Genomic DNA, 144179 nt, shown 5'->3' with positions numbered 1-144179 from the left:
GGTGTCTACTTTCCGAAATGGGGTCATTTGTGGGGTTTTTCTACTGTTTGGGCATTGTAGATCCTCAGGAATCATGACAGGTGCTCAGAAAATCAGAGCCGTTTCAAAAAGCGGAAATTCGCATTTTTGTACCATAGTGTGTAAACGCTATAACTTTTACCCAAACCATTTTTTTTTTTTGCCCAAACATTTTTTTTTTATCAAAGACATGTAGAACAATAAATTTGGCGAAAAATTTATATATGGATGTCGTTTTTTTTGCAAAATTTTACAGCTGAAAGTGAAAAATGTCATTTAGATTTTGATTAATAACAAAAAAAGTAAAAATGTCAGCAGCAATAAAATACCACCAAATGAAAGCTCTATTAGTGAGAAGAAAAGGAGGTAAAATTCATTTGGGTGGTAAGTTGCATGACCGAGCGATAAACGGTGAAAGGAGTGTAGTGCCGAAGTGTAAAAAGTGCTCTGGTCATGAAGGGGGTTTCAGCTAGCAGGGCTGAAGTGGTTAAAGTGTAACTGCCATTCTATTTTTATTTTTGTAATGTATAGGGCCAGTGATTCTAACCATTTTTGTAATATACTTGAATTACTGAAATTGTACATTTCTATTAGATAATGTCACCGCCAGATCTCTGAGAAGCTCTGACAGACGTTCTTCAGTACCTCTTGCTTGAGGTTCTTTTGTTTTGGTTTCGTTTTGTCATCTCGTTTCCCTTTCTCAGCTGTCATCTAGTTGCACTGATTGCATCCCTTTGCATATCCCCTCCCATACTGCATCACTTTGCGGTTTATACAACTTCCTGGATTGTGCTCACTGCTAGTTGCTGCTACTGCTGGTTCCTTTGTAAGTCTTTTCCTTTATTTGTGTTTTCCTGTTGGCTTGATTCTTGGTGACCCTGACTCCCTCCGTATTAAATGCAGGGAGCCGGTGGTCGTGTCCCCTCACTATTGTAGGGTTTTCAGGTGTCACTCAGTCTAGGTACGAGGGCATGCAATTTTCTATCATTAAGATCTTTGCATGGACTGAGCAGTCAGGGAGAACTCTAGGGCTTTTATAGGGCTTACCCATATGTTCCTTAGTTTGGGATCAAGTCAGTTGGATCTTTGTTATTTCTAGTTTTCTGCAACACCATCCGTGACAGATAAATAGCTCTAAAGTGGCCCATTTTGAGCCTTAGCAACGCTCCTCTGTCTTCTGTTTACATAACACATTCAGTGCTAGCAAGTCTCCACAGTTATGTAAACAGAAGACAGGAGCATTGCTAAGGCTCAAATGGGCCACTTTAGAGCTATTTATCTAATAGAAATGTACAATTTCAGTAACTAAAGTATAAAAAAAATGGTTAGTATCACTGCCCCTATACATTACACAAATAAAAATAGAATGGCAGTTACAGTTTAAATGCATGAAATACAGATTCTACTGAATCTTTCCCTTACGCCCATGACAGCACCCTTGAGAGACCGCCTCCATCCAGGACAGGAAACAGGAACTTTCGTGGAGAGCTCATAAGGAGGAGCATGGCCCCAAGACCACCAGTTCCTGTTTCCTGTCCTAGACAGAGACGGTTCGTGGAGAAAAGAAGAAGGTTAGGCTGCAGGGCCCCTGAGAATTATTTCGAAGTGGGGTTACCTGTTCCGGCGTAAGTCTCCTCTAGGAGCCGCCGGCCGGAGTCTACAAATTTTCTAGGAAACTCGGGAAAAAATCTAGCTTTACAACAGGAGATTGCATCCTTACTTCGAAAAAATGTTCTAATTCCGGAGGCGGAGAGAGGCAGGGGTTTCTACTCTTCCCTTTTTCTGGTTCCCAAACCGGATGGAACATTCAGAACTATCATAAATCTAAAAGATTTAAATCAGTCCCTCTCTTACAAAAAATTCTGAATGGAGTCGATCCAATCAGTTTTAAAACATCTTTTCAGGGGCTGTTTCATGGCTACGATAGATATAAGAGATGCGTACTATCACATCCCTATTCAGCTAGACTGTCAAAAATTCCTCAGAGTCGCTGTTTCAATAGGAGGTCACATTCAGCACCTACAATATACAGCCCTCCCCTTTGGGATTTCTCAAGCTCCCAGACTTTTCACGAAAGTCATGGCAGAAGTCATGGCTCATATAAGGGAAAGAGACATTCTAGTGATTCCTTACCTAGACGATCTCCTGGTGGTAGCAGAGTCAGAATCCCTTCTCGAAGTACACCTCAAAAAAGTAGTGCAGATCCTAGAAGACCTCGGCTGGCAAATAAACAGGGAAAAATCACATCTAATACCTTCCCAAGTTCGTGTCTTTCTGGGAATGATGCTGGACTCAAAGAAACTACTCTGTATCCTACCCCAAGACAAGATTCAGAGATTAATACAACAGGTTCAGTCGCTGGTATCTACAAAAAACCCTACTATCAGACAAGCAATGGCGGTCTTGGGCAGAATGACTTCCACTATACCAGCGGTCAGTTGGAGCCATCTTCACTCCAGACCCCTACAGTGGCAAATTCTGAAGGAATGGCAGGGTACCCTCCGCCCATTAGATACACCCCTCACACTCACCCCCCAAGTGATCCAGTCTCTTCACTGGTGGCTGAATCCTGTAAACCTGTCCCAGGGGCTCCCTTGGATCCAACAAAATTTTGTTACCCTTACCACCGACGCAAGTCCTTCCGGTTGGGGGGCCTGTTGCCAAGGGTACTTAAGACAAGGTGTTTGGGAAAGAGAGCAGAGTCTAGACTCCCAAAACATGAGGGAACTGAGAGCGTTTTTTCTCGCCTTAAAAGAGTTTCTTCCTTTACTTCAGGGAAAGGCTATAAAAGTTTTTCCGTGAACACCACAGTTGTCTCCTATTTGAACAAGCAAGGAGGAACCAGATCAGAAAATCTTATGCAGTTAACTAACAACGGATATCTTTTCCCTTATAATTCCTTCTGTTCCGTCCCTTATGGCAGTACATCTAAAAAGGTACAGAAAACAAGGTGGCAGATTTCTTAAGCAGAAATACACTAGACCAGGGGGAATGGTGTCTGAATCAAATGGTCTTCGATCAAATAATTCAACTTTGGGGTCGCCCTCATCTGGACTTATTTGCTACCAGAGAAAACAGAAAGTGTCATCTTTTCTTTTCCCTCAGCGCGAGAGATTCACCAACAGGGATAGATGCCTTCTCCCTTCATTGGCCGAACCAGCTCCTCTACGCCTTTCCTCCGTTAAGACTTCTTCCAAGATTCTTACAGAAGTTGAGACAAGAAAGAACGACAGTGATCTTAATTGCTCCATTCTGGCCCAGAAGAACCTGGTTCACCTGGTTGAAGCTATCCTTGACAGACCCTTGGATTCTCCCGGAGAGGCAAGACCTTCTGTCCCAAGGACCAGTCAACCATCCGAGTGTGAGGCAGTTACACTTAACAGCATGGCTCTTGAGGGGGAAATCCTAGAAAGTAGAGGACTCTCCAAGAAAGTAGTTTCCACTTTGCTATCCTGCAGAAAGGACATCACCTCTTCTATTTATCTCAGAATTTGGAACACCTTCCAGAAGTTTGCCAAAGATCCGGTGAATCCTTTAAATCCCCCACCTATGTATAAGGTCTTAGATTTTCTGCAAGCCGGTCATGAAAAGAATTTGAGGCCAAGTACTCTTAAAGTACAGGTATCCGCTTTGAGTGCATTCTTTGATTCTCCCATCGCTAACCACCCCTTTTTAAAGCCATCAGCTGGCTTAGACCTATATCTGGACCTTCAGTTCCCCCCTGGGACCTCAACTTGGTCCTCACTAGCCTCACAGAGCCTCCCTTTGAGCCACTTAAACAGTTACCCATAAAAATCTTGTCCTTCAAAACAGCGTTTCTTGTGGCAATTACCTCAGCAAGGAGGGTTGGTGAGATTTCGGCCTTTTCTACTTCGCCACCTTACACTAACATCCTAGATGATAGGGTACTCATTAAACCAGACCCTTCCTTCTTACCGAAAGTGGTTTCTATGTTTCATAGAACACAGGACATTATCCTTCCTTCCCTGTGTCAAAATCCGAGAAATTAAAAAGAGGAAAAACTGCACTGTTTAGATGTAAAAAGATGCCTATCCCATTATCTAGAGGTCACTAGTCAGTGGAGGAAAACCTCAAAACTTTTCATTCAATTTAGTGGGAAAAATAAGGGTCTCCCAGCCTCTACTAAAACCCTTTCCAGATGGATCGTGAGAGCCATTAATTTGGCCTATTCTTCAGCTGGAAAGGCTCCCCGGGGGGTTTTGGTGCTCATTCCACAAGATCAGTTTCCACCACTTGGGCAGAAAGGGCCGACGCTACCTTAGAACAGATTTGTAGAGCAGCCACATGGCAGTCGCCCGGCACCTTCTTTCGTCACTACAGATTAGACCTAGGCACTAGAGAACAACTAGCCTTCGGTAGGAAAGTCCTCCAGGCAGTAGTCCCACCCTAAAAAATAAAGGGATTTCTATTCTAGTCGTCTCTCAAGGGTGCGGTCATGGGCGTAAGGGAAATTTAAGATTACATTTACCGGTAATCACTTTTCCATAAGCCCATGACAGCACCCGGGTTTATTCCCACCCTATATAGAATTAATACTAATTTAAAAAAATAAAAAAAAAGGAAAAAAAATTAATCATATATACAAAAAGGAAAAAAAATAAAAAAAATGTGTGTAAGAGTGTGGTCTAGGACAAGTTCTTGCGATTAACTGGTGGTCTGGGGCCATGCTCCTCCTTATGAGCTCTCCACGAAAGTTCCTGTTTCCTGTCCTGGATGGAGGCGGTCTCTCAAGGGTGCTGTCATGGGCTTATGGAAAAGTGATTACCGGTAAATGTAATCTTAAATTTTCCCAAAAAACTATACATCAAACTGCTCAGCTCCTTCTGCTGTATAATGTGCTGCCTATGGATTATTTAGTATTTTCATGGTGACAGGTTCCCTTTAACTCTTGCATCTCAGAAATGGCTGAACCAATTTAAGAAAATTATTTTTAGCCCAAAATGAGTAAAATGCAATAATAAAAATTGCCCCCTAAGGTGTACATAAGCTTTAAAGTCTGTGCCCTCCCATACAGATATACTCTTCAGCTCCTTTATATAAGCAAGATTATCTGTAATTCAGTTGAATGTAGAAAGTAAAATGTTTTCTCAATGTCTCTTGTCTTGATTTTGTCTTTTTTTTTTTTTTTTTGCAAATGGGATTATACAGCTTTTACCAAGTGATGGCCTGCTGTCCTCTGGACCACCACTAGTTGCTCGCTGGTGGTCAGATACCCTGCACCCCTGTTTGGGCGTAGCTCTGTCACTGGAACTACACAGCTGCATCAATCTTGTAATGGAGTGAGCTACCGTATTTTTCGCCCTATAAGATGCAGCGGCTAATAAGATGCACCTATGTTTTACAGGGGGAAAATATTATTTTTCATTAGACCTCAGGTCAGACCAACAGACTTCCAATGTTAATCAGCTCACAGCCCTAATAATACCTCAGATGACCCCCATGCCTCTCAGTTCAGAGCCCAGCAGCCTCAAAACATAAAATAAAGAAACCACTTACCCTTCCTGCTCCTGGACGCCTCCGCTCCTCACCCCCGCGCACTTTATCCTCCTGCTGTCAGCTGTGCTGTAAACTCTCGCACAGCGTGAGGTCACAGAGTGCCCGCACGCTGTGTGCAGCCCCTGCACAGCACAGCTGAGCGGAGGACAAGGAAGCGGTGAGTTCAGAGCCTTCACCGCTTCCCGGTGATAATGAACGCTTCCATAATTGAATCGCTCATTAGCATTCGCCTAGCATTCGGTAGTTATTACATTGTTGCATTGATGAGCTCTGTCCACTACACAGCTATGTGGAGGCCTTGCCTTAGGCCCCATTCACACGACTGCCTTTTAATCCACAAAATACATCTGATCGTGTGAATGTACCCTTAGTAAGAGCTGGGTGACGCTTTAAAAATAGTCCAAAACCTTTCCTTATGAACGGGGTTGCAAACACTGGAGGGTGGGAATTGGCTGTGAGGAAGATTGGGTGAGTATTTATAATGGGGTCCTGTGGAATTCCGGTATGGATTTGAGCATTCTGGTGAACCAGATACCATTGCTTTCAGTAGTGGTTTGTCCTTTTTTCCACTGGCACTTCCATGGGTGTAATATGGCTATGTACAGGAGCCAGATAACTAGTACCAAGACTGAGGGGGGTGCATTCCAACAAGGCCATGAAATCCTCCACAAAGGTTTTGATTGCTATACGTTTGTCTTCTTTCGGGCGGGCTCATGCACACAAATGTATTTTTTTTTTTTGTTTCCTTGCCTTATTTATTTTTTTTGCAGGTTTTATGTGGATCCATTCACTTCAATGGGTCCGCATAAAAAAGGGAATTTACTCAGTGTGCATTCCTTTTTCTTATAGAAAAAATAGAACATGTCCTATTATTGTCCGCATTACAGACAAGGACAGGACGCCCGGTATCCATGTTTTACGGACCGAAAACGTGCAGCCCTTATTCTGATGGGACAGAATCTTATTCTTGATACACGATATGTGGCATATTGTGGTCGTCAATAAGCAGCTTTACTGTCCCCACGGACCAGTCTGTGCCTCCCTTTCCGCTCGCCCCAGGTTCACATTCACGGCCACATTGGAGAATTTGGTGTTTGCGCAGGTGTTGACACATGTATGTGTGCAGAGTACACACAGAGACATAGTGACATCCCTGTATTTCCGATGTCCGGGTGTGCGCTGACTCCCATATTGTGTACAGCTAGCAACAGTCCTGTCATGTCTTTCATGAAGTGTAGACCATGCACCTCGCACAGAACAAGCCCGACCACATTCCTTGCGCTATATGTGACACTGCTCAATGTAAATTATATGTTTGCATATTCTAATGTATAGGTCAAGTATCTCGGGGAGAGTGGCCCAGAGCTCCTTTCTTATGCAGTCACTTTTGAATGCATTATGTCGTCGGGCTGGGGTTAAACAGCTATTGTGGCTCTGCTAGGTCCAACCCAGCAGTGTCCAGATAGCATCTCCTGCTGTAGCAGACAGGCAGTTTACCAAAAACTGTGAACTTGCAGTTTCCCTACAATACCAAATTTGTATAGTTTTTTTTTGTTTTTTTGTTTTACTACTTTAAAAAAACTAAAACCTTTGAAAAAAATATCTAAATTGTGTTTGCATCGCCATTTTCTGACAGCCATAACTTTTTTTTATATTTCTGTCCACAGAACTGTATGAGGGCTTGTTTTTTGTTGGACGAACTGTAGTTTTTAGTTATACGTACTTCTTTTTGATCACTGTTCAGTTTTTTTTGGGGGGGGAGAAAAGATCTGTAAAAAATGGCAAATCGTGTATACATTTTTTCCATTACGGCATTCACTGCACAGGAAATTTTTAAAAATATTTTTATAGTTCAGACATTTTCAGATGCAGCAATACCTGATTTTTGTTTTATATGTAAAACCTTATTTTTAACTTTTAACCCCTTAAAGGGGGCTATCATTTTTGGAATCTTTTTTTTTGTCCCATTCACCCTAAGGCCTCTTGCACATGAACATGTACGCCCTGTGGCCTTGCTGCGGACCACAAGTTGCATGTTCTATCTTTTTGCGGAACGGAAGTACGGGAAGAAACCCCACGGAAGCACTCCACAGTGTGGTTCCGCTTGTCCGGATTTGCGGACCCATTCAAGTGAATGGATTCGCATTCGTGATGCGGAATGCCCACGGAACGGTGCCTGTGTATTGCAGATCCGCAATACGGTCACGGAGTGCAGACGTTCGTGTGAAAGAGGCCTAATAGAGATCTATTAGGGCTGTTTCACACAAGAAAGTCCATTGCAGGAGTCGCACTCCGTGTGTGAGCGTGACCCTCCGTTCTGGACTTGCAGGAGAGCACAGCATTATCGTGATTTATAATGCTGTGTGCCTCTGCTTCATCTTAGGCCTTATTCACACGTCAGTGTTTTGTTCAGTGATTATGAGCCAAAACCAGGATTGGAGACTGCACAGACATAAGGTATAAGGGAAAGATCTGCACCTGTTCTGTGTTTAGAGCCGCCCCTGGTTATAGCTCAAAATCACTGACCAAATAACTGACGTGTGAATAAGGCCTTACTTCTACAGAGTCATACCGACAGCTTTATCGCTGTTCCCTGTCATTGGGGCTGGGTGCCCGCTGTATGATAAAGCTGGTATCTACTGAGTAGGCTCCCTACGGCGGCCAGCTCCATACTTTACCTCAGCCACTGTGACAAACTGGTGGTGGCCAGACCAGCGTCCTCCAGCCACCACTTTGCTGGGCTCTGTTTAGGAGATAGGTGTGGGACCAGTCATCTAGGAACACTAAGACCTGTAGGACCTTTAGTAGGCAGAGAAGCCCGGGGAAGGGCCTCTCTACTGCATATCAAACCCTAGGCTCCACTCTGGATAGAAAATCTGGTTTTATGGTGAAATAGGAAGAGAAGCTGGGCTGTGAAAGGACGATCGGAGAATGGCAAGATGCCTTTCACTGGGCGGTGGCTGGCTCCAATTGTATCAATCAAGCTGAGCTAAACTGGAAAATCCAACTCCGTTTGTACCTAACCCTGGCCTGTATAGCACATATGGATCCTATATACATCCCCTATTGTTGGTGGGCTTGTAGAGAGAGGGGTACTCCGATCCACATGTGATGGAATTTCCCCATTGTATCTCCTTTCTGGAAGGAAGTCTTCAAACCTCTATCTACGGTTGCTGGGTTTCCTCTCTCCTCTTCCCCATCACTATCTATACTTTCGGGTTGGGGGCCCTTTCGCACACTCATCGCTGGGTAGTGGCGAGGGTCTTAACGGTGGCACGGAAACTAATTGCTACCTCTTCGAGACTGCTTGTCACCCCAAATATCTCGGAATTAAAAGTAAATCAATATATGCAGCATGAATGTATATATATACATTTTGGCTCGTTCCCAGGTGTCGCAAAGATGGGAGTTATGGTACGCGTCTTCTTACGTGTCTTATATACCTCCGCTAGTTTTATAATGATTATATTAAACAACCCCCTTTTCCTGGTCCCTCTTTGAAGAGGAAGTTGAAGGATGAAGATAAACATAAAGAAGTGATTTAACGCCCAATGACGTACATGTGTGTCATCTCTTGACGTGACTTAAATGGGTTCTGCAGTTTTTTAAACTGATGATTTATCCTCTGGATAGATCAGCAGCTTCTGCCGATCAGCTGTTTGAGAAGGCCGTGGCGCCGCGGCCTTCTTTCTGTTTACTGCAGGCCACGCGACGTCACGACTAGTATCAATGGCCTGGGCGAGGCTAAGCTCTGCTCACTTAAATGGAGCTTAGCCTAGGCCATTGATGCTAGTCGTGACGTCACTGGGCTTGCGGTAAACAGCAGAGAAAGCTGCAGCACTACTGCCAGCGCCGCTGCCTTCTCAAACAGCTGATCGGCAGGGGTCCCGGGTGTCTGACTCCCACCGATCAAATGCCGATGATCTATCCACAGGATAGATCATCAGTTTAAAAAAACTGCAGAACCTCTTTAAAGCCCAGAGAAGTACTTGTACATCATGGTGATCGAGCAGGTGAAGGAGTTGCGCCCACCCAATCAGCGGCAGGGGTCTGGCAGTCACTGATAGACGGACCCCTGCTGTATGTGCCGACATCGCCACGATCGCAGCAGTGTGGGCTTCAGACATGTGCGGGGTGGCCATCGGGTTCCCATGCTGCTGTGACAGGGACCCGATGGCAGGGAATGCAGTCCGATGCCTTCCTTAGGCATCGTGGCTGCCTTCCAGAAGAGCTTGTGAGATCCAGACCCTTGATCTCACAGGAAGCAGGCTGTAAGTGTATTACAGCCAATGCATTACAATACAGAAGTATTATGATGCGTTGTAAAGGGGATCAGACCCCCAAAAGTTGAAGTCTCAGAGTGGGACAAAAAATAAAGGGAAAAAAAATGTTTTCAAGAAAAAAATTAAGTTTGAAGTAGAAAAAAAAAGCAAAGTAAAAAAATTATTGTAAAAAATAGGGGAAAAAAAAGAAAATTAGACATATCGGGTATTGCTGCATCCGTATCGACCGGCTCTATAAAAATATCACAAGACCTAACCCCTAAGGTGAACACCGTAAAAAAAAAAAAATTAAAACTGTGCTAAATAAACAATTTTTTTTGTCACCTTACATCACTAAAAGTGCAACACCAAGCGATCAAAATGGTACCAAGCTAACAGTCACCTCATCCCACCAAAAATTAGCCCATACCTATGAGAATCGCCCCCCCCCCCCCAAAAAAAAAAAATATCGCTCTCAAACTAAGGCGACACTAAAACATGACTTTTTTTGTTTTAAAAATGCTGTTATTGTGTAAAACGTAAATAAATTAAAAAAAGGTATATATATTGGGTATCGCCGCGGCCGTAACAACCTGCTCTATAAAAATACTACATGACCTAACCCCTCAGGTGAACAAAAATATATGTGGTGACCCTTTCAAAAGTTTATTAAATCAATCAATAAAATAACCCCCACCACTGTGAATGGTGATATGAATACCAGTAGCATACAAGGTGCGTATACACTGTTAATTAGAGACCAACAAGTACCCCCCCCCCCCCCAGTTAGAGGGGGTGACTGGGAGAGAAAAGTTTTGCAGCGTGAAGTGTGGGGGATCTATGAATTGAGAACTTTTGTCCCTAATGGCCTGAATAAACAAATGCTATTTGGGTGTTACATCTAGACTTTTTCCTTTATTCTGCTCCCTCTTCTTTTTTGCATTATACTTAGGCTACTTTCACACTAGCGTTCGGGGCTCCGCTTGTGAGTTCCGTTTGAAGGCTCTCACAAGCAGCCCCGAACGCATCCGTACTGCCCCAATGCATTCTGAGTGGATGTGGATCCGCTTAAAATGCATCAGTCTGGCACAGTTTGGCCTCCGCTCAGCAGGCGGACACCCGAACGCTGCTGGCAGCGTTTGGGTGTCCGCCTGGCCGTGCGGAGGCAAACGGATCTGTCCAGACTTACAATGTAAGTCAATGGGGATGGATCCGTTTGAAGTTGACACAATATGGCTCAATTTCAAACGGATCCGTCCCCCATTGACTTTCAATGTAAAGTCTGGACAGATCCGTCTGACTAACTTTCACACTTAGAATTTTTTCTGAAATATTATGCAGACTGATCCGTTCTGAACGGATCCCATCGTCTGTATTATAGGAGTGGATCCGTCTGTGCAGACACCAGACGGATCCGCTCCGAACGCAAGTGTGAAAGTAGCCTTACTCCTGCCATTTACAAATCCAATTACGTGCGAATCCTGTACTTTGTTTCACTTTGTGCAGGACCTGCGATCACATGATCCCTCACATCATAAAAAAAGCTATGGCTCTCAGACTATGGAGACACTAAAACATCATTTTTTTGGTTTCAGAAATGCTATTATTGTGTAAAACTTAAATAAATAAGAAAAAGTATACATATTGGGTATTGCCACGTCCGTAACGATCTGCTCTATAAAACTGTCACATGACCTAACCCCTCAGATGAACGCTGTAAAAAAATTAAAAAAAATAAAAACTGTTCCAAAACAACCAATTTTTGGGCCACCTTGTCCCATAAAGTGTAATGATGAATGATCAAAAAATCCTATGTGCCCAAAAATTGTACCAATAAAAACCTCAACTCTTTCTGCAAAAAATGAGCCCCTGCAAAAGACGATCGGTAGAAAAATAAAAAACATGGCGTTCAGAAAACCAATCCAGCAAAATCTGCCTTCCAAAAACCATACGGTGTTCCTTTCCTTCTGCGCCCTGCCGTGCGCCCTTACATCAGTTTACGACCACATGTGGGGTGTGTCTGTAAACCGCAGAATCAGAGTAATAAATATTGAGTTTTGTTTGGCTGTTAACCCTTAATGTGTTAAAGATAAAAAAGTAATAAAATAGAAAATCTGCTAAAAAAGTGAAATTTAGAAATTTGGCGCCTGAGCTTGTGGATCTTGCTTAGAAATGGCTTCTTCTTCGCACTGTAGAGTTTCAGCTGGCAACGGCGGATGGCACGTGGATTGTGTTCACTGACAATGGTTTCTGGAGGTATTCCTGAGCCCATTCTGTGATTTCCTTTATAGTAGCATTCCTGTTTGTGGTGCAGTGTCGTTTAAGGGCCCGGAGATCACGGGCATCCAGTATGGTTTTACGGCCTTGACCCTTACGCATGGAGATTGTTCCAGATTCTCTGAATATTCGGATGATGTTATGCACAGTTGATGATGATAGATGCAAAGTCTTTGCAATTTTTCGCTGGGTAACACCTTTCTGATATTGCTCCACTATCTTTCTGCGCAACATTGTGGGAATTGGTGATCCTCTACCCATCTTGGCTTCTGAGAGACTCTGCCACTCTGAGAAGCTCTTTTTATACCCAATCATGTTGCCAATTGACCTAATTAGTGTTAATTGGTCTTCCAGCTCTTTGTTATGCTCAAATTTACCTTTTCAAGCCTCTTATTGCTACTTGTCCCAACTTTTTGGGGATTTGATGACACCGTGAAAATTTGAATCAACGTATTTTTCCTTTAACCACCTCCCGACCGCTGTACGCACGGATGCGTCCGGGAGGTGGTTGATTTATTCCTCCTGGACGCATCCGTGCGTCATCTCGCGAGACGCGAGATTTCGGTCACAGCCAGCCCTCGCATGCGCATCGCGGGCCGGCATTTCGTCAAGGAGCATTTCGTCAGCAACCTGCCAGCCAATGATCGCGGCTGGCAGGTTGCTGATTTTTTAAAAAAAACAATGACAAGCCAGATAGCAGATCATATTTGTAAATATGATCTGTTATATGGCTGGCCTGCACCTCTGCTGGTCCTTTTTCGTCGGTTGGATCCAGCAGAGGAGCAGGCTACACAGTGAGTACACCAACACTACATACTAGCCCCAGATCACCCCCCTGAACCCCAATTAACCCTTTGATCGCCCCTGTCAATCACTAGTGAAAGGAAAAAAGTGATCAGTGCAAACTGTCACTTTTTTTTTTCCACTGGTATTGACCGTTAGGTATAGTTTAGGCCCCTTGGTTAGGTAGTTTAGGGATCAGTTAGCGCCCAGCCCACCGCACCGCAGTCCGTTATTCGCTGATTAGCGTATCGCTAATCAGCATTTGTACTTTTATAGTATCTGGAAGTGATCAAAACTGATCACGGTCAGATCTATAATTGTATTAGTGTCACTTTAGTTCGCCCTCCACCCAAAACGCAGTGTTTGCCCGATCAGGCCTGATCGGTCGCCCACACGTGCGTTCACCCACGCCCGCCCGACCGCAGTGACAAAAAATATATTTTTTTGATCACTGCACATTCACTTTACACGCGCTGCGGCGATAAAAAAATCAGGCAGGCTTGCTTTTTTTTTCTTGGGTAGTCTCAGGGAATACCCCTAAATTTACTTGCCCAAATGTCAAACGGGGTATTCTTCTGAAGAGGCCTACAGGCTTCTGACCCAGTCGGATGAGGAATGGGAACCCTCATCTGATGAATCTAGCGGGTCAGAATACGAACCTGTAGAAAGCAGTGGCTCTCTGACCCAAAGTTCGGACGAGGAGGCTGAGGTCCCTGATAGCACCAGGCGTACCCGGCCCCGTGTCGCTAGACCGCAGGTTGCGCAGGATCCGCTTCAAGAGCAGCAGAGTGGGGCTGGTGCTGTCGGATTACGTGGTGAGGCATACACCTGCAGCGCAGCCCTTCCTGGACCTAGTACCAGCACTGCCGTAGAACATGGTGAAGTAGCGAGCACCAGAAGGGCAGTTGAAGCTGGTACGGTGGCACGTGCAGTAGTGACCCCGTCGCAGCCACCGCAAAGACGTGCCCGTAGAGCCCCTAGAATCCCTGAGGTGCTGGCAAACCCTGATTGGCTGTCCCCAACTTCAGCCGCACCTGTAGTTCCCCCTTTCACCGCCCAGTCTGGAGTTCGGGTTGAGACAGCTCAGATCGGTTCGGCCCTGGGATTTTTTGAGCTGTTCTTGACTGCGGAGATCTTAGACTTAGTTGTGGCAGAAACAAATCGGTATGCCACACAATTTATAACCGCTAACCCGGGAAGCTTTTATGCCCAGCCTTTCCGGTGGAAACTAGTCCAAGTTCCCGAAATTATATTTTTTTTGGGCCTTCTCCTCAACATGGGTCTAACTAAAAAGCATGAATTGCGGTCATATTGGTCCACGAACCCAATTCATCACATGCCCATGTTCTCTGCTGCTATGTCCAGGACACGATTTGAGACCATCCTGCGTTTCCTGCACTTTAGTGATAACAGCACCTCCCGTCCCAGAGGCCACCCTGCTTTTGACCGGCTCCACAAAATTCGGCCCCTCATAGACCATTTCAACCTGAAATTTGCAGATTTGTATACCCCTGAGCAAAACATCTGCGTAAACGAGTCCCTGATACATTTTACCGGGCGCCTTGGCTTTAAACAATACATCCCAAGCAAGCGCGCCCGGTATGGGGTCAAATTGTATAAGCTCTGTGAAAGGGCCACAGGCTATACCCACAAATTTCGTGTCTATGAGGGAAAAGATCAGACCCTGGAGCCGGTCGGTTGCCCTGACTACCTGGGGAGCAGTGGGAAGACAGTCTGGGACTTGGTACCATCTTTATGTGGACAATTTCTACACAAGTGTGGCCCTCTTTAGGCATTTGCTTCTAGAACGGATTGGTGCCTGTGGTACCGCGCGAACTAGTCGCGCGGGCTTCCCCCAATGGCTCGTTAGCACCCGTCTTGCAAGGGGGCAGAGGGCCGCACTGTGTAACGAAGAACTGCTTGCGGTGAAATGGAGAGACAAGCGTGACGTTTACATGCTCTCCTCCATTCACGCAGACACGACAATACAAATTGAGCGAGCAACCCGTGTCATTGAAAAGCCCCTCTCAGTCCACGACTATAACCTTCACATGGGAGGGGTGGACTTCAATGACCAGATGTTGTCTCCGTATTTAGTTTCCCGCAGAACCAGACGCTAGTATAAGAAGGTGTCTGTATATTTAATTCAATTGGCTCTGTATAATAGTTTTGTTCTCTACAGTAAGGCTGGGAGAACACGATCCTTCCTCAAATTTCAGGAAGAGATCACTGAGAACCTCCTGTACCCAGGAGGTTCCGTGGCCCCATCCACCAGTGTAGTTAGCCGTCTACACGAGCGACATTTCCCCAATGTCGTTGCTGGTACCTCAACCCAACCGTCACCCCGAAAAAGATGTCGTGTCTGTAGCAGGAGTGGAATAAGGCGTGACACCCGCTATTTCTGTCCTGACTGTCCTGACCACCCTGCCCTATGCTTAGGGGAGTGTTTCCGGAAGTACCACACACAGGTACACCTAGCATAGGGATCATCTCACCAGGACAGGCACACAGGGCTATTAGGGCCCATTCACTCACACAGCTGCTGCAAACGTCTCCTTTCACCTGGGACAAAGTGCATAACGCACTTCGCCACATCTTTGGGCGATTTGCGCTTTGCACATTGACCCATGGGGAAGGAGAGGTTTGTTCTATAAAGGTAAAAAAAAAAAAAAAAACACCAGTAAGCAAAAAGGTTAATGTTTAGTTCAAAAAGTTAAAGTTTATATGTTCTGTTCCAAAGTTAATAAAATTATTGCGTTGCGGCCTGGTTTTTTTCTTTTTTTTTTTTTTACCTTCCAGGTGGACCAACCGATCGACTAGCTGCAGCACTGATGTGCATTCTGACAGAAGCATTGCGCTGCTGTCAGATTACACGCAAGTCGGTGTATGCGGCGCTGCAAGACGAGATTTCTACTCTGCAGTAACAGATACGTTTGCCAAGGCATACGAGCTGAGGAGGAGGCGGCGTTCCTATGCTTTGGCAAACACTTTGTATATATAAAAAAAAATATATAATAATTCCCGGCAATGATTTAATCATCCACATCGATTGATGTGAATGGAGAAATCTGGTTTGCCAGGGCATACGAGCTAAGTGGGTATGGATGTTGGGCGGAGCTCCTATGTCTTGGCAGACGCCTTTCCCCTCCTTTTGTTTTTTTTCTTGACAGAGATTTTTTCATCCACATTGATCGATGCGAATGAAGAAATCTGTGCTGTTCATTTTTTTTCTTTCAGCCCAGAGGCTGAACGGAAAAAAAAATCTCATTACCTGTATGCTCAATATAAGGAGAATAGCAGAAACTCCTAATGCTGGCCATACATGTAATGATTGCGGAGACCCTCAAATGCCAGGGCAGTACAAACACCACACAACTGACCAAACACCACACAACTGGAAAGAAGACACCCCAAGGTATTTGCTGAGGGGCATATTGAGTCCATGAAAGATTAAAATTTTTGTCCCAAGTTAGCGGAAAGTGAGACTTTGTGAGAAAAAAAAAAAAATAATCAATTTCCGCTAACTTATGCAAAAAAAAAATTCTATGCACTCGCCAGGCCCCTCATTGAATACCTTGGGGTGTCTTCTTTCCAAAGTGGGGTCACATGTGGGGTATTTATACTGCCCTGGCTTTTTAAGGGCCCTAAAGCGTGAGAAGAAGTCTGGGATCCAAATGTCTAAAAATGCCCTCCTAAACGGAATTTGGGCACCTTTGCGCATCTAGGCTGCAAAAAAGTGTCACACATGTGGTATCGCCGTACTCAGGAGAAGCTAGGGAATGTGTTTTGTGGTGTCATTTTACATATACCCATGCTGGGTGAGATAAATATCTTGGTCAAATGCCAACTTTGTATAAAAAAATGGGAAAAGTTGTCTTTTGCCCAGATATTTCTCTCACCCAGCATGGTTATATGTAAAATGACACCCCAAAACACATTCCCCAACTTCTCCTGAGTACGGCGATACCAGATGTGTGACACTTTTTTGCAGCCTAGGTGGGCAAAGGGACCCACATTCCAAAGTGCACCTTTCGGATTTCACCGGTCATTTTTTACAGATTTTGATTGCAAACTACTTCTCACACACTTGGGCCCCTAAATTGCCAGGGCAGTATAACTACCCCACAAGTGACCCCATTTTGGAAAGAAGACACCTCAAGGTATTCCGTGAGGGGCATGGCGAGTTCCTAGAATTTTTTATTTTTTGTCGCAAGTTAGTGGAATATGAGACTTTATAAGGAAAAAAAAATAAAAATCATCATTTTACGCTAACTTGCGACAAAAAATAAAAAATTCTAGGAACTCGCCGTGCCCCTCACGGAATACCTTGGGGTGTCTTCTTTCCAAAATGGGGTCACTTGTGGCCAGGGGCTGACTGGCAACTTTTGGCCCAGGGGGCAAGTAACACCCAGAGGCCCACTGAGCCCCCCCCCCCCCCACTTTCGTCAGCCATGTAAATTAGAACACCGTAAAACAAAATAAACTAGGCATGCTCCGATATATCGGCCGCCGAAACACATCAGCCGAAAATTGCATTTTTGGTATAATGCCGAAAGTGTCATTTTCTGGCTGATACAGTGCATCCGTGTATTCTCTCCTCCCCGCTGGGCGCTGCTCTGTGTCCCCCCCATGACACTTGATGACTGTATAACATAAACATATTTCATTTGAAAACTTACAGTTACTTGACCCTTGGGGATCTCGGACGCCACTTCCACGCTTTGGCCGGGGGCTCGGCGGAGCTGATGTTGTGTTTTATCCTAATGAGAAAGATTTCATAATAAGGATTTGGAGAAGGGGCAGAGGGGTCACAGAGCAGGGAGAGGCTGGGGCTGCTACTAGGGGGTCATACCATGGGGGAGTAATAAAGCCCACCATAATGCCCCACCCCCCCAGTAGAAATAATTCTCCTTATAATAGACAGTGCACAAAATACCCCCTTGTAATATCCCCAGTTGAGCTAATGTCCCCATAGTGCCCCCTATAATGTGCCAGTAGCCAGATAGGGCCCCCCTATAATGTGCCAGTAGCCACATAGGGCCCCCCTATAATGTGCCAGTAGCCACATAGGGCCCCCCTATAATGTGCCTGTAGCCATATGCCCCCCCATAATGTGCCAGTAGCCATAGGTCCCCTATAATCTGCCAGTAGCCATAGCCCCCCTATAATCTGCCAGTAGCCATAGCCCCCCCTATAATCTGCCAGTAGCCATAGCCCCCCCTATAATCTGCCAGTAGCCATAGCCCCCCCTATAATCTGCCAGTAGCCATAGCCCCCCTATAATCTGCCAGTAGCCATAGGCCCCCCTATAATCTGCCAGTAGCCATAGGCCTCCCATATAATGTGCCAGTAGCCATAGCCCCCCATATAATGTGCAAGTAGCCATAGCCCCCCCCCCCTATAATCTGCCAGTAGCCATTAGCCCCCCTATAATCTGCCAGTAGCCATAGGCCCCCCATAATGTGCCAGTAGCCACATAGGGCCCCCCTATAATGTGCCAGTAGCCACATAGGGCCCCCCTATAATGTGCCAGTAGCCACATAGGGCCCCCCCATAATGTGCCAGTAGCCATAGGTCCCCTATAATCTGCCAGTAGCCATAGCCCCCCTATAATCTGCCAGTAGCCATAGCCCCCCCTGTAATCTGCCAGTAGCCATAGGTCCCCCATAATGTGCCAGTAGCCGTAGGTCCCCCATAATGTGCCAGTAGCCATAGGCCCCCCCTATAATCTGCCAGTAGCCATAGGCCCCCCATATAATGTGCCAGTAGCCATAGGCCCCCCTATATTGTGCCAGTAGCCCATAGGCCCCACTATATTGTGCCAGTAGCCCAAAGGCCTCCTATATCTGCCAGTAGCCCATAGGCCCCCTATAATCTGCCAGTAGCCATAGGCCCCCCTCTATAATCTGCCAGTAGCCATAGCCCCCCCCCTATAATCTGCCAATAGCCATAGCCCCCCCTATAATCTGCCAGTAGCCATAGCCCCCCCTGTAATCTGCCAGTAGCCATAGGTCCCCCATAATGTGCCAGTAGCCATAGGTCCCCCATAATGTGCCAGTAGCCATAGGCCCCCCTATAATCTGCCAGTAGCCATAGGCCCCCCACTAATGTGCCAGTAGCCAGATAGGGCCCCCCCCCCACTAATGTGCCAGGAGTAGCCAGATAGGGGCCCCTCTATAATGTGCCAGGAGTAGCCAGATTGTGCCCCCCTGCCCCCCACCCCCCTCATAAAGTGCCAGCCTAGTAGCCAGATTAGGGGGGGCCCCCCTATAATGTGCCAGGAGTAGCCACCACTAGCCAGATTGTGCCCCCGGCCCCCCACCCCCCTCATAAAGTGCCAGCCCAGTAGTAGCCAGATAGGGACAGAAATAAAGAGAAAAAAAAAAAAAGTCAGTCAGACATACTTACCTCCCTGCTTCTCTGGACTCCCGCCTCCAGCCAGCACAGAGATGCAATCACTTTACGGCAGTTAGGCCGCAGGACCGGCGCAGGTGGCGCGATGACGTCATCGCGCCGATGACGTCATCGCGCCGCCTGCGCCGCTCCGGCGCACTGCTCCCCTGCTCCCCGTCTCGTCCCTGGCATAAAGCGTCCCTGACATAAAGCGGCTGTTTATTCCGGCCCAGTCCGCCCCTGCTTGTGGCGTAGTTATACTGCCCTGGCAATTTAGGGGCCCAAATGTGTGAGAAGTACTTTGCAATCAAAATCTGTACAAAATGGCCTGCAAAATCCGAAAGGTGCACTTTGGAATATGTGCCCCTTTGCCCACCTTGGCTGCAAAAAAGTGTCACACATCTGGTATCGCTGTACTCAGGAGAAGTTGGGGAATGTGTTTTGGGGTGTCATTTTACATATACCCATGCTGGGTGAGATAAATATCTTGGTCAAATGCCAACTTTGTATAAAAAAAATTGAAAAGTTGTCTTTTGCCAAGATATTTCTCTCACCCAGCATGGTTATATGTAAAATGACACCCCAAAACATATTCCCCAACTTCTCCTGAGTACGGCGATACCAGATGTGTGACACTTTTTTGCAGCCTAGGTGGGCAAAGGGACCCACATTCCAAAGTGCACCTTTCGGATTTCACCGGTCATTTTTTACAGATTTTGATTGCAAAGTACTTCTCACACATTTGGGCCCCTAAATTGCCAGGGCAGTATAAGTATGCCACAAGTGACCCCATTTTGGAAAGAAGACACCCCAAGGTATTCCGTGAGGGGCACGGCGAGTTCCTAGAATTTTTTATTTTTTGTCGCAAGTTAGCGGAAAATTATGATTTATATATTTTTTTCCTTATAAAGTCTCATATTCCACTAACTTGCGACAAAAAATAAAAAATTCTAGGAACTCGCCATGCCCCTCACGGAATACCTTGAGGTGTCTTCTTTCCAAAATGGGGTCACTTGTGGCGTAGTTATACTGCCCTGGCATTCTAGTGGCCCAAATGTGTGAGAAGTAGTTTGCAATCAAAATCTGTAAAAAATGACCGGTGAAATCCGAAAGGTGCACTTTGGAATATGTGCCCCTTTGCCCACCTAGGCTGCAAAAACGTGTCACACATCTGGTATTGCCGTACTCAGGAGAAGTTGGGGAATGTGTTTTGGGGTGTCATTTTACATATACCCATGCTGGGTGAGATAAATATCTTGGTCAAATGCCAACTTTGTATAAAAAAAATTGAAAAGTTGTCTTTTGCCAAGATATTTCTCTCACCCAGCATGGTTATATGTAAAATGACACCCCAAAACACATTCCCCAACTTCTCCTGAGTACGGCAATACCAGATGTGTGACACGTTTTTGCAGCCTAGGTGGGCAAAGGGGCACATATTCCAAAGTGCACCTTTCGGATTTCACCGGTCATTTTTTACAGATTTTGATTGCAAACTACTTCTCACACATTTGGGCCACTAGAATGCCAGGGCAGTATAACTACGCCACAAGTGACCCCATTTTGGAAAGAAGACACCCCAAGGTATTCCGTGAGAGACATGGCGAGTTCCTAGAATTTTTTTTTTTTTGTCGCAAGTTAGTGGAATATGAGACTTTGTAAGAAAAATAAATAAATAAAAAAAATCATCATTTTCCGCTAACTTGTGACAAAAAATAAAAAGTTCTATGAACTCACTATGCCCATCAGCGAATACCTTAGAGTGTCTACTTTCCGAAATGGGGTCATTTTCGGGGTTTTTCTACTGTTTGGGCATTGTAGAACCTCAGGAAACATGACAGGTGCTCAGAAAGTCAGAGCTGCTTCAAAAAGCGGAAATTCACATTTTTGTACCATAGTGTGTAAACGCTATAACTTTTACCAAAACCATTTTTTTTTTTGCCCAAACATTTTTTTTTTATCAAAGACATGTAGAACAATAAATTTTGCGAAAAATTTTACAGCTGAAAGTGAAAAATGTCATTTTTTTGCAAAAAAATCGTTACATTTTGATTAATAACAAAAAAAGTTAAAATGTCAGCAGCAATAAAATAGCACCAAATGAAAGCTCTATTAGTGAGAAGAAAAGGAGGTAAAATTCATTTGGGTGGTAAGTTGCATGACCGAGCGATAAACGGTGAAAGTAGTGTAGTGCAGAAGTGTAAAAAGTGGCCTGGTCATTAAGGGGGTTTTAGCTAGCGGGGTTGAAGTGGTTAAAATGATACATTTACTCGGATTAAACGTTTGATCTGTCATCTATGTTCTATTACAAATAAAATATTGACATTTGCCATCTCCACATCATTGCATTCAGTTTTTATTCACAATTTGTTTAGAATCCGGTTTGTGTGTGTGTGTGTGTGTGTGTATATATATATATATATATATATATATATATTCACATACATGCATATATAATATATGTGCATACACTAATATAAGATGATGTGCCCAGCTTCTGCGCACATCTGTCCTTAGTGTCCCCCAGGGGCTCAATGCAGGCCCTGTGGGAAATATGTCCCTTTATTTATAATGCCCCCTTTAATACATATGTGTCCCCTTTATAGCATTGTCCCCCCTTTATATGCCCCCTTAATACATATCCATAGGCCCCTTTATAATTACTGGAACCAGGTGCATCGGTGTGAATGTGCCCCAAGCATTCACAGTGATGACTACAAGGATCCGGTCCTTCTATTATCGCGCTGCCTGGAATGCAAATCGCTACAGGTGGGAGATCAAAGGCTTCTCCTGCCTGGCAGCGAGCAGCGTGACCCGGCCGAGCGCGCGCAGGGACGTGCGGAGACGTCATATCACCGCGCCGGCCCATGTGTCCTTGCCTGTGGCGCGCGTGGCCCAGGAGTGAGGGCATGGCCCCTGCACTCAGGGAGCAGAGCCGAGCCGCTTCACCCCCCCCCCCCCCCATGAGAGTCATCCCCAGGATGACGAGCATCCTGAGAATCATCCCCTGCACAACGAGCATACCCTGGAGGGCTGAGTATTCAACCCCACTATCCCACCAACGCTATTAACCCCCTACTTGCCCATATTCCCTTACCTCAACTCCACTATCCCATCAACTATTAACCCCTATCTGCCCATATTACCACCACCCAATATCCCACCAACTATTACCCCCTGACCTTCCACCCCATTATCCCTGCGTTCATCCCTACCTTGCCAACCCTGTACCCCTGCTCCCTGCCCTGCTGTACCCCTGCAGCAGCCTTCAGCCCGGTGTATCTGTGGCCTGCATTAACCCTTGCAGGTCCCAGTAAGCCCTGCTACCCATTGACCCCTCTATTGCCACTGCAGCAGTACAATAACCCCCCTCACTGCTGCAGGTGTGTGTTTCTTATTTTCCCCTAGGGATAGTCCAGTGATAGTAAGGGTGGACTGCTCTTGTATGTGTGTATGTTAGTTAAAGTTTGTGGGTGGAGTTTGGGATTGTGTAGTGTAGTTAGTACTTTATTTTTTGTGCTATACTGTTAGTGTATTGTATGTGTCACTATTTAGTGTACCGTAGGTAGTAATAAATATTGTGTGTTATTTGTACCTACTGTGTAGTGTGTTTTATTAGCGGTAGCTAGTTCAGTAAGGCGCATGCAGCTAGTTTGGCGATTAGTGTAAGGCAAAGTAATAGTGATATCTTTATTTAAGGTATAAATAGGTGGAGTCATCAGTAGACGATTCTTCCTATTTATGAATATTAATTATTGATATTTGCATAATATTGGTAATTAATATTCCCCCTTAACATTGGCGAGCCAGGCCCACTGCGTAGATTTTGAATCGGTATTTCGTCTGGAGGCTAGGGATCGCTTATACTGTAAATTATCAGGCAAGAGAGACGTGGTCAGCGGTTTCTGAGCGTCTAGGACCTGATAGTTCGGACAGGTAGCGCGATTCTTCCTTACAGAACCAAACGCAGATCAAAATCTCTAGCAGAGAATCTATAATCTGTCTAGATACTAATATCTTTCTATTTGCTTTACACAGTCGCTGCACCGCTCGAGTGTTGCAAGGGAGAAGAGGACACGTCACTGGAAGAGATCCATCTTCGTTCGAGCTGCGTACAAGTCCGGCTGGTCGGGAAAAAGGACCTCTTCCAAGCAGCTGCGTAGGATAAAGTACAGCACCAACGAGAAGATGGACGCTCAGCAAAAAGTGAATATGAACTTCTCCACACTGTAACACTTGAGCAAACACAGCACTTTTAATCCCACTGTCCCCACTACATACAAATCTGCTGAGCTGCTATGGTCCGCTTTGCTGGACCAGGCATACAGTCATGACCGGATTTGTATCAGTAGGAGTGTCGTCAACAAGACTAACAAATGCCTCCACATGTTAGCCAAATTGGTTCTCACCTTTGAAGGATACCAATTGGAAGGCAGAACACACAGAGACACTCGCCATCACGGGAAAGGCAGAGGAAGTGTCCGACAAGGCAAACTTCCACTGCAATTGTTGTGTTGACAACATTAAAAGGATACACACACTAGAAGCTCAACTGCAAGAGAGGGCCCAGTGTACAGTCGAGAGGGTCAGAGAAAGCTGCGTGTTAGAGTCGAGACTCTCGGACAAGGAGAGTTTCTGCTCTGACATGGACAGAGAGCTACTCAGACTGTACACTGAGATTAATCAGTATAGGAACAATGTGGCATCTACGGATGCCACGATTGTTCAGATGGGGGAGGACCTGCAAAAAACACAAACCATTGCGGATTTGTGGCATGTGATCTCCAGTCTGTCAGGGCCTAGTACTAACTGCATAGTGCCCACGAAACAGATTTGCGCTTCGGGAACAGCACAGGGGGAGACAACGGCGACTGCGCCAAGGTCTCCCGCGGATCATACATCCGAAGTGGTAGATACTAGAAGACAGGTGGAACGGACACTACACTTCACCCCGACACCCAGGGACAATACGTATAGTAGACGTTTCCAGGAACAGGACAGCAGTTGGGGTGAGGAAAGTGGTTGGCCATTTTCCACTTCCAATCCGCCAACACGTTTATCCTAACCATTCCAGTATGGAAAGGATAAACTTCTTGTTACGGATCTGCAAAGAGATCCAAAATACGATCCCAATGTAGATCCGTTTACTTTGTGCAATATTTTCAAGGGTCACTGTAACAAATATTCAGTGGCTCTGGAATATTGCATGCAGTTTTTCAAATTGTGGTTACCCACACACCTTAACCAAAGGTATGAGGTAAGGGGGAGGATGCAACCCATAAATGGACAGTTTCATGATAACGAGGGACACCTCTCCATACTCATGAGACTGGCAACGGGTCATTGGGACGTCACTCCAGAAGTCCTGTCCAAATTCAAGCCCACTATACATGATGAACTTTTGTCATTGTGTAGCCGGTTTGATGTACAGGAGGGTCGCAAAAGATCAGTGTATGAAATGCATGTTTGTGGAAAAGTTCCCATACCTTGATACTGCAATCCGGCTGAGCGCAGCTACGGAGCCAACCCTCACGGATGCAGCTATGATTATTGAGCAGTGTAGACAGGATATACTACACAACAAGAAATCCATTAAAGTGAGGGAGTGTGTGCCTGTACATGTTAAATAGCAAGATGAACGGGTGCAGCACACCAGGTCTGCATCAACTGTTCACCCCACGGCCCCGCCATGAGAAAACTCAGGAAACATTACAATACGGACACATGAAAATGAATTGTCCACAATGGGTAAGGAGTAACTGGACAAATTCGGAAAAGACGGGCAATAATAATGGTTTCGGGATGAAACCTAATTTTGCCAAATCAGTGGGGGAACATGTTGATAAGAATCTGGAACAATCGCCAAAACGCTTAGCTGTCATGAATGTCCCAGGGGGTGTGGAATCAAAAGATTCCACACCAAATACTCAGGGCAAAAGCGCACAAGTGGCAGTATGTACCACACAGGTACCTACTGGGAGTCTGGTCGACATTGACTGAGGGTTAGGGGTCCCTCAAGAATTGGCACCAGTATGTCCCATCATACTGGATTCTTCAGGGAGACCCCACATAAAAGCCACAATAAAATATCAGGAAACGAAAATCATGCTTGACAGGGGTGTGGAAATTTCCATTACTAATGTCAAACATGACTTACACCCCAACAGCCCTCAATGTGTGGTGATCGGATTTGATCACCAACAAGGGGGGGGGGGGGGGGGTGATGGCCCACAGAATTGAAGAGGTAATCGTCCAGATTACCAGGCACATGACCCTTAGGATACCCATGTGGTATTACCCTGGTTCTGATAACCTCATCAGAACCGATGTAATGACACAAAACGGGTGGATCCTAGATCTGGCAAATTGCATTTGTGGAAGGGTCCACTACCACGGTGTTGTGCACCAAGGAGAAAATGCTGAGTCCTGAAGATGTCACTGGGGCAGTGTACAGCGCTTGGTACATCCTGAAAGCTACCTTCCTGGGGATTACCGGATGATTTTCACCAGGGAATCCAGTTATGTTCAGGGACATGTGTCCACTAGAGTTGAGCGAACACCTGGATGTTGGGGTTCGAGAAGTTCGGCCGAACTTCCCGGAAATGTTCGGGTTCGGGATCCGAACCCGACCCGAACTTCGTCCCGAACCCGAACCCCATTGAAGTCAATGGGGACCCGAACTTTTCGGCACTAAAAAGGCTGTAAAACAGCCCAGGAAAGAGCTAGAGGGCTGCAAAAGGCAGCAACATGTAGGTAAATCCCCTGCAAACAAATGTGGATAGGGAAATGAATAAAAATAAAAATAAAATAAATAAAAATTAACCAATATCAATTGGAGAGAGGTCCCATAGCAGAGAATCTGGCTTCACGTCACCCACCACTGTAACAGTCCATTGTCATATATTTAGACCCAGGCAGAGGAGAGAGGTCCCGTAACAGAGAATATGGCTTCATGTCAGCAGAGAATCAGTCTGCATGTCATAGCAGAGAATCAGGCTTCACGTCAGTCACCACTGGAACAGTCCATTGTCAGATATTTAGGCCCAGGCAGAGGAGAGAGGTCCCGTAACAGAGAATCTGGCTTCATGTCAGCAGAGAATCAGTCTGCATGTCATAGCAGAGAATCAGGCTTCACGTCAGCCACCACTGTAACAGTCAATTGTCATATATTTAGGCCCAGGCAGAGGAGAGAGGTCCCATAACAGAGAATCTGGCTGCATGTCAGCAGAGAATCAGTCTGCATGTCATAGCAGAGAATCAGGCTTCACGTCACCCACCACTGTAACAGTCCATTGTCAGATATTTAGGCCCAGGCACCCAGGCAGAGGAGAGGGGTCCCGTAACAGAGAATCTGGTATCATGTCAGCCAGGGCCGATCCTACACGGGGTGCAGTGGGTGCCCCGCACCCCAGCGCTGTCACCCGAAAGGCGCCGAGCGAGCCGCCGGGACTTTTTTTTTTTTTTTTTAACCACCTCCCGGTGGGCCGGGCCGCCTCAGCCTCAGGGTTCGAGTGGGGCCGGGGGTGTGCCGTGACAGTGACGAGTCCGTGACACAAAGAACAGACACACAGACTGACACACACATATACTGACGTGACTCACGTGTGAGACTGAGACCGCCTCCTGTAGTCCGCCTCCTGTAGTCCGCCTCCTGTGCTCTGCGAGTCTGCCTCCTGTCCTGTGCTCCGCCTCCGTGCTCCGCCTCCATGCTCTTCCTGACTGCCTCCCATCTTCCGGCCGGCAGCGTAACGTCGCTCACTGCGACGTAACGTAGTGAGTGACGTCACGTTACGTTACAGTTACGCTGCCGCCGGGCGCCAATTTTGAATATTGAAGAGCGGGACTGGAGCACTGCCAGTGCCACGCCAGCCACGCCACCAGCTTCTGCCTGCCAGTGCCCGCCCCTGCGCCCTAGTAGTGCCAACTGGCTTGTACTAAGTTCGCTGTGACTGTGATAATACATTTGGAGTCCTGAGTCCTGACTGAGTCCTGACTCCTGACTGTCCCAGGCAGTAAGTTAGAGTGAATACTGAATAGTGATGATTAGTGATAGATTATATTAGATAAGATATTAACTTATGTAAGGCCTCTTTCACACTTGCGTTGTCCGGATCCGGCGTGTACTCCACTTGCCGGAATTACACGCCGGATCCGGAAAAACGCAAGTGTACTGAAAGCATTTGAAGACGGATCCGTCTTCAGAATGCTTTCAGTGTTACTATGGCACCCAGGACGCTATTAAAGTCCTGGTTGCCATAGTAGTAGTGGGGAGCGGGGGAGCGGCATACTTACCATCCGTGCGGCTCCCGGGGCGCTCCAGAATGACGTCAGAGCGCCCCAGGCGCACGGATGACGTGTACATGCGATCACGTGATCCATGCGCTTGGGGCGCCCTGACGTCACTCTGGAGCGCCCCGGGAGCCGCACGGACGGTAAGTCGGTAAGTATGCTGCTCCCCGCTCCCCACTACACTTTACCATGGCTGCCAGGACTTTAGCGTCCCGGCAGCCATGGTAACCATTGAGAAAAAGCTAAACGTCGCATCCGGCAATGCGCCGAAACGACGTTTAGCTTAAGGCCGGATCCGGATCAATGCCTTTCAATGGGCATTCATTCCGGATCCGGCCTTGCGGCAAGTGTTCCGGATTTTTGGCCGGAGCAAAAAGCGCAGCATGCTGCGCTATTTGCTGCGGCCAAAAAACGTTCCGTTCCGGAACGGAAGACATCCTGATGCATCCTGAAGGACGGACTGTCCATTCAGAATGCATTAGGAAAATCCTGATCAGTATTCTTCCGGCATAGAGCCCCGACGACGGAACTCTATGCCGGAAGACTATAACGCAGGTGTGAAAGAGCCCTAAGTGAGCTATTGAGCTTGTAAATAAACTTGTGCAAACTGCAAACTATATGAGTAGTTACTAACTACTCATATACTTTGCACAAGTTTATTTACAAGCTCAATAGCTCACTTACATAAAGGAACGGACGTCTTACAATAGGGTGGGACACTGTTATGGGGGGGGGGGGGAGAAGTGATATGTGGATGATGACACATTTATGTATGTCATCCACAGATCCCCCCGGCCACCTATAACAGTGTCATCCACAGATGCCCCATAACAGTGTGTCACCCACAGATGTCCCCATAAGTTCCATAACAGTGTCATCCACAGATGCCCCCATAACCGTGTGTAATCCACTGATGCCCATAACAGTGTGTCATCCACAGATCCCCCATAACAGTGCGTCATACTGTCATCCACAGATCCCCCATAACAGTGCGTCATACTGTCATCCACAGATCCCCCATAACAGTGCGTCATCCACAGATCCCCCATAACAGTGTGTCATCCACAGATCCCCCATAACAGTGCGTCATACTGTCATCCACAGATCCCCCATAACAGTGCGTCATACTGTCATCCACAGATCCCCCATAACAGTGCGTCATACTGTCATCCACAGATCCCCCATAACAGTGCGTCATACTGTCATCCACAGATCCCCCATAACAGTGCGTCATACTGTCATCCACAGATCCCCCATAACAGTGCGCCTGCGCACTGAGGAGAGACAGGAAGGAGGGCACATAATCAGTGGAAGCAAGCAGAGGACGGTACAGCAGACGACTGAATCGCTTCTTTTGTAAGTAAATTGTTTTATTATAAATGTAGTTTAATGTTTTTGTCTTTTATTATATTCTGGCTTTTGCTTGGTTTTGTATGATGCTTTTTGATAATAAGTAAATGTAGTGGTGCTATAATGTGGACCCCAGGCCTCTCTGATGTCCTGCAGGCTGGGCTGGCGCTGTGGCAGCATACGGTTGGTCAGGCAGCAGAGAGGCTCTGGGGCTGTCATTGTGCTCTGGTACTTTTCCCTTCACAGCCACTGCTCTCTCTCTCTCGTACAGTGCAGACTCCGCAAGAGGCTTTCCGTTTGCTCTCCGTCCTCTTAAAAGTCTATGGGAATCAAAACTGATCCATCTGGTTCCTGTTATGCAAGACTGAAAACAAAGTCCGTCTTGCATAAGGGGACCCAGACTGATCCGTTATGCTTTCTCATAAACTTCTATTAGGACAGAGCAAAACGGAATGCCTCTTAGGGTCCATTCAAGAAACGTTGTTTCTTTCCTGATCTGTTACGTTTTTTGCGGAACAGATCTGGACCCATTCATTTTCAATGGGTCCTGAAAAAAATCGGACAGCTCAATTTCAGATTTTTTTTCAGGACCCATTGAAAATGAATGGGTACAGAACTGGTCCAGATCTGTTCCGCAAAAAACGGAACAGATCAGGAAAGAAACAACGGACGTGTGAATGGACCCTTAAAGGTTTCCGTTTTGCATTCCATCTGGCCATTCCGTTATATTCCGTTTGAAACGGAACCTATAACGGAATGGCATAACGCAGATGTAAACCCTCCCTGTACGGAATAGGTGGTATTTGCCAGAGTTGCTGGAGAACTGTGAGTGCAATTTCGGGGGCACTGACCTGTACAGGGTGTGGAGGATTGGGAGGTTGAGATCCACTGAGGATATTATAAGACTTTTCTGTAGCTTCCTATATTGTTGCAAAGCTTGTGTGTTGGCTGAAGCCTTCCTATCTTACTGGTGGCTGGCACTGCCCCTCAATTGTGCTTCCGGGTTTGGCTAGGCCCCTAGACTGCAAGGGGGTGGGGCCTGTTGGGGGTCATGTGATTGGGCTACTCAGTCAAAAATGCCCGGGCCTATTTTTTGTCCCAGTCCGGCCCTGGCTGTTGCTGTACGCACAGACGCGTCCTGGAGGTGGTTGATTCATTCCTCCTGGACGCGCCGGCGCGTCCTCTCGCGAGACGCGAGATTTCCTGTGAACGCGCGCATACAGGCGCGCGCGCTCACAGGAACGGAAGGTAAGAGAGTTCTCCAGCCTGCCAGCGGCGATCGTTCGCTGGCAGGCTGGAGTGGAGTCTTGGCCTGGTCTTTCAGGGTGTTTAAGCACTGGGGGCTGAGGTGGGTTAAGCCGAGCAGCCGAGCCGCCGATTCGCTGAGGAATCTGCGAGCCGAGCGAGATGTCAGTGACGACGTGACGTCAGAGCCCGCGGCGCGCCGCCTCTGCGGCTGGAGATCATATAGCTCCGCTCGGCTCCACCCACCTCTGCCATCTTCAGACAGCGTGGTAGCTAGGAGGCAGAGGAGGGACTGGAGCGAGCGGACAGCGGAGCATTTTAAAGCTGCTGCTGCCTGATTCAGCTGAGCTGATTGAGCCTGCCCAGTGCCTTGAATGCCTTCTGCCTGGTCTGGCTAGACAGACTGAGTGGCGTGCCATCGATCTGATCATCTGCCTGCTGGCTGCTGCAGTGCCTTGCGAAGTGGGTGCTGACTGCACCTGACCTGGCTGGCTTCCCTGGCTGCACCCTGTGTGTAAGTAATACTGTTACTGTGTGCCATTAAATGCAACCATTGTGCCCATCAAACTGCAGCCACTGTGCCCGTCAAAATGCAGCCACTGTGCCCATCAAAATTCAGGTCACAAAGAGGGCCTCTGTTAGAGAGCCCCCCCTCCAGGATCCATTAGACCCCATTGTAGTTGCCTAATATATCCCACCCCTTGACATGTGTCATTGTAATAATATAATCAATGCTATTCACTTCACCTGTCAGTGGTTTTAATGTTGTGGCTGATCAGTGTAGTATACATTTGCTTTTCCCCTTAGATGTCTAGCAAAAGAAAAAAGTTATCAGGATGTCAATACAAGCAACGCCGAAAAAGAAAGGAAGAAGCTTTGAAAAAAATTACTTCTTCTATTACAAGCTTCTTACAGCCACAGTCTTCATTAAGCAGTGGTCAAGATTCCCTTTGCACTGATGCATCAACATCAAGCAAAGAGTTAAGGTCCAGTGTCATAGACATTTCACATAGGGGAGAAGGAGAAAAAAATAAACAATTGGAAGAATCAGAATGTGATGATGATCTGGTACCCGTGGATCCCGAGTGTTGTACTGAGCCAATAACAACTGGAGATGTAACTTCAGGTTACATTGTTTCATTAGCAGAGATGCATTTTGACATTGAAGAGGAAGATATATCTGATGTTTCCTCTGAGTCAGACACTGAGTCTATTGTACTTATGGATGATGAAACTGAAATGGAACTTGAAGAGCCATCAACAGCATCACATGGAATCTCAAGTGATCCTGCTTTCTGGCCTGAAAATATAGATGACCAACACAGAATAACTTTGATAAAAATTGGTCCTGTTCAAGAAAAGGCTTTTACTTTTCCAAAAGATGATACCAACAGGAGCTTTTCTATCTCTTACTACCAAAGAGTACTGGATAATGGAGAGAAGATACCAAGAAATTGGTTGATCTATTCTACAGCTAATAATTCGGTCCAGTGTTTTGCTTGCCGGATATTCAACAGTGACAATATGGCTTTGGCCTCAAAACAAGGCTTTAATGATTGGCAGCATCTGACAAGACATTTAAGCCGACATGAAAAAACCACAATCCATATCACAAATTATAAGAAATGGATGGATCTTTCAAGAGCTCTGGAAAAGGGAACAACCATTGATCATATCAATCAAAAGATCATTAAACAAGAAGAGAAACGCTGGTATTCTGTCATACAGCGAATAATCTACATTATCCAATATTTAGCAGGACAAAATCTGGCGCTTCGTGGCTGTGATGCCCGTTTGTTTCAAAACAATAATGGTAACTTCCTGAAATTGGTTGAAATGATAGGGAAATTTGATCCCATCATATCTGAACATATTCAGAGAATTCAGTGCTCCATTTCACAGCATTCACAAATGCCACATTATCTCGGTTACAAGATTCAGAATGAGATAATTGCCATAGTTGGCACAAAAATAAGAGAAAAAATTATACGAAGCCTAAATGAGTCCAAATATTTCTCCATTATCCTGGATTGTACTCCTGATATGAGCCACACTGAGCAGATTAGTATTGTTGTCCGATTTGTTGTTCTAGATCAAAGTGCAAAAAAAATTGAAGTTCGAGAACACTTCCTTGATTTTTGTCCAGTAAACAATACAACATCTGAAGGACTGACATCCTTTTTACTGGCCTACCTAAAGAACAATCACATTGCAATTGAGAATATGCGTGGCCAAGGCTATGACAATGGCGCAAACATGAAAGGAAAACATAATGGTTTGCCGCAAAGAATACTCAATATCAATCCAAGAGCCTTTTTTGTGCCATGCAGTGCACATACTCTCAACTTGGTGGTGAATGACGCTGCAAAGATTTCATTCCTGACAATAGATTTCTTTGGCATCGTTCAAGAACTTTATGTGTTCTTTGCCTCATCCACCCAACGGTGGCAAGTACTCAAGGAGCACGTTACAAATCTAACTTTAAAACCACTCTCCGAAACCAGATGGGAAAGCAGAGTTGCAGCAATTAAACCCTTGCGATATTTCCTACCTGAGGTATTTGATGCACTGTATGACATCTCAGATGATGACAACAGGGACATTAACACTAAACATCAAGCTCAATCCTTGGCAACGAAAATAAAATCATTCAAATTCATCTGTTCCATTGTCATTTGGTATGAATTATTATCAAAGGTGAATGTGATCAGCAAAATAATGCAGCAAACAACATCAAACCTATCAGGCTGTGTACAGGAACTGGAGAAGTTGATCAAGCACTTGGTGGAATACAGGTCTGATGAAGGCTTTGAGAATGCGCTAGCTGATGCCAAAGGAATAGCTGAAAAGCTTGATTGTGAAGCAAAATTTCCTGATGCATTTACAATTAGACCTCGACGGAAAAAGAAGATTTTTGACTATGAACATGAAGATGAGTCTCTTGCAGACCCTACACAATATTTTAAAGTGAATTTTTTCTTTGCCGTTTTGGACACATCCATCCAGTCCATAAATGAGAGATTCACATTACTTCAGAGCCACTGTGACACATTTGCATTTTTATATGAAATCCCAAAACTTGGGATGGACAAAAAGGATATATTGAAGTGTTCCATGGATCTGCAAAACAAATTAACTGACAGCCAGTTATCCCACTCTGACATTAATGAAATAGATCTTTGTGATGAACTGGACACCATTCGACCTTTTCTAACCCAGGAGATGACAGTCACCAACATCTTGCAGTATCTAGTGGAGAATAACTTGACCAACACATTCCCAAACCTTTCTGTTTCACTGAGAATATTGATGACACTTCCTGTAAGTGTAGCTGCTGGGGAACGTTCATTTTCCAAACTAAAGCTGATAAAAAATTATCTCCGTTCCACGATGTCCCAGGCAAGACTTACCAACTTATCCATTATATCCATTGAAAAATCCTTCTGCGAAGACTTGGATATAGATGATGTGATTAGAAATTTTGCTGTTGCCAAGGCTCGAAGAGTTCGTTTTGTTTGATTAAATAATCAATGTGTACACACTGCATGCATCCTTTTCTAGTGTCTCACAACTAGAAGATAATGTACCAACATTTTTTGGGAGACTGCAGATGTGTGTTTTCAATATTTAGTTGGGCTTGGATGTTTTTCTTAAGAAAAGGCATGCCACTCTACCCCATAGCCCAGGCATTTGAAGAATACTGGAGATTGTTGTCACATGTACCACCTTACAGCCAGCACTTGCCATATATTCCTGCAGCTCCTTTAATGTTGCTGTAGGCCTCTTGGCAGCCTCCCTGACCAGTTTCTTCTCATCTTTTCATAAATTTTGGAGGGATGTCCAGTACTTGGTGATGTCACTGTTGTGACATATTTTCTCCACTTGATGATGACTGTCTTCACTGTGTTCCATGGTGTATCTTAGGCTCCTTTCACACTAGCGTTCGCTGGTCCGCTCGTGAGCTCCGTTTGAAGGAGCTCACGAGCGGACCCGAACGCAGCCGTCCAGCCCTGATGCAGTCTGAATGGAGCGGATCCGCTCAGACTGCATCAGTCTGGCGGCGTTCAGCCTCCGCTCCGCTCGCCTCCGCACGGACAGGCGGACAGCTGAACGCTGCTTGCAGCGTTCGGGTGTCCGCCTGGCCGTGCGGAGGCGTGCGGATCCGTGCGGATCCGTCCAGACTTACAATGTAAGTCAATGGGGACGGATCCGTTTGAAGATGCCACAATATAGCTCAATCTTCAAGCGGATCCGTCCCCCATTGACTTTACATTGAAAGTCTGGACGGATCCGTACGAGGCTATTTTCACACTTAGGCTGTTATATGCTAAAAATAATGCAGACGGATCCGCCCGAACGCTAGTGTGAAAGTAGCCTAATGCCTTGGAAATTCTTTTGTACCCTTCTCCTGACTGATACCTTCTAACAATGAGATCCCTCTGATGCTTTGAAAGCTCTCTGCGGACCATGGATTTTGTTCTAGGATGCGACTAAGAAAATGTTAGGAAAGACCTACTAGAAGTGCTGAACTTTATTTGGGGTTAATCAGAGCACTCTAAGACTAGATTTACATCTAGGCTGCTGTGCTGCCTTGATGCGTTTTTCAGGCATGTTTTGCAGTGCTTTTTGTGTTTTTAAACCCTCCTTTTTGCATGCAGTTTTTATGCATTTTGTGTTTTTTTTCCTCTTTAAACACACTGTATATAGCTGGTTGCTAAGAAGGAGGCCGGGAAGCAAGCCACTTTAAGTTTATTTAACTTTATTTAATTGATATTTGCACTTGATTGTATGCATGAATCTGTTATTTGCACTTTAGTTATTGTATTTATTGAAAATGTAAAAAGTACAGAATCAATCTTTCTTGCATATTTTGCATCTGTTATTATAGATTTTCTGCTACCTCATTTTCTGTTCAAAAATGTTATATTGTTCAGTTCATATTTATAGTCCAAGTACACTATTTGTACTATTTGCACTATTTGATTTACATGCACTTGACACAGATTTGTCAATAAATAAAACATTTATTTTGACTTGTCAAAGCCGTTGACTAAGTTATTGTCAAAGCAAATTGGTGGGGCTGAAGTTGGGGGCTGAAGTTGTTGCCATAGAAACATTGTAAAGGGGAGGAGTTAGTAAGATAACCACGCCCACGTGGGGGCGCCAGAAATATTTCTGCACCCAGGCGCCTGTGACCCTAGGATCGGCCCTGATGTCAGCAGAGAATCAGTCTGCATGTCATAGCAGAGAATCAGGCTTCATGTCACCCAACACTGGAACAGTCCATTGTCAGATATTTAGGCCCAGGCACCCAGGCAGAGGAGAGAGGTCCCGTAACAGAGAATCTGGCTTCATGTCAGCAGAGAATCAGTCTGCATGTCATAGCAGAGAATCATGCTTCACGTCACCCAACATTGGAACAGTCCATTGTCATATATTTAGGCCCCGGCACCCAGACAGAGGAGAGGTTCATTCAACTTTGGGTTGCCTCGCAATATAATGGTAAAATGAAAATAAAAATAGGATTGAATGAGGAAGTGCCCTGGAGTACAATAATATATGGTTAAGGGGAGGTAGTTAATGTCTAATCTGCAAAAGGGATGGACAGGTCCTGTGGGATCCATGCCTGGTTCATTTTTATGAACGTCAGCTTGTCCACATTGGCTGTAGACAGGCGGCTGCGTTTGTCTGTAATGACGCCCCCTGCCGTGCTGAATACACGTTCAGACAAAAAACGCTGGCCGCCGGGCAGGCCAGCACCTCCAAGGCATAGAAGGCTAGCTCTGGCCACGTGGACAATTTAGAGTCCCAGAAGTTGAATGGGGCCGAACCATCAGTCAGTACGTGGAGGGGTGTGCACACGTACTGTTCCACCATGTTAGTGAAATGTTGCCTCCTGCTAACACGTTGCGTATCAGGTGGTGGTGCAGTTAGCTGTGGCGTGTTTACAAAACTTTTCCACATCTCTGCCATGCTAACCCTGCCCTCAGAGGAGCTGGCCGTGACACAGCTGCCTTGGCGACCTCTTGCTCCTCCTCTGCCTTGGCCTTGGGCTTCCACTTGTTCCCCTGTGACATTTGGGAATGCTCTCAGTAGCGCGTCTACCAACGTGCGCTTGTACTTGCGCATCTTCCTATCACGCTCCAGTGCAGGAAGTAAGGTGGGCACATTGTCTTTGTACCGTGGATCCAGCAGGGTGGCAACCCAGTAGTCCGCACACGTTAAAATGTGGGCAACTCTGCTGTTGTTGCGCAGGCACTGCAGCATGTAGTCATTCATGTGTGCCAGGCTGCCCAGGGGTAAGGACAAGCTGTCCTCTGTGGGAGGCGTATCGTCGTCGTCCTGCGTTTCCCCCCAGCCACGCACCAGTGATGGGCCCGAGCTGCGTTGGGTGCCACCCCGCTGTGACCATGCTTCATCCTCATCCTCCTCCACCTCCTCCTCGTCCTCCAGTAGTGGGCCCTGGCTGGCCACATTTGTACCTGGCCTCTGCTGTTGCAAAAAACCTCCCTCTGAGTCACTTCGAAGAGACTGGCCTGAAAGTGCTAAAAATGACCCCTCTTCCTCCTCCTCCTGGGCCACCTCCTCTTCCATCATCGCCCTAAGTGTTTTCTCAAGAAGACATAGAAGTGGTATTGTAACGCTGATAACGGCATCATCGCCACTGGCCATGTTGGTGGCGTACTCGAAACAGCGCAACAGGGCACACAGGTCTCGCATGGAGGCCCAGTCATTGGTGGTGAAGTGGTGCTGTTCCGCAGTGCAACTGACCCGTGTGTGCTGCAGCTGAAACTACACTATGTCTGTCCAGCATGTGCAAGGTGGAGTTCCACCTGGTGGGCACGTTGCATATGAGGCGGGGAGCGGTAAGGCCGAAGTTACGCTGTAGCGCAGACAGGCTAGCAGCGGCAGGATGTGAACGCCGGAAGCGCGAACAGACGGCCCGCACTTTATGCAGCAGCTCTGACATGTCGGGGTAGTTGTGAATGAACTTCTGCACCACCAAATTCTGCACATGCGCCAAGCAAGGGATGTGCCTCAAACAGGCTAGTCCCAGAGCTGCAACGAGATTTCGCCCATTATCGCACACCACCAGGCCGGGCTTGAGGCTCACCGGCAGCAACCACTCGTCAGTCTGTTGTTCTATACCCCGCCACAACTCCTGTGCGGTGTGGGGCCTGTCCCCCAAACATATGAGTTTCAGAATGGCCTGCTGACGTTTACCCCGGGCTGTGCTGAAGTTGGTGGTGAAGGTGTGTGGCTGACTGGATGAGCAGGTGGAAAAAGAGGAGGAGGAAGCTGAGTAGGAGGAGGTGGCAACAGGAGGCAAAGAATGTTGCCCTGCGATCCTTGACGGCGGAAGGACGTGCGCCAAACAGCTCTCCGCCTGGGGCCCAGCTGCTACTACATTTACCAAGTGTGCAGTTAGGGAGATATAGCGTCCCTGGCCGTGCTAACTGGTCCACGTATCTGTGGTTAGGTGGACCTTGCCACAGATGGCGTTGCGCAGTGCACACTTGATTTGATCGGATAGTTGGTTGTGCAGGGAAGGCACGGCTCTCTTGGAGAAGTAGTGCCGGCTGGGAACAACATACTGTGGGACAGCAAGCCACATGAGCTGTTTGAAGCTGTCTGTGTCCACCAGCCTAAATGACAGCATTTCATAGGCCAGTAGTTTAGAAATGCTGGCATTCAGGGCCAGGGATCGAGGGTGGCTAGGTGGGAATTTACGCTTTCTCTCAAATGTTTGTGAGATGGAGAGCTGAACGCTGCCGTGTGACATGGTTGAGATGCTTGGTGACGGAGGTGGTGGTGTTGGTGGTACATCCCCTGTTTGCTGGGTGGCAGGTGCCAACGTTCCTCCAGAGGCGGAGGAAGAGGCCGAGGCGGCAGCAGCAGAAGAGGTAGCAGGGGGAGCCTGAGTGACTTCCTTGTTTTTAAGGTGTTTACTCCACTGCAGTTCATGCTTTGCATGCAGGTGCCTGGTCATGCAGGTTGTGCTAAGGTTCAGAACGTTAATGCCTCGCTTCAGGCTCTGATGGCACAGCGTGCAAACCACTCGGGTCTTGTCGTCAGCACATTGTTTGAAGAAGTGCCATGCCAAGGAACTCCTTGAAGCTGTCTTTGGGGTGCTCGGTCCCAGATGGCGGCGGTCAGTAGCAGGCGGAGTCTCTTGGCGGCGGGTGTTCTGCTTTTGCCCACTGCTCCCTCTTTTGCTACGCTGTTGGCTCGGTTTCATCACTGCCTCTTCCTCCGAACTGTGAAAGTCAGTGGCACGACCTTCATTCCATGTGGGGTCTAGGACCTCATCGTCCCCTGCATCGTCTTCCACCCAGTCTTGATCCCTGACCTCCTGTTCAGTCTGCACACTGAAGAAAGACGCAGCAGTTGGCACCTGTGTTTCGTCATCATCAGAGACGTGCTGAGGTGGTATTCCCATGTCCTCATCATCAGGAAACATAAGTGGTTGTGCGTCAGTGCATTCTATGTCTTCCACCGCTGGGGAAGGGCTAGGTGGATGCCCTTTGGAAACCCTGCCAGCGGAGTCTTCAAACAGCATAAGAGACTGCTGCATAACTTGAGGCTCAGACAGTTTCCCTGGTATGCATGGGGGTGATGTGACAGACTGATGGGGTTGGTTTTCAGGCGCCATCTGTGCGCTTTCTGCAGAAGACTGGGTGGGAGATAATGTGAACGTGCTGGATCCACTGTCGGCCACCCAATTAACTAATGCCTGTACCTGCTCAGGCCTTACCATCCTTAGAACGGCATTGGGCCCCACCAAATATCGCTGTAAACTATGGTGGCTACTGGGACCTGAGGTAGTTGGTACACTAGGACGTGTGGCTGTGGCAGAACGGCCACGTCCTCTCCCAGCACCAGAGGGTCCACTAACACCACCACGACCATGTCCGCGTCCTTCACTAGATGTTTTCCTCATTGTTATCGTTCACCACAACAACAAAAATATAATTTGGCCCAATGTATTGAATTCAAATTCAGGCCTTTTTTTACAGACACCTAACACTATCTGGCTATCTATTTAGGTACCGTATTACACTAATACAGGCACAGCAGTAACCACAGATTTAGCGGACTATAAATTTGAGGCCTATTATTTAGGCGCTGGGTGACAGGTATACGTTTACAGACAGAATTAGACTGGGATATGCACAGTAGTGTGTGTGTGAAGTTATTGAGAATGACCCTATCTGCACCTTGAATCTAATATACCCTTTTAGGGATAAATTTAAAATAGCTCTGATACAGCAGAAACCACTAATTTAGAGAATTGCTAAATTGGGAATTGTATTTCAACCCAGAACAAAAACTGTGCTTTGACGGACACTAACACTATTGATGGTTAAATGCACTTGGTGTGACAGCTTGACCAACCACACTATTGAGGGTTAAATGCACTTGGTGACAGGCTCAGCTTGCCCCTGATGTAGTATATGGCCAAAAAATAACCACACTATTGATGGTTAAATGCACTTGGTGTGACAGCTTGACCAACCACACTATTGAGGGTTAAATGCACTTGGTGACAGGCTCAGCTTGCCCCTGATGTAGTATATGGCCAAAAAATAACCACACTATTAATGGTTAAATGCACTTTGTGTGACAGCTTGACCCTGATGTAGAATTTAGCCAAAAAACAACCACACTATTGAGGGTTAAATGCACTTGGTGACAGCTTGCCCCTGATGTAGTATATGGCCAAAAAATAACCACACTATTGATGGTTAAATGCACTTGGTGTGACAGCTTGACCCTGATGTAGGATTTAGCCAAAAAACAACCACACTATTGAGGGTTAAATGCACTTGGTGACAGCTTGCCCCTGATGTAGTATATGGCCAAAAAATAACCACACTATTGATGGTTAAATGCACTTGGTGTGACAGCTTGACCCTGATGTAGGATTTAGCCAAAAAACAACCACACTATTGAGGGTTAAATGCACTTGGTGGCAGCTTGTGCTGGCGCACCACAAGACACAAAATGGCCACCGATCACCCCAGAAAAAAGTGAATGAAAAACGCTCTGGGCAGCCTAAAAACAGTGAGCAGTTGAATAGCAGCAGTTCAATGATCCACAGCTGCAGATCGATCACTGAATTAAGTCTTTTGGATGAGTTAATCACTGCCTAATCTCGCACTAACGTCGCAGCTGCAACTTCTCCCTACACTGATCAGAGCAGAGTGACGTGCGGCGCTACGTGACTCCAGCTTAAATAGAGGCTGGGTCACATGCTGCACTGGCCAATCACAGCCATGCCATTAGTAGGCATGGCTGTGATGGCCTCTTGGGGCAAGTAGTATGACGCTTGTTGATTGGCTGCTTTGCAGCCTTTCAAAAAGCGCCAAGAAAGCGACGAACTCCGAACCCGAACCCGGACTTTTACGAAAATGTTCGGGTCCGCGTCATGGACACCCCAAAATTCGGTACGAACCCGAACTATACAGTTCGGGTTCGCTCATCTCTAGTGTCCACAGATTATCTGCAAACCGGTATAATGATGTTAAAATTAAACTGCAGTGACTCTGGTCAGGTCATTTGGAATGATCAGAGTGGTCCGGTAAAACTGGAAGGCTTATACCGAGCCACAGTTTTAAAGGTACGGACCAATGCCAAGGACCCTAGATATGTTCAGTTAAAGGGAGCTCCATCCATACGGTCTTTCATGATCACGATCATGAGACAACTGTGTTCCTGAGGTGACAGGATACTATTTCGTCACCTATGCCCACTGTGAGCAGGAAACCCAGATGGTGATGTTGGACACTAATCCCTGGAGGTGGGATTTGGTGTGCAACGGGGCGGATACCTCTACAGTGGATGGATGGTACCTCTATCACTGCAGAAAATGCACCAAAATGATACGCAACTGACAATACTAGCCAATTCCTCAAGCCCATGTTAAAAGCTGAGAACTTTGCCATATCTTCCAGTCAGGAACATATTGGAGCTCCAGCATCCTCCATTGTACGCATTTTTTGCTGGGGATTGCTGTTGTCTGCAGACCGCATTCGTGCTCACCCAGTTATAGACGCGCTACAGTGTCTGGGTTTGGAGCATTTCCACCCGTTTAGGCCACTTTTTTCAGTGAGTTTTTGTCTTTATGTATATGGAATGTGCCACTTCATTTTGTTGGTAATATTCTTTTGCACCTGGTAACTTCTGTGTCACATGGTCTGTTGTGGGTGCAGCTCACAGCTTTATTCTACCTCACAGTGCATTGGTGATATCACTATGGAGGCATGTGAGAGCCTGGCTGTGAGTTAGGCTACTTTCACACTAGCGTTCGATCGGATCCGTTCTGAACGGATCCGATCATAATAATGCAGATGGAGGCTCCGTTCAGTACGGATCCGTCTGCATTATTTTAGCATATAACAGCCTAAGTGTGAAAATAGCCTCGTACGGATCCGTCCAGACTTTCAATGTAAAGTCAATGGGGGACGGATCCGCCTGAAGATTGAGCCATATTGTGGCATCTTCAAACGGATCCGTCCCCATTGACTTACATTGTAAGTTTGGACGGATCCGCACGGATCCGCACGCCTCCGCACGGCCAGGCGGACACCCGAACGCTGCAAGCAGCGTTCAGCTGTCCGCCTGTCCGTGCGGAGGCGAGCGGAGCGGAGGCTGAACGCCGCCAGACTGATGCAGTCTGAGCGGATCCGCTCCATTCAGACTGCATCAGGGCTGGACGGCTGCGTTCGGGTCCGCTCGTGAGCCCCTTCAAACGGAACTCACGAGCGGACCGACGAACGCTAGTGTGAAAGTAGCCTTAATTTCTAGCATTGTTCAGACCCTGTTCACACACCACAGGCATTTTAGTGGTAGGACCCCATGCGTGCTGAGACACCGTGACGTGGTGCATGAGGGGCTCCGATATGTTCCTGACTGGAAGATATTGGCAAAGTTCTCTGCTTTTAACATCGGCTTGAGGAATTAGCTAGTATTGTCAGTTGCGTATCATTTTGGTGCATTTTCTACAGTGATTTGTGTGTATATACTGTATATATATATTTTTTCATCTGCACAATGTATCATTTTGTGTAAGATGTCCTTGTGGTGCATACGGTCCGCACCGGCATCCTCCATTGTACGCATTTTTTGCTGGGGATTGCTGTTGTCTGCAGACCGCATTCAGAGTAATTGCTCACCCGGTTATAGACTCGCTACAGTGTATGGGTTTGGAGCATTCCCACCCGTTTAGGCCACTTTTTTCAGTGAGTTTTTTGTCTTTATGGTATCGCTATGACTGAAGAATACCGGGGTAGGTATGTGTCTTCCGATTGGAAAGACCCCAGGGATAGGGACATTAACTTTGACATCAATATAGATGGTTCGTTTAAGTGGCCTTTTTGCGAGGCAGTAGACAAAGGGTGCTGGACCTTTACTCAGTGGGTCTATCTGTCCAAATCCAAACCTGTAGGGAAGCTAGTGTTACAGGCTGGAGAAAACGAACAGTGGTATTCGTTCAAGGGAAGGGGAAAGATCTGTGTAACAGTGGTAAGAGTCCCCTACGATACAGAAGGTCTCCAACCGGTAAAACCGCATTCGAACTCTTGCACCGCCCCCATCCATCAATTGGAAGATCCCATAGCTCCTCAACTGTCATCCCCCTGGAAAATCATCACGGATGCCAAATTCATCCTGTTTACCTGGAGAATTTCCGTAGTTGACTTCCGAGTTGACCATTGGGATCACAGGTGTGAGGAGTTTGTTAGTAACCAAATTTACATGGTGAGAGGCTGGATAGAGGCGGGGCAAGAGCTAAGGAAAGATTACTCCAGACATAGGAAGAACAGGGGGAGGGGAGATCTAGTGGCTATGGGACTTGGCGGAGGTGCTTTGGGAGTGGGCGCCCTGAACACTATGGATATGGAAGTCCTGAGAAGTAAGCTTGGGGAGGTTGCACGACACGCCGGGGAAGGATTCAAGACCCAGCTGGATGTAAACCACGTCCTAGAGGGTTTGCAGTATTCACACATAGATGCCACTACCTCTCTATCTTCTGCTATACATGAGAAGTTTAGGAGGTTAGTTGTGGGTCTCTTGGAGGAGCAGGATTGAGCTCAGCTTGCTCTGGCGTGTACGCAGGTCCAAAGCGAACTCTTGGACAGCCTTAAACATATTGTTTCAACTTTACACAGCGGCCACTTCCCATTCAACCTCCGTCAGTGGATAAGTCCACTGATCTCTCCTTTTGCCATCAATCATACCAACTGGTGGGTAGTAAAGTGGCATGGATATCGGAATTTAACCTGCACTGCTTCGTCCTTGGCACCCGTGCCCGGTCACCTCAGACAGGGATACAGTGCCATCAATCTAGGAACGATGATGAACAACCGGACGGTACTTCATCCCCAGCTCCCCTTGAGCGTTCTAACCTATGAAGAAGGCCATCCTTCTTTGTTTGACACTGACGGATGTTGGTTGAGAGAGGATGCCATCCTCTGTCAGGGTAGTCGAGATCGGGTGCTTGGGCACCAGTGTTGGAACACCGAGGGGACCTGTAAGATGAAGGTCAACACAATACCTTCATCCTCTATAAACTACTTGGGACAGCGGTATTGGTGTTGGTACCAAGGGGGTAACTGATCATATGCAATTTATGGACTTAATTGCACCGAAGAGGAGAACTCCTCCCCGGAGCGCACTGTAACCTTAGTCCTGTTCTAGGTCTGGACGTCGCAGAGCAACAGGGAAGAACCCTGATTACCCTGGAAAAGAGACTCGACATTTGCCCCGATGTTCCTGTGATGCGCCAAAAGATTACTCTTGGCTTCGGCAAAGAACTTAAACATCTCCTGCTGGATTTCAGCCAAGAGGAAGATATTATCCAACATCTCTGGGAGACGGAGAAACAGGCCACCATACAACTAACCCATGACCGAACAAAAATTACCGCGGTTGCCACAGCCTTAGACAAAGAATCAAAGATTTTGTGGTGGGAGAGTCTTTTTGGATACAGCCCTAAGGCAACCTCTTTCTTTAATTTATTGATACACCTGGTGATAGTGCTTCTGGTTGGACTTATGTACCTAGGACTGTGGTGGATGTACCGGAGGGTCAAGAGACTAGCGGACCAACTAAGCCAGAACCAGACGGTACTTCACAAACTCAACTGCCGGAGGCTCAGGACTTAATTTTACCAAAGTCCTGAAGCCTAAGATCCAAAGAACATGATTGATTGAACCGGAAAAGATAATTTTTCAGGTTTTGGGAGGTATGTCCTCATAGTATTGTATATATATTTTCTCTTTTTTGTATAAATGTTCTTTGGTTTAGGTGGGTTGGGGGAGGGGAACTGTGTTAATAGGAAGTATTTTGTGTGAATGCGGATAAGATTAGGGACAGGCCCCCTCTGTTCGCCATTTGCCACTTTGAACCCTGGAATGGTGAAGTTCATGAGGGAAGGGCTGGATGTGTAGTGTGGCAGAGGTATTTCCCTCACTTAATGAAAGATCTGACCTGCCTTGTAAAGACCTACTTATCTGTCCATGGGAGAACTGCACCCATCCTTCAATCAAGATGAAACAAGAGATGTCGGAGGTCTTGCTTAAAGAAAGTTTGCGCAGTCGGATAATGAAATTGTGAGGGTGAACCCGCTCCAGATTCCTTGGGGGAAGGGGGGGGGGCACGACACCTCAAGATCGGCAGCAATACCGGGAGATGGTGAGGGGTGTGGTCACTCCAAACTCATCAGGGGTGACCGACACCAGAGGACTGTTACCTGAAAGAAAGGCAAGTTGAAGACTGCAAGGGTCAAGCCGCTCCGGAAGAACAGTAGGAGGGGCTGATACCGAAACTATCAAAGCAAAAGATGTCCAGAAAGTTCCCGCGAGAAGGAGACAACGGCATATCCTGTGGATGGAGGAGTTGGTTACGGTGAAGAGCAGGTTGGAGAAAAGTCGGTCGGGATGGGTGATGTCTAGGTACCTAAGGATAAGTTCTTCCCGAACTATCACTAAGAATTAGGTTGAGGGGGGAAAATATGTCTCAACCCTTCCCCCCCGAAATATTGTCGTATTTCCGACAACAGGGGGATTGTTGAGGAAGGGTTGAAATAGATATATACAGTAAAGACCAAAAGTTTGGACACACCTTCTCATTCAAAGAGTTTTTTTTATTTTCATGACTATGAAAATTGTGGATTCACACTGAAGGCATCAAAACTATGAATTAACACATGTGGAATTATATACATAACAATAAAGTGTGAAACAACTGAAAATATGTCATATTCTAGGTTCTTCAAAGTAGCCACCTTTTTGCTTTGATTACTGCTTTGCACACTCTTGGAATTCTCTTGATGAGCTTCAAGAGGTAGTCACCTGAAATGGTCTTCCAACAGTCTTGAAGGAGTTCCCAGAGATGCTTAGCACTTGTTGGCCCTTTTGCCTTCACTCTGCGGTCCAGTGACTGTGGAGGCCAGGTCATTTGGCGTGTTTGGGGTCATTGTCCTGTTGAAAAATAAATGATGGTCCAACTAAGCGCAAACCGGATGGAATAGCATGCTGCTGCAAGATGCTGTGGTAGCCATGCTGGTTCAGTATGCCTGCAATTTTGAATAAATCCCCAACAGTGTCACCAGCTAAGCACCCCCACACCATCACACCTCCTCCTCCATGCTTCACGGTGGGAACCAGGCATGTAGAGTCCACCCGTTCACCTTTTCTGCGTCGCACAAAGACAGGGTGATTGGAACCAAAGATCTCAAATTTGGACTCATTAGACCAAAGCACAGATTTCCACTGGTCTAATGTCCATTCCTTGTGTTCTTTAGCCCAAACAAGTCTCTTCTGCTTGTTGCCTGTCCTTAGCAGTGGTTTCCTAGCAGATATTCTACCATGAAGGCCTGATTCACACAGTCTCCTCTTAACAGTTGTTCTAGAGATGTGTCCGCTGCTAGAACTCTGTGTGGCAGTGACCTGGTCTCTAATCTGAGCTGCTGTTAACCTGCGATTTCTGAGGCTGGTGACTCAGAGGAACTTATCCTCCGCAGCAGAGGTGACTCTTGGTTATCCTTTCCTGGGGCGGTCCGCATGTTAGCCAGTTTCTTTGTAGCGCTTGTGTCACGGCTGAGGATGGGGAAAATCCTCAGCCGTGCGATGCCGAAGATGTCCGGTCGCTACTCGGCCAGGGCAACAGAATTAGGGAGCAGGTCACCTCCTATTGCGTCCCTAACGCTGACCCTGTCTCCTGACTGTATGAGCCGACCCTGGTGGTAGGAGGGCTCATACGCTGGAACCTAATAGTCCCTGCAAGCCCTCAGGATGGCCCTGAACTAAGGAGCAGGGTAAGACGACCTGTTCCTCCTCGGCACGGAGGAACAGGAGTCTCACTGGCCAAGCAGCATGAAGATGGGGAACATAAACAGAACTAAGGACATGACAGGTGAATCCAACAGTTCCACACTAACCTGCCACAGCCTTGCTGACTGGAACCCGTGCTCAGAAAACGCTGTCCACATAAACATAAGACAAACAGCACACACAATAGAACACTCAGGAACCAGGACATCCATAGCTGCACAAAAAACCAAAGACATAGGAGATCAACAAAACATCAAGGTAATGGATTTATGACCGGAAGGGTGGCCCTTACTAGAAGGACGGTTACAGGGTAACAGGAGGACGACTCCAGCAACATGCCTTGAGTACCCCACCAGAGAACTGATCTGGACTGAGACTTTATAGCCCATGTAACCACACCCCACAGCCAGACACACCCAGTGACTCACACACACACTGGGAAGGGAGTTAACCCTTCCAGCACAAGGGAAGGGAAACACCAACTTAAAGGGAAAGTGTCCAAGACAACAAACACACTGTGGCTGTTGCCGCAGGCAACGACATGGGTGGCAACCGTGTCCAGGGAGTCAGCCCGAAGGCCGGGACACTGCCACCACATGTACACATCAACCAAACGTTGCCACGGACAGCCACAGTAAAGGGAAGGATGTCAGTGCACACCAAACACAAAACACAGAGTGCACACAGACAAACAACAGTGCATACAAACACGCACACAACTCCACGGGAACCGCACACATAGCTGTTGTCCACGGCAACCGCACTTGAGGCCAACCACATTATGCCTCCAGCTGCGGTTGATACAACAACCCCAAACCGCGGGCAACTGTATGCGGCTCCCAAGGAGTCAGGGCCATAACATGGTCGTGACAGCTTGATGGTTTTTGTGACTGCACTTGGGAACACTTTTAAAGTTTACCCAATTTTTCAGACGGACTAACCTTCATTTCTTAACCCCTTAAGGACCAGGCTCATTTTCACCTTAAGGACCAGGCCATTTTTTGCAAATCTGACCAGTGTCACTTTAAGTGCTCATAACTTTAAAACGCTTCGACTTACCCAGGCCGTTCTGAGATTGTTTTTTCGTCACATATTGTACTTCATGACACTGCTAAAATTGGGTCAAAAAAGTTAATTTTTTTGCATAAAAAAATACATTTTTTACCAAAAATTTTGAAAAATTAGCAAATTTCAAAGTTTCAGTTTCTCTACTTCTGTAATACATAGTAATACCCCCAAAAATTGTGATGACTTTACATTCCCCATATGTCTACTTCATGTTTGTAGCATTTTGGGAATGATATTTTATTTTTTGGGGATGTTACAAGGCTTAGAAGTTTAGAAGCAAATTTTGAAATTTTTGAGAAATCTTCAAAATCCCACTTTTTATGGACCAGTTCAGGTTTGCAGTCATATTGTGAGGCTTAGATAATAGAAACCTCACAAAAATGACCCCATTCTAGAAACTACACCCCTCAAGGTATTCAAAACTGTTTTTTCAAACTTTATTAACCCTTTAGGTCTTCCACAAGAGTTGATGGCAGATGGAGAAACAATTTTGAAATTTCTATTTTTTGGAAAATTTTCCAATATAATCAATTTTTTCCAGGAGTAAAACAAGGGTTAACTGCCAAACAACACTCAAAATGGGTTGCCCTGATTCTGTAGTTTGCAGAAACACCCCATATGTGGTCGTAAACTACTGTTTGGCCGAACGGTAGCACATAGAAGGAGGGGAACACCATATGGGTTTTGGAAGGCAGATTTTGCAGGACTGGTTTTGTTTATACCATGTCCCATTTGAAGCCCCCTGTTGCACCCCTAGAATAGAAATTTCAAAAAAGTGACTCCATCTAAGAAAGTACACCCCTCAAGGTATTTAAAACTGGGTTTACAAACTTTGTTAACCCTTTAGGTGTTCCACAAGAGTTAATGGCAGATGGAGAAACAATTTTGAAATTTCTATTTTTTGGAAAATTTTCCAATATAATCAATTTTTTCCAGGAGTAAAACAAGGGTTAACTGCCAAACAACACTCAAAATGGGTTGCCCTGATTCTGTAGTTTACAGAAACACCCCATATGTGGTCGTAAACTACTATTTGGCCGAACGGGAGCACATAGAAGGAGGGGAACACCATATGGGTTTTGGAAGGCAGATTTTGCTGGACTGGTTTTGTTTATACCATGTCCCATTTGAAGCCCCCTGTTGCACCCCTAGAATATAAATTTCAAAAAAGTGACTCCATCTAAGAAAGTACACCCCTCAAGGTATTCAAAACTGGGTTTACAAACTTTGTTAACCCTTTAGGTGTTCCACAAGAGTTAATGGCAGATGGAGAAACAATTTTGAAATTTCTATTTTTTGGAAAATTTTCCAATATAATCAATTTTTTCCAGGAGTAAAACAAGGGTTAACTGCCAAACAACACTCAAAATGGGTTGCCCTGATTCTGTAGTTTGCAAAAACACCCCATATGTGGTCGTAAACTACTGTTTGGCCGAACGGTAGCACATAGAAGGAGGGGAACACCATATGGGTTTTGGAAGGCAGATTTTGCAGGACTGGTTTTGTTTATACCATGTCCCATTTGAAGCCCCCTGTTGCACCCCTAGAATAGAAATTTCAAAAAAGTGACTCCATCTAAGAAAGTACACCCCTCAAGGTATTCAAAACTGGGTTTACAAACTTTGTTAACCCTTTAGGTGTTCCACAAGAGTTAATGGCAGATGGAGAAACAATTTTGAAATTTCTATTTTTTGGAAAATTTTCCAATATAATCAATTTTTTCCAGGAGTAAAACAAGGGTTAACTGCCAAACAACACTCAAAATGGGTTGCCCTGATTCTGTAGTTTGCAAAAACACCCCATATGTGGTCGTAAACTACTGTTTGGCCGAACGGTAGCACATAGAAGGAGGGGAACACCATATGGGTTTTGGAAGGCAGATTTTGCAGGACTGGTTTTGTTTATACCATGTCCCATTTGAAGCCCCCTGTTGCACCCCTAGAATAGAAATTTCAAAAAAGTGACTCCATCTAAGAAAGTACACCCCTCAAGGTATTCAAAACTGGGTTTACAAACTTTGTTAACCCTTTAGGTGTTCCACAAGAGTTAATGGCAGATGGAGAAACAATTTTGAAATTTCTATTTTTTGGAAAATTTTCCAATATAATCAATTTTTTCCAGGAGTAAAACAAGGGTTAACTGCCAAACAACACTCAAAATGGGTTGCCCTGATTCTGTAGTTTGCAAAAACACCCCATATGTGGTCGTAAACTACTGTTTGGCTAACGGCAGGACATAGAAGAAGGGGAACGCCATACGGGTTTTGGAAGGCAGATTTTGCTGGACTGGTTTTGTTTATACCATGTCCCATTTGAAGCCCCCTGTTGCACCCCTAGAATAGAAATTTCAAAAAAGTGACTCCATCTAAGAAAGTACACCCCTCAAGGTATTCAAAACTGGGTTTACAAACTTTGTTAACCCTTTAGGTGTTCCACAAGAGTTAATGGCAGATGGAGAAACAATTTTGAAATTTCTATTTTTTGGAAAATTTTCCAATATAATCAATTTTTTCCAGGAGTAAAACAAGGGTTAACTGCCAAACAACACTCAAAATGGGTTGCCCTGATTCTGTAGTTTGCAAAAACACCCCATATGTGGTCGTAAACTACTGTTTGGCTAAACGGCAGGACATAGAAGAAGGGGAACGCCATACGGTTTTTGGAAGGCAGATTTTGCTGGACTGGTTTATTTACACCATGTACCCTTTCAAGCCCCCTGATGCACCCCTAGAGTAGAAACTCCATAAAAGTGACCCCATCTAGAAAACTACGGGATAAGGTGGTTGTTGTTTTGGGACAATTTTTGGGGTAAATTAGATTTTTGGTTGCTCTATATTACTCTTTTTTGAGGCAATGTAACAAAAAAATTTAATTCTAAAATTGTTTCTACATTCGCTATTTAGTTTTGTGGAACACCTAAAGGGTTAACATAGTTTGTAAAGTAATTTTTGAATACCTTGAGGGGTGTAGTTTCTTAGATGGGGTCACTTTTTTGGAGTTTCTAGTCTAGGCTACATCAGGGGGGGCTTCTAATGGGACATGGTGTAAAAAAAAAAAACTGTCCATCAAAATCTGCCTTCCAGAAACCGTATGGAGTTCCCTTCGTTCTATGCCCTGCCGTGCGGCTATATAGCCATTTACGACCACATATGGGGTGTTTCTGCAAACTACAGAATTGGGGCAATAAATGTTTAGTTTTGTTTGGCTGTTAACCCTTGCTTTATTACCGGCAAAATGGATTTAAATTTAAATTTTGCCCAAAAATAGGTGTTTTGGCACCGTTTTTATTTTATATTTTTAACACCGTTCATCCGAGGCGTTTGGTAAAAAGTTATTTTTATAGCGACGACTTTTACGCACGCGACGATGCCCAATATGTATGGCTCTCAGACTTTGGAGACACTAAGCAGGCATCCTAAAACTGCGGCCCTCCAGATGTTGTAAAACTACAATTCCCACCATGCCCTGATGATGGCTGTAGGTTGTCTGGGCATGCTGGGAGTTATAGTTTTACAACATCTGGAGGGCCGCAGTTTGAGGATGCCTGCACTAAAACTAATATTTTTTGGGGAAAGAAAAATTGTTTTCGTGTCTCCAAAGTCTGAGAGCCATAGTGTTTTATGTTCTCTAGTGAACTGTTGGGGATTATAAAAATTTAGTACTCCATGGAAGTGTGATACTCCCTGAAGCAATCGATAATGCAGAGGCCCGGATGATCGGGGCACGTGTCACATTGAGTTGTGGTGTCCTTCCGTATCCCCCTCTTGTGACACACTCTGCACTTTTTTTGGGTTCGTCCCTTCTTTCCAGTATGGGGGACCACACCTGGAAAGTGTTGGCCAGGGACGATCCGGGCGCCTCCAGTTCCCGAGGTACTCCGGCCTGCTCTTTCCCGGTCCGAAAAGATCAGGTCTTTGAGGACTGCCTCATAGAATTGGAGGAATGTCCCTGTGCTGCCAGCGCTTCGGGCTAGTACAAAAGAGTTGTACATGGCAACCTGCACCATGTAGACCGCAACTTTTTTGTACCATGCCCGGGTTTTGCGCATGGCGTTATATGGCGTGAGGACTTGATCAGAGAGATCAACTCCTCCCATATACCGATTGTAGTCGACGATACAATCGGGCTTGAGGACCGTTGCCGCGGTACCTCGCACAGGGACTGGGGTGGTGCTGTTACCGTGGATTGTGGACAGCATAAGGACATCCCTCTTGTCCTTATACCTGACCAGCAACAGGTTTCCACTGGTAAGTGCACGGGTCTCACCCCTGGGGATAGGTACCTGGAGGGGGTAGGCAGGGAGGCCGCGTTGATTTTTCCGCACGGTCCCACAAGCGAACGTGGATCTGGCGGCAAGGGACCTGAACAAGGGAATGCTGGTATAAAAGTTGTCCACGTACAAGTGGTAACCCTTATCCAGCAGTGGGTACATAAGGTCCCACACGAGTTTCCCGGTAACACCCAGAGTGGGGGGACATTCTGGTGGTTGAATCCGGGAATCTCGCCCCTCGTACACACGAAATTTGTAAGTGTACCCTGAGGTACTCTCACAAATTTTGTATAGCTTCACGCCATACCTCGCCCGCTTTGTGGGAATGTATTGGCGGAAACTGAGTCTCCCCTTGAACGCAACGAGAGACTCATCAACCGCGACCTCCCTTCCAGGTACGTAGGCCTGCTGAAATGTGGCCCCAAAGTGATCGATGACCGGCCGTATCTTGTACAGCCGGTCATAGGCAGGATCACCTCGGGGGGGACATGCTGCATTATCGGAATAATGCAGACATTTCCGGATGGCCTCAAACCGGTGACGTGTCATGACCATACTGTACAGTGGGGTCTGGTATAGGACGTCCCCACTCCAGTATTGCCTGACACTGGGTTTTTGGACTAGACCCATATGCAGCACGAGGCCCCAAAATGTCCTCATCTCGGCTGCACTGACCGGCGTCCAGCCACCGGGTCTAGCCAAAACTGAGCCTGGGTTTTGAGCGACGAACTGTTGGGCGTACAGATTCGTCTGCTCCACCATCAAATTCACCAGTGGGTTACTGAAAAAAAAACTAAAAAAGTCTATTTCAGTAAACCCCACTGTGGGAATCTGGATTCCAGGATTGCCAGCGAAATCCGGAATCTCAGGCTCAAAGTCCACTGGGGGACACCAGCTAAGTTCATCGGCAGGGGGCTCCGGTGAACTTATTTGGTGGGCCGGGAAACCAGTACGAACCCCAGGGCGGCTCGTACTAGGGTGGGCCACAGGATCCCTAGCATGTGTGGCCCCTGGCTCCGCCTGGCGGCGTCTCCGCTGCCTTGGTGGCTCATCGTCATCCGATGATGATGAGGAGGATGCGGATGACAAAAGGAACGTGGGGTCATCCTCATCCTCACTGGGGCTCTCAGAGTCGGAGGCAATCTGGGCATATGCCTCCTCGGCTGAGAACACCCGGCGGGCCATGGGTGTGTGTGTGTGCGTGTGTATGTGCGTGCGTGTAAACCTTTATTCTATGTGCGTGTGTGTGGGGGCACGGGTGTTCACGTACTAAAAAGTCCAGGCAAAAAAAATGGGCAAGTGTTAGGAAAAAAAAAAAAAAAAAAAAGTTCAAACTTGCTGATCTGCGGTTCAACGCTGATCAGCGGTCGGTGGGGTGGTGGGGCGGGCGATGCGCTAACAGTGGACGGACGCTAAAAAGTGCCGGCCAGTCAGCGCACGCAGAAAAAAAAAAATGTGGTGGTGGGGGAAGGGTCTGGTGGTGGGGGGAGGGGGTTGGTGGGGGGGGGGGCTGGTGGTGGGGGGGATGCGGGGGGGGCAAGTGGCAGGGGGGGTCTGGGGTCTGAAAGTTGAAAAAAAAAAGTTTGGAATAAATGTGCTTTTTTTTTTTTTTTTTTTTCTAACTTTTCCCTTCTTTCCCTGCCTAACGGTGCCTCTCCCTCACTGACCCTAACCTACCTGGGTGGCGATGGGTGCAGGAGGGTGATGGATGCCGATTTAGGGGGACACAGGAGCTGGTGCTGGACGATGCTGCACGGTCAGGGTGCTGGACAGGAAGAGGAGGGGAGAGAGGAGCGCAGGAAGTTTGAATCTCGCGCCTCTCTCCCCTGCACCAATCAGCACCCTGGACAGCGGCGTTCAGCACCAGGGCCAGCTCCGCCTCTGCAAATCCTCGGACTGCGATTGGTGGTGTAAAATTACGCCACCGATCGCAGTCTTTTTCCGGTTCATCGGGTCACAGGACACCCGAATGGACCGGAAACGCAGAAAACCGCAGGTCTGAATTGACCTGCGGTTTTCTGCGATCGCCGATACGGGGGGGTCCAATGACCCCCCCCTGCGTTGTTACGGGATGCCGGCTGAATGATTTCAGCCGGCGTCCCGTTCCGATTAACCCCTGCGGCGCCGGAATGCAGATTTTAAGTCAGGACGTACCGGTACGTCCTCGGTCCTTAAGGACTCGGGAAATAGGGCGTACCGGTACGTCCTCGGTCCTTAAGGGGTTAAAGTAATGATTGACACTTGTTTTTCTTTAATTAGCTGCTTTTTTTCTTGCCATAAAACAAATTCTAACAGTCTATTCAGTAGGACAATCAGCTGTGTATCCACCTGACTTCTCCACAACGCAACTGATGGTCCCAACCCCATTTATAAGGCAAGAAATCCAACTTAATTAACCTGACAGGGCACACCTGTGAAGTAAAAAACATTTCAGGTAACTAGCTCTTGAAGCTCATGAAGAGAATGCCAAGAGTGTGCAAAGCAGTAATCAAAGCAAAAGGTGGCTACTTTGAAGAACCTAGAATATGACATCTTTTCAGTTGTTTCATACTTTTTTGTTATGTATATCATTCCAAATGTGTTAATTCATAGTTTTGATGCCTTCAGTGTGAATCTACAATTTTCATAGTCGTGAAAATAAAGAAAACTCTTTGAATGAGAAGGTGTGTGCAAACTTTTGGTCTGTACTGTAAACAGAGCTGTCATTTCAATGGATAAGAAATGCTGTGAAGGGTTAGGATTGCAGCCACAGTAGTCAGCATGGACGAATTCTAGTCTCTGAAAACTATTGCTTATAGCTACAATGAATTTCTGGGTTAGAACCTGCTTTTGGATTCCTGGAGCAGGTAGAGCAATTGCAGATGTGCTAAGTACGTTTAATAATAGCACAGAACTATGATTGGACAACAGGCGCATTCTCATTCTGCCAGCTGCAAAAATCCATAAAAGTTATGGTATCTCATTATAGGTGGTGACTTGCAGACGATAAACTGATCTGCATCTGCATTGCAGTGACCAAAAAGCAAAAACCAGAAAAGGCATAGCTCCGTCGGTGTCCGCTTCTTTCCCCCAAGTTGCGACAGAGGGCATAGATCGGTACTATTGGAGTTTATATGGCCATACCGTCATAAACAGATAAGAAGGCTTTTGGGTTCTCGGCCTGCTAATAGACGCTGGACAGTATTCCATTTTGCACAGGGAGCGCCATCTTTTCCTCTAACATATCTTTCCATTAACTGACACCTTTGTTTGACACACACAAAAAAGCACCCTTACCTGTTAATTGGCACCCATAACTGTTAATGCGCATGGATCCACACCTGACTGTAGAATGAAGAAACATGGCTGCTGCCAGGAAGGAAAACAGCAAGGGTCCATTGTGATGCCATCATCCATGGATGCTGAAGGGTTCCATTGTGACACGCTCAGTGTTCCATCTATTGAAATTTTCATGGAGGCTGCCATATTGATTTTCTGGAGGCAGCCATTTTGTTTTGCAGTTAAACAGAGCTGTCATGTCATTGGATAAGAAATGCTGGGAAGGGTTAGGAATGCAGCCACAGTAGTCAGCATGGACGAATTCTAGTCTCTGAAAACAATTGTTTATAGCTACAATGAAATTCTGGGTTAGAACCTGCTTTTGGATTCCTGGAGCAGGTAGAGCAATTGCAGAGGTGCTAACTAGATACCACAATAGCACAGAACTTTGATTTGATAACAGGCGCATTCTCATTCTGCCAGCTACAAAAATCCATAAAAGGTATGGTATCTCATGATAGGTGGTGAGTTGCAGACGATAAACTGATCTGCACGTACATTGCAGTGGCCAAAAAGCAAAAACAAGAAAAGGCATAGCTACGTCGGTGGCGGCTTCTTTCCCCCAAGTTGAGACAGAGGGTATAGATCGGTACTCTTGGAGTTTAATATGACCATACCGTCAGAAACAGATAAGAAGGCTTTTGTGTTCTGGGCCTGCTAATAGAAGCTGGACAGTATTCAATTTTGCACCGGGAGCGCCATTTTTTCCTCTAACATATCTTTCAATTAACAGACACCTTTGTTTGACACGCACAAAAACGCACCCTTACCTGTTGATTGGCACCCATACCTGTTGATGTGAATGGATCCACACCTGACTGAAGAATAAAGAAACATGGCTGCTGCCAGGAAGGAAAACAGCAAGGGTCCATTGTGATGTCATCATCCATGGATGCTGAAGGGTTCCATTGTGACACGCTCAGTGTTCCATCTATTGAAATTTTCATGGAGGCAGCCATTTTGTTTTGCAGTTAAACAGAGCTTGCAGTACAATGGATAAGAAATGCTGTGAAGGGTTAGGATTGCAGCCACAGTAGTCAGCATGGACGATTTCTAGTCTCTGAAAACAATTGCTTATAGCTACAATGAAATTCTGGGTTGGAACCTGCTTTTGGATTCCTGGAGCAGGTAGAGCAATTGCAGAGGTGCTAAGTACATTCCATAATAGCACAGAACTTTGATTGGATAACAGGCACATTCTCATTCTGCCAGCTACAAAAATCCATAAAAGGTATGGTATCTCATGATAGGTGGTGAGTTACAGATGATAAACTGATCTGCACCTACATTGCAGTGGCCAAAAAGTAAAAACAAGAAAAGGCATAGCTCCGTTGGTGGCCGCTATTTAACCCAAAGTTGCGACAGAGGGTATAGATCGGTACTCTTGGAGTTTATCTGACCATACCATCAGAAACAGATAAGAAGGCTTTTGTGTTCTGGACCTTGTAAGGGATTGCCTCTTATTTGGGGGTCATTCTCACAGATACGACTTTAGGACACCAGGTTTCAGGTCCAAACCGTGCATTTATTGTGCACACTCCAACCAATACAGGTTATCATGAAGTCGCAGCTTCACCTAACACATGTGACATCCACATAAAATAATAAACACTTGCCCGGCTAGGCTCTAACTAACACAGAGTTTCCTGACTTACCTAAGTCCTTGTTCACACCCTGTGAACACGTGCAACTTTCTCAGCCAATGTCCCCCAGCCTCCTGGCTGTACAGAGCACAGTACGCCCACTGCCTCCAGTCCAGTGCGTCAGCACACATGGGGGAATAGTGGTCTCTCAGCCCTCCTGGCTTGGACCACACAGAGCCTCCAGGCCTCTGTCCACAGGCAACACACTCCCCCCTTGCTGACACCCTGGGAGGTGCTTTGTGCCAGCCTGATTACTTCCAGCTGGTCTCACCTGTGGTGGAATAGGGGTGTGGACCGATCTATCCACCCCTTCCTTGCCTCTAACCTGTGTGAGACCTTTCACTGTCTCACATATCCCCCCCCTTTGTTCAAGCCTGTGAGGGTGAACACCTGCATAACCACGGGAGGCTGGTGAGAGGGCATCCACCTGGCCTGGACGTGGGGAACAGCCACCTACCCTGCTCTTTGGCTGCTCCCAATAAGAACCAGCCCAGATTGGCTTTACAGCCACACTAAGTAACACAGTGTCAGCGAGCACTAGCTGCCGCTGACACAGAAAATTACCGGTTCTTATTTCACCGAGGCCAGGAACCTCGGTGACACGTACCTTCCCTTTGTTCTGCCAGACCCACGCCAGCAGAGCTTGGTTTATCACCAAAACCAACATCTTGCCTAACCGAAACTGCCTAAAGGCCTCATGTGCCCATCTCATGACCAGATACTCTTTTCCTACTTTTTCCCGAGTGATAATGATGCGCTGTCGTATATTTTGATCTTTTTCTCTTTTTAGATCCTCTGGCTCCTGTACATGCGCCTCACGTCCTTTCTTGGACTGCTGCAGCTCTTGCCTGAACTGTTCCCAGTCATGGTCATATCCCGACACTTTCTCATTTGCTTTGCAGGGCTCCTTCAGCAGAGCATGCTTGCCCCTACTTGCTTCTTTTACGTGCATCTGGGTCACTTCTTCCTTTTTTCCAGCAATAGTTACCCCAGCTACTATGGCAGTTTTAGAGACCTCTGCTTCTTTAGCGGCTTTTGCCACTTCGGCCGCGGCTCCCTTTGGCTTAACTTTGGTCTCTGTAGCACCTGGGGACTTCACGTCAACCAACACATCGGCCTTAACTTTTTCAGTCTTTGTCTTCTTGAAGTCTCCAGTCTCTTTGACCACCTTCTCATCCTTCTCGGACATGGCACCATACACTTGCCCTGTTAACCCCTCCCCCTCTTTCTCATCGAGGCAGGAGGCACCATGGTCTTCAGCAGACTCCTCGTCTTCTGTCATTTTCTCCAGAGGCTCACCCAGGACACTGTTCTCCTTTTGGGGAGGAGTCAGGAGAGACAGCCCATCGTAATAGCCCAGATCTGCATACTGGTCGTCCATCTCCTCATATTTCTTCCCCAGCAGGCAGCTGGCTACTTGGAAGGCCTTGTAGGCGGAGGGGACGTCTTTTGCGACCTGGTCCTGGTTACACACTGTCATGAGACTCTTGGCCTCTGCATCAACATCAGCCCCATCAACTGGTTCAGCCGATACCTTTTCCACCTTCTCTGCCTTGGCCAGCACCCTGGCACCACCATTTCCAGACCCACTCTTACCAGGCTCTGACTTCTTGGCACCTTCCAGAGGATCTTCCTCTTCTGGTTGCTCACTTTTTTCCACCTGCTGTGCAGGAGCACGCTTAGGCTTCTCCACCTCATAGATGGCATCTTTTGAGCTCATGAGAGCTTCCATCTCTGCTCCGAGTTGCTTGTTCAGCCTCCCTAATTCATTTTGCTCCTCAAGAACTTCTTCAAGGGCTCTAGCCAAGGAGAGGGCCTTGGACTCTTTCTCCCGAACATCAGCCTCCGCTCGGTCACGTTCTTCGGCATATCGAGCCGATATGTATTTCTCCTCAACCAAGAGCTGGTCAAACTTCTTTTGTTTCTTCTCCAATCTAGATACAGTTTGTCTCTGGTGGTCCAGGTCCACCTTGCGATCACATAACTCTTGATCAAGTTGAGCCATCCTGGCTTCCAAATGTCTTTTCTCCTCCAAAAGAGCAGATTTTTCTGAGGCGCTGTTTAGAACCTCATCAGCCAGCTCATCTCTTTCCTCCTCTGCATGAAGTCTGGATCGCTCAGAAGCTGCAAGTTCCTCTTGAAGTTGGAGAATTTCCACTTCTATTAGTGACTCTAGTTCCTTCAGCTCATCTCTTTCTGTGACTCCTCTGGAGATTCCTGCAGTTGCTCTGCGAGAGCCGCTAGCCCTATCTCTAGTGTATCTAGGGAATGTGCAGAGCGAGCGAAAACATCTTCAAGTTTGTAGCTGTACTGTCCTGTCAGGTCATCTACAACTGTCAGGATATGAGCTTCAGACACTAGGCTGTTACCCGACTGAACTCTCGTCTCGTCAGATATAACTGTCATCTGGTCGCTAGACTCGCTACTAGTAACCACTTTAGTTTTGCTGGGTCCTGACATGGTAGTCTCACTCTCGGAGTTGCTAACTGTCACGGCACATAGGCCACTTATACTGCTCGAGTCATTATTAACCCTGGCCTCTAGGGGCACCCCTGAGTCAATCCCCACCTGGGACATTTTATTAATCAAAGAAACCTGTGGAGACTGCACATCCACCTCTGGTCCGTGTGGTACACCCTCTAGCCCCGCCACATTGCCTACAATGGGGTCTCCTAGCGGTGTTTCTTCAACATTTATCAACACTTTTATATCAGACACATGTTTACCAACAGGGGGAGCTTTTTCCCCAATCACAGCCTGCAAAGGAAAAGGCATGTCATTATCACATATTTCATATGACATCACATTTTCCTTATGCATTTCCGCACTTTTGTCCCCATCACTTTGCATTTGACCAGCACCATTGTTTCCAATGGTCAATATTCTTTCCCCATGCAGGTCAAAGTGCAGCTCCCTTAAAGGGACAGGTACAGGTTCTGCAGGAGTTTCTGCACTCTCTGCAGAAGTGTCTCCATGACTCCACAACTCCCAGCATAAGGGAAAAGTACACCCCAACACTCCCTCATGCATAAGCTTATCTGTAACATCAAGTTCATCAGTCTCTGTTCTCATTGGAGTCTCACGCTCAGTGAAAATCAGTGGATAGTCCTTATCCGCACGACTGTCCAGCACCATTATTATTTTACCAGTCTCAGGTTTCAATATTGTGCTGCCTCTTACCCGGGCTAGCATGGGATCCCGGATCCTTGTCATCCCAAAACTAGCTTTGGTCATGGGCAACTGAGGAAACACAGAAACCTTCTCCCCTGCAGGTTTCTGCAAGGGAGCAATCACAGCAGGCCGCCTGTCCAGACACAGTTTTTTCTCTGTGTGACTTATTACCTACCGGCCCAGCAGGTATCAACTGCCGCCGGCTTACTGTCACTGGCTCTGCCACATAGTTAATAACAGGAACAGTCTTACCCTTTGTAATCAACCAGTCTGGTAAAGCAGTGACATCCTCTCCCGCGGACTCATCAAGGTTGTGGTTGCTCCTAGCAACTGCTTTACTGCACCTCCGCACTTCCTCTCTAGGACTCCGGACACAGTCGCAGGGAAGATATGCACTCCTGAGAAGCCCACCGCTCTCCACCTCTTTGTCTTCCCGACGGTTGCCCTTGGCAACGGCACATATCTGCTGTTCATCGGATTCTCCAGGTACACAATTTGTAGCATTTTCTCCGCTCCACAGCTGCCAAAATAATGGGAAGTCTTTGCCAAGCACAAACTCCACTTCCAGGGTCTCACATTTTAAGAGCTCCCATTGCACAGGGCCATAGTCTGTTATAAAGGTCAGAGACACGGTGACATCTGTCTCTGGCCCTCTATCCAGAAAGTCCAGCACTTCAGGCCTGACGCGAGACACCTGCTGGCGGGCATCTAGAGTGACCCCCAGCGGGATTCCCCCAATCACCAACTCGCAGGATCTTTCTGTATCGGATCTTCTGACATCACCATCCTCTTGGAACTTTGTACAGGGTCCATACAGTGTTGAGAACCCATTTCTCAAGGCCAGCTGCAACTGTGCCTCCAAAGCCTCTCTCTCTGCATCAAATTTCGCCAATTCATTTTTAGTGTAGCCAATTGCTATGGCCATTTCTTCTGCCTGCTGTATGCGCCAGCGCTGCCGGACGTACTCTTCCCCGAGACCCATGGTAGCAGGAAAAGCTTTCAGCCACAAGTCCACTTTTGCTGGGCTACTGGCCCTTTAATTCACTGCAGTTTTACTTGCACCACAGAAAAATAGTTCACACTCTTATGAGCAGCACCTGCTCCACTGGACAAAAAAAAAAAAAACGTCCGGTCCTTTAACGCCACACACGGCAAAAAACAGCTTTTAGCAGCACCTGCAGTCTCAGCGTTGCCCCTAGCAACCGTCCGTTGCCCTTCTCTCATGGACAACTTGCCCGCATCCGACACCAATTGTAAGGGATCGCCTCTTATTTGGGGGTCATTCTCACAGATACGACTTTAGGACACCAGGTTTCAGGTCCAAACCGTGCATTTATTGTGCACACTCCAACCAATACAGGTTATCATGAAGTCGCAGCTTCACCTAACACATTTGACATCCACATAAAATATTAAACACTTGCCCGGCTAGGCTCTAACTAACACAGAGTTTCCTGACTCACCTAAGTCCTTGTTCACACCCTGTGAACACGTGCAGCTTTCTCAGCCAATGTCCCCCCAGCCTCCTGGCTGTACAGAGCACAGTACGCCCACTGCCTCCAGTCCAGTGTCTCAGCACACATGGGGAATGGTGGTCTGTCAGCCCTCCTGGCTTGGACCACACAGAGCCTCCAGGCCTCTGTCCACAGGCAACACACTCCCCCCTTGCTGACACCCTGGGAGGTGCTTTGTGCCAGCCTGATTACTTCCAGCTGGTCTCACCTGTGGTGGAATAGGGGTGTGGACCGAACTATCCACCCCTTCCTTGCCTCTAACCTGTGTGAGACCTGTCACTGTCTCACAGCCTGCTAATAGACTCTGGACAGTATTCCATTTTGCACAGAAGCTCCATTTTTTCCTCAAATAAATCTTTCCATTAACTGACACCTTTGTTTGACTCACACAAAAACGCACCCATACCTGTTGATGTGCATGGATCCACACCTGACTGAAGAATGAAGAAACATGGCTGCTGCCAGAAAGGAAAACAGCAAGGGTCCATTGTGATGTCATCATCCATGGATGCTGAAGGATGCCATTATGACACGCTCAGTGTTCCATCTATTGAAATTTTCATGGAGGCTGCCATATTGATTTTCTGGAGGCAGCCATTTTGTTTTGCAGTTAAACAGAGCTTGCAGTACAATGGATAAGAAATGCTGTGAAGGGTTAGGATTGCAGCCACAGTAGTCAGCATGGACGAATTCTAGTCTCTGAAAACAATTGCTTATAGCTACAATGAAATTCTGGGTTGGAACCTGCTTTTGGATTCCTGGAGCAGGTAGAGCAATTGCAGAGTTGCTAAGTACATTCCATAATAGCACAGAACTTTGATTGGATAACAGGCACATTCTCATTCTGCCAGCTATAAAAATCCATAAAAGGTATGGTATCTCATGATAGGTGGTGAGTTGCAGATGATAAACTGATCTGCACCTACATTGCAGTGGCCAAAAAGTAAAAACAAGAAAAGGCATAGCTCCGTCGGAGGCCGCTACTTAACCCAAAGTTGCGACAGAGGGTATAGATCGGTACTCTTGGAGTTTATCTGACCATACCGTCAGAAACAGATAAGAAGGCTTTTGTGTTCTGGGCCTGCTAATAGACCCTGGACAGTATTCCATTTTGCACACAAGCTCCATTTTTTCCTTAAACAAATCTTTCCATTAACTGACACCTTTGTTTGACACACACAAAAACGCACCCTTACCTGTTGATTGGCACCCATACCTGTTGATGTGCATGGATCCACACCTGACTGAAGAATGAAGAAACATGGCTGCTGCCAGGAAGGAAAACAGCAAGGGTCCATTGTGATGTCATCATCCATGGATGCTGAAGGGTTCCGTTGTGACACGCTCAGTGTTCCATCTATTGAAATTTTCATGGAGGCTGACATATTGATTTTCTAGAGGCAGCCATTTTGTTTTGCAGTTAAACAGTGTTGTCATTTCAATGGATAAGAAATGCTGGGAAGGGTTAGGATTGCAGCCACAGTAGTCAGCATGGATGTATTCTAGTCTCTGAGCACTATTGTTTAGAGCTACAATGAAATTCTGGGTGAGAACCTGCTTTTGGATTCCTGGTACAGGTAGAGCAATTGCAGAGGTGCTGAGTACATTCCATAATACCACAGAACTTTGATTGGATAACAGGTGCATTCTCATTCTGCCAGCTACAAAAATCCATAAAATGTATGGTATTTCATGATAGGTGGTGAGTTGCAGACGATAAATTGATCTACACCTACATTGCAGAGGCCAAAAAGCAAAAACCTTAAAAGGCATAGTTACGTCGGTGGCCGCTTCTTTCCCCCAAGTTGCGACAGAGGGTATAGATCGGTACTCTTGGAGTTTATCTGACCATACCGTCAGAAACAGATAAGAAGGCTTTTGTGTTCTGGGCCTGCTAATAGACGCTGGACAGTATTCCATTTTGCACACAAGCTCCATTTTTTCCTCAAACAAATCTTTTCATTAACTGACACCTTTGTTTGACACACACAAAAACGCACCCTTACCTGTTGATTGGCACCCATACCTGTTGATGTGCATGGATCCACACCTGACTGAAGAATGAAGAAACATGGCTGCTGCTAGGAAGGAAAACAGCAAGGGTCCATTGTGATGTCATCATCCATGGATGCTGAAGGGTGCCATTGTGACACGCTCAGTGTTGAATCTATTGAAATTTTCATAGGGGCGGCCATATTGATTTTCTGGAGGCAGCCATTTTGTTTTGCAGTTAAACAGAGCTTGCAGTACAATGGATAAGAAATGCTGTGAAGGGTTAGGATTGCAGCAACAGTAGTCAGCAGGACGAATTCTAGTCTCTGAAAACAATTGCTTATAGCTACAATGAAATTCTGGGTTGGAACCTGCTTTTAGATTCCTGGAGCAGGTAGAGCAATTGCAGAGGTGCTAAGTACATTCCATAATAGCACAGAACTTTGATTGGATAACAGGCACATTCTCATTCTGCCAGCTACAAAAATCCATAAAAGGTATGGTATCTCATGATAGGTGGTGAGTTACAGATGATAAACTGATCTGCACCTACATTGCAGTGGCCAAAAAGTAAAAACAAGAAAAGGCATAGCTCCGTCGGTGGCCGCTACTTAACCCAAAGTTGCGACAGAGGGTATAGATCGGTACTCTTGGAGTTTATCTAACCATACCGTCAGAAACAGATAAGAAGGCTTTTGTGTTCTGGGCCTGCTAATAGACGCTGGACAGTATTCCATTTTGCACAGAAACTCCATTTTTTCCTCAAACAAATCTTTCCATTAACTGACACCTTTGTTTGACACACACAAAAACGCACCCTTACCTGTTGATTGGCACCCATACCTGTTGATGTGCATGGATCCACACCTGACTGAAGAATGAAGAAACATGGCTGCTGCCAGGAAGGAAAACAGCAAGGGTCCAATGTGATGTCATCATCCATGGATGCTGAAGGGTTCCGTTGTGACACGCTCAGTGTTCCAAATATTGAAATTTTCATGGAGGCTGCCATATTGATTTTCTGGAGGCTGCCATTTTGTTTTGCAGTTAAACAGAGCTTGCAGTACAATGGATAAGAAATCCTGTGAAGGGTTAGGATTGCAGCCACAGTAGTCAGCATGGATGTATTATAGTCTCTGAGCACTATTGTTTAGAGCTACAATGAAATACTGGGTTGGAACCTGCTTTTGGATTCCTGGAGCAAGTAGAGCAATTGCAGAGGTGCTATGTACATTCCATAATAGCACAGAACTTTGATTGGATAACAGGTGCATTCTCATTCTGCCAGCTACAAAAATCCATAAAAGGTATGGTATCTCATGATAGGTGGTGAGTTGCAGATGATAAACTGATCTGCACCTATATTGCAGAGGCCAAAAAGCAAAAACCTTAAAAGGCATAGCTACGTCGGTGGCCGCTTCTTTCCCCCAAGTTGCGACAGAGGGTATAGATCGGTACTCTTGGAGTTTATCTAACCATACCGTCAGAAACAGATAAGAAGGCTTTTGTGTTCTGGTCCTGCTAATAGACGCTGGACAGTATTCCATTTTGCACAGAAGCTCCATTATTTCCTCAAACAAATCTTTCCAATAACTGACACCTTTGTTTGACACACACAAAAACGCACCCTTACCTGTTGATTGGCACCCATACCTGTTGATGTGCATGGATCCACACCTGACTTAAGAATGAAGAAACATGGCTGCTGCTCGGAAGGAAAACAGCAAGGGTCCATTGTGATGTCATCATCCATGGTTGCTGAAGGGTTCCGTTGTGATACGCTCAGTGTTCCATCTATTGAAATTTTCATGGAGGCTGCCATATTGATTTGCAGTTAAACAGTACTGTCATTTCAATGGATAAAAAAGTGTTGGGAAGGGTTAGGATTGCAGCCACAGTAGTCAGCATGGATGTATTCTAGTCTCTGAGCACTATTGTTTAGAGCTACAATGAAATTCTGGGTTAGAATCTGCTTTTGGATTCCTGGAGCAGGTAGAGCAATTGCAGAGGTGCTAAGTACATTCCGTAATAGCACAGAACTTTGATTGGATAACAGGTGCATTCTCACTCTGCCAACTACAACAATCCATAAAAGGTATGGTATCTCATGACAGGTGGTGAGTTGCAGATGATAATCTGATCTGCACCTACATTGCAGTGGCCAAAAAGTAAACACAAGAAAAAGCATAGCTCCGTCGGTGGCCGCTTCTTAACCCAAAGTTGCGACAGAGGGTATAGATCGGTACTCTTGGAGTTTATATAACCATACCGTCAGAAACAGATAAGAAGGCTTTTGTGTTCTGGACCTGCTAATAAACCCTGGACAGTATTCCATTTTGCACACAAGCTCCAATTTTTTCCTTAAACAAATCTTTCCATTAACTGACACCTTTGTTTGACACACACAAAAACGCACCCTTACCTGTTGATTGGCACCCATACCTGTTGATGTGCATGGATCCACACCTGACTGAAGAATGAAGAAACATGGCTGCTGCCAGGAAGGAAAACAGCAAGGGTCCAATGTGATGTCATCATCCATGGATGCTGAAGGGTTCCGTTGTGACACGCTCAGTGTTCCATCTATTGAAATTTTCATGGAGGCTGCCATATTGATTTTCTGGAGGCAGCCATTTTGTTTTGCAGTTAAACAGTACTGTCATTTCAATGGATAAAAAAGTGCTGGGAAGGGTTAGGATTGCAGCCACAGTAGTCAGCATGTATGTATTCTAGTCTCTGAGCACTATTGTTTAGAGCTACAATGAAATTCTGGGTTAGAATCTGCTTTTGGATTCCTGGAGCAGGTAGAGCAATTGCAGAGGTGCCAAGTACATTCTGTAATAGCACAGAACTTTGATTGGATAACAGGTGCATTCTTATTCTGCCAACTACAAAAATCCATAAAAGGTATGGTATCTCATGACAGTAGGTGAGTTGCAGATGATAAACTGATCTGCACCTACATTGCAGAGCCCAAAAAGCAAAAACCGTAAAAGGCATAGCTACGTCGGTGGCCGCTTCTTAACCCAAAGTTGCGACAGAGGGTATAGATCGGTACTCTTTGAGTTTATATGACCATACCGTCAGAAACAGATAAGAAGGCTTTTGTGTTCTGGGCCTGCTAATAGACCCTGGACAGTATTCCATTTTGCACACAAGCTCCATTTTTTCCTTAAACAAATCTTTCCATTAACTGACACCTTTGTTTGACACACACAAAAATGCTGTCATGGAACCATGAACCAGACGTGCAACAGAGATAAGTGGAAAATAAGAAGGCTTTATTGAAAAGCAAGCTGTAAGCAAAAGTCCAAACGGATGGCTAAACCGAAGCAGGGTCTTGCGTAGACAGAGGTCAGGAACCAGAAGGGTAGTCAGACGAAGCCAGGATCAGGAACCAGCAGGGTAGTCAGATGAAGCCAGGATCAGGAACCAACGGGGTAGTCAGACGAGGCCAGGATCAGGAACCAGAAGCAGCAGCAGTCTTAGAAGCATGTGAACACAGGAGGACCAAGCAAGGAACTGAAGCCACAGACCTCCTATATATATGAGCTAGGCATCCAGCTCCTCCCAGTGGGAAGGAGAAGCCGCAGGGTGGGAGGCTACAAGAAACCCAGAAACCAAGATGGCCGCCAGCACATGTCAAACGAAGGAGAACAGTGAGAAGGTAGGACCATGACAGTACCTCCCCCTCAAGGGCCCCTCCTCCGCGGAGTAAGGAACGGTTTCTGAGGGAAGCGTGCGTGGAAGGCTCGGAGCAAAGCAGGAGCATGGACATCTGCGGAGGGAACCCAGGAACGCTCCTCTGGACCATAACCACGCCAATGGACCAAAAACTGCAACCGACCGCGGACCAGGCGTGAGTCCAGGATATTGCTCACTTCATATTCCTCACGATTGCCCGCTTGGACCGGACGGTGCCGAGGAACCGAGGAAGTGAAACGATTACACACCAATGGCTTCAACAGGGAGACATGAAACACGTTGGAGATCCGCATGCCAGGAGGAAGCGCAAGGGCATAGGCTACCGGGTTTACCCTGCGAAGCACTCGGAAGGGACCAACAAAGCGAGGCGCCAGCTTGGGAGTGGGCACTCGAAGGTTGAGGTTGCGGGTGGACAACCATACACGGTCTCCGACCTGGTAAGAAGGAGCGGGCGCTCGTCTGCGATCAGCCTGGAGTTTCTGGCGCTGCGCAGAGACCTCAAGGGACCTCTGGATCTGTACCCAAGAAGCACGTAGGACGGAAAGGTGATCCTCCACAGCCGGAATATCCTGGGGAGAGAATACCTCCGGTAACACGGCAGGTTGGAACCCATAATTGGCCATGAAGGGAGACGTCCCAGAGGAAGAGTTCACCGCCGTGTTCCTGGCAAACTCAGCCCAAGGCAGGAGGTCAACCCAATTGTCTTGGTGATCGGAGACATAGCAACGAAGGAATTGCTCCAAGGCCTGATTGGATCGTTCTGCGGCCCCATTGGACTGAGGGTGGTAGGCCGAGGAGAAAGAGAGATGAATCCCCAACTGGGAGCAAAAGGCGCGCCTGAACCTGGACACAAACTGACTCCCCCGATCCGACACAATCTCCTTGGGCAAACCGTGCAACCGGAAGACCTCCCTGGCGAAAATCGTGGCCAACTCTTGTGCAGAGGGTAACTTCTTGAGAGGAACACAGTGGCACATTTTGGAAAACCGATCCACAATCATGAGAATGACCGTATGGCCTCGGGATGCAGGGAGGTCCACAATGAAATCCATCCCCAGGTATGACCATGGGCGCTCCCCGGTGGCTATGGGTTGCCAAAGGCCCAACGGAAGGTGCCGAGGGGACTTACTCTGGGCACAAACGGAGCATGCCGCTACATATGCGGCAATGTCGGAACGTAGAGAAGGCCACCAGAACAGACGTGAAACAGCCCAGGACAGCTGATTCTTTCCAGGATGCCCCGCGGCCTTGGAGTTATGGTAGGTTCGCAACAACCGAGTGCGCAACTACTCAGGCACAAAACACCTGCCATTGGGTCTCCCAGAGGGAGCACCAGATTGAGCCGCCAAAATCTGCTCACCCAGGGGAGAGGTCAGGCTGGTGCGAATGGCGGCCAGGATCTGATTCGGAGGTATGACCGAAGTCGGAATCGACTCCTCCCCGGACAGCTCGGAGTACTGCCGTGATAAGGCATCCGCTCTGATGTTCTTGGAACCGGGTAGGTAGGAGACCACGTAATTAAAACGTGACAAGAACAGAGCCCATCTGGCCTGACGTGGTGTCAATCTCTTGGCCTCAAAAAGGTAGGTCAGATTCTTGTGGTCCGTCAGGATGAGAACCGGAACCACCGAACCCTCGAGCAAGTGCCTCCATTCTTTAAGGGCCTGCACGATGGCCAATAACTCCCTGTCACCAATCTGATAGTTGCACTCCGCGGAAGACAGTTTCCGGGAGTAAAACCCACAGGGAAGCAGAGGACCCTCGGGTGTTCTACGCTGAGACAGGAGGGCGCCTACTCCCGTCTCAGACGCGTCCACCTCGAGGACAAAGGGCAACCCAGGGTTGGGATGCGACAGAATCGGAGCCGACACAAAGGCGGACTTTAGAGCCTCAAAAGCTCGGATGGCCTCGAGCGGCCAGACCTGGAAATTACTGCCCTTCCTGGTCAGATCCGTGAGAGGCTTGGCTAGCATAGAAAAGTCCCTGATGAACTTCCGATAATAATTGGCGAAGCCCAAAAAGCGCTGCAGGGCACGGAGACCACTGGGCTGGGGCCACTGTAAGACAGCCGAAACCTTCTCAGGATCCATGGAGAACCCCTCAGCGGAAATGATGTAACCTAAGAAGGTTACCTGGGATCGGTGAAACTCGCATTTCTCAAGCTTACCGAACAGCCTGTTCTCTCGTAACCGTTGCAACACTCGTCTGACATCCATAATGTGGGCCTCCATGGATTCAGAATATACCAAGATGTCATCCAAATAGACCACCACACACTGCTGCAACAGGTCACGGAAAACATCGTTGATGAATTCCTGGAAGACTGCGGGCGCATTGCACAACCCAAAGGGCATAACCAAGGATTCACAATGACCGGTCCTGGTGTTAAACGCGGTCTTCCAATCATCGCCCGCCTTGATCCTTACCAGGTTATATGCCGCCCTCAGGTCGAGTTTGGTAAAGACCGTGGCCCCTTTGAGGCGATCGAACAGCTCGGAAATCAAGAGTATCGGGTAAGCGTTCTTGATCGTGATGCGATTGAGACCCCTGTAATCGATACAAGGCCTCAACTCACCGCCCTTCTTTTTCACAAAGAAAAATCCAGCCCCTGCCGGGGACGAGGATTTGCGAATGTGTCCGCGTGAAAGCGCCTCCCTCACGTACTCCTCCATGGCCTCATTCTCCGCTACCGACAGTGGGTAGACTTTGCCACGAGGAAGAACGGCACCAGATTGTAACTCTATGGCACAATCGTATGGGCGGTGCGGAGGTAGGGCAACCGCGCGCACCTTATCGAATACATCCCGGTACTCTTCGTATTCAGGAGGCAACAGAGAGTCCGAGGAAGTGCACAGCAACTTGACAGACCCATGGATGCAACTAGCCCCACACTGCGGTGACCACGAGAGGATCTCGGCCGATTTCCAATCAAAAGTCGGATTATGCTTCTGGAGCCAGGGGTACCCCAAGACCACCGAGTAGTGTGGAGACGAAATCACCTGGAGACAGACCGACTCTCTGTGAACAGCACCAATGGCTATCCCCACTGGAAGGGTCTCATGAGTCACGTGTGGCAGCAGAAAGGGTCTGCCGTCTATCGCCTCAAGAGCCAGTGGGGAACCTCGAGGCTGCAGAGGAATGGAATTGGCGGCAGCGAACACACTATCAATGAACAAACCACCAGCACCAGAGTCCACCAACGCCTGGGTCGTCACCGAGCCCCCGACCCAGGAGAGGACAACATTGATCAGTGGTTTGTCAACACGGGAAACCGGGGACGAGGAGACTCCACCCAAGATCTGCCCCCGACAGGATCTCAGGTGCGAGCGTTTCCCGGACGGTTCGGACATGCCAACCGAAAATGCCCACGAGACCACAGTACATGCATCGGCCCTCGCGTCTCCGGAGTACCCTCTCCCCCTCGGACAGGCGAGAAAACCCCAGCTGCATGGGTTCACCCCCAGACAAGTCATCCCCAGGAGGCGTGGGAGGAGAGGGAGGCACGGGTGGGACAGCAAACGTAGGCGCCAATCTGTTAGAAGGCCTCCGCAGGCTCTCCTTAAAGGAAGGTCTCTCCCTGAGTCTGGTGTCAATCAAAATCAGGAAAGAAATAAGAGACTCGAGCTCCACTGGTAGGTCCTTAGCTGCAACCTCATCCTTCAAGGCATCCGAGAGACCATGAGAGAAAGCAGCGACCAGAGCCTCATTATTCCAGCCCACCTCTGCTGCCAGAGTACGAAACTCAATGGCGTATTCAGCTACGGATCGTGAACCCTGTCTGATGGACATAAGGAGCTTCGCAGCAGAGGCAGCACGAGCCGGCACATCGAATACCTTCCGAAGAGAAGCAACAAAACCGGAAAACTCGGCAACCACCGGATTGTTGTTCTCCCATAAAGGGCTGGCCCAGGCCAAGGCCTTGTCCGAGAGCAGCGAGATCAAGAAGCCCACCTTTGATCTCTCAGTAGGAAAGGCATGTGGCAGCAACTCGAAATAAATGCCCACCTGGTTAAGGAAACCTCGGCACTGAGTTGGCTCTCCCCCAAAGCGCTGTGGAAGGGGGGCAGAACCGGTCATACCCCGAGACACCGCAGGCGCAGCAACAGGTGTCGGGGTAGACTCTGGCGCAACAACCGGAGCGGCAGTAGGAGCGGGCCCAGGAGCGACAACCGACCCATCGGCAACGGAAGCGAAATGAGCCGTGCGTTCAAGCAGGGTTTGCAACGCCACAGCGAACCGACCCAACAGGTGATCCTGCTGATCAAGTCTGGCAACCAGCGTAGGTAGCGAGGATGGCCCTGTACCGTCAAAATTCATGGCTTGGTCCTAATGTCATGGAACCATGAACCAGACGTGCAACAGAGATAAGTGGAAATAAGAAGGCTTTATTGAAAAGCAAGCTGTAAGCAAAAGTCCAAACGGATGGCTAAACCGAAGCAGGGTCTTGCGTAGACAGAGGTCAGGAACCAGAAGGGTAGTCAGACGAAGCCTGGATCAGGAACCAGCAGGGTAGTCAGACGAAGCCAGGATCAGGAACCAGCAGGGTAGTCAGACGAAGCCAGGATCAGGAACCAACGGGGTAGTCAGACGAGGCCAGGATCAGGAACCAGAAGCAGCAGCAGTCTTAGAAGCATGTGAACACAGGAGGACCAAGCAAGGAACTGAAGCCACAGACCTCCTATATATATGAGCTAGGCATCCAGCTCCTCCCAGTGGGAAGGAGAAGCCGCAGGGTGGGAGGCTACAAGAAACCCAGAAACCAAGATGGCCGCCAGCACATGTAAAACGAAGGAGAACAGTGAGAAGGTAGGACCATGACAAACGCACCCTTACCTGTTGATTGGCACCCATACCTGTTGATGTGCATGGATCCACACCTGACTAAAGAATGAAGAAACATGGTTGCTGCCAGGAAGGAAAACAGCAAGGGTCCATTGTGATGTCATCATCCATGGATGCTGAAGGGTTCCGTTGTGACACGCTCAGTGTTCCATCTATTGAAATTTTCATGGAGGCTGCCATATTGATTTTCTGGAAGCAGCCATTTTGTTTTGCAGTTAAACAGTGTTGTCATTTCAATGAATAAGAAATGCTGGGAAGGGTTAGGATTGCAGCCACAGTAGTCAGCATGGACGAATTCTAGTCTCTGAAAACAATTGCTTATAGCTACAATGAAATTCTGGGTTGGAACCTGCTTTTGGATTCCTGGAGCAGGTAGAGCAATTGCAGAGGTGCTAAGTACATTCCATAATAGCACAGAACTTTGATTGGATAACAGGCACATTCTCATTCTGCCAGCTACAAAAATCCATAAAAGGTATGGTATCTCATGATAGGTGGTGAGTTGCAGATGATAAACTGATCTGCACCTACATTGCAGTGGCCAAAAAGTAAAAACAAGAAAAGGCAATGCTCCGTCGGTGGCCGCTTCTTAACCCAAAGTTGCGACAGAGGGTATAGATCGGTACTCTTGCAGTTTATATAACCATACCGTCAGAAAAAGGCCTGCTAATAGACCCTGGACAGTATTCCATTTTGCACACAAGCTCCATTTTTTCCTCAAACAAATCTTTCCATTAACTGACACCTTTGTTTGACACACACAAAAACGCACCCTTACCTGTTGATTGGCACCCATATTCCTGTTGATGTGCATGGATCCAAACCTGACTTTAGAATAAAGAAACATGGCTGCTGCCAGGAAGGAAAACAGCAAGGGTCCATTGTGATGTCATCATCCATGGATGCTGAAGGGTTCCGTTGTGACACGCTCAGTGTTCCATCTATTGAAATTTTCATGGAGGCTGCCATATTGATTTTCTGGAGGCAGCCATTTTGTTTTGCAGTTAAACAGTACTGTCATTTCAATGGATAAAAAAGTGCTGGGAAGGGTTAGGATTGCAACTACCGTAGTCAGCATGGATGTATTCTAGTCTCTGAGCACTATTGTTTAGAGCTACAATGAAATTCTGGGTTAGAATCTGCTTTTGGATTCCTGGAGCAGGTAGAGCAATTGCAGAGGTGCTAAGTACATTCCGTAATAGCACAGAACTTTGATTGGATAACAGGTGCATTCTCATTCTGCCAACTACAAAAATCCATAAAAGGTATGGTATCTCATGATAGGTGGTGAGTTGCAGATGATAAACTGATCTGCACCTACATTGCAGTGGCCAAAAAGTAAAAACAAGAAAAGGCATAGCTCCGTCGGTGGCTGCTTCTTAACCCAAAGTTGCGACAGAGGGTATAGATCGGTACTCTTGGAGTTTATATGACCATACCGTCTGAAACAGATAAGAAGGCTTTTGTGTTCTGGGCCTGCTAATAGATGCTGGACAGTATTCCATTTTGCACATAAGCTCCATTTTTTCCTCAAACAAATCTTTCCATTAACTGACACCTTTGTTTGACACACACAAAAACGCACCCTTACCTGTTGATTGGCACCCATACCTGTTGATGTGCATGGATCCACACCTGACTGAAGAATGAAGAAACATGGCTGCTGCCAGGAAGGAAAACAGCAAGGGTCCATTGTGATGTCATCATGCATGGATGCTGAAGGGTTCCGTTGTGACACGCTCAGTGTTCCATCTATTGAAATTTTCATGGAGGCTGCCATATTGATTTTCTGGAGGCAGCCATTTTGTTTTGCAGTTAAACAGTGTTGTCATTTCAATGGATAAGAAATGCTGGGAAGGGTTAGGATTGCAGCCTCAGTAGTCAGCATGGACGAATTCTAGTCTCTGAAAACAATTGCTTATAGCTAGAGTTGAGCGAACACCTGGATGTTCGGGTTCGAGAAGTTCGCCCGAACTTCCCGGAAATGTTCGGGTTCGGGATCCGAACCCGATCCGAACTTCGTCCCGAACCCGAACCCGAACCCCATTGAAGTCAATGGGGACCCGAACTTTTCAGTACTAAAAAGGCTGTAAAACAGCCCAGGAAAGGGCTAGAGGGCTGCAAAAGGCAGCAACATGTTGGTAAATCCCCTGCAAACAAATGTGGATAGGGAAATGAATTAAAATAAAAATTAAATAAATAAAAATTAACCAAAATCAATTGGAGAGAGGTCCCATAGCAGAGAATCTGGCTTCATGTCAGCAGAGAATCAGGCTTCACGTCAGCCACCAATGCAACAGTCCATTGTCAGATATTTAGGCCCAGCACCCAGGCAGAGGAGAGAGGTCCCGTAACAGACAATCTGGCTTCATGTCAGCAGAGAATCAGTCTTCATATCATAGCAGAGAATCAGGCTTCACGTCAGCCACCAATGCAACAGTCCATTGTCAGATATTTAGGCCCAGCACCCAGGCAGAGGAGAGAGGTCCCGTAACAGACAATCTGGCTTCATGTCAGCAGAGAATCAGTCTTCATATCATAGCAGAGAATCAGGCTTCACGTCAGCCACCAATGCAACAGTCCATTGTCAGATATTTAGGCCCAGCACCCAGGCAGAGGAGAGAGGTCCCGTAACAGACAATCTGGCTTCATGTCAGCAGAGAATCAGTCTTCATATCATAGCAGAGAATCAGGCTTCACGTCAGCCACCAATGCAACAGTCCATTGTCAGATATTTAGGCCCAGCACCCAGGCAGAGGAGAGAGGTCCCGTAACAGACAACCAGGCTTCACGTCAGCCACCAGTGCAACAGTCCATTGTCAGATATTTAGGCCCAGCACCCAGGCAGAGGAGAGAGGTCCCGTAACAGACAATCAGGCTTCACGTCAGCCACCAATGCAACAGTCCATTGTCAGATATTTAGGCCCAGCACCCAGGCAGAGGAGAGAGGTCCCGTAACAGAGAATCTGGCTTCATGTCAGCAGAGAATCAGTCTGCATGTCATAGCAGAGAATCAGGCTTCACGTCAGCCACTACTGCAACAGTCCATTGTCATAAATTTAGGCCCAGCACCCAGGCAGAGGAGAGAGGTCCCGTAACAGACAATCTGGCTTCATGTCAGCAGAGAATCAGTCTTCATATCATAGCAGAGAATCAGGCTTCACGTCACCCACCACTGTAAGAGTCCATTTTCATAAATTTAGGCCCAGCACCCAGGCAGAGGAGAGAGGTCCCGTAACAGACAATCTGGCTTCATGTCAGCAGAGAATCAGTCTGCATGTCATAGCAGAGAATCAGGCTTTACGTCAGCCACCACTGCAACAGTCCATTGTCATAAATTTAGGCCCAGCACCCAGGCAGAGGAGAGAGGTCCCGTAACAGACAATCTGGCTTCATGTCAGCAGAGAAACAGTCTTCATGTCATAGCAGAGAATCAGGCTTCACGTCAGCCACCACTGCAACAGTCCATTGTCATAAATTTAGGCCCAGCACCCAGGCAGAGGAGAGAAGTCCCGTAACAGACAATCTGGCTTCATGTCAGCAGAGAATCAGTCTTCATATCATAGCAGAGAATCAGGCTTCACGTCACCCACCACTGTAAGAGTCCATTTTCATAAATTCAGGCCCAGCACCCAGGCAGAGGAGAGAGGTCCCGTAACAGACAATCTGGCTTCATGTCAGCAGAGAATCAGTCTTCATATCATAGCAGAGAATCAGGCTTCACGTCAGCCACCAATGCAACAGTCCATTGTCAGATATTTAGGCCCAGCACCCAGGCAGAGGAGAGAGGTCCCGTAACAGACAATCAGGCTTCACGTCAGCCACCAGTGCAACAGTCCATTGGCATATATTTAGGCCCAGCACCCAGGCAGAGGAGAGAGGTCCCGTAACAGAGAATCTGGCTTCATGTCAGCAGAGAATTAGTCTGCATGTCATAGCAGAGAATCAGGCTTCACGTCACCCAACATTTGAACAGTCCATTGGCATATATTTAGGCCCCAGCACCCAGACAGAGGAGAGGTTCATTCAAATTTGGGTAGCCTCGCAATATAATGGTAAAATGAAAATAAAAATAGGATTGAATGAGGAAGTGCCCTGGAGTACAATAATATATGGTTAAGGGGAGGTAGTTAATGTCTAATCTGGACAAGGGACGGACAGGTCCTGTGGGATCCATGCCTGGTTCATTTTTATGAACGTCAGCTTGTCCACATTGGCTGTAGACAGGCGGCTGCGTTTGTCTGTAATGACACCCCCTGCCGTGCTGAATACACGTTCAGACAAAACGCTGGCCGCCGGGCAGGCCAGCACCTCCAAGGCATAAAAGGCTAGCTCTGGCCACGTGGACAATTTAGAGACCCAGTAGTTGAATGGGGCCGAACCATCAGTCAGTACGTGGAGGGGTGTGCACACGTACTGTTCCACCATGTTAGTGAAATGTTGCTGCTAACACGTTGCGTATCAGGTGGTGGTGCAGTTAGCTGTGGCGTGTTGACAAAAGTTTTCCACATCTCTGCCATGCTAACCCTGCCCTCAGAGGAGCTGGCCGTGACACAGCTGCCTTGGCGACCTCTTGCTCCTCCTCTGCCTTGGCCTTGGGCTTCCACTTGTTCCCCTGTGACATTTGGGAATTCTCTCAGTAGCGCGTCTACCAACGTGCGCTTGTACTCGCGCATCTTCCTATCACGCTCCAGTGCAGGAAGTAAGGTGGGCACATTGTCTTTGTAGCGTGGATCCAGCAGGGTGGCAACCCAGTAGTCCGCACACGTTAAAATGTGGGCAACTCTGCTGTCGTTGCGCAGGCACTGCAGCATGTAGTCGCTCATGTGTGCCAGGCTGCCCAGGGGTAAGGACAAGCTGTCCTCTGTGGGAGGCGTATCGTCATCTTCCTGCCTTTCCCCCCAGCCACGCACCAGTGATAGACCCGAGCTGCGTTGGGTGCCACCCCGCTGTGACCATGCTTCATCCTCATCCTCCTCCACCTCCTCCTCGTCCTCCTCGTCCTCCAGTAGTGGGCCCTGGCTGGCCACATTTGTACCTGGCCTCTGCTGTTGCCAAAAACCTCCCTCTGAGTCACTTCGAAGAGACTGGCCTGAAAGTGCTAAAAATGACCCCTCTTCCTCCTCCTCCTGGGCCACCTTCTCTTCCATCATCGCCCTAAGTGTTTTACCAAGGAGACATAGAAGTGGTATTGTAACGCTGATAACGGCGTCATCGCCACTGGCCATGTTGGTGGAGTACTCGAAACAGCGCAACAGGGCACACAGGTCTCGCATGGAGGCCCAGTCATTGGTGGTGAAGTGGTGCTGTTCTGTAGTGCGACTGACCCGTGCGTGCTGCAGCTGAAACTCCACTATGGCCTGCTGCTGCTCGCACAGTCTGTCCAGCATGTGCAAGGTGGAGTTCCACCTGGTGGGCACGTCGCATATGAGGCGGTGAGCGGGAAGGCCGAAGTTACGCTGTAGCGCAGACAGGCGAGCAGCAGCAGGATGTGAACGCCGAAAGCGCGAACAGACGGCCCGCACTTTATGCAGCAGCTCTGACATGTCGGGGTAGTTGTGAATGAACTTCTGCACCACCAAATTCAGCACATGCGCCAAGCAAGGGATGTGCGTCAAACTGGCTAGTCCCAGAGCTGCAACGAGATTTCGCCCATTATCACACACCACCAGGCCGGGCTTGAGGCTCACCGGCAGCAACCACTCGTCGGTCTGTTGTTCTATACCCCGCCACAACTCCTGTGCGGTGTGGGGCCTGTCCCCCAAACATATGAGTTTCAGAATGGCCTGCTGACGTTTACCCCGGGCTGTGCTGAAGTTGGTGGTGAAGGTGTGTGGCTGACTAGATGAGCAGGTGGAAGAAGAGGAGGAGGAAGTCGAGTAGGAGAAGGTGGCAACAGGAGGCAAAGAATGTTGCCCTGTGATCCTTGGCGGCGGAAGGACGTGCGCCAAACAGCTCTCCGCCTGGGGCACAGCTGCCACTACATTTACCCAGTGTGCAGTTAGGGAGATATAGCGTCCCTGGCCGTGCTTACTGGTCCACGTATCTGTGGTTAGGTGGACCTTGCCACAGATGGCGTTGCGCAGTGCACACTTGATTTTATCGGATACTTGGTTGTGCAGGGAAGGCACGGCTCTCTTGGAGAAGTAGTGCTGGCTGGGAACAACATAATGTGGGACAGCAAGCGACATGAGCTGTTTGAAGCTGTCTGTGTCCACCAGCCTAAATGACAGCATTTCATAGGCCAGTAGTTTAGAAATGCTGGCATTCAGGGCCAGGGATCGAGGGTGGCTAGGTGGGAATTTACGCTTTCTCTCAAATGTTTGTGAGATGGAGAGCTGAACGCTGCCGTGTGACATGGTTGAGATGCTTGGTGACGGAGGTGGTGTTGGTGGTACATCCCCTGTTTGCTGGGCGGCAGGTGCCAACGTTCCTCCAGAGGCGGAGAAAGAGGCCGAGGCGGCAGCAGCAGAAGAGGCCGAGGCGGCAGCAGCAGAAGAGGTAGCAGGGGGAGCCTGAGTGACTTCCTTGGTTTTAAGGTGTTTACTCCACTGCAGTTCATGCTTTGCATGCAGGTGCCTGGCCATGCAGGTTGTGCTAATGTTCAGAACGTTAATGCCTCGCTTCAGGCTCTGAAGGCACAGCGTGCAAACCACTCGTGTCTTGTCGTCAGCACATTGTTTGAAGAATTGCCATGCCAGGGAACTCCTTGAAGCTGCCTTTGGGGTGCTCGGTCCAAGATGGCGGCGGTCAGTAGCAGGCGGAGTCTCTTGGCGGCGGGTGTTCTGCTTTTGCCCACTGCTCCCTCTTTTGCTACGCTGTTGGCTCGGTCTCACCACTGCCTCTTCCTCCGAACTGTGAAAGTCAGTGGCACGACCTTCATTCCATGTGGGGTCTAGGACCTCATCGTCCCCTGCATCGTCCCCTGCATCGTCTTCCACCCAGTCTTGATCCCTGACCTCCTGTTCAGTCTGCACACTGCAGAAAGACGCAGCAGTTGGCACCTGTGTTTCGTCATCATCAGAGACATGCTGAGGTGGTATTCCCATGTCCTCATCATCAGGAAACATAAGTGGTTGTGCGTCAGTGCATTCTATGTCTTTCACCGCTGGGGAAGGGCTAGGTGGATGCCCTTGGGAAACCCTGCCAGCGGAGTCTTCAAACAGCATAAGAGACTGCTGCATAACTTGAGGCTGAGACAGTTTCCCTGGCATGCATGGGGGTGATGTGACAGACTGATGGGGTTGGTTTTCAGGCGCCATCTGTGCGCTTTCTGCAGAATACTGGGTGGAAGATAATGTGAACGTGCTGGATCCACTGTCGGCCACCCAATTGACTAATGCCTGTACCTGCTCAGGCCTTACCATCCTTAGAACGGCATTGGGCCCCACCATATATCGCTGTAAATTCTGGCGGCTACTGGGACCTGAGGTAGGCTACTTTCACACTAGCGTTCGATCGGATCCGTTCTGAACGGATCCGATCATAATAATGCAGACGGAGGCTCCGTTCAGAACGGATCCATCTGCATTATATTGGCATATAAAAGCTAAGTGTGAAAATAGCCTCGGACGAGGAGCCATATTGTGGCATCTTCAAACGGATCCGTCCCCATTGACTTACATTGTAAGTCTGGACGGATCCGCACGCCTCCGCACGGCCAGGCGGACACCCGAACTCTGCAAGCAGCGTTCAGCTGTCCGCCTGTCCGTGCGGAGGCGAGCGGAGCGGAGGCTGAACGCCGCCAGACTGATGCAGTCTGAGCGGATCCGCATCCATTCAGACTGCATCAGGGCTGGACGGAAGCGTTCGGGTCCGCTCGTGAGCCCCTTCAAACGGAGCTCACGAGCGGACCGACGAACGCTAGTGTGAAAGTAGCCGTAGTTGGTACACTAGGACGTGTGGATGTGGCAGAACGGCCACGTCCTCTCCCAGCACCAGAGGGTCCACTAACACCACCACGACCATGTCCACGTCCGCGTCCCTTACTAGATGTTTTCCTCATTGTTATCGTTCACCACAACAACAAAAATATTATTTGGCCCAATGTATTGTATTCAAATTCAGCTGAATATAAATTTGAGGCCTAGTATTTAGGCGCTGGGTGACCGGTATAGATTTACTGACAGAATTAGACTTGGAAATGCATAGTAGCGTGTGTGTGAAGTTATTCTGAATGACCCTATGTGCACCTTGAATATTATATACCCTTTTAGGGATAGATTTCAAATAGCTCTGATATAGCAGAAACCACTAAATTATGAAATTGCTAAATTGTGAATTGTATTTCAACCCAGAACAAAAAATGTTCTTTGACGGACACTAAATAACTTGCCCAGCCAGAACAGTACAGCGGTAACAACAGATTTAGCGGGATATAAATTTGAGGCCTAGTATTTAGGCGCTGGGTGACCGGTATGGATTTACTGACAGAATTAAAATTGGAAATGCACAGTAGCGTGTGTGTGAAGTTATTCTGAATGACCCTATGTGCACCTTGAATATTATATACCCTTTTAGGGATAGATTTCAAATAGCTCTGATACAGCAGAAACCACTAAATTATGAAATTGCTAAATTGTGAATTGTATTTCAACCCAGAACAAAAAATGTGCTTTGACGGACACTAAATAACTTGCCCAGCCAGAACAGTACAGCGGTAACAACAGATTTAGCGGGATATAAATTTGAGGCCTAGTATTTAGGCGCTGGGTGACCGGTATGGATTTACTGACAGAATTAAAATTGGAAATGCACAGTAGCGTGTGTGTGAAGTTATTCTGAATGACCCTATGTGCACCTTGAATATTATATACCCTTTTAGGGATAGATTTCAAATAGCTCTGATATAGCAGAAACCACTAAATTATGAAATTGCTAAATTGGGAATTGTATTTCAACCCAGAACAAAAAATGTGCTTTGACGGACACTAAATAACTTGCCCAGCCAGAACAGTACAGCGGTAACGACAGATTTAGCGGGATATAAATTTGAGGCCTAGTATTTAGACGCTGGGTGACCGGTATGGATTTACTGACAGAATTAGACTGGGATATGGCCAAAAAATAACCACACTATTGCTGGTTAAATGCACTTGGTGTGACAGCTTGACCAACCACACTACTGAGGGTTAAATGCACTTGGTGACAGGCGCAGCTTGCCCCTGATGTAGTATATGGCCAAAAAATGAACAGACTATTGCTGGTTAAATGCACTTGGTGTGACAGCTTGACCAACCACACTACTGAGGGTTAAATGCACTTGGTGACGGGCGCAGCTTGCCCCTGATGTAGTATATGGCCAAAAAATGAACAGACTATTGCTGGTTAAATGCACTTGGTGTGACTGCTTGACCAACCACACTACTGAGGGTTAAATGCACTTGGTGACGGGCGCAGCTTGCCCCTGATGTAGTATATGGCCAAAAAATAAACAGACTATTGCTGGTTAAATGCACTTGGTGTGACAGCTTCACCCTGATGTAGGCTTTAGCCAAAAAACAACCACACCATTGAGGGTTAAATGCACTTGGTCGCAGCTTGTGCTGGCGCACCACAAGACACAAAATGGCCGCCGATCACCCCAGAAAAAAAGTGACTGACAAACGGTCTGGGCAGCCTAAAAACAGTGAGCAATTGAGTATCAGCAGCTCAATGACCCACAGCTGCAGATCGATCAATAATCAAGTCCTTTGGAGGAGTTAATCTGCCTAATCTCGCCCTACTGTCGCAGCCGCAACCTCTCCCTACGCTAATCAGAGCAGAGTGACGGGCAGCGCTATGTGACTCCAGCTTAAAAAGAGGCTGGGTCACATGGTGCTCTGGCCAATCACAGCCATGCCAATAGTAGGCATGGCTGTGACGGCCTCTTGGGGCAAGTAGTATGACGCTTGTTGATTGGCTGCTTTGCAGCCTTTCAAAAAGCGCCAAGAAAGCGTCACAAAAGCGCCAAGAAAGCGACGAACACCGAACCCGAACCCGGACTTTTACGAAAATGTCCGGGTTCGGGTCCGTGTCATGGACACCCTAAAATTCGGTACGAACCCGAACTATACAGTTCGAGTTCGCTCATCCATACTTATAGCTACAATGAAATTCTGGGTTGGAACCTGCTTTTGGATTCCTGGAGCAGGTAGAGCAATTGCAGAGGTGCTAAGTACATTCCATAATAGCACAGAACTTTGATTGGATAACAGGCACATTCTCATTCTGCCAGCTACAAAAATCCATAAAAGGTATGGTATCTCATGATAGGTGGTGAGTTGCAGATGATAAACTGATCTGCACCTACATTGCAGTGGCCAAAAAGTAAAAACAAGAAAAGGCATAGCTTTGTCGGTGGCCGCTTCTTAACCCAAAGTTGCGACAGAGGGTATAGATCGGTACTCTTGGAGTTTATATGACCATACCGTCAGAAACAGATAAGAAGGCTTTTGTGTTCTGGGCCTGCTAATAGACCCTGGACAGTATTCCATTTTGCACACAAGCTCCATTTTTTCCTTAAACAAATCTTTCCATTAACTGACACCTTTGTTTGACAAACACACAAAAACGCACCCTTACCTGTTCATTGGCACCCATACCTGTTGATGTGCATGGATCCACACCTGACTGAAGAATGAAGAAACATGGCTGCTGCCAGGAAGGAAAACAGCAAGGGTCCATTGTGATGTCATCATCCATGGATGCTGAAGGGTTCCGTTGTGACACGCTCAGTGTTCCATCTATTGAAATTTTCATGGAGGCTGCCATATTGATTTTCTGGAGGTAGCCATTTTGTTTTGCAGTTAAACAGAGCTTGCAGTACAATGGATAAGAAATGCTATGAAGGGTTAGGATTGCAGCCACAGTAGTCAGCATGGACGAATTCTAGTCTCTGAAAACAATTGCTTATAGCTACATTGAAATTCTGGGTTGGAACCTGCTTTTGGATTCTTGAGTAGGTAGAGCAATTGCAGAGGTGCTAAGTACATTCCATAATAGCACAGAACTTTGATTGGATAACAGGCACATTCTCATTCTGCCAGCTACAAAAATCCATAAAAGGTATGGTATCTCATGATAGGTGGTGAGTTGCAGATGATAAACTGATCTGCACCTACATTGCAGAGGCCAAAAAGTTAAAACAAGAAAAGGCATAGCTCCGTCGGTGGCCGCTTCTTTCCCCCAAGTTGCGACAGAGGGTATAGATCGGTACTCTTGGAGTTTATATGACCATGCTGTCAGAAACAGATAAGAAGGCTTTTGTGTTCTGGGCCTGCTAATAGACGCTGGACAGTATTCCATTTTGCACAGAAGCTCCATTTTATCCTCAAACAAATCTTTCCATTAACTGACACCTTTGTTTGACACACACAAAAACGCACCCTTACCTGTTGATTGGCACCCATACCTGTTGATGTACATGGATCCACACCTGATTGAAGAATGAAGAAACATGGCTGCTGCCGTTGCAGTTAAACAGAGCTTGCAGTACAATGGATAAGAAATGCTGTGAAGGGTTAGGATTGCAGCCACAGTAGTCAGCATGGATGTATTCTAGTCTCTGAGCACTATTGTTTAGAGCTACAATGAAATTCTGGGTTAGAATCTGCTTTTGGATTCCTGGAGCAGGTAGAGCAATTGCAGAGGTGCTAAGTACATTCCGTAATAGCACAGAACTTTGATTGGATAACGGGTGCATTCTCATTCTGCCAGCTACAAAAATCCATAAAAGGTATGGTATCTCATGATAGGTGGTGAGTCGCAGACGATAAACTGATCTGCACCTACATTGCAGAGCCCAAAAAGCAAAAACCTTAAAAGGCATAGCTACGTCGGTGGCCGCTTCTTTCCCCCAAGTTGCGACAGAGGGTATAGATCGGTACTCTTGGAGTTTATATGACCATACCGTCAGAAACAGATAAGAACAGGCAGGCTCTCCATAGGAATTAGTGTGCAGTATGGATGACGTGATGACGTAGGCAGAGTACGTCACGCTCTCCGCCTCCCCGTGGCTCGGCTGTCCTGCTGCCCTGAATCTCCTGGCGTCTTTGTGGTGATCTTCGGCCGTGTCCTCTTTATGGTTGTGGGGCATGTGCTGCTGCCCCGACTGCTGAACCTGTGTGGAGTTTGTCTTCAGCTTCTCAGCTTCTCAGCTTCTGCCGATTCTCTCTCCTCCTCTCCGTGCCGCTGTGATTAGTCCTGTGCTGCCTGGATTGCTGAATGTATCTGGAGTTCGTCCTGTGTTGCCTGGATCGCTGTATGTGGAGTTCGTCTCCAGTCCCTGCCGATCCTCCCTCCTCCTCCCTGTGTCGTTGTGATTACCCGTGCTGTGTCTTCCCCGGCTGAAAAGACCCAGGACGGGTTGCTGAAATTCATTTGGGACTTTTCCTGATCGTCCGACATACATCTGACCTCTCCCTCGTGTCATTAGTTTTTACCGATTTGTTTCCCCTTCTCCTTGTTACTGCCGTGACTAACCTCCCTGTGATTGTGACTAATCCTGTGTAACGGTCAGCAGAGGAAGAGACCGTAGAGCAGGACTCAAGTACAGTGCAGCAGACAAGGAGGCTGAAGTAGAAACCGGCTTTATTAAAGGAGAACTCTAACTGCCGGAGAAGCAGATTTACAATATGAACAGCTTGAGAATTCACAACAAAGATAATGGAAATTTGCATAAAGAAAACAAATGAATCACAAACACAAGTACAGACAATAGCAGGCTACTCTCTTCTAGGTAGTCCTATCTGTCCCCGCTACCCGGGGTGCACCTCTACGGTGCACTAAACTAAATCCTATTCCACTATGCCCTAGCTCCGGTTAGCATCAGTGCACTCACAGTTCGGTGTCCGGCACATGCAGGCAGATACAGTCTGGGTCCCGATCTGGTTGGCTCAGCTCTGGCCTCTCTTTGTAGTCTCTGTAACTCTGGTTAGAGATAATCAGCAGCTCTGGACGTGTAATCAGGCAGGGCCTGGAATTCACTCACAGTTCCTCTGGTAAGTGCCTCACACTACAGCAGTCTCTCTTCTACACCAGGACACATCAGGTCAGTCAGAGAGCAAACACACTCTAATGTCCCAGATACCATGTCACAGCAGGTTGGCAGGGAGAAATCACTCTAATCTTCCCTGTGGATCTCCCTCTCAGTGCACAACGTCCTTCTTCCTGTGTACTCAGACACCTGCACCCCAGGCTCTCTGCTCAGCCCGGGAAAAACACTTAACTCCTTGTCCTCTGGAAACAACTCCTCACACTGTCCTACTCAGCCACAGTGGCCTCTGGTGGCTGGAGGGAAACATGACAGTCTGCTATATATATATGTGTTGGAAATGTTGCTGGATGATCAGGGCTGCCTCTTACATGCCTCCCCACTTAAAGGTGGCCGTCCTCGGCCTTGCTATATAGTCCATAGAAATAATGGTTAATGTAACTTTTTATACAGCAGTACAACATTGTCCACAATACATACAGGTGGACCAAATGAACTCATCAGCAGCGTACCTGTTTGGTGGAACCCCTGCAGTAAGCCTACTGGATCTCCGGAGGTCCTGGCTATCTGTTACGACCTGACTCTCTCCACTAGGAACTGCCAGTCTGGATTCATCCACCACAATAGGAGGTTCGGGTGTGTCCGAGGGCCCCTCTCCATTACGGGCCGGCAATGGTTCTGTGACAGTGCCTTCATCACCTGTAACCTGGGAGGCTCCTTCAGTGTTGGGAGCAGTCCACCAGTCTTCACCATAATCTCCATCAGAGATAACAAGTTCTGAGTATGGGGCAGGAGGAGGTGTCCTCTGAACAGGTGCGGGATCTTTGGACCGGCATGGCCGTAACATATTCCTATGTAGAGTCCGTGAAGCAAATTCCTCATTCTCAACCTGCACTTCGTAGACCGGACCATTAGGGTACACTCTCTTGATCACTTTATACGGCTGTACTTCCCAACGCTCACTCAACTTGCCTCTGGGACGTTTCTCTCGTACCAGTACCCGATCCCCAGGCTGCAATGGAACCTCCTGAACTGGAGGACGGTCTGTATGAGCTCTCTCCTGTAACCGCTGACCTGCCAACCGGCGAATGGTCTGGAGACGCCGACGGTGTTCTTTCACCCATGAGGTGGTTGATCGCTCTATTAGGTCTTCTGGCTGTTCTAGGTTTAATTCCACGATCTCTCGACCAGCCCTACCGAACAGTAACATGTATGGGGTGTAACCGGTGGTGGTGTGGACACGATTATTGTAAGCCCAGACTAATTCTGGCAGGTAGTCAGGCCAGTGTGCCCTCTTGTCTTCCTCTAGTGTCCTCAGCATTTGCAGCAATGTGCGGTTAAAGCGCTCACAGGCTCCGTTTCCTTGGGGATGATAAGGAGTTGTCCTGGATTTTTCAATGCCGTACAGTCGATGTAGCTCTTCCATCACTTTTCCTTGAAAGCACGCCCCTTGATCTGAATGGATCCGCTTTGGACACCCATAGACCCGAATGAAGTCTTGACAAATGGCTCGTGCCGCGGACTCGGCCGTCTGGTCCCGAGTTGGGGTGACTACTGCAAACTTGGAGAAGTGGTCGATCATGACCAGGCAATACTGTGGACCTCTTGACGATTGTCCCACAAGAAGATAGTCTATCATCAAGACTTCCAGCGGTTCTGTGGTCTGGATGGACTGTAGGGGTGCTCTCTGTTCTGTACTCTTCGTGAGTTCACACACTCGACACTGTCGGCAAACTTCTTCAACTGTGGCCTCCAGTCGCGGACAATACACATAACGCTGCAGCCACTGGTATGTCTTGACTGGCCCAAAGTGAGCTCCAAACTCATGAGCCTCTTCGGCTATCTCCCGTGCCATTCTTCTGGGTATCACTACCTGCCACCTCGCCTCTAGGTCGGCAGGCTGTTGCCACTTGCGGAACAAAACAGCTCCATGCACTTCCAGTCTGTCCCATTGATGTAGAACTGACTTCATCTCGGCATCCAGATCAGTCCTTTCTTCTTTGTTGGGTTTCCTGCACTGGGTTACCCAGCTTTTCATTTGCTGCAGTCCAATGTCTTCATCTTGCAATCTGCCCCATTCTTCATTAGTTCTCCCCAATGCTTTGGGTAGCTTACGGGCCTCCCCACTTGTCTGGGCCGCGACTGTTGGGGGAGCGAACTTGCGGAAGTCAGGAGTTTCATCTTCTTCCTTTTGTTCATCCATATCCCCTACTGGAGTTTCAAAAGTAACCCTCGAGAGACCATCAGCATTAGTGTTCTCTGTAGCGGAGCGGTAGCGAATTGAGAAGTCATACTTTGCGAGGCGAGCCACCCAGCGTTGCTCCAGGGCTCCCAACTTGGCAGTACCCAGATGGGCCAGGGGATTGTTATCCGTCCGTACGAAGATCTTAGCTCCTGTCAGATATCCTGCAAATTTCTCCGTCATAGCCCACACCAGGGCAAGGAGTTCCAGCCGGAAGGAACTGTAGTTATGGGGGTTTCGCTCCGTATCTCGCAAGGATCTACTGGCATAAGCGATCACTCTCTCATGTCCATCTTGTACCTGCGACAGGACTGCCCCAAGTCCGTAGAGGCTGCCATCAGTAGCTAAGATGAATGGTTTATCAAAATCGGCATAAGCCAAGATGGGGGCCGATGTCAGGGCTTCTTTCAGGGCCTGGAAGGCCTCTTCCTGTTTCTGTCCCCAGGGGATACTTTGGCCCTTGGGTTGCCCAGCCGTTCCTCTCAACAACTCATTCAGAGGGCCCGCTATTTTTGCATAGTCTTTGATGAACCGCCAGTAGTACCCAGTCAGTCCCAGGAAGGCCTTCAACTCACGCAGTGTTCTCGGCACTATCCATTGTCGTATTGCAGCCACTTTGTCTTGGGACGGTAGCACTCCGTCTTGGGACACCCTATGGCCCAGGTACTCGATCTCCCTCTTGAAGAGATGACACTTCTTTGGCTTTACCTTCAGGCCATGGGATCGCAGTCGCTCGAGTACCTGCCCTAGCCGATTCAAGTGTTCTTGAAAAGTAGCAGAGTATATGATGATATCGTCTAGGTATATCAGAGTGGCTTCAAAATTCAGGTCTCCCAGGCATCTCTCCATCAGCCGCTGAAAGGTTCCAGGGGCATTAGTCAGTCCGAATGGCATCCTGTTGAATTCAAATAACCCCATGGGGAGTATGAATGCTGTCTTTGCCTTGTCCTGCTCAGCCACTGGTACTTGCCAGTACCCACTTGCTAGATCCAGGGTGGAGAAGTATTTGGCTCGTCCTAGAGCCGTCAGAGACTCCTCGATGCGTGGCAGATGATATGAGTCTCGCGCAGTGCAAGCATTCAACCGCCGGTAATCCACACAGAATCGAATAGTGCCGTCCTTCTTCTTGACAAGCACCACTGGGGCTGCCCAAGGGCTCTGGCTTCCCCGCACCACTCCGGAATCTATCATCTGTTTCAATAGCGTCTTCACTTCCTGGTACAACTTGGGCGGAATCTGTCGATATCTCTCCCGAATTGGTGGAGTGTCCCCCGTCGGTATATCATGTGTGATAGCATTCGTGCAGCCAAAGTCATCGGCGTGGCGGGCAAACGCAGCCTGATTCTCCCACAGCATGGTTTCAACTGCTCGCTGTTGGTCTAAACTGAGAGCCTTAACATCTATCTCCATTTGATCCAAGATGGTTCCCCCATTCCATTCTGGCGTCGGCGCCTCTTCTGCACTGGCAGTAACTGCCAGGGTCCAACCAGCATCCCCTACCGGAGCTAGAGTCACTTCTCTCTGACTCAGGATTTCTCCCTGATGTAGGTACACACGAGCCAGTTCCACCCCTGGCGTCAAGGGAACTTCTAGATATCCCACATTCACAGCTCTTATGGGTACTCGTCCATTCTGGACCACTCCCAGTGTCCGGGCCACCAGGACGTCCTGACCCAGCTCTCCTAGGCCTGTTGGTTCAACGAACACCTCCATGCCTTCAAGATTACGGAAAGTTCCCACGGGTAACGTCAGTACGGTCTCCCGACCAGGGGGAAGGGTGAAGGTAGCCTTTCCTGGCGCTCGGATCGTTCCCACCGCCTGGTGTGCTGGTACACTTTTCTGTGTTCCACAAAAACGGATTAGCCGTTGAAATGCTTTCTGGGTAGGTTTGTGCGGGGTGGCTTGTTTCCAGTAACCCGGCCCCCGTTTGGTGAACATGATCTGATCCAATTCTCGCAGGATATTCATGCCCATTATCACCGGCACATCTTCTTTGAATGTTTCGGGGACCAACAAGATACCTTTCCGCCCCACTTCCTGTCCACATAGCCGTACATTCATCCACACGACCCCTGTGACAGGAATCTGTTGTTGGTTAGCCGCTGTAACCCGGACCAGTGTCTCTCGTTCTGGCTTGGCCAGCGCTTGAAAGTAACGGTAGAAGAATGACTCGGGCATAGTTGTTACTTGAGACCCAGTATCCACTAAGCAGTCGACAGGAACACCTTCGAACTCAGCTTGTATAGTGGGGCACCCTGCGACCAGGTGTTCGGAGCTTTGCTGGGTAACTTGGCTCTCCACCTCCCCTGCAGTACGCCCCACTACTGCAGGGGTCGGTAGTTTAACGGCGGCTCTTGGCGTCCAGCTGGATATTCCGACACTCTCTGGCGAAATGTCCTAGATCTCCACACCGCCAACACTGTGCCCCTTGACGGCCCACTTTTTGCCTGCGAGTGGGAGGTGCCCTCAGAGCTTGGCTGGATGGCCCCACTGAAGGGTAATGAGGGGCTTGATGGTATGGTAAACTAGCATAAGGGCATTCGGGTGTAGGAACCCACGGAGTCGCCTGATAGGTTTGTTGTCGGGCTGGATAGGCAGCCTCAGTAGTATGGCGCGACTCTATCCGTTTCTCCAGGTGTGTCAACTTTTCGTGCATGGCACTCAGGGAGCTCTGCAAGTCTTGTACCACTCTGACCAGGGCTTCCTCATTTCTTGTAACCCCGGGGGGTGTAACGGTCTGGGTCCGTATTACTCCAGAAGCATAGCCGTCTTCTTTGTTTCGCGTCACGGCCTCTGCCAAAATTTGTCGAAAGGTTAGGGTAGGGTCTACTCTGACTCGTTCCCGCAGAGCCTGTTTCAGGGGATTGCTGTAGAGCCCCAGAATAAATTGTTCCCGCAGTATCCGGTCTATGGGTCCCATGCCAGTAACCCCATCTGCCTCTTTTTTTTGTACCTCGGCCAACACTTCCTGTAGGGCTGTAGCGTACTGAGAGACACCTTCGTCTTCCCGTTGAATCCGGTAAAAAAACTTCGCCCGGAGGTGCCCTGCACTGGCTGTTTCCCCATATATTTCTTCCAGGAATCTCACCATCTCTTGCAATGTATTGCGCGTGGCTTCTGGTTGTAGGAGAACATTTCTTCGGGCCTCACCCTCGAGAGCGGCCAAAGCAATTTCTACTTGTAGTTCTGGGCTGACATTGTAAATCCTAACAGCACTCTGTAACCTTGTCACCCAGTCTGACAGTGTCATGTTCTGGCCATCAAATTTGGGTAGCAAGTTGAACAACGTGCCAATAGGAAGGGCCCTTGCAAGGGTTCCACCATTGCCTGAGGTACTCACATTAACATCATGCACATTGCCTTCAGCCGCCTCCATCTCTGTGACTGTACCCTGCTCGCAGCGCCACTTGTAACGGTCAGCAGAGGAAGAGACCGTAGAGCAGGACTCAAGTACAGTGCAGCAGACAAGGAGGCTGAAGTAGAAACCGGCTTTATTAAAGGAGAACTCTAACTGCCGGAGAAGCAGATTTACAATATGAACAGCTTGAGAATTCACAACAAAGATAATGGAAATTTGCATAAAGAAAACAAATGAATCACAAACACAAGTACAGACAATAGCAGGCTACTCTCTTCTAGGTAGTCCTATCTGTCCCCGCTACCCGGGGTGCACCTCTACGGTGCACTAAACTAAATCCTATTCCACTATGCCCTAGCTCCGGTTAGCATCAGTGCACTCACAGTTCGGTGTCCGGCACATGCAGGCAGATACAGTCTGGGTCCCGATCTGGTTGGCTCAGCTCTGGCCTCTCTTTGTAGTCTCTGTAACTCTGGTTAGAGATAATCAGCAGCTCTGGACGTGTAATCAGGCAGGGCCTGGAATTCACTCACAGTTCCTCTGGTAAGTGCCTCACACTACAGCAGTCTCTCTTCTACACCAGGACACATCAGGTCAGTCAGAGAGCAAACACACTCTAATGTCCCAGATACCATGTCACAGCAGGTTGGCAGGGAGAAATCACTCTAATCTTCCCTGTGGATCTCCCTCTCAGTGCACAACGTCCTTCTTCCTGTGTACTCAGACACCTGCACCCCAGGCTCTCTGCTCAGCCCGGGAAAAACACTTAACTCCTTGTCCTCTGGAAACAACTCCTCACACTGTCCTACTCAGCCACAGTGGCCTCTGGTGGCTGGAGGGAAACATGACAGTCTGCTATATATATATGTGTTGGAAATGTTGCTGGATGATCAGGGCTGCCTCTTACACCTGTGTGGAGATTGACGGGCTGCTGGAGGATTCTTCAGGGGGCTTGTATGACCTGATCTAACCTCCCTGTGATTGTGACTAACCGTGTGTGGAGATTGACGGACTGCTGGAGGATTCTTCAGGGGGCTTGTATGACCTAATCTAACCTCCCTGTGATTGGGACTAACCCTGTGTGGAGATTGACGGGCTGCTGAAGGATTCTTCAGGGGGCTCTGTATGATCTCCTTGCTATATCCGAATCCTTCCTCGTGTCTCTAGATTTCGTTGACCATCCCCCCTCCTCCTTTGCACTGCTGGGATCAACCTTATAAATCCTATTTTTGATAGGCTGCTGGAGATTCGGTTTCTTCGTTTTTGCATCTGATGTGTCTCAGGACTTTCCAATCCTGGGGAAGGTTGAAAACCGGTGAGATTGTTCCTTTTTTTTTTTTGTCCCCCCTCTTTTGTCTCCTATATGTCCTCTCCCTTGGATGATACCTATTAACTAAAATTACTTTACCATCTTAAAACACATTTGGTGGCTACAAATATAAAAAGTAGTAAACTATAAAGTATAAGGCGGAAAGTGGAAGAGAGAGAAAGAGTATAAAGAGGAAAAGGAAAGAAAAGAAAAAAAAAAAAAGGAAGGGGGAAAAGAGGGAGAAGGAGTAAAGAAGGGAAAGGAAAAGAAAAGGAGAACAAAGAAGAAAAGGAGAGAAAAAAAAAAAAAAAAAGGAAGAGATACAAATATAAAAGGAGAGAAAGAAAAACAAAAAAGAAAAAAAAAAAGGGAGGAAAAGGAGGAGAAGAAAAAGAAGAGAAAATTAAAGGAAGGGAGAGGGGAGGGAGAAGGAAGAAAAGAGGGGAAAAAAAAAAAAAAAAATGAATATAGGAACAGGGTATGGCTCCAAAAGCTAGCAGGCGCTTGGCTGACCTCTCAAGTCAGAAATCGGGGTCTAAAACTTTTGAAACGACAAAAATAGACCTGTTCCTGAGGTCTCCGAGGGTTAATACGAGGGGCGGACAAAAGGAACTTGTCACAAAAAAAAATGATGACTCAGAGGTGACTGCAATAGAATCACAAAAAGCTTTCAGATACCCCGAAGAGGAAGACGGTATAATGGGGGAAGTTATCCCTAATGACAACTCCTCTCCGTTAGAAGAAATACTGCTAGCGGTCAAACAAAATGGGGATTTAATACAGGCTGTTACAACCCAACTTGGGTTTATCCAAGTTGATGTGGGACTAATAAAAGATGATTTGTCCAAAATGCGAGATAAAGTTAACAACCTCGAGAGCTCCGTTGCCCTGATACAGAACGAATCCAAAAAAATAAACACTGAAGTCTCCACACTTAAACTAGAGTGTAATCTTCTGAAGAAAAAGGTGGTGGACCTTGAGGACAGGTCACGAAGATATAATGTGAGAATAATAGGGATTCCAGAGGGTGCGGAAGAGAAGAACCCAACCCAATTCATACAGAAGCTAATCTTTGAGAATTTTGGGAAAGATTCTTTTTCCGCTTTTTTTATGATAGAAAGAGCTCATCGGGTCCCAGGGGGTAAGCCAATTCCAGGGAGACAACCTCGGACATTTCTCGTTAAGCTACTGGCCACAGGGGGCAAAGATATCCTTTTGAGAAGGGCGAGGGAATGTTCACCGGTTGTATATAATGGTAATAGATTTTTTCCAGATTTCTCAAAAGACATACAAGAAAAGAGACGCACATTTATGACTGTCAAAAAGAGGCTAAGAGAAAGGGATATTAAATATTCTCTTATGTTCCCAGCAAAATTGCGGATTATTTTCAATGACAAAATCTTATTTTTTGACACCTCGGAAGAAGCCGTGGATTGGCTTGAACGAAATAATCTATGATTTAATTGTTTTAGGATGTGGTGGGAACAATAATGGTTATAAGGGGCCTATACCCCTAAATTTCTTTCTCTTCGCTTCCTAATAGGGGTGGCCGAGCGGGGGGGAGTGTGGGAGGGATGGTCATAGGAGAGAAATCTACCACAATACGTGGTGGATTACCTGTACGGGGGGTTGGGGGTTGGGGGTGGGGGTTGGGGGTTGGGGGGTGGGGGTTGGGGGGTGGGGGTTGGGGGTTGGGGGTGGGGGTTGGGGTTGGGGGTTGGGGGTTGGGGGTTGGGCTGTGGTGCGTCAAAAAAAAAATATTTTTTCCTTTTTTTTTCTCTCTTCTCTCTTTCCCATTTAACCGCTGTTAATAATGTTGACTAGAATTGTTGCCTGGAATATACGCGGTTTGGGGGATAGAGGCAAAAGACAAGCGGTTTTTGACTTGACTCAGGTCCACTTACCAGCAATAGTATGCTTGTTAGAGACCCATCTCACTGAAGAGACCTCTAGGGTGGTCGACAGGGGATGGGCTGCGCACACGTATCATTCTACTTTCTCTAATTACTCGAGAGGTGTTACTGTCTTGATACATAGACTTATTGATTTCGTTTGTGAGGCATCCTCTGTCGACCATCAGGGGAGATTTATTTTTCTATATTGTAGGTTAAGGGGGAAGATATGTATTTTGGCCTTTGTCTATATTCCACCGCCATTTTCTTTTTCGGTTCTTAATTCTTTGGTATTATTTATGGATAAATGGCCAGAGTGTCCAACACTGATTATTGGTGATTTCAACTGTGTCATTGATCCTCTACGTGATAGGGTCTCTACGAGTGTCAGGAGTGATAGTCTGGTTCAGGGGTCTCCCCTGGCACGGTTTTGTCTGGAGGCTGGTTTTGAAGATGTTTGGGAATATCTAGGACAGGGGAAAAGGGCTTTTTCATGTTTTAGTAAAGCAGGTAAATCGATGTCTAGAATAGATCTTGCACTGATAAGTAGTAAACATGTGAAACTGGTAAAGCGAATGAAATATGAAACGAGGTCAATATCGGTTCACTCTCTGTTACTACTTGAACTCTGCTTATCTCAGGAAAGATACACACAAAAACCTCCTTTTAGACTAAATCCTTATTGGCTATCAGTTATAAAGACACATGAAATAATCCAAAATGAAATTGGCCGATTTTGGGATAATAACTATGGCTCAGCAAAAATTCAAGTGGTGTGGGACACTTTCAAGGCGTATATGAGGGGATTGATGGTTAGTAACATCGCGAACCTCAGAAAGGAGTATGGGAAAAAACAGAAAAATCTAGAAGAACGTGCATCACTGGCGACAGAATCCTTTTATATGAATAAGACGGAGGAGAATAGGGAAAATATGCAAAGAGCAACACAAATATACTCTAATTTTTTATTGGACAAGGCCCAACAGAGCCTTTTTTTTAAAGGGCAAAAATACTTCACGGAGTCAGGGCGACCTGGTAAATTTTTGTCCAGAGTAATCTCAAGCCAACAATCCAAAAAATATATACAGTCATGTGAAAAAATTAGGACACCCTTTGAAAGCATGTGGTTTTTTGTAACATTTTAATAAAAGGTTATTTCATCTCCGTTTCAACAATACAGAGAGATTAAAGTAATCCGACTAAACAAAGAAAACTGAAGAAAAGTCTTTTCAAGATCTTCTGTAAATGTCATTCTACAAAAATGCCTATTCTAACTGAGGAAAAAGATAGGACACCCTCACATGTATTCCCTCTTAAATTGGCTCAGATCTCACACAGGTATATCACACCAGGTGCACATAATTAGTAGATCGTTACTCTGCATGTTGAATGAGGCTTCCCCTATTTAAACCTCAGACATTTAGTTTGGTGTGCTCCTGACTGTTGAAGTGAGAGTGAGCACCATGGTGAGAGCAAAAGAGCTGTCAGAGGACTTCAGAAAAAAGATTGTAGCAGCCTATGAGTCTGGGAAGGGATTTAAAAAGATCTCAAAAGATTTTGAAATCAGCCATTCCACTGTCCGGAAGATAGTCTACAAGTGGAGGGCTTTCAAAACAACTGCCAACATGCCCAGGACTGGTCGCCCCAGCAAGTTCACCCAAAGAGCAGACCGCAAGATGCTAAAAGAGGTCTCCAAAAACCCTAAAGTGTCATCTCGAGAACTACAGCAGGCTCTGGCTACTGTTGATGTAGAAGTACATGCCTCTACAATCAGAAAGAGACTGTACAAGTTTAACTTGCATGGGAGGTGTGCAAGGAGGAAACCTTTGCTTTCCAAGAGAAACATCGAGGCCAGACTGACATTTGCCAGAGATAAAGTTGACAAAGACCAGGACTTCTGGAATAATGTTCTTTGGACAGATGAGTCCAAAATTGAATTATTTGGACACAACAGCAGAGGACATGTTTGGCGTAAACCAAACACAGCATTCCAAGAAAAGAACCTCATACCAACTGTGAAGCATGGAGGTGGAAGTGTCATGGTTTGGGGCTGCTTTGCTGCAGCAGGACCTGGTCAGCTCACCATCATAGAATCCACGATGAATTCTACTGTGTATCAGAAGGTGCTTGAAGAACATGTGAGACCATCAGTTAGAAAATTAAAGCTGAAGCGGAACTGGACCATGCAACATGACAATGACCCAAAACATACTAGTAAATCAACCAAAGATTGGCTGAAAAAGAAGAAATGGAGAGTCCTGGAATGGCCAAGTCAAAGTCCAGATTTGAATCCCATTGAGATGCTGTGGGGTGACTTGAAAAGGGCTGTACGTGCAAGAAACCCCTCAAACATCTCACAGCTGAAAAAGTTCTGCATTGAGGAGTGGGGTAAAATTTCCTCAGACCGATGTCGAAGACTGGTAGATGGCTACAAGAACCGTCTCACTGCAGTTATTTCAGCCAAAGGAGGTAACACTCGCTATTAGGGGCAAGGGTGTCCTATCTTTTTCCTCAGTTAGAATAGGCATTTTTGTAGAATGACATTTACAGAAGATCTTGAAAAGACTTTTCTTCAGTTTTCTTTGTTTAGTCGGATTACTTTAATCTCTCTGTATTGTTGAAACGGAGATGAAATAACCTTTTATTAAAAATGTTACAAAAAACCACATGCTTTCAAAGGGTGTCCTAATTTTTTCACATGACTGTAGATAAGGTTCGACTGACTGATGGTAGGATGGTCACTAGACAGGGTCCGGTAGAGAAGGCCTTTGTTGACTATTTCCTTGATTTGTATAAAGCCGAATCCAAGATCACAGATGATAAGAGAGATTTCTATCTTGATGGGATCGTCTTTCCAACTATTACTGAGGCGCAAAAGAAAGCACTTGAACTAGAGGTCTCAATTCAGGAACTTGAGGGAGCTATTAAATTATGCTCAGCCAACTCCACTCCTGGTTCAGATGGACTCCCATATGAATTCTATAGTAAATATGGGGACTGTATTCTCCCTAGATTGTTGGAAGTCTTTTCTGAATCAATGGAGGAAGGGAAGCTGCCAGATTCAATGATGGAAGCTGTAATAACATTAATTCCAAAAAAAGGCAAGGACCCTTTAGATCTAGAATCCTATAGACCAATCTCACTGCTTAATGCAGATGTAAAGCTTCTCGCGAGGGTCCTGGCTACAAGGCTTTCTAGGGTCATTTCCTCTATTGTCCATCCGGATCAGAGTGGCTTTATTCAAAACAAGGGCACACATCATAATCTACATCGACTCTTTTCTAATATTCAGGCCCCTGGGGGGACCGCTCGCTCCATCCTGTCACTGGATGCCTCCAAGGCCTTTGACAGGGTGGAGTGGCGCTTCCTCTGGAAGGTCCTGGCAAGGATGGGCTTTGGGGAAAAGTTTATAGGTACTGTCAAGTTATTGTATAGATCTCCAAGGGCAAAATTGAGTCTTAATGGAATCCTGAGTAGTAGTATTGATTTATATAGAGGCACGCGGCAGGGCTGTCCATTATCTCCCTTGTTATTCGATATTTATATCGAACCCCTTGCGATGGCTATCAGGCAGGATGATCAGGTTAAAGGATTTGGTACGCTAGGATCACAAGACCGTATCTCCTTATATGCGGATGATGTTCTTTTTCTTATAGACCATACGGAAATTACTCTTCCTAGGATTATTCAAATGGTTAAAGCATTTAGTGAGGTTTCCGGTCTTCTTATAAACTGGGCCAAGACCAGTTTGATGCCAATAGACCCCCTGCCACAGAAAGAGGTTCTTGTGACACAGTTGGACATTGTTGACACCTTTCAATACTTGGGTTTGACTATATCACAATTTTGTACAACTTAATTTGATTCCCATAATGGTAAGGAGTAGAGCTAAAATAGGGATCTGGCTGAGACTTCCCCTATCCAGAGCTGACCGAGTTTCACTGGTTAAAATGGTGATACTACCACAATTTCTTTATGTGCTCAGGAGTACACCTATTTGGATACAAGATAAGTATTTTAAACTCATGGAAAGAATAATTAATGATTTAATATGGGGAAGAAAGCGAGTTCGAATAAAGTTGGAATATTTGTATAAATCAGTGGAGTGCGGGGGCCTAAATCTCCCTTACTTCAAAGGGTATTTTATTACAGCCCAGTTATTGATGTGCTATGAATCAGAGAACAGCGCACTGCTGGGGAAGTTGGTATCCAGTCACGCTCATAATAATATTTTTACCCTGTTGGAATCCGGGCTATTGAAGAGCTATGAGCGAGGCTATAGAGAGACTATAAAACTACTCCTGAAAGCGTGGGCTACAACTAGGACATGGTTGAAGGTTAAGGGTTCACTTACATTTACGCCCCTTTGGCATAATGTGTATCTACAAAGGCTAAATGATATTGCAGCCGACACATTTTGGCAGAAGAATAAAATTCTGTATATTTCACAGGTAGTTAAGGATAGAGATATTAAACCATTTATAGAGATGACACATAATATAGAAAACCTTTCATGGTTTAGGTATTTCCAATTGCGCTCAGTACTATCCAGTCTGGACGATAAACTGGTGTTGGATATAGATAATTCATCCTTTTTGAATGATTGGGTAGGGGGTACATTGTCTAGAATAAAAATTTCAAATATATATAAGTTATTACTTAAGGCACGGTTTAGTGATACACAGTCACCAGGACAAAGAACGTGGGAGGTGGATTGTCCGAATTTACAATTAGAAGGGTGGGAGAATATTTTTGGGAACCTAGGCTCACTATCCCAGAACTTTAACCATGTTTTAGTACAATTCAATATTTGCCATAGATTATATATCACTCCTTTATGGATGAATAAATGTGGATTAAGAGACACGTCTAACTGCCCTAAATGCGACACTGCAGGAGCGGATTTTCTTCATATGATATGGACTTGTCCAGAACTCATAAACTATTGGAATGCTATAAATAATTGTATTATGTATAAACTAAAAATTTGAATCCCCTTTGAACTACAAGTACTTGTGCTTAATGATCTTTCCAAACTAAATAATCATAAGTATCAAAAGATCCTCCTGAGTAGGATACTGATGTTGGCCAGAGTGCTGATCAGTCGGACCTGGTTTGCTCGATATACTCCAGATATAAATACATGGATAAATCTAATTAATAAGGTAAAAAATTATGAGAAAATCATGTATAAACAGAGGGAAGCTGAGGAGAAGTGGACTAAGATATGGGCTGGTTGGAGGACCTGACTAGTTGTGATAATTTTTTTTTTTTTTTTGACGCACCACAGGTAGGAGGGGAGGGGTTAGGGAATCGGGGTTGGAGGGGAATTGCATCCTTTTTATTATTTGTAGTATTTTGATATATTAATTAATAAAGATAATCAATTTAAAAAAAAAGAAACAGATAAGAAGGCTTTTGTGTTCTGGGCCTGCTAATAGACCCTGGACAGTATTCCATTTTGCACTCAAGCTCCATTTTTTCCTCAAACAAATCTTTCCATTAACTGACACCTTTGTTTGACACACACAAAAACGTACCCTTACCTGTTGATTGACACCCATACCTGTTGATGTGCATGGATCCACACCTGAATAAGAATGAAGAAACATGGCTGCTGCCAGGAAGGAAAACAGCAAGAGTCCATTGTGATGTCATCATCCAAGGATGCTGAAGGGTAAAGTTGTGACACGCTCAGTGTTACATCTATTGAAATTTTCATGGAGGATGCCATATTGATTTTCTGGAGGCAGCCATTTTGTTTTGCAGTTAAACAGAGCTTGCAGTACAATGGATAAGAAATGCTGTGAAGGGTTAGGATTGCAGCCACAGTAGTCAGCATGGACGAATTCTAGTCTCTAAAAACAATTGCTTTTAGCTACAATGAAATTCTGGGTTGGAACCTGCTTTTGGATTCCTGGAGCAGGTAGAGCAATTGCAGAGGTGCTAAGTACATTCCATAATAGCACTGAACTTTGATTGGATAACAGGCACATTCTCATTCTGCCAGCTACAAAAATCCATAAAAGGTATGGTATCTCATGATAGGTGGTGAGTTGCAGATGATAAACTGATCTGCACCTACATTGCAGTGGCCAAAAAGTAAAAACAAGAAAAGGCATAGCTCCGTCGGTGGCCGCTTCTTAACCCAAAGTTGCGACAGAGGGTATAGATCGGTACTCTTGCAGTTTATATGACCATACCGTCTGAAACAGATAAGAAGGCTTTTGTGTTCTGGGCCTGCTAATAGATGCTGGACAGTATTCCATTTTGCACTCAAGCTCCATTTTTTCCTCAAACAAATCTTTCCATTAACTGACACCTTTGTTTGACACACACAAAAACGCATCCTTACCTGTTGATTGGCACCCATACCTGTTGATGTACATGGATCCACACCTGACTGAAGAATGAAGAAACATGGCTGCTGCCGTTGCAGTTAAACAGAGCTTGCAGTACAATGGATAAGAAATGCTGTGAAGGGTTAGGATTGCAGCCACAGTAGTCAGCATGGACGAATTCTAGTCTCTAAAAACAATTGCTTTTAGCTACAATGAAATTCTGGGTTGGAACCTGCTTTTGGATTCCTGGAGCAGGTAGAGCAATTGCAGAGGTGCTAAGTACATTCCATAATAGCACTGAACTTTGATTGGATAACAGGCACATTCTCATTCTGCCAGCTACAAAAATCCATAAAAGGTATGGTATCTCATGATAGGTGGTGAGTTCCAGATGATAAACTGATCTGCACCTACATTGCAGTGGCCAAAAAGTAAAAACAAGAAAAGGCATAGCTCCGTCGGTGGCCGCTTCTTAACCCAAAGTTGCGACAGAGGGTATAGATCGGTACTCTTGCAGTTTATATGACCATACCGTCTGAAACAGATAAGAAGGCTTTTGTGTTCTGGGCCTGCTAATAGATGCTGGACAGTATTCCATTTTGCACTCAAGCTCCATTTTTTCCTCAAACAAATCTTTCCATTAACTGACACCTTTGTTTGACACGCACAAAAACGCACCCTTACCTGTTGATTGGCACCCATACCTGTTGATGTGCATGGATCCACACCTGACTGAAGAATGAAGAAACATCACTGCTGCCAGGAAGGAAAACAGCAAGGGTCCATTGCGATGTCATCATCCATGGATGCTGAAGGGTTCCGTTGTGACACGCTCAGTGTTCCATCTATTGAAATTTTCATGGAGGCTGCCATATTAATTTTCTGGAGGCAGACATAATGTTTTGCAGTTAAACAGTGTTGTCATTTCAATGGATAAGAAATGCTGGGAAGGGTTAGGATTGCAGCCACAGTAGTCAGCATGGATGAATTCTAGTCTCTGAAAACAATTGCTTATAGCTGCAATGAAATTCTGGGTTGGAACCTGCTTTTGGATTCCTGGAGCAGGTAGAGCAATTGCAGAGGTGCTAAGTACATTCCATAATAGCACAGAACTTTTATTGGATAACAGGCACATTCTGATTCTGCCAGCTACAAAAATCCATAAAAGGTATGGTATCTCATGATAGGTGGTGAGTTGCAGATGATAAACTGATCTGCACCTACATTGCAGTGGCCAAAAAGTAAAAACAAGAAAAGGCATAGCTCCGTCGGTGGCCGCTTCTTAACCCAAAGTTGCGACAGAGGGTATAGATCGGTACTCTTGGAGTTTATATGACCGTACCGTCAGAAACAGATAAGAAGGCTTTTGTGTTCTGGGCCTGCTAATAGACCATGGACAGTATTCCATTTTGCACACAAGCTCCATTTTTTTTCCTTAAACAAATCTTTCCATTAACTGACACCTTTGTTTGACACACACAAAAACGCACCCTTACCTGTTGATTGGCACTCATACCTGTTGATGTGCATGGATCCACACCTGACTGAAGAATGAAGAAACATGGCTGCTGCCAGGAAGGAAAACAGCAAGGGTCCATTGTGATGTCATCAGCCATGGATGCTGAAGGGTTCCGTTGTGACACGCTCAGTGTTCCATCTATTGAAATTTTCATGGAGGCTGCCATATTGATTTTCTGGAGGCAGCCATTTTGTTTTGCAGTTAAATAGAGCTTGCAGTACAATGGATAAGAAATGCTGTGAAGGGTTAGGATTGCAGCCACAGTAGTCAGCATGGACGAATTCGAGTCTCTGAAAACAATTGCTTATAGCTACAATGAAATTCTGGGTTGGAACCTGCTTTTGGATTCCTGGAGCAGGTAGAGCAATTGCAGAGGTGCTAAGTACATTCCATAATAGGACAGAACTTTGATTGGATAACAGGTACATTCTCATTCTGCCAGCTACAAAAATCCATAAAAGGTATGGTATCTCATGATAGGTGGTGAGTTCCAGATGATAAACTGATCTGCACCTACATTGCAGTGGCCAAAAAGTAAAAACAAGTAAAGGCATAGCTCCGTCGGTGGCCGCTTCTTTCCCCTAAGTTGCGACAGAGGGTATAGATCGGTACTCTTGGAGTTTATATGACCATACCGTCAGAAACAGATAAGAAGGCTTTTGTGTTCTGGGCCTGCTAATAGACGCTGGACAGTATTCCATTTTGCACAGAAGCTCCATTTTATCCTCAAACAAATCTTTCCATTAACTGACACCTTTGTTTGACACACACAAAAACACACCCTTACCTGTTGATTGGCACCCATACCTGTTGATGTACATGGATCCACACCTGACTGAAGAATGAAGAAACATGGCTGCTGCCGTTGCAGTTAAACAGAGCTTGCAGTACAATGGATAAGAAATGCTGTGAAGGGTTAGGATTGCAGCCACAGTAGTCAGCATGGACGAATTCTAGTCTCTGAAAACAATTGCTTATAGCTACAATGAAATTCTGGGTTGGAACCTGCTTTTGGATTCCTGGAGCAGGTAGAGCAATTGCAGAGGTGCTAAGTACATTCCATAATAGCACAGAACTTTGATTGGATAACAGGCACATTCTCATTCTGCCAGCTACAAAAATCCATAAAAGGTATGGTATCTCATGATAGGTGGTGAGTTGCAGATGATAAACTGATCTGCACCTACATTGCAGTGGCCAAAAAGTAAAAACAAGAAAAGGCATAGCTCTGTCGGTGGCCGCTTCTTAACCCAAAGTTGCGACAGAGGGTATAGATCGGTACTCTTGGAGTTTATATGTCACTACCAGAGCTTTGAGACGTTCTCACAGCTCTGTGTCTCCACCCCTGTGATGATGTCACTTAGAGTTTGGAGGTGTTCTCACTGTTCTGTTTCTCCGCCCCTGTGATGAGGTCTTTACTCCCAGCTGTCTCTCCTGCGTTTGATTTCCCTGCCTTTAAATCACCCCTCCTCCTTTTGCAGGGCGTGGATTATATTTCTCTTTTCAGTTGTAGCTCTGCCTTGAGTATCTTCACTTCTTTAGCTACTAGTTCTCTGGACCTGTGTTCTGCTGCTGCAAGCACTCCGGATATTGCCAGCGGCCCTTGGATCCGTCTTCTCTGCGGCTGCAGCTCCATCAGCTAAGTGTGCAGACTTTGTTGTGTACCTGGTGATTTCCTGACTGGATCTGAGGTGGCCACGGTTCCCTCCATATTCTGAGCAGGGCATCGGTGGCCGTGCCCCTTCCACTATTGTAGGGGTTACAGGGCTCATCAGTCTAAGGTACGCGGGCATGCCTCGTTCCATCATTTGGATCCGGGCATGTGCTTTAGCAGCATAGGGAGAGTGTTGAGGGTCTGACAGGGGTCACCCTTTCTCTTCCCTAGTTTGGGTCCGGTCAGTAGCTCTTCTTACTGTGTATGCTCTGGTTACCCTTAAACAGCCGTGACATTATAATCCACCAAAACCGTCCTTGTTGACATGGATCTGCTTTCTGGCTTGGTTGACCGCATGCAGGGTCTTTCTTTGGAAGTAGCGGATCTCCGTCAATCTGTGACTCAGCTACAAACATTGGGCTCTGCTCCGGCTCATGGAGTCTGTTGCGAGCCAAAGGTCTCACTTCCGGAAACGTTCTCCGGGGGCAGTGAGAGTTTTGTTCGCTTCAGAGAGGCATGTAAACTCCATTTTTGTTTGTGTCCCCACTCCTCTGGTAATGAGGAACAGAGGGTGAGGATTGTCATCTCCCTGCTCAGGTGTAATGCTCAGACTTGGGCTTTTTCGCTGTTATCAGGGGATCCCTCCCTTCGATCCGTGGAAAGATTTTTTGTGGCCCTGGGCAGATATATGATGTCCCGGATCGTGTTGCTCTGGCAGAATCGAACTTACGTGTTTTATGCCAGAGCAAACTGTCTGCGGAGCTTTATTGTTCTGAATTTCGGAGATGGGCAGCTGATTCAGGCTGGAATGATGCTGCACTCCGAAGTCAGTTCTGTCATGGTCTCTCAGAGGGTTTGAAAGATGCCTTTGCTTTCCATGAGAGACCAACGTCCTTAGAGTCTGCCATGTCATTGGCGGTACGCCTTGACAGGCATCTAAGGGAAAGAAACAAGACCTCTCCGTCCAGCCATTGTCAGTCTAGGGGCAATGGTGCGGACTCATTCAGTATGCAGGGGTCTCATCCTGTCTCGCTCCCCTCTGAGGAGGAGCCCATGCAGCTAGGCCGACTTGCCCCTGATAAAAGAGGATTTAGTCCTCAGAATATGGTGTGTTTTTGTTGTGGGGGCATAGGTCATTTGGCAAATGTTTGTCCGTCTAGGAGATTCCTGAACTGTACTAAGAGCGATAATAAGAGAAAAACCTCAAGAGGTAGATCATAAAGTTCTGCTTCATCTGCTACTTTGGGAAAAGTTGATGTGGGAATTGATGCTATTCCTCTGACCTGCAGTTCCCGTTTTCTCCTGTCTGCCAGGGTGGCGCTAGAGAGCAAAGTCATTCCTTGTGAGATTTTTGTCGATAGTGGAGCGGCCGTCAATCTTATTGACACTCAATTTGTAGCCTTGCATGGTTTTCAGGTTTGTACATTAGAAAAGGATATACCTGTTTTTGCTATCGACTCTGCTCCACTCTCGCAGAGATCTCTGAAAGGCATTGTTCACAATATCCGGCTAGCTGTAGGTGACACTCATGTGGAGGAGATATCTTGTTTTGTCCTTAACGGATTGCCTTCTCCTCTAGTTTTGGGGCTACCCTGGCTCACTAGACATAACCCCACTATTGATTGGCAAGGAAGGCAAATAAATGAGTGGAGTGACTTTTGTAGAGAGAATTGTCTCACAGCGACTTTTGCAGAGGTGTCTACTAAAACTGTGCCATCATTTCTCTCTGATTTCTCGGATGTGTTTTCCGAGAGCGGTGTTCAGGAGCTACCTCCTCACCGGGAGTTTGACTGTCCCATTAACCTCATTCCCGGCGCCAAGCTGCCAAAAGCACGCCTCTACAATCTCTCACAACCGGAAAGACTCGCAATGCGAACCTATATCTCCGAGAGTCTCGAGAAGGGGCATATTCGTCCCTCAAAGTCACCTGTTGCCGCAGGGTTTTTTTTTGTTAAAAAAAAGATGGCTCTCTGAGACCTTGTTTAGATTTTAGGGAGCTGAACCGTATCACGATTCGCGATCCCTATCCCCTTCCTCTGATCCCGGACCTCTTCAACCAAATTGTTGGGGCCAAGGTGTTTTCCAAATTAGATCTGAGAGGCGCGTACAACCTGGTCAGGGTCAGAGAGGGGGATGAATGGAAAACGGCCTTTAATACCCCTAACGGGCATTTCGAGAATCTCGTTATGCCTTTCGGCCTGATGAATGCTCCGGCCGTCTTTCAGCATTTTGTTAATAGTATTTTCTATCATTTAATGGGGAAATTTGTATTGGTGTATCTTGATGATATTTTGATTTTTTCCCCTGATGTCCAGACCCATCAGGATCATCTTTTTCAGGTCCTGCAGATACTGCGGGAGAATAAACTGTATGCCAAGCTGGATAAATGTCTTTTTATGGTATCGGAGATTCAATTTCTGGGTTTTCTCCTCTCTGCTTCTGGTTTTCGCATGGATCCGGAGAAGGTCCGTGCTGTGCTGGAGTGGGAGCTTCCTGAAAATCAGAAGGCATTGATGCGCTTTCTGGGTTTTGCTAACTACTACAGAAAGTTCATTTTGAATTATTCCTCTATTGTCAAACCCCTTATTGACATGACAAAAAAAGGGGACGGATTTTTCCTCTTTTTTTTTTTAAATAAAATGTTTATTTAATAAAAGAAGAACATAACAAGGTACTTGTACATGTATCTTGTACTTCAAGCATGACAAAAATTGGTACATCAGAGGGATAGTCCATGTTACAAGAGGCATTGTCACAAAGCTCAAATACCTGTACCGAAGAGACACATAGCATATTGACATTGTACAGACGTTATGGTGAAAGTATAGGACACAGGAATATAGTACCTCAATAAAGACGTTATCACAACCTTGCCATTAGTGCTCAGGGAAGATGCTATGCCTCACCTTAGGGGTGTCTATATTCTGACCACAATTTCCAACGTTTGCAAAAATTGCTATGTGTGCGTGTTTCCCAGGAGGACATCTCCTCGAACCTATACAGTTGATCAACTTTCAATTTCCATTGTTCCACCGGAGGGATAGAGGTCGATAGCCACAACTTAGGGACCAATAGTCTAGCGGCAGTTAGAAGCTGTCTGAAGAGCATTGGGGGATGAGGAGGGGTTGTTCGGGTGTTCAGGTTGAGTAATGCTAGAGAAGGGGATAGCGGTATATTAGTGTGGCAAATTTGGTTGCATAGATTAAAAATATCTGTCCACCATTTATTGATTATAGGACAGGACCACCATATGTGGAAGAACGTCCCCCTGTCTCCCAGGCATCTCCAACATTCATCCGACGCTGTGCTCGAGTAAAGGGAGGTCACATCTGGAGTTTTGTACCATCTTGTTAAAAGTTTGTATCCATTCTCCTGCACCCTAACACAGCGAGAGGACTTGTGCGGGGTCAGCATCAGGTTAGGCAGGTCTACTATTGAGAGATCAACAGTTAGATCCTTTTCCCATCTGCAAATGAATGCAGGTTTGACAAGTAATGGAGGGGTATTAAGTTTACGATACAGCTGTGAAATTAGCTTTTATGGGGGGGAGGGATGAATGATGAGAGATTCCACCCAAACCAAGGGTCGAAGCTGGTCACTTCCCGTGATATGTTGCGAGATGAATGACTGCAAGCACAATAAGGGTGGAGAAAACATGTGGTGGAGATTTAATTTTGTTTGAATTTCACCTAAAGTAGGAAAGCGGGTATCTTGTTGAAGAAGTGTGAAAATAGAGAGGTTCGAATCCCTGATGGCTCGTGGAGTGCAATCTCTTATCACTGGGAGGGAAGTGCCTATAACATCTCCTACTGAAAGAAGCGGTGTTGGAAAGGGTATCCCACAATGTGTGGATTGAAAGTACTTCCACGCCTGAAGGGTAGCTTGGATTAATGGAAAAGGGGAGGAAGGGATGTTGTTTGTTCTGGGGGTACCCAACAACAGTGAGCGGAAGGGTTGTTTCACCAATTCCTGTTCCATTGCCACCCAAGGTTTAAGATTAGAGGTCCTAAGCCATTCTACCGCTCTAGACAACAGAACAGCTCTGCCGTAAAGCTCAGGATCCGGAAAAGCTATGCCTCCTATATGCTTGGGTCGGCATAGAAGGGAATAGGCGATTTTTGGTTTCTTCTGGCTCCAAACGAACGAGCTAAATAATTTCCTAAGGGAAATATAGTATGATTTAGGGACCGGTATAGGTAAGACCTGTTGAAGGTAGGTAAGACGAGGCAGTATTAATGAAACTAAGAGATTTTTACGGCCGAACCAGGAAATGGTAGGTATATTTAACCTATTTATTTCCGCCGTTATGGACTGCAATAGGGGAAGATAGTTGAGAGCAAAGAGGTCGGAGGGGTTGGAACTGATTTTAATTCCTAGATAGGTGAGGTGGGGAGAAGCCCAATCAAATGGAGAGTGCTGTTTAAGACCTAATTGAGTATGTTGTGACATCTTTATACATTTTACTAGGGACTTCTGCTTGTTTATCTTAAAATTAGATAGGAGGCTGTAGGTATCAAGATAGTTTTGGATTATGGGAAGTGATATGTCCGGGTTAGAGGTCATGATCATAATGTCGTCGGCGAAGGCAGCAAGTTTATGATCATGACCTCCCAATGTCACACCTCGAATATCCTGATCCGCCCTCAGTTTGATAAGGAGAGGCTCCAAGGCCAGTACAAACAACAAGGGCGATAATGGGCATCCCTGGCGGGTACCATTTTTAATCCTAAAAGGGTCAGTTAAGTCTCCATTGATTAGTACCGAAGCTGAGGCTTGAGCATACATTGCAAAGGTAGCTTGTGCAAAGGGACCAGGCAGGCCAAATCCAGATAGCACCTGTTTCAGGTAATCCCAGCTAATTCGATCGAATGCTTTTTCTGCATCCGTGCTCAGGAGGAGTAGTGGCTTGGAGTGGTGGGCAGAATAAAAAATCGCATTCAAAACCCTAGTCGTATTGTCCCTCCCCTCTCTACCCCTGACAAAGCCCACCTGGTCCCCATGCACAAGCGTGGGAAGAAAGGCGGCCAGGCGGTTTGCCAACATTTTCGCAAGCAGTTTGAGGTCTATGTTGAGGAGTGATATGGGCCTATAGCTTGCACAATGTTTAGGATTTTTCCCCTCTTTGGGGATCAAGGTTATGTGGGCTGTCGTCATATCACGAGAGAGCTGATTCCCCATTAAGGCTGAATTACAGACCGAGAGCAAGTGAGGGAGGACTATTTGTTGGTATGTTCTATAATAATATACTGGAAACCCGTCTGGGCCTGGGCTTTTGCCCTGGGGGGATTGCTTTAGTGCCAAAGTTAATTCCTCTAAAGTAAATTGGGAAGCTAAGTCTAGCTTTTGTTCAGGGGAGAGTTTGGGCAGAGAGATTGACTCCAAAAAGGACTTGAGAAGATTTGAGTGAGAGTCAGGATTCAGAGTTGGGGGGAGATTATAAAGGGCCTCATAAAAAGCACGGAATTGAGTACCAATTAATTTTGAGGAATATAGGGACTCTCCCTGGGGGGACTCTATCTGGTGAATATAGTTTGCAGAACGCCTGTCTCTTATTCTGCACATCATAAATTTAGACGCCTTGTCTCCATGCGCGAAAAATTTATGCTGTGAATTTAAAAAATACTTAGCAGTGGATTGATTCATGTGGGATTTCAATTCTGCTTTAAGAGACGAGAGCTCAGCAAATTGTGTTTCTGAAAGGGATTTTTTATGCATTTTCTCTAGAGAGAATATCCTACTAATTAATGAGTCTATTTTTTTTATTCCTTTCCTTTTTTAAGAAAGCACCGAGACTTATGAGGTGTCCCCTGATAAAAGGCTTGTGGGCATCCCAAAGTGACTGTTTTGAGACCTCAGGGAGGTTGTTAAAAGAGAAGTATTCTTTGAGAAGCCCAGAAACCTTCTCCCTGGTATCCTGGTTATCGAGGAGGGATTCGTTAAGACGCCATCTAAATTTACTGGGGTTCGGTACAGGGGCCGAGATTGATAGAAAAATAGGGGCGTGATCTGATAGGAGGATGGAACCTATTTTGGGGTTATTACACAACTGGAGATGTTCCTTCGATACATAAAGGTAATCTAATCTATGATAGGAATTGTGGGGGTGAGAATAAAACGTATAGTCTTTCACGTCAGGATTGAAATTCCGCCATACATCTAAAAGGTGAAGATTATGGAGGCCATCTTGTATGAAGCGAAGGGATCTAAGAGACAGGGCAGATCTATTGGAGGATGAGTCCAGGAGAGGGTTTATAGTGATATTTAGATCTCCTCCAACTACTATCAGACCCTCAGCGTGAGATTCTATTATCGGGAAAACTTTAGTAAACCAGGTATGTTGCCCTGTATTGGGAGCATACATGTTAATGATAGTATAGGTTTGAGGACCAATAGAGCCCTTGACTAGAATATACCTCCCTTCTGGATCTTGGATGTGGGAAATATACCTAAAGGGAACTTTCCTCTGGAATCCAATACTCACTCCCCCAGATGCCGCAGAATTACCCCCACAATGGTACCATATTGGGTAATTAGAAAAAGAAAGGTTGGGGTAATGATCAAATTTGAAATGGGTTTCCTGGAGAAGGAGGACACTGGCTCCAGATTTGCGCAGCAATGTGAAGATCTGACTCCTCTTGGAAGGGGATTTAAAGCCCTTAACATTGAAGGACGCAATCGTGAGATCAGCCATATTGTCTGATATAAATGCGTTTACCTTGAGGATGCCAGGTCCCCTGACCAGGCAAGCCTAGACGGGTGCGACTATTTATGCTGATCTGGGGGAGTGAGTCAGGAGCCAGAGGAATCTTCCGTGTCGTCATGCATAATAGGACATTGTGAGTAAGTACCTTTAAACAAAAGTAAATAACAGAACAAAAAACCATTAGATCAACTTTCAAAAAACAGAGCCCACCTATATGGGTCATTTGAAAAAGGGAGGTAAGGATCGCAAGGGGGGAAAGGTATGTCAACCCAGTTGTGACCCTCACAGCACTTAGAAATAGCCCCAATCATGAGGCGTTATGACAGAGTGACAAAGCAGATTTTATGGAGATAGAGTGGAGAGAGAAATGAAAGGGAATAAAAAGGGGGGGAGATAAAAGAATAGGAAGCGGTAGCAAGTGGATTCTCGAATGAGTAATACCAGTAAAAGGTTAATCACCTCAGAAACCAGAGATGTATAAAGATGTATAAAGAAGATAAATGAAACAGAAATCAGACATATGCAATCAAACAATATCTAATTTTCAGACTATTGTTAGATAACCGGAATCTACGGTGTCGTCTGGGTGGTCCTGCGCTTATTCTTCTGGGATCTTGGGGTGCGCGGGGGTTCAAAGGGAGCGAACCTCGGTATCTCAGGCAAGTCTGTCAGATCTTGATAAAGCTCCCAATTTTCAATCGGCAGCGGAGATATCTGGAGATGTTCGTATACGCCAGCCAAATCATGGAAAGCTGTAACAGTAAGGCGGCGTCCCTCATAGAAAAAAGAGATTCCAAAAGGAAAGGTCCATCTGTAAGGTGTTTTCTTAGCCCTGAGCCAGTCCGTCAGGGGCTTCAGGCTTCTCCCTTTCTTTAGGGTGGAAGGGGCCAGATCCTGAAAGACCGCAATCGGAGCTCCTTCATAGGTCAGGTCGGTGATGTTTCTTGCAGCTTCCAGGACTGCTGATTTGGATTGGTAGTTGAGGAATCTGCAGATAATGTCCCTGGGAGGCTCCGAGGGTTTGGGCTTGGGGCGCAGTGCCCTATGCGCCCTTTCTATTATCAGGTCAGCAGGCTGGTCAGGGCCCAAGATGGAGGTGCATATCTCGTTCACTGCCGCAGGGATGTCCGCCGCTTCAATCATTTCAGGCACTCCTCTGAAGCGCAGATTGTTTCTGCGTCCCCTATTCTCCTGGTCCTCCACTGCGTTATGGAGATCATTCAGGTAGGAACGGCATTTTTGCAGAGAGACAGCCGTGGCAGATTGATGTTCTAGGACTGCCGTTTGCCGCGCTTCCAGGGCCCCGACTCTGTCCCCTATATGGTGGACGTCTTGGCGGAGAGCTGATAGTTCAGTCAGCACCGGCTCCATAGCTTTGCTCAGGGACTGCCTAAGAAAGCGACGAGTGATCAGGAGTGCGGTCTTGCAATGCGAGTCCTCTGTGTCACTTCCTCCCTCAGACATGTTGGCGGAGCATTCGCGCGCTCTATGTGAGGAAGCCGGCGCCATCTTAGGTTCTCTGGCCGCTACTGTGGCGGCCGCCTTTTTTAAAAATTTGTCCATGTCACCACTGCTATTCGGAGGTTTAGGAGTGCCAGAATTGTCACCGGCCCTTGGGTGGCCAATCTTGACCATTGTCACGTCTGTCAGCTTGCGCTAGCTTGTGCTGTGTAGGGTTTAGATCAGAGAGCTCCTGACTATGCGGCCATCACAGTCCAGCGCTAGCTCCGCCCCCCACCCGGATTTTTCCTCTTGGTCGGAGGAGGCGCTTGCAGCCTTTTCTAAGATTAAAGAGAGTTTTGCGTCTGCTCCCATCTTGGTGCATCCCGATGTTTCCTTACCTTTTATTGTTGAGGTGGATGCTTCCGAGGTGGGTGTGGGTGCAGTTTTGTCCCAGGGCCCCTCTCCTGCCAAATGGCGACCTTGTGCCTTTTTCTCTAGAAAACTCTCCCCGGCAGAGAGAAACTATGATGTGGGAGATAGGGAGTTGTTGGCCATCAAGTTGGCTTTCGAGGAATGGAGCCATTGGTTGGAGGGGGCCAGGCACCCTATCACCGTTTTTACCGACCATAAGAATCTGGCGTACTTGGAGTCGGCCAGGCGTATGAATCCGAGACAGGCCAGATGGTCTCTGTTCTTCTCCAGATTCAATTTTGTTGTTACTTTCAAGAATGTGAAGTCTGATGCTCTCTCTCGCTGTTTTCCGGGAGGAGGAAACTCCGAGGACCCGGGTCCCATTTTGGCGGAGGGGGTAGTTGTTTCTGCTCTATATTCCGATTTGGAGGCCGAGGTCCAGGCTGCCCAGACTGAGGCACCTGCCCGGTGTCCCTCCGGGAAGTTGTTCGTGCCTCCTGAGCTACGTCACAAACTCTTTAAGGAACATCATGATACGGTTCTTGCTGGTCACCCCGGGAGTAGAGCCACGGTAGATCTCATTGCTCTGAGATTTTGGTGGCCGGCTCTTCGTAAGTCTGTGGAGGGTTTTGTGGCTGCTTGTGAGACGTGCGCTCGCGCTAAGGTCCCTCGTTCACGACCTTCAGGTTCCCTTCTCCCGTTACCCATACCTTCCCGTCCTTGGACACACCTGTCCATGGACTTTATCACGGATCTTCCTCGTTCCTCGGGGAAGTCGGTGATCCTGGTGGTCGTGGACCGTTTTAGCAAGATGGCTCATTTCGTTCCTTTCCCTGGTTTACCCAATGCTAAAACGTTGGCGCAAGCTTTTGTCGACCATATTGTTAAATTGCATGGCATTCCCTCTGATATTGTTTCCGATAGAGGCACGCAGTTTGTGTCCAGGTTCTGGAAGGCTTTCTGTTCTCGCCTGGGGGTTCGGCTGTCCTTCTCTTCTGCTTTTCACCCGCAGTCGAATGGTCAGACTGAGCGCCTCAATCAGAATCTGGAGACATATTTGCGCTGTTTTGTGGCGGAGAACCAGGAGGATTGGTGTTCATTTCTCCCTCTTGCTGAGTTTGCTTTGAACAACCGTCGTCAGGAATCTTCTGATAAGTCACCATTTTTTGGTGCATATGGGTTCCATCCGCAGTTTGGGACATTCTCGGGAGGGGCTCTTTCTGGTTTACCTGAGGAGGAGAGATTTTCCTCGTCTTTGTCTACCATTTGGCAAAAGATTCAGAGTAATCTCAGAAAGATGAGTGAGAAGTATAAGCGTGTGGCTGATAAGAGACGTGTGCCTGGTCCGGACCTGAATGTGGGTGATCTGGTGTGGTTGTCTACAAGAAATATTAAACTGAAGGCTCCCTCCTGGAAATTGGGTCCAAAGTTTATTGGGCCTTATAAAATTTTGTCAGTCATCAATCCTGTTGCCTTCCGTCTTGATCTTCCACGGGTTTGGAAGATACATAATGTATTTCACAGATCTCTCTTAAAACCATATGTCCAGCCCACGGTACCCTCCTCTTTGCCTCCTCCTCCGATTTTGGTTGATGGCAATCTGGAGTTTGAGCATTCCAGAATTGTGGACTCTCGCATTGTCCGCGGTTCTCTTCAGTACCTCGTTCATTGGAAGGGTTATGGTCCTGAGGAGAGGATGTGGGTTCCGATGTCGGACATTAAAGCCACTCGCCTTATCAGGGCATTTCATAGGGCTCATCCTGGGAAGGTGGGTCCTGGGTGTCCGGAGTCCACCCGTAGAGGGGGGGGGGGGGGTACTGTCACTACCAGAGCTTTGAGACGTTCTCACAGCTCTGTGTCTCCATCCCTGTGATGATGTCACTTAGAGTTTGGAGGTGTTCTCACTGTTCTGTTTCTCCGCCCCTGTGATGAGGTCTTTACTCCCAGCTGTCTCTCCTGCGTTTGATTTCCCTGCCTTTAAATCACCCCTCCTCCTATTGCAGGGCGTGGATTATATTTCTCTTTTCAGTTGTAGCTCTGACTTGAGTATCTTCACTTCTTTAGCTACTAGTTCTCTGGACCTGTGTTCTGCTACTGCAAGCACTCCGGATATTGCCAGCGGCCCTTGGATCCGTCTTCTCTGCGGCTGCAGCTCCATCAGCTAAGTGTGCAGACTTTGTTGTGTACCTGGTGATTTCCTGACTGGATCTGAGGTGGCCACGGTTCCCTCCATATTCTGTGCAGGGCATCGGTGGCCGTGCCCCTTCCACTATTGTAGGGGTTACAGGGCTCATCAGTCTAAGGTACGCGGGCATGCCTCGTTCCACCATTTGGATCCGGGCATGTGCTTTAGCAGCATAGGGAGAGTGTTGAGGGTCTGACAGGGGTCACCCTTTCTCTGCCCTAGTTTGGGTCCGGTCAGTAGCTCTTCTTACTGTGTATGCTCTGGTTACCCTTAAACAGCCGTGACATTATATGACCATACCGTCAGAAACAGATAAGAAGGCTTTTGTGTTCTGGGCCTGCTAATAGACCTTGGACAGTATTCCATTTTGCACACAAGCTCCATTTTTTCCTCAAACAAATCTTTCCATTAACTGACACCTTTGTTTGACACACACAAAAACGCAACCTTACCTGTTGATTGGCACCCATACCTGTTGATGTACATTGATCCACACCTGACTGAAGAATGAAGAAACATGGCTGCTGCCGTTGCAGTTAAACAGAGCTTGCAGTACAATGGATAAGAAATGCTGTGAAGGGTTAGGATTGCAGCCACAGTAGTCAGCATGGACGAATTCTAGTCTCTGAAAACAATTGCTTATAGCTACAATGAAATTCTGGGTTGGAACCTGCTTTTGGATTCCTGGAGCACGTAGAGCAATTGCAGAGGTGCTAAGTACATTCCATAATAGCACAGAACTTTGATTGGATAACAGGCACATTCTCATTCTGCCAGCTACAAAAATCCATAAAAGGTAATGTATCTCATGATAGGTGGTGAGTTGCAGATGATAAACTGATCTGCACCTACATTGCAGTGGCCAAAAAGTAAAAACAAGAAAAGGCATAGCTCCGTCGGTGGCCGCTTATTAACCCAAAGTTGCAACAGAGGGTATAGATCGGTACTCTTGGAGTTTATATGACCATACCGTCAGAAACAGATAAGAAGGCTTTTGTGTTCTGGGCCTGTTAATAGATGCTGGACAGTATTCCATTTTGCACTCAAGCTCCATTTTTTCCTCAAACAAATCTTTCCATTAACTGACACCTTTGTTTGACATGCACAAAAACGCACCCTTACCTGTTGATTGGCACCCATACCTGTTGATGTGCATGGATCCACACCTGACTGAAGAATGAAGAAACATGCCTGCTGCCAGGAAGGAAAACAGCAAGGGTCCATTGCGATGTCATCATCCATGGATGCTGAAGGGTTCCGTTGTGACACGCTCAGTGTTCCATCTATTGAAATTTTCATGGAGGCTGCCATATTGATTTTCTGGAGGCAGCCATTTTGTTTTGCAGTTAAACAGTGTTGTCATTTCAATGGATAAGAAATGCTGGGAAGGGTTAGGATTGCAGCCACAGTAGTCAGCATGGACGAATTCAAGTCTCTGAAAACAATTGCTTATAGCTGCAATAAAATTCTGGGTTGGAACCTGCTTTTGGATTCCTGGAGCAGGTAGAGCAATTGCAGAGGTGCTAAGTACATTCCATAATAGCACAGAACTTTGATTGGATAACAGGCACATTCTCATTCAGCCAGCTACAAAAATCCATAAAAGGTATGGTATCTCATGATAGGTGGTGAGTTGCAGATGATAAACTGATCTGCACCTACATTGCAGTGGCCAAAAAGTAAAAACAAGAAAAGGCATAGCTCCGTCGGTGGCCGCTTCTTAACCCAAAGTTGCGACAGAGGGTATAGATCGGTACTCTTGGAGTTTATATGACCATACCGTCAGAAACAGATAAGAAGGCTTTTGTGTTCTGGGCCTGCTAATAGACGCTGGACAGTATTCCATTTTGCACAGAAGCTCAATTTTATCCTCAAACAAATCTTTCCATTAACTGACACCTTTGTTTGACACACACAAAAACACACCCTTACCTGTTGATTGGCACCCATACCTGTTGATGTGCATGGATCCACACCTGACTGAAGAATGAAGAAACATGGCTGCTGCCAGGAAGGAAAACAGCAAGGGTCCATTGTGATGTCATCATCCATGGATGCTGAAGGGTTCCGTTGTGACACGCTCAGTGTTCCATTTATGGAAATTTTCATGGAGGCTGCCATATTGATTTTCTGGAGGCAGCCATTTTGTTTTGCAGTTAAACAGAGCTTGCAGTACAATGGATAAGAAATGCTGTGAAGGGTTAGGATTGCAGCCACAGTAGTCAGCATTGACGAATTCTAGTCTCTGAAAACAATTGCTTATAACTACAATGAAATTCTGGGTTGGAACCTGCTTTTGGATTCCTGGAGCAGGTAGAGCAATTGCAGAGGTGCTAAGTACATTCCATAATAGCACAGAACTTTGATTGGATAACAGGCACATTCTCATTCTGCCAGCTACAAAAATCCATAAAAGGTATGGCATCTCATGATAGGTGGTGAGTTGCAGATGACAAACTGATCTGCACCTACATTGCAGTTGCCAAACAGTAAAAACAAGAAAAGGCATAGCTCCGTCGGTGGCCACTTCTTAACCCAAAGTTGCGACAGAGGGTATAGATCGGTACTCTTGGAGTTTATATGACCATACCGTCAGAAACAGATAAAGCTTTTGTGTTCTGGGCCTGCTAATAGACCCTGGACAGTATTGAATTTTGCACACAAGCTCCATTTTTTCCTTAAACAAATCTTTCCATTAACTGATACCTTTGTTTGACACACACAAAAACGCACCCTTACCTGTTGCTTGGCACCCATACCTGTTGATGTGCATGGATCCACACCTGACTGAAGAATGAAGAAACATGGCTGCTGCCAGGAAGGAAAACAGCAAGGGTCCATTGTGATGTCATCATCCATGGATGCTGAAGGGTTCCGTTGTGACACGCTCAGTGTTCCATTTATGGAAATTTTCATGGAGGCTGCCATATTGATTTTCTGGAGGCAGCCATTTTGTTTTGCAGTTAAACAGAGCTTGCAGTACAATGGATAAGAAATGCTGTGAAGGGTTAGGATTACAGCCACAGTAGTCAGCATGGACGAATTCTAGTCTCTGAAAACAATTGCTTATAGCAAAATGAAATTCTGGGTTGGAACCTGCTTTTGGATTCCTGGAGCAGGTAGAGCAATTGCAGAGGTGCTAAGTACATTCCATAATAGCACAGAACTTTGATTGGATAACAGGTACATTCTCATTCTGCCAGCTACAAAAATCCATAAAAGGTATGGTATCTCATGATAGGTGGTGAGTTCCAGATGATAAACTGATCAGTACCTACATTGCAGTGGCCAAAAAGTAAAAACAAGAAAAGGCATAGCTCCGTCGGTGGCCGCTTCTTTCCCCCAAGTTGCGACAGAGGGTATAGATCGGTACTCTTGGAGTTTATATGACCATACCGTCAGAAACAGATAAGAAGGCTTTTGTGTTCTGGGCCTGCTAATAGACGCTGGACAGTATTCCATTTTGCACAGAAGCTCCATTTTATCCTCAAACAAATCTTTCCATTAACTGACACCTTTGTTTGACACACACAAAAACGCACCCTTACCTGTTGATTGGCACCCATACCTGTTGATGTACATGGATCCACACCTGATTGAAGAATGAAGAAACATGGCTGCTGCCGTTGCAGTTAAACAGAGCTTGCAGTACAATGGATAAGAAATGTTGTGAAGGGTTAGGAATGCAGCCACAGTAGTCAGCATGGATGAATTCTAGTCACTGAAAACAATTGCTTATAGCTACAATGAAATTCTGGGTTGGAACCTGCTTTTGGATTCCTGGAGAAGGTAGAGCAATTGCAGAGGTGCTAAGTACATTCCATAATAGCACAGAACTTTGATTGGATAACAGGCACATTCTCATTCTGCCAGCTACAAAAATCCAAAAAAGGTATGGTATCTCATGATAGGTGGTGAGCTGCAGATGATAAAATGATCTGCACCTACATTGCAGTGGCCAAAAAGTAAAAACAAGAAAAGGCATAGCTCCGTCGGTGGCCGCTTCTTAACCCAAAGTTGCGACAGAGGGTATAGATCGATACTCTTGGAGTTTATATGACCATACCGTCAGAAACAGATAAGAAGGCTTTTGTGTTCTGGGCCTGCTAATAGACGCTGGACAGTATTCCATTTTGCACAGAAGCTCCATTTTATCCTCAAACAAATCTTTCCATTAACTGACACCTTTGTTTGACACACACACAAAAACGCATCCTTACCTGTTGATTGGCACCCATACCTGTTGATGTACATGGATCCACACCTGACTGAAGAATGAAGAAACATGGCTGCTGCCGTTGCAGTTAAACAGAGCTTGCAGTACAATGGATAAGAAATGCTGTGAAGGATAAGGATTGTAGCCACAGTAGTTAGCATGGACGAATTCTAGTCTCTGAAAACAATTGCTTATAGCTGCAATGAAATTCTGGGTTGGAACCTGCTTTTGGATTCCTGGAGCAGGTAGAGCAATTGCAGAGGTGCTAAGTACATTCCATAATAGCACAGAACTTTGATTGGATAACAGGCACATTCTCATTCTGCCAGCTACAAAAATCCATAAAAGGTATGGTATCTCATGATAGGTGGTGAGTTGCAGATGATAAACTGATCTGCACCTACATTGCAGTGGCCAAAAAGTAAAAACAAGAAAAGGCATAGCTCAGTCGGTGGCCGCTTCTTAACCCAAAGTTGCGACAGAGGGTATAGATCGATACTCTTGGAGTTTATATGACCATACCGTCAGAAACAGATAAGAAGGCTTTTGTGTTCTGGGCCTGCTAATAGACGCTGGACAGTATTCCATTTTGCACAGAAGCTCCATTTTATCCTCAAACAAATCTTTCCATTAACTGACACCTTTGTTTGACACACACAAAAACGCACCCTTACCTGTTGATTGGCACCCATACTTGTTGATGTACATGGATCCACACCTGATTGAAGAATGAAGAAACATGGCTGCTGCCGTTGCAGTTAAACAGAGCTTGCAGTACAATGGATAAGAAATGCTGTGAAGGGTTAGGAATGCAGCCACAGTAGTCAGCATGGATGAATTCTAGTCACTGAAAACAATTGCTTATAGCTACAATGAAATTCTGGGTTGGAACCTGCTTTTGGATTCCTGGAGAAGGTAGAGCAATTGCAGAGGTGCTAAGTACATTCCATAATAGCACAGAACTTTGATTGGATAACAGGCACATTCTCATTCTGCCAGCTACAAAAATCCAAAAAAGGTATGGTATCTCATGATAGGTGGTGAGTTGCAGATGATAAACTGATCTGCACCTACATTGCAGTGGCCAAAAAGTAAAAACAAGAAAAGGCATAGCTCAGTCGGTGGCCGCTTCTTAACCCAAAGTTGCGACAGAGGGTATAGATCGATACTCTTGGAGTTTATATGACCATACCGTCAGAAACAGATAAGAAGGCTTTTGTGTTCTGGGCCTGCTAATAGACGCTGGACAGTATTCCATTTTGCACAGAAGCTCCATTTTATCCTCAAACAAATCTTTCCATTAACTGACACCTTTGTTTGACACACACAAAAACGCACCCTTACCTGTTGATTGGCACCCATACCTGTTGATGTACATGGATCCACACCTGATTGAAGAATGAAGAAACATGGCTGCTGCCGTTGCAGTTAAACAGAGCTTGCAGTACAATGGATAAGAAATGCTGTGAAGGGTTAGGAATGCAGCCACAGTAGTCAGCATGGATGATATCTAGTCACTGAAAACAATTGCTTATAGCTACAATGAAATTCTGGGTTGGAACCTGCTTTTGGATTCCTGGAGCAGGTAGAGCAATTGCAGAGGTGCTAAGTACATTCCATAATAGCACAGAACTTTGATTGGATAACAGGCACATTCTCATTCTGCCAGCTACAAAAATCCAAAAAAGGTATGGTATCTCATGATAGGTGGTGAGCTGCAGATGATAAAATGATCTGCACCTACATTGCAGTGGCCAAAAAGTAAAAACAAGAAAAGGCATAGCTCCGTCGGTGGCCGCTTCTTAACCCAAAGTTGCGACAGAGGGTATAGATCGATACTCTTGGAGTTTATATGACCATACCGTCAGAAACAGATAAGAAGGCTTTTGTGTTCTGGGCCTGCTAATAGACGCTGGACAGTATTCCATTTTGCACAGAAGCTCCATTTTATCCTCAAACAAATCTTTCCATTAACTGACACCTTTGTTTGACACACACACAAAAACGCATCCTTACCTGTTGATTGGCACCCATACCTGTTGATGTACATTGATCCACACCTGACTGAAGAATGAAGAAGCATGGCTGCTGCCGTTGCAGTTAAACAGAGCTTGCAGTACAATGGATAAGAAATGCTGTGAAGGATAAGGATTGTAGCCACAGTAGTTAGCATGGACGAATTCTAGTCTCTGAAAACAATTGCTTATAGCTGCAATGAAATTCTGGGTTGGAACCTGCTTTTGGATTCCTGGAGCAGGTAGAGCAATTGCAGAGGTGCTAAGTACATTCCATAATAGCACAGAACTTTGATTGGATAACAGGCACATTCTCATTCTGCCAGCTACAAAAATCCATAAAAGGTATGGTATCTCATGATAGGTGGTGAGTTGCAGATGATAAACTGATCTGCACCTACATTGCAGTGGCCAAAAAGTAAAAACAAGAAAAGGCATAGCTCCGTCGGTGGCCGCTTCTTAACCCAAAGTTGCGACAGAGGGTATAGATCGGTACTCTTGCAGTTTATATGACCATACCGTCTGAAACAGATAAGAAGGCTTTTGTGTTCTGGGCCTGCTAATAGATGCTGGACAGTATTCCATTTTGCACTCAAGCTCCATTTTTTCCTCAAACAAATCTTTCCATTAACTGACACCTTTGTTTGACACACACAAAAACGCACACTTACCTGTTGATTGGCACCCATACCTGTTGATGTGCATGGATCCACACCTGACTGAAGAATGAAGAAACATGGCTGCTGCCAGGAAGGAAAACAGCAAGGGTCCATTGCGATGTCATCATCCATGGATGCTGAAGGGTTCCGTTGTGACACGCTCAGTGTTCCATCTATTGATATTTTCATGGAGGCTGCCATATTGATTTTCTGGAGGTAGCCATTTTGTTTTGCAGTTAAACAGTGTTGTCATTTCAATGGATAAGAAATGCTGGGAAGGGTTAGGATTGCAGCCACAGTAGTCAGCATGGACGAATTCTAGTCTCTGAAAACAATTGCTTATAGCTGCAATGAAATTCTGGGTTGGAACCTGCTTTTGGATTCCTGGAGCAGTTAGAGCAATTGCAGAGGTGCTAAGTACATTCAATAATAGCACAGAACTTTGATTGGATAACAGGCACATTCTCATTCTGCCAGCTACAAAAATCCATAAAAGGTATGGTATCTCATGATAGGTGGTGAGTTGCAGATGATAAACTGATCTGCACCTACATTGCAGTGGCCAAAAAGTAAAAACAAGAAAAGGCATAGCTCCGTCGGTGGCCGCTTCTTAACCCAAAGTTGCGACAGAGGGTATAGATCGGTACTCTTGGAGTTTATATGACCATACCGTCAGAAACAGATAAGGCTTTTGTGTTCTGGGCCTGCTAATAGACCCTGGACAGTATTCCATTTTGCACACAAGCTCCATTTTTTCCTTAAACAAATCTTTCCATTAACTGACACCTTTGTTTGACACACACAAAAACGCACCCTTACCTGTTGATTGGCACCCATACCTGTTGATGTGCATGGATCCACACCTGACTGAAGAATGAAGAAATATGGCTGCTGCCAGGAAGGAAAACAGCAAGGGTCCATTGTGATGTCATCATCCATGGATGCTGAAGGGTTCCGTTGTGACACGCTCAGTGTTCCATTTATTGAAATTTTCATGGAGGCTGCCATATTTATTTTCTGGAGGCAGCCATTTTGTTTTGCAGTTAAATAGAGCTTGCAGTACAATGGATAAGAAATGCTGTGAAGGGTTAGGATTGCAGCCACAGTAGTCAGCAAAGACGAATTCTAGTCTCTGAAAACAATTGCTTACAGCTACAATGAAATTCTGGGTTGGAACCTGCTTTTGGATTCCTGGAGCAGGTAGAGCAATTGCAGAGGTGCTAAGTACATTCCATAATAACACAGAACTTTGATTGGATAACAGGTACATTCTCATTCTGCCAGCTACAAAAATCCATAAAAGGTATGGTATCTCATGATAGGTGGTGAGTTCCAGATGATAAACTGATCAGTACCTACATTGCAGTGGCCAAAAAGTAAAAACAAGAAAAGGCATAGCTCCGTCGGTGGCCGCTTCTTTCCCCCAAGTTGCGACAGAGGGTATAGATCGGTACTCTTGGAGTTTATATGACCATACCGTCAGAAACAGATAAGAAGGCTTTTGTGTTCTGGGCCTGCTAATAGACGCTGGACAGTATTCCATTTTGCACAGAAGCTCCATTTTATCCTCAAACAAATCTTTCCATTAACTGACACCTTTGTTTGACACACACAAACACGCACCCTTACCTGTTGATTGGCACCCATACCTGTTGATGTACATGGATCCACACCTGATTGAAGAATGAAGAAACATGGCTGCTGCCGTTGCAGTTAAACAGAGCTTGCAGTACAATGGATAAGAAATGCTGTGAAGGGTTAGGAATGCAGCCACAGTAGTCAGCATGGACGAATTCTAGTCTCTGAAAACAATTGCTTATAGCTACAATGAAATTCTGGGTTGGAACCTGCTTTTGGATTCCTGGAGCAGGTAGAGCAATTGCAGAGGTGCTAAGTACATTCCATAATAGCACAGAACTTTGATTGGATAACAGGCACATTCTCATTCTGCCAGCTACAAAAATCCAAAAAAGGTATGGTATCTCATGATAGGTGGTGAGCTGCAGATGATAAAATGATCTGCACCTACATTGCAGTGGCCAAAAAGTAAAAACAAGAAAAGGCATAGCTCCGTCGGTGGCCGCTTCTTAACCCAAAGTTGCGACAGAGGGTATAGATCGATACTCTTGGAGTTTATATGACCATACCGTCAGAAACAGATAAGAAGGCTTTTGTGTTCTGGGCCTGCTAATAGACGCTGGACAGTATTCCATTTTGCACAGAAGCTCCATTTTATCCTCAAACAAATCTTTCCATTAACTGACACCTTTGTTTGACACACACACAAAAACGCATCCTTACCTGTTGATTGGCACCCATACCTGTTGATGTACATGGATCCACACCTGACTGAAGAATGAAGAAACATGGCTGCTGCCGTTGCAGTTAAACAGAGCTTGCAGTACAATGGATAAGAAATGCTGTGAAGGGTTAGGAATGCAGCCACAGTAGTCAGCATGGATGATATCTAGTCACTGAAAACAATTGCTTATAGCTACAATGAAATTCTGGGTTGGAACCTGCTTTTGGATTCCTGGAGCAGGTAGAGCAATTGCAGAGGTGCTAAGTACATTCCATAATAGCACAGAACTTTGATTGGATAACAGGCACATTCTCATTCTGCCAGCTACAAAAATCCAAAAAGGTATGGTATCTCATGATAGGTGGTGAGTTGCAGATGATAAAATGATCTGCACCTACATTGCAGTGGCCAAAAAGTAAAAACAAGAAAAGGCATAGCTCCGTCGGTGGCCGCTTCTTAACCCAAAGTTGCGACAGAGGGTATAGATCGATACTCTTGGAGTTTATATGACCATACCGTCAGAAACAGATAAGAAGGCTTTTGTGTTCTGGGCCTGCTAATAGACGCTGGACAGTATTCCATTTTGCACAGAAGCTCCATTTTATCCTCAAACAAATCTTTCCATTAACTGACACCTTTGTTTGACACACACACAAAAACGCATCCTTACCTGTTGATTGGCACCCATACCTGTTGATGTACATTGATCCACACCTGACTGAAGAATGAAGAAGCATGGCTGCTGCCGTTGCAGTTAAACAGAGCTTGCAGTACAATGGATAAGAAATGCTGTGAAGGATAAGGATTGTAGCCACAGTAGTTAGCATGGACGAATTCTAGTCTCTGAAAACAATTGCTTATAGCTGCAATGAAATTCTGGGTTGGAACCTGCTTTTGGATTCCTGGAGCAGGTAGAGCAATTGCAGAGGTGCTAAGTACATTCCATAATAGCACAGAACTTTGATTGGATAACAGGCACATTCTCATTCTGCCAGCTACAAAAATCCATAAAAGGTATGGTATCTCATGATAGGTGGTGAGTTGCAGATGATAAACTGATCTGCACCTACATTGCAGTGGCCAAAAAGTAAAAACAAGAAAAGGCATAGCTCCGTCGGTGGCCGCTTCTTAACCCAAAGTTGCGACAGAGGGTATAGATCGGTACTCTTGCAGTTTATATGACCATACCGTCTGAAACAGATAAGAAGGCTTTTGTGTTCTGGGCCTGCTAATAGATGCTGAACAGTATTCCATTTTGCACACAAGCTCAATTTTTTCCTCAAACAAATCTTTTCATTAACTGACACCTTTGTTTGACACACACAAAAACGCACCCTTACCTGTTGATTGGCACCCATACCTGTTGATGTGCATGGATCCACACCTGACTGAAGAATGAAGAAATATGGCTGCTGCCAGGAAGGAAAACAGCAAGGGTCCATTGTGATGTCATCATCCATGGATGCTGAAGGGTTCCGTTGTGACACGCTCAGTGTTCCATTTATTGAAATTTTCATGGAGGCTGCCATATTTATTTTCTGGAGGCAGCCATTTTGTTTTGCAGTTAAATAGAGCTTGCAGTACAATGGATAAGAAATGCTGTGAAGGGTTAGGATTGCAGCCACAGTAGTCAGCAAAGACGAATTCTAGTCTCTGAAAACAATTGCTTACAGCTACAATGAAATTCTGGGTTGGAACCTGCTTTTGGATTCCTGGAGCAGGTAGAGCAATTGCAGAGGTGCTAAGTACATTCCATAATAACACAGAACTTTGATTGGATAACAGGTACATTCTCATTCTGCCAGCTACAAAAATCCATAAAAGGTATGGTATCTCATGATAGGTGGTGAGTTCCAGATGATAAACTGATCAGTACCTACATTGCAGTGGCCAAAAAGTAAAAACAAGAAAAGGCATAGCTCCGTCGGTGGCCGCTTCTTTCCCCCAAGTTGCGACAGAGGGTATAGATCGGTACTCTTGGAGTTTATATGACCATACCGTCAGAAACAGATAAGAAGGCTTTTGTGTTCTGGGCCTGCTAATAGACGCTGGACAGTATTCCATTTTGCACAGAAGCTCCATTTTATCCTCAAACAAATCTTTCCATTAACTGACACCTTTGTTTGACACACACAAACACGCACCCTTACCTGTTGATTGGCACCCATACCTGTTGATGTACATGGATCCACACCTGATTGAAGAATGAAGAAACATGGCTGCTGCCGTTGCAGTTAAACAGAGCTTGCAGTACAATGGATAAGAAATGCTGTGAAGGGTTAGGAATGCAGCCACAGTAGTCAGCATGGATGAATTCTAGTCACTGAAAACAATTGCTTATAGCTACAATGAAATTCTGGGTTGGAACCTGCTTTTGGATTCCTGGAGAAGGTAGAGCAATTGCAGAGGTGCTAAGTACATTCCATAATAGCACAGAACTTTGATTGGATAACAGGCACATTCTCATTCTGCCAGCTACAAAAATCCAAAAAAGGTATGGTATCTCATGATAGGTGGTGAGTTGCAGATGATAAACTGATCTGCACCTACATTGCAGTGGCCAAAAAGTAAAAACAAGAAAAGGCATAGCTCAGTCGGTGGCCGCTTCTTAACCCAAAGTTGCGACAGAGGGTATAGATCGATACTCTTGGAGTTTATATGACCACACCGTCAGAAACAGATAAGAAGGCTTTTGTGTTCTGGGCCTGCTAATAGACGCTGGACAGTATTCCATTTTGCACAGAAGCTCCATTTTATCCTCAAACAAATCTTTCCATTAACTGACACCTTTGTTTGACACACACACAAAAACGCATCCTTACCTGTTGATTGGCACCCATACCTGTTGATGTACATGGATCCACACCTGACTGAAGAATGAAGAAACATGGCTGCTGCCGTTGCAGTTAAACAGAGCTTGCAGTACAATGGATAAGAAATGCTGTGAAGGGTAAGGATTGTAGCCACAGTAGTCAGCATGGACGAATTCTAGTCTCTGAAAACAATTGCTTATAGCTACAATGAAATTCTGGGTTGGAACCTGCTTTTGGATTCCTGGAGCAGGTAGAGCAATTGCAGAGGTGCTAAGTACATTCCATAATAGCACAGAACTTTGATTGGATAACAGGCACATTCTCATTCTGCCAGCTACAAAAATCCATAAAAGGTATGGTATCTCATGATAGGTGGTGAGTTGCAGATGATAAACTGATCTGCACCTACATTGCAGTGGCCAAAAAGTAAAAACAAGAAAAGGCATAGCTCCGTCGGTGGCCGCTTCTTAACCCAAAGTTGCGACAGAGGGTATAGATCGGTACTCTTGAAGTTTATATGACCATACCGTCTGAAACAGATAAGAAGGCTTTTGTGTTCTGGGCCTGCTAATAGATGCTGGACAGTATTCCATTTTGCACAGAAGCTCCATTTTTTCCTCAAACAAATCTTTCCATTAACTGACACCTTTGTTTGACACACACAAAAACGCACACTTACCTGTTGATTGGCACCCATACCTGTTGATGTACATGGATCCACACCTGACTGAAGAATGAAGAAACATGGCTGCTGCCGTTGCAGTTAAACAGAGCTTGCAGTACAATGGATAAGAAATGCTGTGAAGGATAAGGATTGTAGCCACAGTAGTTAGCATGGACGAATTCTAGTCTCTGAAAACAATTGCTTATAGCTGCAATGAAATTCTGGGTTGGAACCTGCTTTTGGATTCCTGGAGCAGGTAGAGCAATTGCAGAGGTGCTAAGTACATTCCATAATAGCACAGAACTTTGATTGGATAACAGGCACATTCTCATTCTGCCAGCTACAAAAATCCATAAAAGGTATGGTATCTCATGATAGGTGGTGAGTTGCAGATGATAAACTGATCTGCACCTACATTGCAGTGGCCAAAAAGTAAAAACAAGAAAAGGCATAGCTCCGTCGGTGGCCGCTTCTTAACCCAAAGTTGCGACAGAGGGTATAGATCGGTACTCTTGCAGTTTATATGACCATACCGTCTGAAACAGATAAGAAGGCTTTTGTGTTCTGGGCCTGCTAATAGATGCTGGACAGTATTCCATTTTGCACTCAAGCTCCATTTTTTCCTCAAACAAATCTTTCCATTAACTGACACCTTTGTTTGACACACACAAAAACGCACACTTACCTGTTGATTGGCACCCATACCTGTTGATGTGCATGGATCCACACCTGACTGAAGAATGAAGAAACATGGCTGCTGCCAGGAAGGAAAACAGCAAGGGTCCATTGCGATGTCATCATCCATGGATGCTGAAGGGTTCCGTTGTGACACGCTCAGTGTTCCATCTATTGATATTTTCATGGAGGCTGCCATATTGATTTTCTGGAGGCAGCCATTTTGTTTTGCAGTTAAACAGTGTTGTCATTTCAATGGATAAGAAATGCTGGGAAGGGTTAGGATTGCAGCCACAGTAGTCAGCATGGACGAATTCTAGTCTCTGAAAACAATTGCTTATAGCTGCAATGAAATTCTGGGTTGGAACCTGCTTTTGGATTCCTGGAGCAGTTAGAGCAATTGCAGAGGTGCTAAGTACATTCCATAATAGCACAGAACTTTGATTGGATAACAGGCACATTCTCATTCTGCCAGCTACAAAAATCCATAAAAGGTATGGTATCTCATGATAGGTGGTGAGTTGCAGATGATAAACTGATCTGCACCTACATTGCAGTGGCCAAAAAGTAAAAACAAGAAAAGGCATAGCTCCGTCGGTGGCCGCTTCTTAACCTAAAGTTGCGACAGAGGGTATAGATCGGTACTCTTGGAGTTTATCTGACCATACCGTCAGAAACAGATAAGAAGGCTTTTGTGTTCTGGGCCTGCTAATAGACCCTGGACAGTATTCCATTTTGCACACAAGCTCCATTTTTTCCTTAAACAAATCTTTCCATTAACTGACACCTTTGTTTGACACACACAAAAACGCACCCTTACCTGTTGATTGGCACCCATACCTGTTGATGTGCATGGATCCACACCTGACTGAAGAATGAAGAAACATGGCTGCTGCCAGGAAGGAAAACAGCAAGGGTCCATTGTGATGTCATCATCCATGGATGCTGAAGGGTTCCGTTGTGACACGCTCAGTGTTCCATTTATTGAAATTTTCATGGAGGCTGCCATATTTATTTTCTGGAGGCAGCCATTTTGTTTTGCAGTTAAATAGAGCTTGCAGTACAATGGATAAGAAATGCTGTGAAGGGTTAGGATTGCAGCCACAGTAGTCAGCAAAGACGAATTCTAGTCTCTGAAAACAATTGCTTACAGCTACAATGAAATTCTGGGTTGGAACCTGCTTTTGGATTCCTGGAGCAGGTAGAGCAATTGCAGAGGTGCTAAGTACATTCCATAATAACACAGAACTTTGATTGGATAACAGGTACATTCTCATTCTGCCAGCTACAAAAATCCATAAAAGGTATGGTATCTCATGATAGGTGGTGAGTTCCAGATGATAAACTGATCAGTACCTACATTGCAGTGGCCAAAAAGTAAAAACAAGAAAAGGCATAGCTCCGTCGGTGGCCGCTTCTTTCCCCCAAGTTGCGACAGAGGGTATAGATCGGTACTCTTGGAGTTTATATGACCATACCGTCAGAAACAGATAAGAAGGCTTTTGTGTTCTGGGCCTGCTAATAGACGCTGGACAGTATTCCATTTTGCACAGAAGCTCCATTTTATCCTCAAACAAATCTTTCCATTAACTGACACCTTTGTTTGACACACACAAAAACGCACCCTTACCTGTTGATTGGCACCCATACCTGTTGATGTACATGGATCCACACCTGATTGAAGAATGAAGAAACATGGCTGCTGCCGTTGCAGTTAAACAGAGCTTGCAGTACAATGGATAAGAAATGCTGTGAAGGGTTAGGAATGCAGCCACAGTAGTCAGCATGGATGAATTCTAGTCACTGAAAACAATTGCTTATAGCTACAATGAAATTCTGGGTTGGAACCTGCTTTTGGATTCCTGGAGAAGGTAGAGCAATTGCAGAGGTGCTAAGTACATTCCATAATAGCACAGAACTTTGATTGGATAACAGGCACATTCTCATTCTGCCAGCTACAAAAATCCAAAAAAGGTATGGTATCTCATGATAGGTGGTGAGTTGCAGATGATAAACTGATCTGCACCTACATTGCAGTGGCCAAAAAGTAAAAACAAGAAAAGGCATAGCTCAGTCGGTGGCCGCTTCTTAACCCAAAGTTGCTACAGAGGGTATAGATCGATACTCTTGGAGTTTATATGACCATACCGTCAGAAACAGATAAGAAGGCTTTTGTGTTCTGGGCCTGCTAATAGACGCTGGACAGTATTCCATTTTGCACAGAAGCTCCATTTTATCCTCAAACAAATCTTTCCATTAACTGACACCTTTGTTTGACACACACACAAAAACGCATCCTTACCTGTTGATTGGCACCCATACCTGTTGATGTACATGGATCCACACCTGACTGAAGAATGAAGAAACATGGCTGCTGCCGTTGCAGTTAAACAGAGCTTGCAGTACAGTGGATAAGAAATGCTGTGAAGGGTAAGGATTGTAGCCACAGTAGTCAGCATGGACGAATTCTAGTCTCTGAAAACAATTGCTTATAGCTACAATGAAATTCTGGGTTGGAACCTGCTTTTGGATTCCTGGAGCAGGTAGAGCAATTGCAGAGGTGCTAAGTACATTCCATAATAGCACAGAACTTTGATTGGATAACAGGCACATTCTCATTCTGCCAGCTACAAAAATCCATAAAAGGTATGGTATCTCATGATAGGTGGTGAGTTGCAGATGATAAACTGATCTGCACCTACATTGCAGTGGCCAAAAAGTAAAAACAAGAAAAGGCATAGCTCCGTCGGTGGCCGCTTCTTAACCCAAAGTTGCGACAGAGGGTATAGATCGGTACTCTTGCAGTTTATATGACCATACCGTCTGAAACAGATAAGAAGGCTTTTGTGTTCTGGGCCTGCTAATAGATGCTGGACAGTATTCCATTTTGCACACAAGCTCAATTTTTTCCTCAAACAAATCTTTCCATTAACTGACACCTTTGTTTGACACACACAAAAACGCACACTTACCTGTTGATTGGCACCCATACCTGTTGATGTGCATGGATCCACACCTGACTGAAGAATGAAGAAACATGGCTGCTGCCAGGAAGGAAAACAGCAAGGGTCCATTGTGATGTCATCATCCATGGATGCTGAAGGGTTCCGTTGTGACACGCTCAGTGTTCCATCTATTGAAATTTTTATGGAGGCTGCCATATTGATTTTCTGGAGGCAGCCATTTTGTTTTGCAGTTAAACAGTGTTGTCATTTCAATGGATAAGAAATGCTGGGAAGGGTTAGGATTGCAGCCACAGTAGTCAGCATGGACGAATTCTAGTCTCTGAAAACAATTGCTTATAGCTGCAATGAAATTCTGGGTTGGAACCTGCTTTTGGATTCCTGGAGCAGGTAGAGCAATTGCAGAGGTGCTAAGTACATTCCATAATAGCACAGAACTTTGATTGGATAACAGGCACATTCTCATTCTGCCAGCTACAAAAATCCATAAAAGGTATGGTATCTCATGATAGGTGGTGAGTTGCAGATGATAAACTGATCTGCACCTACATTGCAGTGGCCAAAAAGTAAAAACAAGAAAAGGCATAGCTCCGTCGGTGGCCGCTTCTTAACCCAAAGTTGCGACAGAGGGTATAGATCGGTACTCTTGGAGTTTATATGACCATACCGTCAGAAACAGATAAGGCTTTTGTGTTCTGGGCCTGCTAATAGACCCTGGAAAGTATTGAATTTTGCACACAAGCTCCATTTTTTCCTTAAACAAATCTTTCTATTAACTGATACCTTTGTTTGACACACACAAAAACGCATCCTTACCTGTTGATTGGCACCCATACCTGTTGATGTGCATGGATCCACACCTGACTGAAGAATAAAGAAACATGGCTGCTGCCAGGAAGGAAAACAGCAAGGGTCCATTGTGATGTCATCATCCATGGATGCTGAAGGGTTCCGTTGTGACACGCTCAGTGATCCATCTATGGAAATTTTCATGGAGGCTGCCATATTGATTTTCTGGAGGCAGCCATTTTGTTTTGCAGTTAAACAGAGCTTGCAGTACAATGGATAAGAAATGCTGTGAAGGGTTAGGATTGCAGCCACAGTAGTCAGCATGGACGAATTCTAGTCTCTGAAAACAATTGCTTATAGCAAAATGAAATTCTGGGTTGGAACTGCTTTTGGATTCCTGGAGCAGGTAGAGCAATTGCAGAGGTGCTAAGTACATTCCATAATAGCACAGAACTTTGATTGGATAACAGGTACATTCTCATTCTGCCAGCTACAAAAATCCATGAAAGGTATGGTATCTCATGATAGGTGGTGAGTTCCAGATGATAAACTGATCAGTACCTACATTGCAGTGGCCAAAAAGTAAAAACAAGAAAAGGCATAGCTCCGTCGGTGGCCGCTTCTTTCCCCCAAGTTGCGACAGAGGGTATAGATCGGTACTCTTGGAGTTTATATGACCATACCGTCAGAAACAGATAAGAAGGCTTTTGTGTTCTGGGCCTGCTAATAGACGCTGGACAGTATTCCATTTTGCACAGAAGCTCCATTTTATCCTCAAACAAATCTTTCCATTAACTGACACCTTTGTTTGACACACACAAAAACGCACCCTTACCTGTTGATTGGCACCCATACCTGTTGATGTACATGGATCCACACCTGATTGAAGAATGAAGAAACATGGCTGCTGCCGTTGCAGTTAAACAGAGCTTGCAGTACAATGGATAAGAAATGCTGTGAAGGGTTAGGAATGCAGCCACAGTAGTCAGCATGGATGAATTCTAGTCTCTGAAAACAATTGCTTATAGCTGCAATGAAATTCTGGGTTGGAACCTGCTTTTGGATTCCTGGAGCAGTTAGAGCAATTGCAGAGGTGCTAAGTACATTCCATAATAGCACAGAACTTTGATTGGATAACAGGCACATTCTCATTCTGCCAGCTACAAAAATCCATAAAAGGTATGGTATCTCATGATAGGTGGTGAGTTGCAGATGATAAACTGATCTGCACCTACATTGCAGTGGCCAAAAAGTAAAAACAAGAAAAGGCATAGCTCCGTCGGTGGCCGCTTCTTAACCCAAAGTTGCGACAGAGGGTATAGATCGGTACTCTTGGAGTTTATATGACCATACCGTCAGAAACAGATAAGGCTTTTGTGTTCTGGGCCTGCTAATAGACCCTGGACAGTATTCCATTTTGCACACAAGCTCCATTTTTTCCTTAAACAAATCTTTCCATTAACTGACACCTTTGTTTGACACACACAAAAACGCACCCTTACCTGTTGATTGGCACCCATACCTGTTGATGTGCATGGATCCACACCTGACTGAAGAATGAAGAAACATGGCTGCTGCCAGGAAGGAAAACAGCAAGGGTCCATTGTGATGTCATCATCCATGGATGCTGAAGGGTTCCGTTGTGACACGCTCAGTGTTCCATCTATTGAAATTTTCATGGAGGCTGCCATATTTATTTTCTGGAGGCAGCCATTTTGTTTTGCAGTTAAATAGAGCTTGCAGTACAATGGATAAGAAATGCTGTGAAGGGTTAGGATTGCAGCCACAGTAGTCAGCATGGACGAATTCTAGTCTCTGAAAACAATTGCTTACAGCTACAATGAAATTCTGGGTTGGAACCTGCTTTTGGATTCCTGGAGCAGGTAGAGCAATTGCAGAGGTGCTAAGTACATTCCATAATAACACAGAACTTTGATTGGATAACAGGTACATTCTCATTCTGCCAGCTACAAAAATCCATAGAAGGTATGGTATCTCATGATAGGTGGTGAGTTCCAGATGATAAACTGATCAGTACCTACATTGCAGTGGCCAAAAAGTAAAAACAAGAAGAGGCATAGCTCCGTCGGTGGCCGCTTCTTTCCCCCAAGTTGCGACAGAGGGTATAGATCGGTACTCTTGGAGTTTATATGACCATACCGTCAGAAACAGATAAGAAGGCTTTTGTGTTCTGGGCCTGCTAATAGACGCTGGACAGTATTCCATTTTGCACAGAAGCTCCATTTTATCCTCAAACAAATCTTTCCATTAACTGACACCTTTGTTTGACACACACAAAAACGCACCCTTACCTGTTGATTGGCACCCATACCTGTTGATGTACATGGATCCACACCTGATTGAAGAATGAAGAAACATGGCTGCTGCCGTTGCAGTTAAACAGAGCTTGCAGTACAATGGATAAGAAATGCTGTGAAGGGTTAGGAATGCAGCCACAGTAGTCAGCATGGATGAATTCTAGTCACTGAAAACAATTGCTTATAGCTACAATGAAATTCTGGGTTGGAACCTGCTTTTGGATTCCTGGAGAAGGTAGAGCAATTGCAGAGGTGCTAAGTACATTCCATAATAGCACAGAACTTTGATTGGATAACAGGCACATTCTCATTCTGCCAGCTACAAAAATCCAAAAAAGGTATGGTATCTCATGATAGGTGGTGAGTTGCAGATGATAAACTGATCTGCACCTACATTGCAGTGGCCAAAAAGTAAAAACAAGAAAAGGCATAGCTCAGTCGGTGGCCGCTTCTTAACCCAAAGTTGCGACAGAGGGTATAGATCGATACTCTTGGAGTTTATATGACCATACCGTCAGAAACAGATAAGAAGGCTTTTGTGTTCTGGGCCTGCTAATAGACGCTGGACAGTATTCCATTTTGCACAGAAGCTCCATTTTATCCTCAAACAAATCTTTCCATTAACTGACACCTTTGTTTGACACACACACAAAAACGCATCCTTACCTGTTGATTGGCACCCATACCTGTTGATGTGCATGGATCCACACCTGACTGAAGAATGAAGAAACATGGCTGCTGCCGTTGCAGTTAAACAGAGCTTGCAGTACAATGGATAAGAAATGCTGTGAAGAGTAAGGATTGTAGCCACAGTAGTCAGCATGGACGAATTCTAGTCTCTGAAAACAATTGCTTATAGCTACAATGAAATTCTGGGTTGGAACCTGCTTTTGGATTCCTGGAGCAGGTAGAGAAATTGCAGAGGTGCTAAGTACATTCCATAATAGCACAGAACTTTAATTGGATAACAGGCACATTCTCATTCTGCCAGCTACAAAAATCCATAAAAGGTATGGTATCTCATGATAGGTGGTGAGTTGCAGATGATAAACTGATCTGCACCTACATTGCAGTGGCCAAAAAGTAAAAACAAGAAAAGGCATAGCTCCGTCGGTGGCCGCTTCTTAACCCAAAGTTGCGACAGAGGGTATAGATCGGTACTCTTGCAGTTTATATGACCATACCGTCTAAAACAGATAAGAAGGCTTTTGTGTTCTGGGCCTGCTAATAGATGCTGGACAGTATTCCATTTTGCACTCAAGCTCCATTTTTTCCTCAAACAAATCTTTCCATTAACTGACACCTTTGTTTGACACACACAAAAACGCACACTTACCTGTTGATTGGCACCCATACCTGTTGATGTGCATGGATCCACACCTGACTGAAGAATGAAGAAACATGGCTGCTGCCAGGAAGGAAAACAGCAAGGGTCCATTGTGATGTCATCATCCATGGATGCTGAAGGGTTCCGTTGTGACACGCTCAGTGTTCCATCTATTGAAATTTTTATGGAGGCTGCCATATTGATTTTCTGGAGGCAGCCATTTTGTTTTGCAGTTAAACAGTGTTGTCATTTCAATGGATAAGAAATGCTGGGAAGGGTTAGGATTGCAGCCACAGTAGTCAGCATGGACGAATTCTAGTCTCTGAAAACAATTGCTTATAGCTGCAATGAAATTCTGGGTTGGAACCTGCTTTTGGATTCCTGGAGCAGGTAGAGCAATTGCAGAGGTGCTAAGTACATTCCATAATAGCACAGAACTTTGATTGGATAACAGGCACATTCTCATTCTGCCAGCTACAAAAATCCATAAAAGGTATGGTATCTCATGATAGGTGGTGAGTTGCAGATAATAAACTGATCTGCACCTACATTGCAGTGGCCAAAAAGTAAAAACAAGAAAAGGCATAGCTCCGTCGGTGGCCGCTTCTTAACCCAAAGTTGCGACAGAGGGTATAGATCGGTACTCTTGGAGTTTATATGACCATACCGTCAGAAACAGATAAGGCTTTTGTGTTCTGGGCCTGCTAATAGACCCTGGACAGTATTGAATTTTGCACACAAGCTCCATTTTTTCCTTAAACAAATCTTTCCATTAACTGATACCTTTGTTTGACACACACAAAAACGCACCCTTACCTGTTGATTGGCACCCATACCTGTTGATGTGCATGGATCCACACCTGACTGAAGAATGAAGAAACATGGCTGCTGCCAGGAAGGAAAACAGCAAGGGTCCATTGTGATGTCATCATCCATGGATGCTGAAGGGTTCCGTTGTGACACGCTCAGTGTTCCATCTATTGAAATTTTCATGGAGGCTGCCATATTGATTTTCTGGAGGCAGCCATTTTGTTTTGCAGTTAAACAGAGCTTGCAGTACAATGGATAAGAAATGCTGTGAAGGGTTAGGATTGCAGCCACAGTAGTCAGCATGGACGAATTCTAGTCTCTGAAAACAATTGCTTATAGCAAAATGAAATTCTGGGTTGGAACCTGCTTTTGGATTCCTGGAGCAGGTAGAGCAATTGCAGAGGTGCTAAGTACATTCCATAATAGCACAGAACTTTGATTGGATAACAGGTACATTCTCATTCTGCCAGCTACAAAATTCCATAAAAGGTATGGTATCTCATGATAGGTGGTGAGTTCCAGATGATAAACTGATCAGTACCTACATTGCAGTGGCCAAAAAGTAAAAACAAGAAAAGGCATAGCTCCGTCGGTGGCCGCTTCTTTCCCCCAAGTTGCGACAGAGGGTATAGATCGGTACTCTTGGAGTTTATATGACCATACCGTCAGAAACAGATAAGAAGGCTTTTGTGTTCTGGGCCTGCTAATAGACGCTGGACAGTATTCCATTTTGCACAGAAGCTCCATTTTATCCTCAAACAAATCTTTCCATTAACTGACACCTTTGTTTGACACACACAAAAACGCACCCTTACCTGTTGATTGGCACCCATACCTGTTGATGTACATGGATCCACACCTGATTGAAGAATGAAGAAACATGGCTGCTGCCGTTGCAGTTAAACAGAGCTTGCAGTGCAATGGATAAGAAATGCTGTGAAGGGTTAGGAATGCAGCCACAGTAGTCAGCATGGATGAATTCTAGTCACTGAAAACAATTGCTTATAGCTACAATGAAATTCTGGGTTGGAACCTGCTTTTGGATTCCTGGAGAAGGTAGAGCAATTGCAGAGGTGCTAAGTACATTCCATAATAGCACAGAACTTTGATTGGATAACAGGCACATTCTCATTCTGCCAGCTACAAAAATCCAAAAAAGGTATGGTATCTCATGATAGGTGGTGAGCTGCAGATGATAAAATGATCTGCACCTACATTGCAGTGGCCAAAAAGTAAAAACAAGAAAAGGCATAGCTCCGTCGGTGGCTGCTTCTTAACCCAAAGTTGCGACAGAGGGTATAGATCGATACTCTTGGAGTTTATATGACCATACCGTCAGAAACAGATAAGAAGGCTTTTGTGTTCTGGGCCTGCTAATAGACGCTGGACAGTATTCCATTTTGCACAGAAGCTCCATTTTATCCTCAAACAAATCTTTCCATTAACTGACACCTTTGTTTGACACACACACAAAAAGGCATCCTTACCTGTTGATTGGCACCCATACCTGTTGATGTACATGGATCCACACCTGACTGAAGAATGAAGAAACATGGCTGCTGCCGTTGCAGTTAAACAGAGCTTGCAGTGCAATGGATAAGAAATGCTGTGAAGGATAAGGATTGTAGCCACAGTAGTTAGCATGGACGAATTCTAGTCTCTGAAAACAATTGCTTATAGCTGCAATGAAATTCTGGGTTGGAACCTGGTTTTGGATTCCTGGAGCAGGTAGAGCAATTGCAGAGGTGCTAAGTACATTCCATAATAGCACAGAACTTTGATTGGATAACAGGCACATTCTCATTCTGCCAGCTACAAAAATCCATAAAAGGTATGGTATCTCATGATAGGTGGTGAGTTGCAGATGATAAACTGATCTGCACCTACATTGCAGTGGCCAAAAAGTAAAAACAAGAAAAGGCATAGCTCCGTCGGTGGCCGCTTCTTAACCCAAAGTTGCGACAGAGGGTATAGATCGGTACTCTTGCAGTTTATATGACCATACCGTCTGAAACAGATAAGAAGGCTTTTGTGTTCTGGGCCTGCTAATAGATGCTGGACAGTATTCCATTTTGCACTCAAGCTCCATTTTTTCCTCAAACAAATCTTTCCATTAACTGACACCTTTGTTTGACACACACAAAAACGCACCCTTACCTGTTGATTGGCACCCATACCTGTTGATGTGCATGGATCCACACCTGACTGAAGAATGAAGAAACATGGCTGCTGCCAGGAAGGAAAACAGCAAGGGTCCATTGTGATGTCATCATCCATGGATGCTGAAGGGTTCCGTTGTGACACGCTCAGTGTTCCATCTATTGAAATTTTCATGGAGGCTGCCATATTGATTTTCTGGAGGCAGCCATTTTGTTTTGCAGTTAAACAGTGTTGTCATTTCAATGGATAAGAAATGCTGGGAAGGGTTAGGATTGCAGCCACAGTAGTCAGCATGGACGAATTCTAGTCTCTGAAAACAATTGCTTACAGCTACAATGAAATTCTGGGTTGGAACCTGCTTTTGGATTCCTGGAGCAGGTAGAGCAATTGCAGAGGTGCTAAGTACATTCCATAATAACACAGAACTTTGATTGGATAACAGGTACATTCTCATTCTGCCAGCTACAAAAATCCATAAAAGGTATGGTATCTCATGATAGGTGGTGAGTTCCAGATGATAAACTGATCAGTACCTACATTGCAGTGGCCAAAAAGTAAAAACAAGAAAAGGCATAGCTCCGTCGGTGGCCGCTTCTTTCCCCCAAGTTGCGACAGAGGGTATAGATCGGTACTCTTGGAGTTTATATGACCATACCGTCAGAAACAGATAAGAAGGCTTTTGTGTTCTGGGCCTGCTAATAGACGCTGGACAGTATTCCATTTTGCACAGAAGCTCCATTTTATCCTCAAACAAATCTTTCCATTAACTGACACCTTTGTTTGACACACACACAAAAAGGCATCCTTACCTGTTGATTGGCACCCATACCTGTTGATGTACATGGATCCACACCTGACTGAAGAATGAAGAAACATGGCTGCTGCCGTTGCAGTTAAACAGAGCTTGCAGTACAATGGATAAGAAATGCTGTGAAGGATAAGGATTGTAGCCACAGTAGTTAGCATGGACGAATTCTAGTCTCTGAAAACAATTGCTTATAGCTGCAATGAAATTCTGGGTTGGAACCTGGTTTTGGATTCCTGGAGCAGGTAGAGCAATTGCAGAGGTGCTAAGTACATTCCATAATAGCACAGAACTTTGATTGGATAACAGGCACATTCTCATTCTGCCAGCTACAAAAATCCATAAAAGGTATGGTATCTCATGATAGGTGGTGAGTTGCAGATGATAAACTGATCTGCACCTACATTGCAGTGGCCAAAAAGTAAAAACAAGAAAAGGCATAGCTCCGTCGGTGGCCGCTTCTTAACCCAAAGTTGCGACAGAGGGTATAGATCGGTACTCTTGCAGTTTATATGACCATACCGTCTGAAACAGATAAGAAGGCTTTTGTGTTCTGGGCCTGCTAATAGATGCTGGACAGTATTCCATTTTGCACTCAAGCTCCATTTTTTCCTCAAACAAATCTTTCCATTAACTGACACCTTTGTTTGACACACACAAAAACGCACCCTTACCTGTTGATTGGCACCCATACCTGTTGATGTGCATGGATCCACACCTGACTGAAGAATGAAGAAACATGGCTGCTGCCAGGAAGGAAAACAGCAAGGGTCCATTGTGATGTCATCATCCATGGATGCTGAAGGGTTCCGTTGTGACACGCTCAGTGTTCCATCTATTGAAATTTTCATGGAGGCTGCCATATTGATTTTCTGGAGGCAGCCATTTTGTTTTGCAGTTAAACAGTGTTGTCATTTCAATGGATAAGAAATGCTGGGAAGGGTTAGGATTGCAGCCACAGTAGTCAGCATGGACGAATTCTAGTCTCTGAAAACAATTGCTTACAGCTACAATGAAATTCTGGGTTGGAACCTGCTTTTGGATTCCTGGAGCAGGTAGAGCAATTGCAGAGGTGCTAAGTACATTCCATAATAACACAGAACTTTGATTGGATAACAGGTACATTCTCATTCTGCCAGCTACAAAAATCCATAAAAGGTATGGTATCTCATGATAGGTGGTGAGTTCCAGATGATAAACTGATCAGTACCTACATTGCAGTGGCCAAAAAGTAAAAACAAGAAAAGGCATAGCTCCGTCGGTGGCCGCTTCTTTCCCCCAAGTTGCGACAGAGGGTATAGATCGGTACTCTTGGAGTTTATATGACCATACCGTCAGAAACAGATAAGAAGGCTTTTGTGTTCTGGGCCTGCTAATAGACGCTGGACAGTATTCCATTTTGCACAGAAGCTCCATTTTATCCTCAAACAAATCTTTCCATTAACTGACACCTTTGTTTGACACACACACAAAAAGGCATCCTTACCTGTTGATTGGCACCCATACCTGTTGATGTACATGGATCCACACCTGACTGAAGAATGAAGAAACATGGCTGCTGCCGTTGCAGTTAAACAGAGCTTGCAGTACAATGGATAAGAAATGCTGTGAAGGATAAGGATTGTAGCCACAGTAGTTAGCATGGACGAATTCTAGTCTCTGAAAACAATTGCTTATAGCTGCAATGAAATTCTGGGTTGGAACCTGGTTTTGGATTCCTGGAGCAGGTAGAGCAATTGCAGAGGTGCTAAGTACATTCCATAATAGCACAGAACTTTGATTGGATAACAGGCACATTCTCATTCTGCCAGCTACAAAAATCCATAAAAGGTATGGTATCTCATGATAGGTGGTGAGTTGCAGATGATAAACTGATCTGCACCTACATTGCAGTGGCCAAAAAGTAAAAACAAGAAAAGGCATAGCTCCGTCGGTGGCCGCTTCTTAACCCAAAGTTGCGACAGAGGGTATAGATCGGTACTCTTGCAGTTTATATGACCATACCGTCTGAAACAGATAAGAAGGCTTTTGTGTTCTGGGCCTGCTAATAGATGCTGGACAGTATTCCATTTTGCACTCAAGCTCCATTTTTTCCTCAAACAAATCTTTCCATTAACTGACACCTTTGTTTGACACACACAAAAACGCACCCTTACCTGTTGATTGGCACCCATACCTGTTGATGTGCATGGATCCACACCTGACTGAAGAATGAAGAAACATGGCTGCTGCCAGGAAGGAAAACAGCAAGGGTCCATTGTGATGTCATCATCCATGGATGCTGAAGGGTTCCGTTGTGACACGCTCAGTGTTCCATCTATTGAAATTTTCATGGAGGCTGCCATATTGATTTTCTGGAGGCAGCCATTTTGTTTTGCAGTTAAACAGTGTTGTCATTTCAATGGATAAGAAATGCTGGGAAGGGTTAGGATTGCAGCCACAGTAGTCAGCATGGACGAATTCTAGTCTCTGAAAACAATTGCTTACAGCTACAATGAAATTCTGGGTTGGAACCTGCTTTTGGATTCCTGGAGCAGGTAGAGCAATTGCAGAGGTGCTAAGTACATTCCATAATAACACAGAACTTTGATTGGATAACAGGTACATTCTCATTCTGCCAGCTACAAAAATCCATAAAAGGTATGGTATCTCATGATAGGTGGTGAGTTCCAGATGATAAACTGATCAGTACCTACATTGCAGTGGCCAAAAAGTAAAAACAAGAAAAGGCATAGCTCCGTCGGTGGCCGCTTCTTTCCCCCAAGTTGCGACAGAGGGTATAGATCGGTACTCTTGGAGTTTATATGACCATACCGTCAGAAACAGATAAGAAGGCTTTTGTGTTCTGGGCCTGCTAATAGACGCTGGACAGTATTCCATTTTGCACAGAAGCTCCATTTTATCCTCAAACAAATCTTTCCATTAACTGACACCTTTGTTTGACACACACACAAAAACGCATCCTTACCTGTTGATTGGCACCCATACCTGTTGATGTACATGGATCCACACCTGACTGAAGAATGAAGAAACATGGCTGCTGCCGTTGCAGTTAAACAGAGCTTGCAGTACAATGGATAAGAAATGCTGTGAAGGATAAGGATTGTAGCCACAGTAGTTAGCATGGACGAATTCTAGTCTCTGAAAACAATTGCTTATAGCTGCAATGAAATTCTGGGTTGGAACCTGGTTTTGGATTCCTGGAGCAGGTAGAGCAATTGCAGAGGTGCTAAGTACATTCCATAATAGCACAGAACTTTGATTGGATAACAGGCACATTCTCATTCTGCCAGCTACAAAAATCCATAAAAGGTATGGTATCTCATGATAGGTGGTGAGTTGCAGATGATAAACTGATCTGCACCTACATTGCAGTGGCCAAAAAGTAAAAACAAGAAAAGGCATAGCTCCGTCGGTGGCCGCTTCTTAACCCAAAGTTGCGACAGAGGGTATAGATCGGTACTCTTGCAGTTTATATGACCATACCGTCTGAAACAGATAAGAAGGCTTTTGTGTTCTGGGCCTGCTAATAGATGCTGGACAGTATTCCATTTTGCACTCAAGCTCCATTTTTTCCTCAAACAAATCTTTCCATTAACTGACACCTTTGTTTGACACACACAAAAACGCACACTTACCTGTTGATTGGCACCCATACCTGTTGATGTGCATGGATCCACACCTGACTGAAGAATGAAGAAACATGGCTGCTGCCAGGAAGGAAAACAGCAAGGGTCCATTGCGATGTCATCATCCATGGATGCTGAAGGGTTCCGTTGTGACACGCTCAGTGTTCCATCTATTGAAATTTTCATGGAGACTGCCATATTGATTTTCTGGAGGCAGCCATTTTGTTTTGCAGTTAAACAGTGTTGTCATTTCAATGGATAAGAAATGCTGGGAAGGGTTAGGATTGCAGCCACAGTAGTCAGCATGGACGAATTCTAGTCTCTGAAAACAATTGCTTACAGCTACAATGAAATTCTGGGTTGGAACCTGCTTTTGGATTCCTGGAGCAGGTAGAGCAATTGCAGAGGTGCTAAGTACATTCCATAATAACACAGAACTTTGATTGGATAACAGGTACATTCTCATTCTGCCAGCTACAAAAATCCATAAAAGGTATTGTATCTCATGATAGGTGGTGAGTTCCAGATGATAAACTGATCAGTACCTACATTGCAGTGGCCAAAAAGTAAAAACAAGAAAAGGCATAGCTCCGTCGGTGGCCGCTTCTTTCCCCCAAGTTGCGACAGAGGGTATAGATCGGTACTCTTGGAGTTTATATGACCATACCGTCAGAAACAGATAAGAAGGCTTTTGTGTTCTGGGCCTGCTAATAGACGCTGGACAGTATTCCATTTTGCACAGAAGCTCCATTTTATCCTCAAACAAATCTTTCCATTAACTGACACCTTTGTTTGACACACACAAAAACGCACCCTTACCTGTTGATTGGCACCCATACCTGTTGATGTACATGGATCCACACCTGATTGAAGAATGAAGAAACATGGCTGCTGCCTTTGCAGTTAAACAGAGCTTGCAGTACAATGGATAAGAAATGCTGTGAAGGGTTAGGAATGCAGCCACAGTAGTCAGCATGGATGAATTATAGTCACTGAAAACAATTGCTTATAGCTACAATGAAATTCTGGGTTGGAACCTGCTTTTGGATTCCTGGAGAAGGTAGAGCAATTGCAGAGGTGCTAAGTACATTCCATAATAGCACAGAACTTTGATTGGATAACAGGCACATTCTCATTTTGCCAGCTACAAAAATCCAAAAAAGGTATGGTATCTCATGATAGGTGGTGAGTTGCAGATGATAAACTGATCTGCACCTACATTGCAGTGGCCAAAAAGTAAAAACAAGAAAAGGCATAGCTCCGTCGGTGGCCGCTTCTTAACCCAAAGTTGCGACAGAGGGTATAGATCGATACTCTTGGAGTTTATATGACCATACCGTCAGAAACAGATAAGAAGGCTTTTGTGTTCTGGGCCTGCTAATAGACGCTGGACAGTATTCCATTTTGCACAGAAGCTCCATTTTATCCTCAAACAAATCTTTCCATTAACTGACACCTTTGTTTGACACACACACACAAAAACGCATCCTTACCTGTTGATTGGCACCCATACCTGTTGATGTACATGGATCCACACCTGACTGAAGAATGAAGAAACATGGCTGCTGCCGTTGCAGTTAAACAGAGCTTGCAGTACAATGGATAAGAAATGCTGTGAAGGGTAAGGATTGTAGCCACAGTAGTCAGCATGGACGAATTCTAGTCTCTGAAAACAATTGCTTATAGCTACAATGAAATTCTGGGTTGGAACCTGCTTTTGGATTCCTGGAGCAGGTAGAGCAATTGCAGAGGTGCTAAGTACATTCCATAATAGCACAGAACTTTGATTGGATAACAGGCACATTCTCATTCTGCCAGCTACAAAAATCCATAAAAGGTATGGTATCTCATGATAGGTGGTGAGTTGCAGATGATAAACTGATCTGCACCTACATTGCAGTGGCCAAAAAGTAAAAAAAAGAAAAGGCATAGCTCCGTCGGTGGCCGCTTCTTAACCCAAAGTTGCGACAGAGGGTATAGATCGGTACTCTTGCAGTTTATATGACCATACCGT

The 144179-nt window shown here is 46.0% G+C and overlaps 1 protein-coding gene across 1 annotated transcript; it reads left to right on the top strand.

The window, feature by feature from the left end:
* Positions 1-31283: 31283 nt before the first annotated feature.
* Positions 31284-33653, top strand: LOC122931622 (zinc finger MYM-type protein 1-like). The gene has a single exon (XM_044285699.1). It carries the CDS (start codon positions 31284-31286, stop codon positions 33651-33653), a length of 2370 nt encoding a protein of 789 aa, XP_044141634.1.
* The last annotated feature ends 110526 nt before the right edge of the window (positions 33654-144179 follow it).

This window comes from Bufo gargarizans, chromosome 3 (genome assembly GCF_014858855.1).
Source record: "Bufo gargarizans isolate SCDJY-AF-19 chromosome 3, ASM1485885v1, whole genome shotgun sequence".
Classification (NCBI taxonomy): Eukaryota; Metazoa; Chordata; class Amphibia; order Anura; family Bufonidae; genus Bufo; species Bufo gargarizans.
This window is presented reverse-complemented; position numbering and strand designations above follow the sequence as displayed.

Bases quoted from the DNA above. Each gene is read 5' to 3' on its own strand.
- LOC122931622 (XM_044285699.1), top strand. From the start codon at position 31,284: ATGCATTTTGACATTGAAGAGGAAGATATATCTGATGTTTCCTCTGAG.